At 35.5% G+C, this 144,179-nt stretch overlaps 9 protein-coding genes and 1 pseudogene across 17 annotated transcripts; 8 read left to right on the top strand and 2 right to left on the bottom strand.

Moving 5' to 3' along the window:
- Window positions 1-10,709: 10,709 nt before the first annotated feature.
- LOC147286337 (potassium channel SKOR-like) lies at window positions 10,710-28,351 on the bottom strand. Its single transcript, XM_086239111.1, has 14 exons — window positions 28,223-28,351; window positions 27,455-27,811; window positions 20,338-20,562; window positions 20,005-20,068; window positions 19,058-19,397; window positions 17,776-18,071; window positions 17,092-17,172; window positions 16,531-16,629; window positions 14,698-14,919; window positions 14,367-14,549; window positions 13,383-13,458; window positions 12,986-13,280; window positions 12,008-12,129; window positions 10,710-11,044 (listed from the first exon to the last, which is right to left on the bottom strand). Exons 2-14 carry the CDS (start codon window positions 27,742-27,744, stop codon window positions 10,797-10,799), a joined length of 2,541 nt encoding a protein of 846 aa, XP_086095237.1. The 5' UTR covers window positions 27,745-27,811; window positions 28,223-28,351; the 3' UTR covers window positions 10,710-10,796.
- A 2,045-nt stretch (window positions 28,352-30,396) lies between these two features.
- Window positions 30,397-37,478, bottom strand: LOC147286336 (palmitoyl-monogalactosyldiacylglycerol delta-7 desaturase, chloroplastic-like; annotated as a pseudogene).
- A 9,147-nt stretch (window positions 37,479-46,625) lies between these two features.
- Window positions 46,626-68,094, top strand: LOC147286335 (NAD(P)-binding Rossmann-fold superfamily protein). Its single transcript, XM_086241791.1, has 11 exons — window positions 46,626-46,857; window positions 47,268-47,311; window positions 48,496-48,613; window positions 55,471-55,618; window positions 58,155-58,367; window positions 60,237-60,371; window positions 61,154-61,288; window positions 61,525-61,740; window positions 65,240-65,364; window positions 67,090-67,147; window positions 67,726-68,094. Exons 1-11 carry the CDS (start codon window positions 46,760-46,762, stop codon window positions 67,834-67,836), a joined length of 1,401 nt encoding a protein of 466 aa, XP_086097917.1. The 5' UTR covers window positions 46,626-46,759; the 3' UTR covers window positions 67,837-68,094.
- Window positions 68,095-76,946: 8,852 nt separating this feature from the next.
- Window positions 76,947-81,772, top strand: LOC147286334 (putative disease resistance protein RGA1). The gene is made up of 3 exons (XM_086240742.1): window positions 76,947-79,931; window positions 80,326-80,368; window positions 81,218-81,772. The coding sequence occupies exon 1, from the start codon at window positions 76,947-76,949 to the stop codon at window positions 79,851-79,853; it is 2,907 nt and encodes a 968-aa protein (XP_086096868.1). The 3' UTR covers window positions 79,854-79,931; window positions 80,326-80,368; window positions 81,218-81,772.
- Window positions 81,773-97,294: 15,522 nt separating this feature from the next.
- Window positions 97,295-113,973, top strand: LOC147286331 (putative disease resistance protein RGA3). 6 transcript variants are annotated; one of them, XM_086239939.1, is made up of 3 exons: window positions 97,295-97,758; window positions 112,522-112,564; window positions 113,423-113,973. In XM_086239939.1, the coding sequence occupies exons 1-3, from the start codon at window positions 97,432-97,434 to the stop codon at window positions 113,527-113,529; spliced, it is 477 nt and encodes a 158-aa protein (XP_086096065.1). In that variant the 5' UTR covers window positions 97,295-97,431; the 3' UTR covers window positions 113,530-113,973. The 6 variants fall into 6 exon arrangements, 3 of the variants coding, with proteins under 3 accessions (XP_086096065.1, XP_086096064.1, XP_086096063.1); XM_086239938.1 differs by having other exon boundaries at window positions 97,296-97,758; window positions 113,527-113,973; XM_086239937.1 differs by having other exon boundaries at window positions 97,296-97,758; window positions 113,509-113,973.
- LOC147286332 (uncharacterized) lies at window positions 99,992-109,699 on the top strand. The gene is made up of 13 exons (XM_086239205.1): window positions 99,992-100,132; window positions 105,366-105,851; window positions 106,287-106,499; window positions 106,595-106,687; window positions 106,762-106,875; window positions 106,976-107,374; window positions 107,487-107,738; window positions 107,818-108,074; window positions 108,158-108,328; window positions 108,431-108,538; window positions 108,626-108,695; window positions 108,816-108,911; window positions 109,601-109,699. Exons 2-13 carry the CDS (start codon window positions 105,381-105,383, stop codon window positions 109,697-109,699), a joined length of 2,343 nt encoding a protein of 780 aa, XP_086095331.1. The 5' UTR covers window positions 99,992-100,132; window positions 105,366-105,380.
- LOC147286333 (uncharacterized) lies at window positions 102,177-105,045 on the top strand. The gene is made up of 3 exons (XM_086239208.1): window positions 102,177-104,064; window positions 104,154-104,259; window positions 104,359-105,045. Exons 1-3 carry the CDS (start codon window positions 102,179-102,181, stop codon window positions 105,043-105,045), a joined length of 2,679 nt encoding a protein of 892 aa, XP_086095334.1. The 5' UTR covers window positions 102,177-102,178.
- Window positions 113,974-116,519: 2,546 nt separating the features above from the next.
- On the top strand, window positions 116,520-121,512 carry LOC147286330 (putative disease resistance protein RGA4). 3 transcript variants are annotated; one of them, XM_086241828.1, is made up of 4 exons: window positions 116,520-116,988; window positions 118,207-119,659; window positions 120,049-120,091; window positions 120,958-121,512. In XM_086241828.1, exons 1-2 carry the CDS (start codon window positions 116,662-116,664, stop codon window positions 119,575-119,577), a joined length of 1,698 nt encoding a protein of 565 aa, XP_086097954.1. In that variant the 5' UTR covers window positions 116,520-116,661; the 3' UTR covers window positions 119,578-119,659; window positions 120,049-120,091; window positions 120,958-121,512. The 3 variants fall into 3 exon arrangements, with proteins under 3 accessions (XP_086097954.1, XP_086097953.1, XP_086097952.1); XM_086241827.1 differs by having other exon boundaries at window positions 116,520-119,659; window positions 121,062-121,512; XM_086241826.1 differs by having other exon boundaries at window positions 116,520-119,659.
- Window positions 121,513-125,693: 4,181 nt separating this feature from the next.
- On the top strand, window positions 125,694-130,696 carry LOC147286329 (putative disease resistance protein RGA1). 2 transcript variants are annotated; one of them, XM_086241531.1, is made up of 3 exons: window positions 125,694-128,862; window positions 129,249-129,292; window positions 130,150-130,696. In XM_086241531.1, the coding sequence occupies exon 1, from the start codon at window positions 125,866-125,868 to the stop codon at window positions 128,716-128,718; it is 2,853 nt and encodes a 950-aa protein (XP_086097657.1). In that variant the 5' UTR covers window positions 125,694-125,865; the 3' UTR covers window positions 128,719-128,862; window positions 129,249-129,292; window positions 130,150-130,696. The 2 variants fall into 2 exon arrangements, with proteins under 2 accessions (XP_086097657.1, XP_086097658.1); XM_086241532.1 differs by lacking the exon at window positions 129,249-129,292.
- A 6,358-nt stretch (window positions 130,697-137,054) lies between these two features.
- LOC147286328 (putative disease resistance protein RGA3) lies at window positions 137,055-141,728 on the top strand. Its single transcript, XM_086242515.1, has 3 exons — window positions 137,055-140,095; window positions 140,481-140,523; window positions 141,346-141,728. The coding sequence occupies exon 1, from the start codon at window positions 137,114-137,116 to the stop codon at window positions 140,015-140,017; it is 2,904 nt and encodes a 967-aa protein (XP_086098641.1). The 5' UTR covers window positions 137,055-137,113; the 3' UTR covers window positions 140,018-140,095; window positions 140,481-140,523; window positions 141,346-141,728.
- Window positions 141,729-144,179: the final 2,451 nt, after the last annotated feature.

The following is a 144,179-nucleotide window of genomic DNA, read 5'->3' as shown; positions in this document are numbered from 1 at the left end:
TAACCTTGAACTCTTGTCAATAATACCATTAAGGGTTAATTACAAATATATACCTCAACTATACATCACTTATCAATTGGGTACCTCAAGTTTAAAAACTTTCATTAGGGTACATCAACTTATGTTTTTTGTCAATTGAATACCTCCGTTACTTTGACCGTTAGAAGGACCGTTAATTACCTATGTGGCGCTGATGTGGCACAAGCGGACCCACCACTAAACGTTGACTTGTCTTTTAAAAAAAGCCACGTGGACAAAAATTTATAAAAAAATCAATAAAATCCTTAAAATTATATAAAATTGAAAAAAAAAAAAAAAAAAAAAACGAAGCCAGGCCCGGCCTCCCCTGCCCGGCCTCACCTCCCCACCTAGCCCCCTCATTCCCCCTTCCTCCCCCACCCTTCCCCCACCCAGGCCACCCTTCCACATCCCCCGTCCTTCCCCCCCAAACCCAGGCCACACCTTCCCCCCGCCACGCCACCCCACCCCACCCCACCCCGACCAGACCCGACCCACCTCCCTCCTCTCACTTTCTCTTTCTCTTTCTCTCTGCCTCCCCTCCCCTCTGCAACACCTCCTTCTTCCACCAATCCCCGCCCCTCCCTCTGCTACCCAACCCCAGCCAGCTCCATCGCACCCCCCACCCCAGCCCGCCCCTATCCTGCCCAACCCAGCCTCTTCCTCTTCTCCGACGCCCTTCACCCCCAATTTTATTTACTCAACTCTTTCACCGTCTTGAACTTCCCATCAGAAACCCTAAGCACATTTCCATTATCGTCCTCTTCCTTCAATTCGACCTCGAACTTTCTGGGTAGGCCTTTGCGCTCGTCGTCGATGTTGAAGAGCTCCGAGAGAGTGTTCCGAGCCCTAACGTCGCAGGACTTGCGTCGAGTCGGGTATGGAGGGTTGTTGGCTGATAAATCTAGTCCTGGGCCGGAGCTAGGACTTGCGCTGAGTCGGGTCTGGAGAGTTGTTGGCATGATTTGCTGCGTCGGAGCTCTGACCCGGAATGTGGGTTCCAGGTTGGGGTTTCGGGGTGAGCGGCGGAGTCGAGACCGGCTAGGCGTTCGCGGAGGCATGGGGCGCAGAAACCGATGATGAGGCTGGCAGGGTGGCGGTGACAGGTAGAGAGGCGGTGGGTTTGGGCTTGGGCTTGGGCTTGTCGGGTCATGGCTACGGTTGGAGGTTTGCGGTGGTGGTGGTCAGTGGGTGCATGTGGAGGGTGGTGGACTTGGGGAGGGGGAGGGAGGAGGGTGTGGGCTGCGAGTTGCTGGCCAGAGAGGGGGAGGGAGGCCAAGAGAGAAGGGTTGAGGGTGAAGTTGCTGGGTTCTCAACCATTTTTTGTTTTTTTCATTTTTTAATTTTGTGTTTATTTTTTATATTTTGTATCATTTTTTAAACTCTAATTAGGTTTTTTAATTAATTTTTATCCACCTGTCTATTTTTAAATGCCAAGTGAATGTGCCACATCAGCACCACATTATTAGTTAACGGTTAGACTAACAGTCAGACTAACGGAGGTATTCAATTGACAAAAAACATAAGTTGATGTACCCTAATGAAAGTTTTTAAACTTGAAGTACCCAATTGATAAGTGATGTATAGTTGAGGTATATATATGTAATTAACCCTACCATTAATGGCGCACAAAGGCTCCCAGGTTCAATCTACCTTAAATTTATGTGGAATAATAGTATATTTGATGTATAAAATTAATAAAACTATAAGAATTAATTGAAAACTACACAAATATTTTAAAGGATTATCAGCAAAAATAAGCAATCTATTTGTTTCATATGGTCCTCAATGCCTGGAGTGTTTCTAACTTCTATTTGTTGTAATTGTGTCATAGGTTTATAATTCATTTGGTTGTTTATGCTTTCACAAGGATTGTATTAGGTTTAAATTATATTTTCTAATTTATTGTTATTGTTACTATCAAACAATAACAATACTTGATTGCCACTGCCGGGCAGTAGCAATAGGTGATTGTTACCGCCAAGCAGTAGGCAGTAGCAATAGGTGATTGTTACTATTCGATGGTAATAATTATATTTACTATTAAAACGCAAAAAATTATGGATGTCTCATCTTGATTTTTTTGTGTTTCATGTTAGTTATTATTTAACATGTTTATGGAATAAAAAATACCTAAATTATGATTTTTTTTTTGGTAGTTTATGTACCAATTGGCATTGAAATGAAGAAAACAAAAATTGAAGAAGGAAAAAAATGCCATTTTTTTTAAAAAAACACTGTAGCACCGGGTTTTTTAAAAGTGGGCCGCTACAGTAGTTCACCGTAGCGGGTGGGCTGAATGAACAGTAACTTTTTAAAAATGGACTTAAAAAAAAAAACCCAAAATTCAAACATAATATTATTTCCTTCAATATTAGACTCTATTCATTTAGGTGTGATTTGCATACGATACAACATAGTTAAAAATGGTGTTCCTAATATGCAATTACTTGACAAATCTTTTATCATTATGAATGGTGTTTCTAAACGAATTCCATTATTACAAACAGCAGCATTTGATAGTTTGTATTTTATTGACATCCTTCCAGTATTGGCTGTATAAAGATTTTGTGTCGTCTTTTCAAAATATTTATTTGGAATTAATCCTTTATTAAGACAATTTAGATCTGCTCTTGAATCTAGTAGTGCAATAGTTTCAATACTAAATTCTTTATTTACTATTATTTTAATTAAAGTAAACCAATTTTGAGTAATTACTCTGTCAACCAAATTTATAAATTATAGCTGGTTAAGTTCTTCTTCTTGAATATTTTTTGAATTTTCTGGTTCTCTTATATTATCCATATAAGTTTCTATTGTAAAATCATCTTTATTATTTTCGTAATTTTGAAAATCCTCTTTATGTTCTAGATCTTCCACCTTTTTCTTGAGAGTTTTTAATTCTCTTTTTACTTCATTAACTTCTATTCTTAGATCATTAAGAGTGGGTTCTTTTGGATGATTATTATTATCTATCTGTTATATTTTTAAAATCATAGAATTGTTGGGGTTGAGAAATTTTTTGTTTTTCTTTCTGGTTTATTAAGTTCTATCATTTTTTCTATAGCAATTCTTTTCTCATTTTTATCTTTTATTTTATCAATTAATTCTAACATTAAATTTTCTTCATTAGTTAAAACATTTATTTTTAATTTATCAAATTTACAACCACAATTAGTATAATTTTCATTGTCACTTGTTCCTCTGTTCACCAGAACTAATTTCGGAAGAATATATTCCTTCATCTAATTGTGCTATTTCGTTATCTGTTTCTTCTTCTGAGGAATCTGTATTAATTAATTCTCTTAACAATTTTTCTTTTAATGATTCATTTATTTTAAGTTCATTAATTTTTTGTTTTAATTTACATTTATTTTTATAGTGTCCTTGTTTTCCACAATTATAACATATAGGGACTTTGTTCTTATTTGTTTTGTTAAGTGTTTTTTCTGATTTATTATTAAAAGATTTATAACTTCTTTTTTCATTTCTTTTAGGATAATATCTCCTTTTATCATTTTATGTAAGTTTTTATTATAATATTTTCTATTCTTATGAGAAATATACCTTTTAGCAGGATTTCTGGGAGGATCGAATCCAAACTGCTCACAGAAGTCTCCTAACTCTCTTCTTCCTAACATTTTTTCTTTATCAATTTGTCTTTTTAATTTAAGATCAGTACATAAGTTGATTCCTTCTGCACTGATTTCAGCAGCTAACTGACCATAACTATACTGAGAATAAGGAATATTTTCATTATGTTGACTTCTAGTTCTAGTTTTTTACCTTTTCTGCAAATAATCTTGGTAAATCAGCAATAAATTTTTCTTTCTAGAATTCTGCATTACAATCTTTTCTTGTAAATATTTTAGATTTATACCATTTAAATTGAGATAAATTTTTACATTTGAGATTTCTTAATTGATCTCTTGACTTGTCATTAAATTGTACCATATCTCCTATAAAATGTAAGGCTATGGTATAACATAAAGTATTTTTTACATCTTCTTTCATTGTTGGTTCTTGTTTTATTGTTTGACCATCATTAGTTGTAATATATTTTTCAACTATTTTTACCGAGGTCATTATTTGATTCCTGGCTACTTCTGACAAGAAATTATCCCACCAACCAAGTTATTGGCCAGTAAGTCCACTGACTAATATTTTTGCAACTATTGAATCTGCATTTCCATTAAGTTTTGATGTTTGGGCAAACATTAGCATATGTTTTAAATTGCTCATAATTTGATATTCTGACATTTCATCTATGTTCCATTCAACTATACTTTTCCATCGAAAGCAGATGATTGAAACTTTGCTATCGGTTCTTCAATTTGTAAATCTACTGGTGTTGATCTATGATAATAATTTCTTGTTCAATAATTTTTAGAATTTTGACCAAAAGTGATTCCATTAATTTCTTTTGAATTTTTCTTTCGAAACATTTTTTCCAATTTTTCTAGGTCTAAATCAGACTCTGATTTTGTGATAATATTTACTTGTGGTTCTTTTCTTGTTCCTAGGGTTATATTACCCAATCTGGTAATTAATTCATCCATTAATTCACTTTTCTTTTCATTGGAAGCATAAGTTTTGAATTCATTTGCTTCGACTATAGGAGGTGGTTTAAATATGACTCCTTCTTTCTTATTTCTTGAGGTTGTGACATTTTCTTTTTTGTTTGAAGATTCTTCTTTATTTAAAAGACTTTCTATTCGATTAGTTTGATGTCCTAAAGACTGTAAGAATAAATTTGTATAATTATTTTGTTCTATTATATGTGAAATTGCTTCATTTGTGGGGGGAGCATTAGCATGTTTTAAGTCTCCTTTATATGGGGAAGCTATTATTCCTTTTAGTTTTAAAACTTTCTTTGGAGGATGGACTGATTAATTTCTTCACCATCTTTAGTTTTGTAAGTTTCTATTACATTTGTGACCATATTGACAATTTTTTGGAACTTAAGCAAATTTTCCTTCTTACACATCCAGTTTGTGAATGGAAAAAAGGAAGAATTTTCTTTTTTATATAACATGTAATCTACATGAGCCTTTTTAAATATTTTTCTCTTATCAACTGAATAAGTTTTTTCAAACCAAATCCTTATTTCTTCATTTTCTTTACTGAAATAATCTTTATTTAATTTTTCAAAATTAATATTAAATTTTCTTTTTTCTATAGTTATTACATTTATACTTTGCATGTCTGAAAAAGTTGGAGATGCAGGGGCACTTATATTAGACCCTGGCGTTTCTACTCTATAATAAGGCTGCTAATTTGTTCTGAAGTTTGTTGAACTCCATCAATTATTATAGTTTCTTTACTCTTTTCTTTATTTGAAAGTTTTCTTGGCTTTAGATTGCCTGTTTCAGTTTCTTTAGCGGAGCTTTCACCAGCAAAGCTTAACCTAGCTTTTCCAAAAGAATTAAAGCTTATCTCTATTTCTCCATCATAATATTGAATTATTTCTTCTGGATCTGTATTTTGTATTGGTTTTTTAGGAGCAGAGTGTTCTAATTTTCATTATTCTGGAAGAGTGACTTGATCCCATTTAAATATTTAATCATTCTTGGGACAACCATATGTGATTTTTCTATATTTGCTTGTATTAAGGTTGTTTGTCCTGTAGTATCTGTTAAAGTTACTCATGGACAGGTGGTTATCATAGCTTTATAACAAATCCTATAGATTATTGCTATATTTTGTGATCCTTCTAGCATATCAAATCCTTGAGTTTTAACATTTAAGGTTAAAGACTTTATTATGTTTGGATCTGACAAAGATACTGAGTAATTTGGGTAACAATTAAAATATGGCCACTTCTATTCCGACCATCCTAAATTGCTGAGTTGACCATCCTATTTCAAAATTTCAACTTTATCCTTAAAACAAAAAATTTTAATTTTGTTCGTCGGGTTATTCGACAGTTATCTACCGAAATATTTATGGTTATTCGACAGTTATGTGCTGAACATTGGTGAAATATTCGGTGGATAACCACGGAATAGAAATGAAAAAGACATTTGACAGTTATCTGTCGAAATATTTGTATTTATTCGAAACTTATTTGCCGAACATTGGTGGATGTTTCGGTAGATGACCACCGAATGGATCTGGGTGATTTCATCATGTTTTTGCAATAAAGGGTAAAATAGGAAAAAAGTTGAAAAAAATATATTAAGATGGTCAACTCAGCAACTAAGGGTGATCTGCATAGCCTCATTCTTAAAATATATAGGACCTTCACTTAAAGAAGATTCGACTATTCTTAATAACGAATCTGTAAACTTATTATGTCTGCAGTCTCTTAAATAAAATAACAAAATTATTTTACTCTAATCTTGTTAAAGGTTTTACAGCAACCTGTATTAATCCAAAATGAATATAATTATACCCTTCATTTTTATGTTGTTCTAACACATGTGAAGTTAACATCTGAATATTATCTTGACTTTTGACTGAAGAAATAGTTTTTTCTACTGTATTAATTGCATAATTAGTTTTCCATTTAAAAGTTCATTTTTTATAAACTGATGTTTCTGGAATTTTAGGGATATTCCAATTATGAAGTTGTTTTTCAATATCGTGGATTACAACATGCATGTTCAGAGTTATTTACTCTTACTCTATTATTATCTGTTTTCCTTAAGAAAGATCTAATTAGATTAGCCATAACTCTAAACTCAAAATTGACTTGGGGATCTTGATCACTGTCAACAGTATTTATGCCTAACAACGTCCAAACGCTTCCAACTAAATGGACTAAAAGGCTTACTGCGACTTGGGGTTTCACAGCCCAATACTCAACAAAATTGACGAAGAGAAAATGACTCAACTAAGAAGAGTATTAACAAAGCTTCCAGACTTTATATATATATATATAATTCTGTGGTTAGCATCAAATTGTTTATTAGACAAATTTTTTATAAGTAATTAATTGATGTTCTTGTTCAGTTAACATAGAATTACTTGACCATTTTTTTTTTAAGTACAATATATAAGAAAGAGCTTAATTTTCTTAATTGGCACAGGCCTCCTAAATTTTTGAGACGCCCTGTAAATTTTGACCTACAAGTTTAACTTACCAGTTACCACCCACCATACCTTATTATGTATGTCACATCCAAGACTCTTCTAGCACGCATATATAATATTTTCTAAGCTTTTGCAGTTGCAGCTAAAATCTATTTCTTAAAAAGAAAACTATAATTTAGCTTGGACGCTATGACCATTGGGAAAGTGGCATTGAAGTGTTCTCAAAGTGTCTAAGTAAAACGAAAAGGAAAAAAAAAAAAAAAAGCTAACAATTAAAATAATATATTTGAACACAGAAAAGGGGAAAATTTTATGTACGAACATGTATAGCATAATAAACTTTCTTAACTCTTTGCTTTTGACCAATTCACTTTTATGTACTAGTGTATAAATTTGTTAACTATTATATCTTCAGCAAATTATTTTAAAGCTCATTTTACAGTCTTTTATGATAAATAAACTCATCTGAAAGGTTGCAATGACAAATAGGTTCATTTTTTGACAAATAAGCCCACATTATACCTTTCTCCGTATTTTTGGTGACGAGCGCTCAACTTTTTTTTTTTTTTTTTTGAAACTAGGTAAATTGCCACTGTCAAACAGTGTCAATTATTAATAGTCATTTTTACGTTATAACATGGGTGGATGTGACTTTATAATCTTGAATTTTGTGTTTTATATTAGTTAATTTCATTAGTTTTTAACATATTTATGTAAGAAAAGACACAGGATATATCTATAAGTATTATTTGTATGCAATTTAAATAGCTATTACCGCACAATGACAATAATTTTCATTGTCTGACAGCCCTCGGTGGGTTTTGTGTCGTGCGCATTTCATTAAAGTTGACCGGGCTAGGAGCGCATTGTAGCGTGTGGGCTGGGTTATCAGCTAGGAAGCACCGACACCCCTTGGGGGTGGAGTGTCGGGTGTCCGACACGACACGCATATAGAAGTGTCAGTTTATTTTCTCTCAACTTTGACTTTTCGACACGGCATAGACACGCCGAGACACGGGAGGGACAAGAACAAGGACACGGCAGGGGTAGATTGCAATTTAAAAAAAAAAAAAAACTCAAGGGCCCAATCAAAATTTTAAAACTAATGTGAGATTAAATAAAAAAGAAGAAAGGGGCAGAATAAATGTTAGGGCTTGTTTGTCTGAAGACTCTGAACTGAACGCGAGAGAGAGAGAGAGGCGATTGGGCAGCACCAAATAGTAGGTTGGGTTTTTTCTGGCAATGATCTTGATGATGAATGAACTTAATTAGACTAGGAACTTGGGACCAAGGAATAAAATTTCGAGTTTCGATGAAATTTTGATGGAAATTTCGACGGAAATTTCGAAGATTTTTAAATTTCGACAGAAATTAGATGGAAATGACGGAAATTGCTATCAAAATACGGAAATTTTGAATGAAAATTTACCATATATTTATTTAACATATTATCTACTAAATTGATAAAAAATATTGAAGAAATCAAATTATATAGTATGTTTCATGTGATATAAGGTGAATATAATGTCCGCAGGAGCAAATACTGTTAAATAAAATTAGTATAATGAATAAACAAAATTAGTATATTCTTTATACTGTATAATTTAATTATACACTAAAATCTAAACCCTAATACTCTATATATTTTATATACCCTAATACTCTTTATACTCTATAATCTATACATTAAACCCTATATACTCTATATTTTTTAGGATATTAGGTTTTAAGCCTTTTAGGATACTTTTAATTATTTTTTTATATAGAAATGTATTAAAGTTTAAGGTTTAAAATAACTAAAAGAAATCTCAAACTTTTTTTTTCTTCTTTCCAATTGCCCAAAGGCCCCAAATCACCCCTCATTTTTTATCTTTCCTTACTTTTTTTCCCCGTGCATCTCTCTTCAGTCTTTTATTTTTATTTTTTATCTTTCCTTCCTTTTTTCCCGTGTCTCTTACTTAGCCAAACTTTGTCTTCACTAAGTGTAACAACCCAAATTTTGGCTTACGGTAATTTTGTTACTTAAATTTTTCAAATTTGTTTTAAGGTTTTTTTTAAAGGAATTAGAAATTTCTTTAAATTTATTTTAACTAACTTAGACTTTTGGTTGTGGTTCTAGAGCTTAGTTGTGCGGAAATGAATTTTAGAAAATGAAAATTCAAAAATTTGACAATTATTATTTTTTTCAGAATTAAATTATAAGAGTAGGATTTTTCATAATTTTTTTGAAATCAATTTGACTATTTTGAGGTTATAGGAAATTAGTACTCATCAATACGAGTTCGTAGAATTTTTCAGTGAATTATTTGGAGTCTCAAGCTATTTTTTGTGAATTTCTGAAGTTGAAGAAAATAGAAAATATGAAAATTTCGGTAAATTTCGATAAATTTCGGCGAAATTTCGAAAATTTCGATAAATTTTGGCGAAATTTTTCCGAAAAATTATTAAATATGTGTTTCGATTTCGACACCCTAAAAAAACGAAATTTTCGGCGAAATTTCGCTAAAAATTTCGAAATTTAATTCCTTGCTTGGGACATGTTTTATGAGTTTTATTTGGCATATGGTTTATGTAATATTTTATTTATGTATTTTGAATATTTAAAATTTAAATGAATTTATTTAGCATAAATATATATATTATTTAATTTGACGTGTCGGAGCTGTGTCGTTTTCTAGTCTTTTTGAACTTTGTCGTATCGGCATGTCATATCCGTGTTGGTGTCCATGCTTTCTAGGTTATCTGCCTTATTTTTTTACTGGACTTCAAAAAAAAAAAAAAACCCCTTACATCCATTTTTATTTATAGATGTCCATACTATGGACAAAATTTCCGAAAAGAGAAACAAGTGGTCGCATTGTGTGGTGGGGATAAAAGAATAAAAAAAAAAGAGGAATAGTAAAGACAATGTAGAAGAATTTGTCCCTTGTATAATTCCAGCAAAGCTACAACTTTAGTTAGATAGTCATTGAAGGCCCTAAAAATCGTACCCTTCGATGGGTAACAATACTAATTATCAAGCTGTTCTTATGTGTTGAAGCTGCCGGAAATGCTTCTGGGCTGCTGCATTATTTCTTGGATAAGAAGCAACAACATTTTCCTCATGACCTTTCTTCATGTTCTCTCCAGAAATTGGAGTAATCTCTGAGAGAGACGAAGAAAATAGGTGAATAAGAGTACCCACTATACAACCCAGAAGGGGAAGAGAGGAGCATAAAATTGCAGCCTCTGATATTCATATATAGCTTATATGGTTGCTGAAGTTTTGGTTACTTGGAGTCGGATTGAACAATAGCTAGCTTTGGAAGATGCTTTGGTATTTTGGGTATACTTATAATGGTGAGTGGAGTGGGTATTTTGAACAATACTTACAATAGCTTTGTGTCCTTTCAAGAACATTTAAGCGTAGCAACCAAGTCAGGAATAATGTCACTAGCATCATCACTTAAAAGAATATTTATGCAAACTTGTCTGCACAAACCAATAATTAGAGCACGTAACTGTACCTGTAGCTCCAAAATAAATATATATAGTATGGACATTGAGAGAGCTAGTTAATCGATACATTTCACTCAACACGTATTATGATTTGATTGGTTTTATCTCACAAACCTTAACAATGACATGTACTAATGCAGAGATTTATAAATGTAGATTTCATTTTCATTTATTCCAGTTTGCATACAAAGATGACACAGGGAGGGGCTAATACTACAATTACAATTGATGAAAGGCCAAATTGTTTATATCAAATGTGTCTGGCTGACTAAATACAGCTTCTGACCGTCACTGATCAAGTCTACATCAAGAATTTTACCTGCATCTTCTGATAATATAAAGGAACCACTTGAAAATTCTAGTTGCTCTGCTGCTGTTTTGATAAGCTCTTTAATGGTGGGAGGGAGCCATAATACAATTCCAGGTCTTCTATGTTCTTTGCTATCCCATGGGTGGAAAGGGAACACTGTGCATTTCTTCGGGTGCATTTTATCTGCAAGTTGCAACAGAAATTTGGTATTAACTTACCATGGCAGATGTAAGCAAAAGCCACCATGAGGAAAACATACTATTCAAGAAGCTCTTAGCAAGTGAAAAATAAGTGCAAACTCCCTCACCCCTTCCCCCAGCCAAAAAGAAAATGACCATGTTAAATTATTTTCTTTACGCTTTATTAATTTTTTGTCTTTTTATCTACTGATCTGATGTTAAAGACGCAACTTTGCTTCATACAACATGACTCTGAGAACCATGAATTGAGCACTAGTTGTTTAGTTGACCATAAATAATGATTTATCATGATAACCAAAATTCTTTTCTATAAATTAAAATGTTAAATGTATTAAGTGCCAAGGGAAGAAATTCAGGTTGCTCTGATCCCACATGAGCATCAAGAGACAAATTGCAGTGCCAATTAATTCACCCAAATAAAATCAAAGATAAGCCATGATGAAATCCCTTATTATAAAAATTGAATCACTAATTTGTTTTTCTCATTTAGCTCTACAGTACAATAGAAACATCATTTGAAAAATTTCTTGGCCCAATGCGTGCCGAGATTGGGACTGAAAATGATACTTGACTTTTTTCCTTGACCCATTAAGACAGGTCGGTTATTATATTTCCTATTTTAAATTGATATCCATGTCTTGTGCAGATAATAAGAATAGGTCATTAGGTCTAAGGCTTCTTTTCCCAAAACTAAACCTGAATTTTCACCGCGCTCCCCTTGATTTGATAAGTGATGATTACCAGAAAGCATTAACATCTGACTGAGGTATAAAACCTTCCTATAGTTAGAATTTTATTTGTGGCTCATGTTCTCTCTAGTCTCTGGGGGGAAAAGAAAAATAAAAGAACCTTTCGACTAGGCAGTTTGACCTGCCTGAGGGCAATAAATGTAATGTACATTCCATTTCATGTTTGCAAAGATACTATAACAAAATTTTCTAGATACCTGTGATTTCTTCAGCATGGTAAGGGAATTCTGCCAACTGAGCAGCCTTTGCTTCTTCCAGCAATTTAATCAAATTCTTGTTTCCACACATCCGACCTTCATCTGGTGGGGTGTTTCCCCATCTGCAGAGTGGCCAAACAATCATATGGTTGTTGGAGCAAGCACAAAAGTTACTATATCATGTTGTTTCTAGTTGCCCTCTTCTTCTAAAAACTGAAATGAAGACAGAACACACAAAAAGGCAAAACCAAGGGTGGGGATAAAAATTGCAAGACAAGCTAAGTGACCTTACAAATATCAATCAAAGGATAAAGTTGTAGGAGGCATTGGTTAGTCAGCAACGGGTCTATAAGGTTAAGTTTCTAAACTTCATGTCAAACAATACAAGGGAACCAACCTAGAGAAGTCAACATGTTGGCAAAACAGTGAGTTTCTACTGAAAAAATGGGTGCACCACAGTTCTGCTCAATTCAAGTTGGAAGAAATATGGAAGCTCAATCACAATATCAAGCCAGGAAGGTCATCAGATAAGGTTTAGTTCTTCAAGCTCTATTACTGAAGAAACTAAATCATTCAATTAATGAGTTCAAGACTTGTAGACCAAGTAGTAAGTAAAAATAGATGCAAGAAAGGTGAAGAGCACACACTATTTGCCTTGTGTAAGTTTTTTACTTTTTAGAAGGTCCTTGTGTAAGTTTTAATGCATAGGTTTGATACTTATGCATGTTATGGGATGTTGCAGTGCTTAAAACTCAAAAGGCTCATTAAAAATTTGTCAGGCAATAAAAGAGGTGCATGTAGGTTGACGATCATGGAATTCAAGCCATCCTTGCTACAAACTGCAGATTATTAGATCTGACTACTGAAGTCTGACTATAGTTCAGTACTCTATAAACCCTATCCAGGTAACATTATAAACTCCAATGATGAAGATATTTATGTGTCTACATCAAAAGGAAATGAATATTTCAAGTCTACCTGTCCTTTGAGAAAACGCTAGCCCCAGCTTCTAACAGCAATTTTGCCATCATATATAGTCCCTCTGAGGCAGCTATATGAAGTGGGGTCCGGTGATCATAATCTTTGGAGTTTGGATCAATACCATTAGACAATAACCTTTTAACAAATTCTGAGTCCCCCTTTGCAATGGCTGAACATAAACAACTACCGGCATTGTCTATCTTCAAGGAGGCCCCTTCTTTAATAAGTAAAGAACAAACTCGATCATGCCCATTCTTGATGGATTCCAGTAAGGGTGTGTTCCCAAAATTGTCTATGGAAATAAACATATCATCATATTGTGATACTATTTGGGGAACAGATAAAACCAAATATGGACACCTCCAATGCAGCAAATTATTGAATCATAAATTACCTTTGATGTTAATGTCTACTCCTTCCTGAATAAGGAAAAGAGTAATATCTTCATGCCCTCTTAATGCAGCAAGATGCTGTAGTGAAGAAAGACTCCTTTCAGACAAAAGCTATCTCACTTTCTGCTTATCAAAATTGATAATACATAATAGTAAAGTGGGGTGTGTGTGCGTGTGTGTGTGTGTATATAAAGCGGTTTTGTATTAATTTATTGTATTGGCGGAATAACTTTTCAAAGTTACACATAATATTTGTATGATGTAATTATTACTCAATTACATTTGTAATCTGTCTAAATTAAATGTATCTATCACTTAGTGACATTAATGTAGCTCATTAATAGACCTGGAAGTCCAGAAAAAAATTAAATCATCCCAAACTCAAATAAAAAGTTAAAACATCCATACAAATTTAAAGAAAATTTGTCCAGCATCCATGTAAATAAAATTCTTTGAAAAAAATTGATATTCAAAACTCAAAAAGAAGTTGTAAATCTCAAAAAAAAAAAAAAAAAATCACAATCTTTCCCAAAACAAAACAAAAAAAATTAAATCAGCACAAAACCAGCAGGCATGATGCTAGTTGTTTGCTATGCAATTTTCTCTTACTTTTTAATGCGGCATCCTTATAACTTCTTAAAATTTTAATGGTTTTTGTTATAATAATTTTGTTGAATAGTAAACATGGACCTTGTGCAACATAAAAATGTGGCTCGGACCTAATACAATACAAACTAATTATGTTTTTGGACTTATTCTGATTTACCCTTTTAATAATATATATTGGAGAAAGTAAATTCTTTAAAAAAGAAAAAAAGATATGCAAAACTTGTAGCACACACGCATACATATGGTATACCCCATGTAATATATCCCCCATATTCACCATCAGATGGCATGCGTGTTCCAGCTACACACACCTACCAGAGAATTTACAGATGCATTGACAACGATTAAGCTGAAAAATTCATGAGAACGTGCCATACCAAGGGTGATCTTCCATCATAATCTGTCTTGTTGGGATCAGCTCCAGCTCGGATTAAACCTTTTAGATGATAAAGATCTCCATGATAAGCTGCACTATTGACCTTCAAAGCAAGCTCAGCTTCTTGCTTTCCTATATGAAATGTAATGTCTGATTCTAGTTGCTTAATACGCGGTGCTTTACCCTGTAAAAGTTCAGTCATAATGATGGAGACTAATTAGTCAATCAAAGTCGAGTTTGTTTGGGAAAAAAAAATTATTCAAAATCTTTGCACACAGACTTCAAAAGTTTTAAGCACATTATAAAAATATGAATTACCACAGAAAACTTACCTCAAGAAGGTTGTTTAAGATTTTCCGACCATCATAAAAATATATGTCAAGGATACTTGTAAAAGATTGTTTATCAAGTCGCAGAAGCCTACACAATTCACACACCCTAACTGTATAACGTTGGGGAATGTTACAAAGAATAGAGATCTCTCCAAACGAGCTGTTAGGCTCCAAAAGCGAAACAGTTTCTTCTGATCCATCTTCCCCTGTGCCTACCTCCTCCTGTACAAGAATAGCTTTGTTAATCGCGCAACATGTGTGCAATGATGGAAGTAACAATAGAAAAAGACAAAGTGAAGAATGTAGGATGAGATTGGATTGGTTGGAAATGAGATAATATTACCACAATATGTTTAGTTTTAAATCTATTATTAAAATTGTTATAAGGGTAAGATTTTTTAAAGTAATAAGGGTAAGATTGATATTTTCTATTTAACGATTTGATAAAGTTCTCTTAATAATATTGTAGATATAAATCTGTTTTTTGATAACATCACAATCCATATTATCTGTTCGCTTCTCAGGAAATAGCGTCAATGCCAGATCAAAATATTGGGAACAACAGAAAGAAAAGAAACTTTCAACCCTAAAGAGTTGATCTATGACTGCATCAAAGGATGTGTAAACTTATCAGATATTCCATGTTCTTAAAAGTTTATTTTACCAAGGCGATACCATATAAACATGTAACTACAATATATCGGGCATGTTAGCATGCTGTCATACATGTATGGCATGTTAACAAAAATACATTTATGCATACACTGCATATGTATGTACGCATATATCAGCAGTTAAACTGCATAAACATGAGGAATTATCTTTAAGAAAGGGAGAAGTTAATTGCACTAACAAACTTCTTGCACTCATGTGTGAGCGCATCAAGGACTGTGGGAAGCTTATTTTGGAGTGCAAATAACATTTCCCCTTAAAACACTAAAGAGCAGTTTGGCAAACCCAAAAACCCAGGCAAGCTACATAACATGGAATCTGATTTTTCTTAGATATGTTGTTAGTCCCACCATTACATCTTTTTTTGAACTTCTAAGATACCAAAACTAACATAATAACTTCACACCACAACCACCACCACCCACTAGCATCACATGTTGTTGTCTCCCGTGGGTCCTTACCAATAATACCAATACCGTCACCACCCACCCCCCCCCCCCCCCTCTCCCACACGATCATTGCTAGCAGCAGTCCCCCCCAGTCACCACTTCCAGCTACCCACCACCATTACTACATCTACCACCATCCACAATGGCATTACCGCCAATATCAGTAACACCACCACCATCGCAACGCCTTTATCATTGCCACTTCTACCAGTTACACTGCTCCCACCATCATCTTTGGCCATTTACCATTACTATCACCATGAGTACTCATATTACCCCCCCCCCCCCCCCCCCTCCTTTCACTACCAACCCTTCAACTGCCACTTTATCATTGCCAATTCTACCAGTTACACTGCTCCCACCATCATCTTTGGCCATTTACCATTACTATCACCATGAGTACTCGTATTAGCCCCCCCATCACTACCAACCCTTCAACTGCAACCACTGTTTCTACCACCCCACCATCACTCCCTCTACCCCTAATGTCACATACTAGAAATAGAAAATTATGAAAAAATAGTATATAGTTTAAAACTGGACAAAACTGATTTCCAAACAGACTACATAGAATTAGAAACTACTTTGAATTGGTTGAACCAGCTTTCAAATTTCTAAAGACCCCCTAAGAGGACAAGAAATAAAAATGAAAAACACGATATTGAACCAACTAAATACAACCCATCAGTGACTCTAGAATGTGGAATCATACCAGCACACCATGACAGACGAAATAAAGTTGATCTACCACATTTCCTGGTTCCATTATCACTTCTCCTGGGAGAAAAAACTCCTCATGGAGTTTAATAACCTGCAAGATGAAAAGTATAATAATAATTCATTTCATTAATCCACATTAAGTACAGATAGCCATGGACCAAGGGAGATTCAATCTGACATTATATGTGGTGTTACACATGAATACTTCTGAGTGTTTGAGTTTGACACAATTACAATACCAATAGACACATAATGCCATGCTGGTTTAAGGTGGCCTATTTTGGCAAGCACAAACGAATATTTGCATGAAAGTAAACCCTTATGTCCATGTATTGTCTTTGAAAGAAGGTTCCAATTCAAAACCATTTCCATGCGACAAAGTACACAATATGTTGAACGTTTCCAGAAGCACTAATTCGATACAATTTATATTGACTATGATGAACCTGGTTGAACAAATTGAACTTAGTACATAAGAGTAAGATACAATTATCACTGTTTCATTTGAACATATGTCATCTGTTTGTGTAAATGGGGAAAAAAAATGACTTACGATCTGATTGATGAATTCTGTTGAGCATCCCTTAAAGAGAGGAACATTTTCAATGTATGGTAAATACAAAGTTTGTGAAATCTGCAATGAAGAAACAACTATTTTTAATGAAACAGAAGTCTTAGAAAGATACACTCAGCCTACGATATACAGCAGTCTGAATAATGCATATATTTATCGGAATGAAAGTAAAGACTTTCTGAACCTACAGAAGAGAAAGGAAAAGAAGGTATCTTCTTTATTTTTGAAAATCCATAGTAATTATGCATTCGATATGGTAGGTAGGTAGGTTTTTATAATTACTGTCATTATTTTCAAAGCACAAAAAATATAATTACTATATAGAAACCAAACTATAAGGTTATTTTTCTGTACATGCTTGAGTTAGACCATATTTTTTTTTTATAAATTGATGCCAATTGACCTGAGATAGAATGAATGCAGTTGGCTGAGCCAGTCAAGAAAACTTATAGAGCAGTGCTCATAGGCAAATCTTATAGAACAAACTCCTCCCACAAAAAAAAAAAAAAAAAAAAAAAAAAAACCCAAGTATACCCAAAAAGTAAAGCATATAATTGCGAATAACTCAGACCACGCTGATGAATTTAGAAGAAACGTCTTATGGAGTTTCTTGTGTTTAAGTCGACAATAGACAAGGTGCACAAGTTCTTGTTCCTATGTTACCTTAGCACGAATTGAAGCAGGAATGTTCTGGAGAACAGCAGCCTCAGTGTAGCTACTCTCATACTGTAAACGTACATGGCCTTTGATCTGATTACGGATATCTCTGCCAAGTCTATTTCTGTTCATATATTTGATAAGATCCGTCATTTTGTCCCTGAACTTTTCTGTCTTTGATCCTTTTACAATTAATGCTGTCATGTTACCGATCAAATAAGCCCCAAGAACCATGTCAAATGAGACGTAAATCATTATGAATATCATTTCCCTCAGGTTGACTGCATGTATATCTCCATAACCTGTGACAGAAAAAAGTGCTCTTCTTTCATTACTAAAAATTACAAACTGCTAAGTGCACAACAAGGATTATTCTTCCAACTTTAAATATTTTCTTTTACAGTTGTGAATGGGACATGGCAAGTAGAAACCATTATTGAGTACCAACAACAGGATATGGCTCCTTTGGGGATGTTAAATGTGGCCTAATCAACGAATCTTACAGAATCTTAAGCAATTACTTGATAAATTCTATAAAGTATCCCAGACAAAGGAAGCAATGTACAGATTAAGCAACAGAGGGTCACTAGACATAAAATATGGACACGGATGCCACTCTTGCTCTGCGAATAGAGTTCAATAAGTAAAGCAATCTTATGTTATAATCCTTGACCAAGAAAAAAACTAATTTTCCACTATAATATCACTTACAGTAAACCCAAGTATTACCACTAAAGCAATCTCCTAAAAGTAATACCATCACCACCATGACATCGGTTTTAGTTAACCATCAAAAAAGCTACCACCTTAAATAAGTCAAGCTATTGTCACCACCAATGCACGCACATGCAGTAAGGTTTTGTGCAACCCATGATTCAAAACCAACCAATCTTCACTAGGTTGCTTTTGTTTGATCCTAAGAATTTATACCAAATTTTGTTGGTTTTGCAACAAGCAACTGTTTAAAGAATATAATATATGTTGTAAAACAAGCCATGTCTTTTTTGTTATTTGTAGATGTGCTATATAAAGAATGACAGCAATACGAATTGTGTTTACCATGAAAAAGATCGTTTGTGTATATAATAAAATGCTTTTGTTTCTCATTTGGAAAAATCCTGTCTTGCACTGAGTATAATTGCAGTCAAGTTTCTGTCCATGTCTTGAACATTTATAGTCTTTTTGAGTAGGATTGTCGAAATCAAAAGATGGAAAATGAAACGAAAATCAAATGAAGGTAGTGGTTGCAGTTGTATTCAATAAAATAAAAATTAAAAAAGTAACTTACCAACAGTGGCCATGGTTACAATGGCAAAATATAAAGATGTTGTGTAGCGCTTCCATAAATCGATATCTCGAAAGTGTGAATAACTGTAGTCACCCAACTTCAAGCTTCCAATCCATGTGTAGCCCTCTTCTGAAGGAGGCAGGGTGGTAGCCAAATAGTAAAAGATGCAGGCTGCTGTATGTGTGCAATAGAGTTCAACAACAAGAAGCTTTATAATCCTGGTAAACTGGTAATTGATACGAATATCCTTCTCAATGTCTTGAAAAAACTTAGTGACTTTCCGCACCCGACTTAACCTTATCCATAGGAGATACCTCACTTCCTCTCTTCTCCCACAAGCCTATGCCAGAAAAGATTTCACTAAGTGAATAGAGAAGCAGCAACATATTAAAGGTATTATGATAGAAAAACTTTATTACTTAAATAAATCAAGATATATGCTGTAAAATTCTTTTGATTTCATAGAGTCGGTACATATGTCTGCCAATCTCATGCACTGGCTAAACAAGAGTATTAACGAATTAGCATTAATGGGAAACCCACATAAACCTCCCTTGCCTACAGAATACCCTTTCCTTGTAATCCGATTTTGTAAGGATAAGTTCTACCCATGGGTTTAACAGGTCCCACTATCCTAAACAGTTACTTAATTTCTCTTGTGACAATCCTTTACATACAGTTTACCTATCCAAAGTGTTAGCTCAAATTTAAATTGTTAACCCTCAAAAAGAAATTTAAAAGTTGGTTCCACTATCCTAAGTAGTTAATTAATTTATCTCCTAATAATCCTTTGCATAGTATTACCTATCCATTGCAAACCACCACTTGAATACCATTATAAATAAATCCAAAAAAAGATAAATCAAAGAGTCCCTGCTACTCCCTCAAAGTACATACAAGGAGAAAATGGTGTTGAGAGATATGCGTAAACTTGGAAATGGTAGTACCTTGTAGATGTTATCCCAAGGCATACAACCAAGCAGGTCAATGATAAAACTAGATTTCAAGTACCTACAAGGAAATAGTTCAATCAGCACCGGAAATAAAGTAAAAAACTGGAACATGGGTTGTGAAAGTAATATGGGCATTTGCTTGCCTTTTAAGTTTTAACTAAATTCTACACATTACAGTAAGTAAGCAGTGATTATTTGCTACAAAGTTTGAGTAGTTAAAACCCATTATAAGATAACAATGGATCAAACTGTAGTTGAAAAATTGTATGCAATTCTTGCTGAGACAATTGCATAAGAGGTAAGGGCAAGAGGGAAAAGAAAGCAAACCGGAGAGCAATAGGAGTGCGCTTATAGACCATTCGATAGGTCTGACTGTCTCTGTAGGCGAGGAAGAAGTGCAAAACAATGTCCAAAAGGAATGCGACCTGTCCTACTACGTCAAGAATAAAGAGGTTCTCGCGTAAACCCCTGAAAAACCCAAACTCGAAAGGTGTGAAGAAGGATGAGTACACTGCCCATACAAGTATGAATTTCGTCCATGCCCGATACCACCTGCATTTGCTCTTTACATTTCAGCTTACGCCGAGAGAGAAGGAAAAAAATACACAACCAACCCTCTTTCATTGGAGTAACATCTAAAAATTTAAACCCAATTAAATAATATTTGAGGATTGCTATTTCGACCATATCAATTGATCATTTTATTGATCATCTTTTTAATAAAAGTTAAATACAATTTAGGTAGAATTTACATAAGTAAGTCTTATCTTTATTATTAGAGGAATTATCGACAAAATAATCCATTAAAATAGTCCAAATAAATTTATTCACTAAGTAAAGTTGCATGCCACATTGTTCATCCAATTGGTTTGGTAAGTTAGCATGGTTGCCAATTGATGTTAGCTTGGCCAACATTTATTCTTGGCAAGTGTTATATCACACTAATTGCTTGGTGAGCGCTTGACCTAGCAAATGGTAGATGGCAATGTAACAGATTTCAATTGTTTTCTTAAACTTGTATTTACTCAAATTTCAATTCAATAGAATTTTCTTTTATTTAGAATTTTAGAGGGGTGTAGTGTATATAGATTTATATAGACTTTTGTAAACGTTTTTTAAGTAATAAGACTCTTGTAGAATTTACAGATTTTCACAGAGTTCTACGAAATTCTATAGAGTATAAAAATCTTTAGAAATTTGCAGGGGAGAGATCGGATTTATAATGATTTTAAAATACACATAAAAGTCTTTCAAAGTCTATTAAAATCCATCATTAAATGAATTCCATAAAAATCAATGACTTTTTAAATACACCTAGACTTTTCAAAAGTCATTAAAAGTCTTAATTGAATACCACATGACTTTTATAGACTCCGTAAAATTCTTAATTAAATACATATAAACTTTTACTGACTTTTTTAAAATTTTTAAAAGTCTTAATTGAATACAACATGACTTTTAAACTACACAAAAATCTTTTAAAATTCATATACAATACACCCCACTTAGTTTCTTTGTGTTTTTTATTTTTTATTTTTTAATATACATTAAAGAAAATCAAACTCTAAAACACCTACCTTCATGAGAAAAACTTTGGTGACAATTAAGCATCCCACCTCACCATATTAAGTGGCACAACCACACACTTAAAATTTGTCACATGATTAACTTCAGTTACTATTTTTTATTTCATTTTTCTTTTCTCCTCTCTCCTAAAAATCTTGTATCATGGTTAGCACTACCGTACAAAAAATTATACACGTGCAAATTTTAAGTGGGTGGTTATGCCACTCAACAAAGTGAGGTGGCAGGGACTCAAGTTTTTCTCCATCCTTTGGGCTAACTCATTTCTTTACTTTTTGATTGGTTGATTTGAAGTCCTTGATTTTGTAAACATGCATAGTCCAATTAGGAACTTTGGGCCAGTTTGATATTGTTGTAAGGAAAAACAGCTGTAACGTAAAGTCAGCTGTAAAGTAAAGCAATTGAGTGTTTGTAAACTATGTTTTCAAAAGTGTTGTGAGTGCAAACAACAGTATCAAAGTGTTTGGTAAATATTAATATAAAAGTGTTGTGTGTGTGTATAATTACTAAAATGGACATGATGCTAAAAGTGTCTTTCACTTATTTGTTTGATAAAAATAAAATGTTTTTGAAATTTTTGGCTACAAATTTGTATTAGCATTAATTTTTCTAAGAACAACATTATGAAATGAGAGATATTATAATTTTAATTGTACAAATAAAATAACATAATTAATGATCACAATATAAAATATAACTAATAATGAACATATTTTTTAATTTAAAATAAACAAATAAAAATTATAGACCTTTAAATAGGGATAAGAGATGTGATTTTCAAAAATCAATGAGGGTATTATGGGTAAAAAAAAATATTAATTGTTGCTGTGATTCACTGCAATTTTCAAAAGCAAGTAGAAATCTGTTTTTCCTATGGGTAGTTGAGAATTGTGAGGAAAAACAGTTTTTAATTTTTTTACCAAATACTAAAACTGCTGTAGCTGATTGAGAATTATCATCCACATCAACTTTTGGGTCCTCCACTGCAATCTCAAACGGGGCCTTAATCAATTAGGAACAAACATGAAAAAAAGGCGAATCAAGGACCAAAAGATCATGCCTAGAATTAGTATGCCACGTAGGAAAGGCAAATGTGAAGGATGCTATGTTAGACATGCCCTATTATGAAATTAGTATGGTTTGTTTAGTGATACATTTTAAGTAGGGAAAAAAAAGCTAATGATATATAAATATAAATACACATAACGTCAAATGAGTATTTATCTTTCATCCGGGAGGAAAAAAAAAACTTTTAGTGTGCCCCCTATCATTGAATTTGTTACATTTGTTTGTTATAATAGAACACATGATGTGCACATACCTTCAAAACATCCCCTAAAAAGTAAGTTACGGTGCACGGAATGTGCTGAAAAATAACAAAAAATTTGACATAATTGATAATGGGAGGCACATTAGAACTTTTTAAAGTTTAAGATGTATGAAAGCCAAATTATTTGTTCATGTGACAAAGTATATAGCCTATAATTAATGGGCCATTGCTGAAATTTTTTCATTTTTGAATAACCTCTAAAGCGTCACACTCCATCTCAAGTCGGTGAGAAATCCTAAAAAAAAAAAAAAGAAGTTACATGGGACGCTCATACCACATCAATATGGGTCTAATCACTAATAAGAGGATTATGTATTAAAAAATTGGGTTTTTTTTATTGGTAAGGGTCTTAAACATGTTTTATACTTTATTCATTTATAAACCTGTGTACTAATATTTTAAAATATCAAGGACAATTTTATGTAAGCGCTCGTTGTCAAGCTTTCCAATCGTTCGCTTCATTGTAGTTACACCCAATTGTCGCTACACTTTTGCACTACAGTGACACATTTGTATCACTAATAAAAATTAGGTTTTTTCTCTAAAGCCCAAAATCAAAAATGGCTGGACAGGCTAACACCATTATGAATTTATGAGCCAAGCGCTCAACACGGAACTCAAGCACTCACTGCTTTTTATTTTTTCGTTTTTTACAATATAGTAACTATTCAATAGTAACAAGTATTGTCATTGTTTGAAAGAGACTACAAAAAAAAATTTATATAAAAATTATATTTTATAGATATACTTTTTATCTTTTTCTTAGGTAGTGCCAAAAATTAATAAACCTATAAAACATAAAAATTGAAGCTTATATAATCACATTCACCCTAATTTCAACAATCACATTAGTTGTTACTGTTTGTTACTATTTATTACTATAGAGTTAATGTTGAGTAGTGACTATAGATCTAGTACATAAAAAATAATGAAGGGCACATCCAGCGCTCGACCTTGTTTATTCAGCACCTCCTTTTTTTGATCAATTTCAAGGCCTCATTCACAAAACGCAGGCTTCTTTATCATTAAATTGACATTTTTAACATTTCAAATATTAGGTTAGTTGATTTAACATTAGAGGTGTAGAATAGACTTATTTATCATTTACTAAATCCTTTAAACCATGCTAAACATACTCAGCAACACTAGAATAATCTCTAAAAATTCAAAAAACACTAATACAACTGCACTTTTTAGTGTCCTTATATCAACTGCACTTTTTGGTGTAGCAATAGCGTGGCTCTCTTTATTTAGCAATTGTTTTCTCAAATTTTCACCTTTGCATATGCTAACTTTATATATACTATAGATTAAAGATTTTTTAAATGAAATGGGCCTATATATATACGAGCTAGTATATTTATAGGGGCTTTTAACCAAAAATAAAATGAGAACCTGGTAAATTTAGGGCATGTTTGGTATTCTATTAAAAAACTTTTTTTTTTTTTCAAAAACAAAAAAACAAGTTTTAGTCAAGAAAACGTGTTTAGTAGATCAGTTTCAAAAACAATTTTTAGAAACAATTCAAAAATATGCCTCTTTTTAAAAACAATAAAACATCGTTTTTTTCAATTTTTTTTTTGTACATTTCCTTTTTCCTTAGCTCCTATCATTTTTATATTTTAAAAATTGTTTTCAAATTTCATATCAAACAAGGTTTTAAATTTTAAAAATTGATTTTGAAAACTCACATTTAAAAAAAAAATCTTAATTTTTGAAAAAAAAAAAATTGAATAGGATACCAAACGGGCCCTTAGGATCTCATTTGACATTTTTTGTGACAATTTATGAATAGAGTTTTCTTAGGCTATGTTTGGATGAGAGAACTTGGAAATCAGATTTGAGGTTTAGATGGAAATTTACAATCTCGATCCTATTAAAGTACTCTGTTTGGGAACTAAAAAATAGAACTTATCAAATTTTGGTGGGATTTGAAAATGAAATTTGAGTTTTAAATTTCATACAAATTTCCACTTAAATATGTGTTCTTCCAAAATTACATTACAATGGAGACTTTTAGTTAAGTCTTTTAATTTTACAATTTATTGACTAAAGCTTTATGACTTTTAAAATTCTAATTAAAGTCCAATAATATTATAACTATTTCATGTTACATAATATTAGTCCATTAGTTTTTATTTTTTTCACATATATCAGGCGTCGAGCACTCGGTGGTCATTTTCGAGTGCTCAGCAGTGCATTTTGACTTCTTCCTCAAGCCTTAGTTTGTCGACTTTATATTAGGTTTTAACTCTAACATGCTGCCTCCACAAACCTCATTCTATACTCTATGAAGGTATAAGATGAACCTGTACCCTATACCTTCAAAAAATAAAAAAATAATTAATGACATATTTTGTTGATAAGGCAATGGATAAAAGGGCTTTATTTATTAAAAAAAAAAAAGTCAATATTTTTTTTCAAATAAGAAATGTTAGAAGAACTAAATTCTAATTTTTCTTAAATCTTATTAACTAAATAGATCGACCAAATAATCCACTTTACCAATCTCATTATTTTAAGTCCCATTTGGACTAGCCAAACTGTAATTAAATGTTAATTTGGTCAAGTATTATTGTCCTTATCTCCATTAACCATATGGCCAACCTGGATACTAACGTACAGTCGCCATTAACTACAACAAATATATATCTTAATTTACTTTTCGGCTTTTTTTCAGATTAAGAATGTTAATTAATGGTGTGAAGAAAAGTGAAATATAAATATTCCGTCCACATTTATATGATTTTTTTACCAAAAAAAAGGAAACAATTATCCAGTTGGATCTAATTATCTTTACTTAATTTTCCCATTAAAAAATTTTAGTCCAAACTAATGTTGGGTCACAAAAACGGGGTTGACATTGTTCATGAATCATGATAGATATAGTTATAGATAACTACGAGTCAAAGACTATTTATGTTATCCTATAATCGACCATATCGGAAGCCACATCACCAAGAATTAATCAATAAAATAAAATTCACTCTTTCTCTAATATTTTTTTTATTTCTTTGATAGGACTAATATTTTATTTATTAGTACATGTTCTTAATTTATTTAGTTACTTATTTAATTGTTTTTTATCATTACTTATTTAATCGTTGGTGCCATGAGTTGGAGTCCCTGACTACGTACGTACAGACCTGCACATGCAACTATGCAAGGCATTAACACATAGGTTTAATGTTGTGTCTTAACTCTTATTACCCTTCCTCATTCAAAAAAACAAATAATGTTGCAGGCTTCACTAAAAAAAAAATTGTCTAAAATACCCTTCATTCAAAAAAAACAGCCACATAAAAATAATCTAATAAATAAGGGTATAGTTGAAAAATACAATCATTAAAATAAAAAATACACTTCACTACCTTAAAAACGTGAAGAAAGTGATGGGAAGTTATAAAATAATGAGAACCAAATTTAAAAAAAAAAAAAAAACACATAAAAATATTAATTGACACATGCGGAGCGTGTGACAAGAAGTTAGTATTCTTATATAATTTTTCTAATTTTGAATATGTATGATATATAAATAATATTGTTTAACTATTGGATCTTTACGTGTGTATTCATTTTTCTATTATCAAAATATAAAATTTTTACAATTAAGTACCTCATATTTTTAAAGAAATTTTTTATTCAAAAGTTTTTAAAAATATTATTATTTTTTAAATTTGGAGAAAAAGACAAAAATACCCCTGTCACGTCAGCAAATAACGGTTTATTTGACAGAAAAACTAACGGAGGTACTATTTTGACACACAATAAAAATTGAGGTACTTTTTTGTAAGTTTTCAAAGTTGGAAAACTAAGTTGAAACAACATGTAAAATTGAGGTACTAAATTATAATTTACTCTAAATTTATTTATATGTTATACTGTATTTGAACCAAAAACAAACATCTACTCTCGTGCTTACAAAAATTATCTAAGCTCAATTTATTTGGTAATATTTTTGTTTTGGTTCTAGTCTCTCTTCCTCCTATGTATCGTATCTTTCCTCTCTTATCACTTTTTTTTTTTAAAGCAAAAATGTTATTATTACTATTATTAATTTTGGTGAGGGAAGCAAAAACGTTTTTTAGGGGAAGTTAAGGCCTCTAAATGTTATTAAAGTGACACTATCCATTAGTGTCGTGAGAGTGAAGGTTGCATATACATCCATGGGTATTAGGTATATATACAAGCAGTAACATCACCATGTCCACGTATGGTAATTTGTTTGAGCGATCAATAACATCACCATTTGAGACGTGGGACCCACATGTGAGAGTACATGGATTGCGACTAACCTTACTCAATCCAAGAGCAAAATCTAATCATCCAAGTGTGAAGTTTTCACGCTGTGCCTATGATATATTTTTATAGTCATAAAAGTCAAAACCAAATGACTACGACCTTGTCCAGAGTTGAAACTGATCTTTCTTAATTTCCAAAGTTTTTTATTCAATTTTATTCATTGTGTTTCTTAAAAATTTTTTTTTTTTTTTTTTAAAGTAAAATTTAAGAGGCGAACTATATGCGTACCTGTTGTCTGGATGAATAACGAGGCCATTGGAGAAGACGTCTTTGACGCCATTGATGAAGGTGTCGCGGCTGAACAATCTCCGAGTTGAGTTGTCTTGAAGCCCTAACACGTTGGTGAGGAGGTTGAATCGGCTTCCGCGCGACGATTTGATTCGGTCTCTCAGATCCTGCACCTCATACTCTGCTTCCCCCTCATCATCATCATCATCATCATCATCATCAACCTTCGCCTCACGATCGCGATGATTGTCATCGCTCTCTTCCTCCATAACTACTACTCTCCTCGACATTTCACAAACACTTTACGTGCGTATATATGTGTATATGCGATCCAACACCGCGCGCGCGACTCACGTACTGCTTTTTCACATTCAAATTTAAATCAGGAAATCACACTAGCTCGCAGAGCTTCCAATCACACGAAATTAATTAAGCAATGAATCACAAATGAAAGATCAAGAGAGAAGAAGGATATTGTAGGAAAAGACGATGCAGCGAAAGCAAGAATCACAGAGCAGAGCAAGAACTGAAGAGATTGGAGTAAGAATGGCAGAAATTAGAGTTATAAGAATCGCATAGATTGGAGCAAGAAAGGACTGTTTGGATGCCAAGAAAATTGGCGAGAAAACGTGGTCAGGCTTCGAGCTCTGATGCCATGATAACGGACTTGAGACTCAGAGTAGGATCAATATCAGTATATATATCACCATGCTTATGGTTATGGCGGCCCACAGAGAGAGAAAAAAAAAAAAAAAAAAAAAAAAGCACCTTTTTCACGGAAACCTTCGCGATTGGTGTAAAAGATAAATCACGCAAGTTGGAGAAAGCGCGAAGCTCAAAACTGAAAATCTGTTTGTTTTTTTGTTTTGTTTGGTGTTATAAACGAAAAGACTGCAGTAGACTACAGTACTTATCATCGAAACGAAGCTCAAAATCGGTTTTGCGCTTACCAATTTATACTTGCGCAATTCTTTCCATATATGCTGACGTGTTTCCAACACTTCACCTTTTTTATTTTTTTATTTTAATAATCTGCTGCAGCACAGCGTGTACCGCATTTCTAAGGCTTGGTGTCTAAGAAAAAGGAGGGAGGGTGGCGGCGTGGGGTGGGCAATAGGCTGATGGGGTTTTTTAATTTTTATTTTTAATATTATTTGATATAAAATGGAAAGTTGGGAAATGTGAAAAGATCTCAGCCGTACAATTTATATTGGAGGGTTGAGATTAAAACTCTGGTATAGTCTGGCACCAAGAAGACAGGTAGAGATCCATGTCCCTAATTTTTCTATCAATTTTTTAAACCCAAATAATATCATAGACAGCCATTCCATTTATTTTAATTCCTGTAATCTTTCACCAAAACAAAGAAAAAAGATTCCTTAAGTAATGTTCTTGTTTTTTCTTAATTTTTTTATTATGATTTTTTTTTAAATTAGGGGAAGAGGACAGACGATGAGATATATCATATATCAAATATGTGTGGGCCTGAATGAAATTAAAATTAACATAAATTTTTTAAAAAAATATACCAAAAAAGTTTTTTAAAATAAAAATTAGAAACTGAAAACACGTTAAACAATTTTTAGTTTACATATGTCTATAAATTCTCATTTTCTCTTCAGATCTCTTATTTCTTACTTAAATAGTAAATATTGAAAATATTATCGTTGTAAAGACGAATTCCTAAAATTAAATTAAATAACCGCTGAAAGAAAGAAAATTGAACAAAATAAAAAGACATAGACAAAAAATTGTATTAGTGTGTTAATTAGCTCAGGCACAATTTTTATTTTTTTGGCCAATAGGTCAGTACAATTTTAGTGGTATATGCTTGACAAGAATAACCCTCTAACAAAAGATTGGTGCATGTACTTTCATGTCGGACCCCCTAAAAAAATGATTGTAGTAGTCAGTTTTTTTTTAGCCAAGATCGTATTAGTCAGTTTCAACTTTTAACTAGTGAAGCGAGTAAAATCTTGCATTATTGACCATTGACTAATTTTATTACTGATTTTTGTTTTACTCAAATTTTCATGTTTACCGTGGCCAAAAAAAAAAAAATTTCATGTTTACGATCTTCTGTAAAAAAGAAAATACTATTAAATATTTTAAAGTTAAAGCATGGAACCTAAAATTAATTTGTAAGTGTAGAGAGAATCAAGATCTTATATATTGTTATGCAAGATTTAAAATCTTTAATATAAGATTTTATATATTCTTAACATGCTTCTTCATGTGTAGCAAATTAAGCTAAACACATTGTCTGCTTTGAGAACATGTAAAGTTGAAGTATTGATCCAACAAAAAATAAATTGGCAATGAATGGAGAGCTAGTCTCAAGATCTTGTATATATTGATGCAAATCTTAAAATTCAAAATATCAGTGGAAAAAAAAAAAAAAAGGTGTGAAATATTAAGGATTTTTTTTTTAAAGTTCATTTTTAAAAATTTACTGTTCATTCGGACCACCTGCTACAGTAACTACAGTAATGACCCACTTTTTAAAACCTAGTGTTACTGTAGCACTAGATTGTTTTTTTCTTTGTTTTAAATGCCTTTTTTTTTTTTCTTTATTTCAATGCCAATTGGTACATAAACTATTAAAAAAATCATAATTTAGGTATTTTTCATTCCATAAACATGTTAAATAATAACCAACATAAAACACAAAAAATTAAGATGAGACATCCATAATCTTTTACGTTTAATAATAAATATAATTGTTACTATCGAATAGTAACAATCACCTACTACTACTTAAGATAAGCCAAAAGTCAAACGTAATATGGTTTTATACGATGCTACTTAGAGCAGTAATAATCACTTATGATGCTACTTAGAGCAGTAACAATCACCTAAAAATAACAATTAAGATAGATCAAATATGAAGCTGGTTATATATCCATCATATATAGCAAAGCAAATGTTTTCAAACGTAATCTTTAATTAGCAGCCATGCTTCCACTACTTAGAGCTTTTCGTTGCTTCTGACACTCAGTTGGAGCTAGCTTTCACATTTGTTGTCAGTCCAATTTCTTAAAGAAACTTGATTACATACTAAGTAAAGTCAATCTGCCACCATTCCAAAACTTGACGAGCTAAGTATTCAAAAGCATGGTGGTTATTGTGCCAGCCTTCTCCAAATGCGATGAACCCCAACAACATAATTAAACAGTTCAAAATCCATATATAGAACATTTATTAATATCCCAATTTCATTGATTCATCAACATTGAACCAAATTTTTTTTTTTCTCAAGGATGATACAGTAGCTAGGTAGAGTGGGGAGTGAGCTACAATATATACCAACTATTCCTTGACATATCACCAGTTTTATATACTTGCTTTCCCAAATGTGGCCAGCCGAATTCACTAGCAAAGTGCCGTGAAAAACATATACCATCCTCACTCCCTGCATGATAAGAAATTTAAACATGATTATCTATACTAGTAGTCATCAATCATTCAATCTGATCTCTTGGTTTGTCATTTGTATTCGATCACTGAACTCATGCATTGTTTAATGATACGTTCTATAAAACCAACATGAAATTAAGACTCAATTGATATTTTTTATGAAAACTTATGTTTTCATCTATAGTATTTTTATATGAAATAAGAAAAAGAAAAAGGGAAGTAATCTCACCAGTCCCCAAACCAAAAAAGGAAATCCACCCACGACATATATAGTAAACCTCCAACAACAAGTGAATGTACTAGGTAAGTACGATGAAGAAACCTATAGAACGCTTGCCTTTTCAAATCTTCAACATTCTTTAGTCCTCCGTACTACAAGTTTCTCATTCAAATGTTTGACAAAATAAGTATAGATATCAATTGGTGTGTGTATGTGAGGAGAAATTATTTTGTATAACCGATATATTGACATGTGGTACAACCAGTCTATGTGTTATAATATGAGTGGATATTATTAATACTATACCCTACTAATATAAACACATATTCTAATAATACTTTTACACGTTGGATTGGTTATACCACGTAGCAGTATATCGGTTATACCCTATAATTTTTCGTATGTGAGTAATAGGAGAAAGAGAAAGGGAGAGTTGTATGTGCTTTTTCAAAAACACAACTCCAATGAAAATTCAAGACCTCCGAACAAGATAAATTCATGATCCCCTAAAAATTTCAAAATCCCAATTCCTCAAAATTGACAAGCAAGGCCATGGGGGAAATGAAGCCCATGATTAGAGGAGTAGAAATATACCATAATCAAGTTGAGTCGCCATCGAGTTCGTCGAAAAACTGGATGGAATGCTACTGGCTTCTCGGCGTCGATTCGCCGTTGTGGCTAGGTGTATGGGCGATCAGAGGGTACCATCATGTTTAGAACGACAAGAGGAACAAATTAAACCTAATAGGTCTCATGCCTCATCGTGGCAGGAAGAAGGAGATCGTTGCCGGAGCTGACTCTCAATTTTTGCGTTGTTTTGTCGTTGTTGATGACTAGATGGACGATCGAAGCTCATGGGAAGGAAGAGGAGGAAGAGGCGAGCACGAGGAGGTGGGTCTTGTTGCCATCCATGGCCGGACGACGATGATCGAGGAGAGAGAGAGAGATCGACGGTGAATAGAGAGAGGAGAGAGAATGGGGGAAATGAGAGAGGAAGTGGGAGAGAGACGGAGAAAGAAATGGAGAAGGGAAAGAAAATTAAAACGTGGATCGGGCAAAATAAAATGTGGGCTGGAAGAAAATCAAATGGACTTGCTGGGAAGGCCTATTAAAGAGCTGGACTTTAGAGGAATTAGGTAGCCCAATGTGGATGTATTGATAATTACATGAAATATTTAGAATCAATAAAACACATGACTTAAAAGAAGAGAATATCAATAAAACACACAAGTCCAACAAAAAACCAAATTTCCTCTAATTTCATATATATCAATATTGCTCAATTACAAGAGTGTCAAGCTCGGATTAGTCCAGGTGGTGACTGATGAGGGTAGATGGGGTAATAATTATTTTTAAAAAATATTAGAATTAAATACCAAATACCAATGGTTTCAGCAAAGTAGTAAGCCACTACTTTTTTTTAATTTAGGAACTAACCTAGAGCAAGATATTTTGGATTAGGTCATAAATCTATACAAAACATGAATTTTTTGACACCGAGCGTGGCCGAGCGCTTGGTGGTTTTCCGTTGATTTTTTTTCATCGTGACTGTATGAAATTTATAAAAATTCAAAGTTTATAAGAGTTTAATGTTTTTTTTTTTTTTTAAGTTTGGGGGATGAAGTCCTTGTTTCAATTTTTTTAGGTAGATTAATTTTCTCCTAATTTACTCGCAAGTGCACGAATCGCTTATGCAACAAGTGTGTGCAAGTATGAGGTATGTTGATCCCTCAGGGAATGGAAGCAATGTTTAATTGTCATCTATTCACACACTACACACACACTAGATGGGAATTTGCAAATGTGTTTATGAAAGATTAATTCAATTTAGAAAGCAAGGAAAATCAATGGATAAAAGGCACTAGGGTTTAAAATCCACCACTAGCATACTGTTCATATTATCAATCCTATGAGCATTCAATTCAAACATGTTAACAAAGTTCACCTACCAACTAGGTCTGATTAGTTACTAGTGGCAATTGTTTTTAACAGATTTAGTTTCCTTAGGCATGACTTAGATCTCCGGGCGATCTCTCTAAGTAGTTAACTATACATGTTCTCCTTCGGCTACGATCAGCTATCCCAGAGCTATTAACCATGTATAGAGTCATTAAGTTTTATGAAACCATGAACATACAAACTATAGGCGATCGCGTCTCCTATGGGCTTATAAAACCTAGTCTCAGGAATGTAAAGGTTCCTTAATTTGTTGCATGCATGCATAAATTATGTCTTTGATTATTTCACACAATTTCACAACATTACTATATGCAATTCCTAAAGTGATCAATCTTGGGAAAAAAATAGCATAGAATTAACGTAGACACTAAGAATTTGCTAACATAGAATGAATCAAAATACTCATTTACTCATGAAAAGTATGAACATCATGGCTATGGCTTCATCCTAGCCCTAGCTAAAGGCTTAGTTCAACATAAGTAATATAAAAACACATAAATCCATAGAAAAACTGATCAAGGGGAGGAGATAGAGGCATGGCAGCGTGGTGATGATGGTGGATGGCGATGGAAAACTCCTCCAAGGGGGCGGCGTTGGCTGGCAGGCCAAGAGAGCTTGCAAAGCTCTCTCTAGCTCTTAACTCTTCTCTGAAACTCTGATTTCTGAATGGATGAAATGAGCAGTGGAGGGTGGTATATTTCCCGTCCCTTGGAAACGATTTCGATCGAGTAGTTTTTTTTTTCATGATTTGAGAATGATTTTATTTAAAAAGATTTATAAAAGAGTCGTATTTCATATTTTATACAGATGAGTATTTATGAACTGTAATTTATTTAAAATGAAAAGTGGTTTCAAACCACCATATTAGTACCTTCACCCACTGGTACAGATACAAATAGGTTTTTGGGACCCATCTCAACACACATATAGGCTTTGGGCCTTGTGTCAGGATGTCTCGCCCTTTGGGGGCAGCTCTGCATGCACGTATGACCAGGTTTGCCTGCACGTGTATGGAGATTACTCCGCACGTGTGTATGGTCAGGATAATTGTCTGCACGTGTATGAAGATTACTTTGCATGTGTGTATGGTCAAGATATTTGCATGCCTGTGCAAATGTAGAATTCTACACAGATGTATGGCCAAGTTCACCCGGGTACAAGTATGATGTGAGTTTTCAGTAGCAATGTTTTGAGATATCATTTTACAAGGATGATTTCAGTTGATGTCAATACTCATTTCATATTTGATATTCTTCAACTTGACAGTTTTTATTGGTTTTTAGCTTATCGAGAATTCTTTAAGATGAAAGATTTTAGTTTCAAAATATTAGTTTACAGTATGACAGTGTTGATTTCAATTTGGGGACTTTGATATTTTTAGAGATTGAGTTTGAATTTTAGATTTTATTATTTTGGTTATAGAAGATTTTCGGCATGAGATTTATCATTGAGCATGACATTACTCAATACTCATAGTCTGAACATTTCAGTTGAATGATTTATTTTACAAAATGCATATGAAGTTTTATTTATTTCTAATGCATTGCATTCTTTTGTAAAAGGGTTTTTAAGACTAGGGGATTTCAAAAGGAAATAAGCTCAATAAAAAGGATTTTCAAATGAAATGTTTTAGAGTTCATTTTTATCCACTCATTTCACGTTTTATTTTTTTAACGTTTCTCCTTAGGTATTAGAGATCATTGATGTCAGATTGTACCACGTCAAGTCATCATTATTTCATCCTCAGTCTAATCACCTCGTGGGCGCAATGTTTCCATAAGTTTATATTATATATGTTCAGTTTGTTAATTTAATTTAGTATGGTCTGATAACCCTGAGTTTTGATGAATAAGATTTATCGGTTATGAAATTGTTTTTGGGTTGAAGACCCCTTTTGGTTGTGGTAGAGGTGGTTGTCGATTATTAGAAGTGCTTTCTTCATGTCTTACAAGTTGGGTTAGTCCAATTACAGAGAAGGTTATATCGAATTTTCGGTAGGATTTTCCTTGGTATTAGATCCCACAAAATCACTCCGAATTTCAAGGTGAAATCCGAGGACGGTTCTGTCAAGCCTCCCTTGTAATGCATAGTAGCCCATGCTTCTTCCCTCTATCCTTCTTCTTATAATCCTTCTTTTCTTGAAAAATATTCCAAATTAGCCCAATTACTTTAATTATTTGAAATCCACCCTAAATGTAAAACTAACTAAATCCTAACAATGAATAGAGTTCTAGCAACTAAATGAAGGAATAAATGTATAAAAGATGTGTATATAATTTTGACTCAACAGTCCTACAACCCAAAGACTAAACATTGAAGCTTAAGCCTCACACACACTAAAAAAATAACAAATTAATAAAAAAGTTGTGAGTGTTATATAGTCACAGTTGAGTTTGTAAAACAAGACAAAAAATTTCTCCCGAGCGCTCGATAAAACCACACTTTTTAAAATTGGTACCTAAACTGAACCATAGCCCCAAGCCCACGAACGCACCATGAACCTGAGCCACCACCATCGATCCCGCAACTGGCTTTTCCCATTTAATATGATTCACCACCACCATCGAGCCTGCAACAGTGGAGATTATTATATTTGCTTACCTACAATATGAGGCATAGTTCATCAACCTAGAATAAGATGCCAATGGTTCTTCTTCAACCCCAAATCCCAATAGTCATACTGAGTGACATTGACTTCTGAGTTAACAACAACAAAAACAAAACAGCTTAAAAGTGGATTATAAAAATAGAATTAATTAAATAGTCACACACATGGATCAAAATTACTAACTATTTTTTGGTTAACGATCAAAACACATGTACACTTTTCAATGATAAATAAATCAAGGTTTTATAATTGTTTCAACCAAGGAATATTGAAATTTCCCCGAAATTTTCATTTTTTTGGGATCCTGAAATTTTATTACGTATCCATTATTTTTTCGTAATTATTTGAGGAAATTTCGCCCGATATTTCGAACATGAAGCATGCATGTTTTTGTAAAATTTTGGCAAAATTTCAAGAAATTTTGCTGTGATTTACACGAAGTCACTAACCAGCCTCCAGCCCCATTTTCATCTCAGATCTCCAGTCGCCGGTGGCGGCAGATCGAAGGGTGATTGGGGAGGGAGGAGAGAGAAGAGATCTGGGAGAGAGAAGAGATCGGGGAGGGAGAGGAGATCAGGGGGAGAGGAGAAAGGGAGGAAGATCAGGGAAGGAGGAAGAGATCGGGAAAGGAGAGGGAGGAGAGAGAAGATTGTGTGCGCAGGGCGGGGAGCTTGGGAGAGAGAAATGAAAGGGAAGAGAAAGTGAGAGTCACGGGCAAGGAGGAAAAGGAAGGAAAGAAAAAAGAAAAAGAGGAAGGAAAGAAAAAAAAAAGAAAAAAAAAAAGAAGGTTTTAGGGTTGATTGAGATTTGGAGCCTTTAGCCAATTGGAAAGAAAAAAAAAGGTTTGGGGTTTGGTTTGGCTTTTTTGGGGTTTCGTTTAGTTATTTTTAAACCCTAAACCCTAATACATTTCTATATAAAAAATAATTAAAAATACTGTAAAGGGCCTAAACCCTAATATCTTATACCATATCCTAAAGAATATAAAGTATATAGGATTTAGTGCATATATTGTAAAGTATAAAGAGTATTAAAGTATATAAAGTATATAGGGTTTAGTATTAGGGTTAGTGATTATAGAATATAAAGAATATACTAATTTCATTTATTTATTATACTAATTTTATTTAACAGTATTTGTCTCAAATGCGCATTATATTCATCTTATATCACATTAAACCTATTATATAATTTAGTTTATTCAATATTTTTTATCAATGTAGTAAATAATAATGTAAACTATTTAAAACCCCCAAGTTTGAACTTGGTTATTTATAAACCTCCACCCTTAATAAAACTATTTCCCAACCCCCTATTGGACATTTAATCTCTCCCAAAACCCCTAATCAACTAATAGTTTGACCCCTATTTTTTTAATGTTCCAGTTTTACCCTTTTTTAATTTATCCCATTGATTATAACACAATAGGGTTAGAATCACTCAATTCACTCAGACTCTCTCTCTCTCTCTCTCTCTCTCTCTCTCTTCGAGTTTTGTACGTTCTCTCTCTCTCTCTGCGTGGCTGTCGCCGGTGTGTGCTCCGTCATCCGGTGATGGTTGCCGGCGATACCGGTCCCGATCTTCTCGTCTCTCCTCCCTCTTCCTCCCCCTGTATTCCACTCGCCATGAAAGCTAGCGTCCACGCCAGAGATCCGCCAGTTTCGGAGACGAAGAGGTGTCGAACCGTCATGGATGGCTTCCTCTCGTCGTCCCAAGTCCACTAGTGCCCTCAGAAGATTTGGACGACCCCTAAGTCCGCCGTTTCGAAGGAGAGAAGCCGGCGACATCCTCGTCGGCGATCTCTGTTTTCCGGCATCCATTTCCGTCGAGTCAGGTACTATTATTCTTCTTCTCATTGTACTCTTCAATTCTATGTGTTTGGATTGGACCAATTGTTGATGAATCAAAAAACCCCAAATCGAACCTCATTGTGTGTTGTTGTAACTGTGTATTGTTGTAAATGTGTGTTGCTCCAAAAATGTTTGAGTTATGTGTTCTGCGTTTTGTGTTTTCTGTTTTAGTTTAAGCTGTGGCTGTGTGAGCGTGACTGCGTGAGATTGATTTTCTTATTTATATATTTATTTTTGTGCAGTTTAAGCCTACCTGTATGTGTATTCATGTGCAGTTTAAGCCTACCAATTTATGGGCATGTGTGGTTGTGTGTGTATGTGTGCAGGTGTGCATTTGTGTTTGTAAATATGTATCTTATGTGTGCATATGTGTGTGTTGTGCATGAGTGAGTGAAACAGTGTAAAAATTCAGTTTCACTTCGTGAAAATTCAGTTTCACTTCGTGAAAATACAGTAGTTGGATATGGAACTTTAAGCCTACATTTATTGATTAAACAGTTTCAGTTCGTGAAACAGTTTCAGCTCGTGAAACATGAGTTTTAAATGAATTTTGAATGAAATTATGGTTTTGAAATATGATGAATCAAATTTGCAGGTAGAAACAGATCAAGGTAGTGACGACTGTCGTGTTCTCGTCGCGCGTGAGGTGATCGAACGACGTTGTATTGTTGGCTACTCCTTTCATCTCAATGGCTTATTGTATTGTTGTTGTTTTTTTTTTTTTTTGATAAGGTTGTTGTGTTCTTTTTAGTGAAACGGAATTCAGTAAAGGTGTAACTGTTTGTAATTGTTTTAGTAAAGGTGTAATTGCATTTTAGTTAAGGTGTAATTGTTTCATCACTTAATTCAGTTTCAGTAAGTGAATTCATAACTGAATTCTTCAATTTAGTGTAACTGAATTTCTGAAATTCAGTTTCAGTGTAACTGAATTTTTGAAATTCAGTTTTAGTGTAACTGAATTTTTGAAATTCAGTTTTAGTGTAATGAAATTCAATTTCAGTGTTTGATTTTAGTTTTAGTGAAATATTGAATTTTAGCAAAAACTTCAATTCCAGAAAAAAAAAAAAAAAAAGTTTCACCAAAATTCAGTTACAGTAATGTCAGCGCGCGTCAGAAGGGTAATTTAGGATTATAAGTTATTGGGGGTTTTGAAAGAGTTTCTAGATGGGTGGGGGTTTAGACAAATTTTTTAGATGATTAGGGGGTTTAAAATTAGGCACTATAAATAATATGTTAAATAAACATATGATCAAGTTTCATTTAAAATTTTTATATTTTGATAACAATTTCCGTCGTTTTTGTCTAATTTTATCGAAATCAAAATTTTTGCAAAAAATTCCGTTGAAATTTTCATTGAAAATTTACTCGAAACCAAAATTTTACTCCTTAGTTTCAACCGGTCCACATTATAAATTCACCTTAACAAATTTTCATTGAGTATTTGTTGTTACTGACTTACTGTCATCAGTAACACGCATATGTGGTTGTAAATTACTAATGGTAACAATCATATTTTTATATTTTTTTAGATTTTGTTCTTATTTGTGCTTGTGTGTATTAATTTTCCACAGGTAACATGTAAGAAAAGCCATTAAATGATTTTTTTTTATGTAAATGTGAATTATAATTGATTGATAGTTACAAGTGAACGCTCGAAGTTTTTTGCGTCAATCATTCATGCGCTTGACACAAAAATTTAAAAGTGGACTAGCTTAAAATGCTTTTGAGTACTTCTCGTAATTTGTTAACCTATATTCTGATTTGCATTTTATAGAAAAAAAAAACCTTTTTTTCTTTTGTTAATGGAAAGTTTTCAAAGACATTTTTAACATTTTCTAAGAGAATTCACTCACATTGAAAATACTTAAATTAAATCTGAACAACCCATCAAAAGAATTAAATCTGAATAAATAAAGTACTATCTTTTAAAGTCTAATAAATTAAGTGAGTAGTACTGTAGTAGTACATGTCATTATATCTTTAAAAATTATGAGGTGACGGGCAAAGGAAGATGACTGCTGGCGGCTGGTACTGCTAAACAGCTAAAACTTGGTTGTGATTTTGATTAAGATTGGTTCAATTACAACCAGCTTGCTTAGAAGGACTTGGTGGTTAAATAAATCATTATATGCTCTGCTCAATATCATATATTCCATACAATATTTATTTCGATCTCGTGCACACATTAACAACGTGGAAAGATGACCAATATTCAAGTAATCCAATTTGTTTGGATTTTAAGCATCCAATGTTCTACGCCAATATAAGATAAATACGTAGACCAAGAGTTATTATTATTTTATTTTTCCGGTTACAAGAGTCATTAATATAATCTAACGACATGATTGTTTAGGATGAAACGTACCAAACATCCTTAATTTTGAAATGTAAGATTTCCAAATAAAAAAATTGTGAGATTTCTTAGGATTTTAGTTAACGCCCGTTTCAGTATTAAAATTATTTGAATAGAGAAGTGAAAATACAAATTAAATACTAAATGACAAAACATTTTTCAGCAAAACAATGATAATTTTTTAGCTAGGTTACTAACTTAAAACAAAAGTTTTTAGATTAAGCCACAAATGCTATATGAAGTGGAGAATTATTTTTTTTCTTGTAGATCAATGGGTGGTTTTTCGAATTGTTCGACTGCTTTATGAGCCGCTCTGTCGTATTTTAGTGTATTGATGTAATTGATTATCTCATAGTCACAGTTGTAATTGTATTTGCATCATAATTTTATACCTCATGACGTGGCATCTAACAAGAAAAGAATAATGACATAGACACGACTTCCTTAGAAAAGTACGTAGTCCACGTAAAATACATTGAGCCGATTCACAGATTAGGCCTAAGATGTTAACCCAGCAACTGATCAAAATACACATGGTGGTAACGCCAGACTTTGTGGCCAACAAATTGGCAAAAGGCAAGGCCATTCGGATTTCTACCTTCAACAGACTAATTAAATCCGGACTGAGATTAATTATTATTATTTTTTCATCTATTTCATGCACTGAAACACCATAGACATATATATATATATACACACATAATTATCAATTTCATGGGTTCTAGTTGAGCCCAGCTTTAATTGTTTTTTTTTTGTTGGCCATCAGCTTTAATTGTTTAAATTATCTAACTGGGCTTCTAGCCAAACCACCTTCATAATAAAGTTACTGGCTAGGTGGTTGGTGCAATTTTCTATTAGGAACTCCAAACTTTGTTTTGGTTGCATAACATATTGTGCTTACAAATCTTTATTTATGTCCTTTTTATTTATAGGAAACGAGCATTGGAGCTTATCAGCTTACACTAATTAAATAGATACCAGTTTGTGGGTGATAAGCACTCAAGAGGTTAATTAATTAATTCTTCAGCTTTGACATATATACATTATACAGTAGGCACATCCACTGTTGGTTTGATTCGGTGGAGCACTATCACCATTACAAATTAGTACCCGAACCTCCTAATGGAAGTCCACAATGACAAACCCACTGATGACTGTTAAATTATAAAACAGGCCACTAAGGTGATCCAATGTGGTGAGGGTGAAAATGAGAGTAGTACATGACTTGAAAAGTGATTTTGTGATCTGAGAGTGATAGTTATATGTGCTGAAGCTACAGTGGTGTTGAGAGTAATACAGTTGTACTTAATTAAATTAAACCTAATTGAGATTATTTGATGGTTAAGTTATAATTTATAACTTAAATATTTATAAAATTTATACCATTGGTTTTATTTGAATGAGATCTTTAATTTAAGGTCAATATTGAATATATTTGAATATTTCATTTTATGACCCAAATAATAATTTATATATTTTTTTCTCCACCAAATTGTCTTTCAACTTGTTTCGTTGGTGAAAGACATCCTGGTAGAGAGTGTGAAAAGAAAAATTTTCTACAACAATTTAGTACGCAAAAGATAGATGAATGTGTGAAAAAATGGGGTGGAAATGCTCAATTTATAAGAAAAATGATAAAATAGTCGTTGGAATTTTTAAGTTAATTTTTTTTGTATTTGTTTACATATTTTTATGTATTTTTATGTATTTTTTATTATAATTATAACGGTAATTAAATGAGAGTCGTTGATCACCAATAGTCAAATGAAAAGGTAGGTCCAGATCACGCCACACGTTTAGGCCATTTTTTTTTAAAGTAAAGGTCTATTAAAGGGGACTGTTGATCTGCAACGGTCTTTTAATCTAGACTGTTGATCTGCAACGGTCTTTTAATCTAGACTGTTGGTGCACCACACGCGCTCAACAAAAAGAGTCGCGCGACCTTTGTTATGCTACAGTAAAGTTGTTGGCAACTTTTTCCTTTTTTGTTGCTTTCTCATTTCGCCCTTAAACAATACTTTTATTCCCACAAAAAGTAACAGGCCCAAATAAAAGCAAAAGGATGAGAAAGTCATTTCGCCACCCTTTTTTCTCTCTCTTATGTGTGTCCAACAAACAGATCACGTGGGTGGGCCCCACCTCTCTGTTGCTCTCACTCTTAGATTGAGCTATGCATTGCTCTCAAATATTAATCTCACTCACTCTCACTCTCACAACTCCGGCCCACTAATCGACTTTTGAGATTAATTTCTCACTCTCACTCTCACTCTCAATCTCACCCACTGTTGAAAGCCTAACCTCGTACCAAGAATAATCAAGTTGGTGTTCTACTTGTAGGTTATATTTTACTCAATTAATTCTAAATTAATGTCATATGCCACTAAAGCCGGCAATATATACATTGGCAAGGTTTTGGGTTAATACTCTTAATGCATTCAACAAGTGCAAAAATCCAGCTCATTAGTGTAGTAGTATGGCCAAACAACTTAGTTATTAGTTTAGTGGTATTTATTTTTTTAATGTTAGAAAGATGTTCTAAGTTCAATTCATGTTCTTCATATCTAAAAAATTGAAAAGTGCAATAAATAGTCTAGGCGTCATGGCCGCACTTGAACTTGTGCTTTCATGACATTAATATGAAGTAGGGAAAATGTTTCAAAAAGGATTTATTCTTTGACCTTGTATTAATTTAGGATGTATATCCTGAGTTGTATCAATGTGTCTCATTAACTTTGATTTTGAAGCCAATTTTCCCATTATGTTAGTCGAGTTACATTTTTCGTCCAAAAAACAGCCACATGAGTGAAGTATTTTAACTTCTATGGACTTGTATTACAAGTGGAATGACAAATATATCCCTAAATAAGTGATTACGTGCGTGGCACGTAATCACTTTTAGATGGAATTTACAACTGAGTTGATGAAAGTGGCAAATTGGCATCCAAAGTAAAGTTGAGGTGGTAGATTGGTACAACCCATAATTCATGTCCTGAATTAACACAGAGGGCAAAGTTTAAGTCATTTTTTAAATTTTTTCTTCTGAAGTATTGGAAATTGAATGGTAAGAGTTTGATGTTCGTTTAGTGAAGAGTGACTGGGTTATACGAGAGGAAAAATATTTTGATTGAGACCAATCTTTGGCTGTCTGTCCAAAAAAACAAAAAAATTTGGACCATAACAGTAAGGGATAGCAACGGGGCGGGTTCGCCAATACCATACTTGCCCCGCCGAGTAATCGGGTATTCGGGGTCCTGTTATTTTTTACTTTTTTTTTTTATTAATAACATATCAAACTAATATAACTATATAATATAATAGATGAAATACATTAAAATTTATTATATTATATTACAATAATACTAAATCATAAAGATAACACTATTAAAGACATACAACAAAAATTAAAATAATAAATTAAAATATAATTATATAATATAATATTTTTATTAAACAGGTATACGGGACGGGGCGGGGACGGAGATGATATTACTATACCCGCTTAATCAGGGTGGGTCCCTATGAGAATTTTCGGGAGCGGAGAATTTTGCCATCTCTAGGACTCTCACTCACTATCAGTTAAGGGTGGGCACAGGATGGGGGGGACGAGACTTACCTCATCCCGTTCCCATCTCATGATTTGAGTTCGGGATCGGTACTGGATGAGATGAGGGTTTTGGGATTATGGTACCATCTTGTCCCGTACCAAAGTGGTTCGGTACGGGTTCGGTACCATCCCGATCCCAGACAAAAAAATAATAAATTTTATTAATAACATATATAATAACCAAGGAATGAAATTTCGAAATTTTCGGCGAAATTTCGCCGAAAATTTCGTTTTTTTGGATCACCGAAATTTTATCATATACCCAATTATTTTCGGTAATTGTTTCGGCGAAATTTCGAAAATTTCGCGAAATTTCTCGAAATTTTGGCTGGGTTTGGGGGGAAAGGGGCTGGGAGGGGTCTGGGTTTGGGGGAAAAGGGGCTGGGAAGGGCTGGGTTTGGGGGAAAAGAGGCTGGGAGGGGCTGGGTTTGGGGGAAAAGGGGCTGGGTTTGGGGGGAGAGGGGCGAGGAGGGGCTGGGTGAGGGGGGGGTGTGTCGGGGATGGGCTGGGTTGGGGGGAGAGAGGCAGGGGGCTGGTGCTTGGTGGGGAAGAAGAAGAGGGAAAGTCATGGGCAAGGAGGAAAATGAAGGAAGAGAGAAAGAAGACTGAAGAAGAAGAGAAAGAAAGAGAGTTACGGGTAGGAGGAAGATGAAGGGAAAAAAAAAAAAATATGCCAACATACTGTCACTGTGAACGAAAGCTGTGTTTGTCAAATGCAAGACATAAAAGTCAATGTCCAAAACAACTGCTTGACCACGTTCTATCCAATAATTATAATTAAAAATAATAATAATAATTTTTATTATTATGATGCATATTTTAATGTTGGAGGAGATAAGAATATGCTTTTTTTAATTTTGCTTTTAGGCAACATGCCAACATACTGTCATGCCTAGGTAGAGGAGATAGGATTTGATCTGGTTACAATTTATTGACAGAAAATGACAAAAAGCAACAAGGTCCTATCAATTTCCACCACTGATGATCAAGCAAATGAATGACCATTATGGCATCAACGTATATTGCTTACAAGTTACAACTTACAAGTTAACTTAAAAGTAAAAGGAAGGAAAGAAACAAAAAAGAAAAGAAAAGGAAGGAAAAAAAAATAAAAAAGAAAAGGAAGGAAAGAAAAAAAGAAAAAAAAGAAAAAAAAAAGAAAAGAAAAAAAAAAAAAAAGAAATAAAAAAACTTTAGGGTTGATTGGGGTTTGAGGCCTTTGGGCAATTGGAAAGAAAAAAAATAGTTTGGGGTTTCGTATAGTTGTTTTTAAACTCTAAACCCTAATACACTTTTATATAAAAAATAATTAAAAATATTCTAAAGGGCCTAAATCATAATATCTTATACCATATGGTCCATATCTTAAAGAACATACAGTACATAGGGTTTAGTGCATAGATTATAGAGTATAAAGAGTATTCGGGTATATAGAGTATATAAGATTTAGTATTAGGGTTAGTGTATTGATTATAGAGTATAAAGAATATACTGATTTCATTTATTCATTATACTAATTTTGTTTAACAGTATTTGCCTCCAACGCACATTATATTCATCTTATATCACATGAAACCTATTATATAATTTGGTTTCTTCAATGTTTTTTATTAATATAGTAGATAATATGTTAAATAAACATATTGTCAAGTTTCATTCAAAATTTTCGTATTTTGATAACAATTTCCGTCGTTTTTGTCTAATTTTGTCGAAATCGAAATTTTAATCGAAATTTCCATCAAAATTTCCATCGAAAATTTCCTCGAAATCGAAATTTTACTCCTTGATAATAACCCATAACATATAAATTTTATTATTTTAAATTGATATAAACAATTGTAAATCTAACCCAATAACCAATAACATATAACATATCAATTGACATAAACAAAACCCAACCCATAACACATTTCGGCTAACAGAACAAATAAATTATAACAAATCTAAGTATCTAACATTCTAACCCAGAATGCTCAATCAACAAATCAAAAAATTCAGAAACCAAATAACAAATTTAACCCATAAATATCTAACCCAGAATGCTTAATCAACAAATCTAAAAATTCAGAAACCAGTAGAAACCAAATGCTCAATCACAAACTCAATCACTTACCATAACCTCTCAGAGAGGCTGGTGCAGACGTGCAGTGGTGCGATGCGAGGGGGAGAAAAGCTGGTGCGACGGCGACAGAAGCTGGTGCGATGACGACGTGCAGTGGTGCGATGCGAGGGGGAGAAAGGCTAGTGCGATGTCGACAGAAGCTGGTGCAATGGCCAGAGAAGCTGGTGCGACGGCGACGACGAGAGACGGTGACGACGTGAGACAGTAACGGCTTCTGGGGTCTGCGACTGGCAGTCCCTTGCGAGTTGCTAGGAGAGGGTTGGGATGCGAGGGAGAGTGGCCGCTGCTCGCTGGGAGAGTGGTCAGTTGGTTTAGAGTTTGGGAATTGGGAGTCTGAAGTCTGAAGACTCTGAACTCTGAAATTGAATCAGTGAATTGATTCGATTGAAATTCAAAATTGGGAAATTGGGATTACTGATTTAGTTTAGTGGATTAGGCATTTAGGATTTTAGGCCATTTAGGAGTCATGGGCCATTGGGCCTCACGGGTGTGGGTTGGGTTTTTGGGTGAAAGTTAAAAAATGAAATGGGTTTAGTGATATTTGTGCCCATTAAATTAAATAAATAAATTTTTAATTAAATTTTAATTAATCGGTACGGGACGAGACCATCCCAGTATTGAACCTTCAGGACCGATCTCATCTCGCTTGAGATTGGTACGGTACGAGATCGGTACGAGATTGGAAAAAAAAAACGGAATGGGACCAAACGATATGGAATGGCACAGAACGATATGGTTTTGGTATTTTCGGTCTTAATGCCCACTCCTATTATCAGTGATGACAGTAGGGTTGGGCTGAAAATAGAACTCTCAGAACCTACATTTTATACAAACAGGCCCTAGACCATTACAAACAGGCCCTGGCCCTGGACTCTCCTCGTGCATGATATCGCAGTCACTGGACCATTACAAATTAGATGATTAGATCCGGTTGTCGGTTTACAAGTGGAAACAACCCGACCCGATTTAAAATGTCTTGGTTTAGTAGAAGCAGGCCCTCTGAAAATGAGGTCTAAAACCTTTTCTTTTTTGGTTTTTAATCTCTGTCTAAAACCCTTTCCCCGCCAACCGGAATGTGAAACTGAAAACCCTCAGTCTTGAGTCTTCAGTAGTATTTACAGTCTCTGTTCGGTTAATCGGGTTCTCTGGGCCGGGACCCGAGAAAACTCAACATGGAGGAGAGAGCAAAATACTTGGCATTGCTCGGAGTCGGAGCTTTGCTGGGCTCTGTTTCCACCATCTTTCTGCTCAAGCTTCTACCAAGGCGACAGTGAGTCACTCTTTACTTTTCTTTCTCTCATCTCATGCTCTGTTTGGTTCCCGAGAAAATTATGTCAAGGAAAAACAAAAGGAGATTCGGGAATTTAGTTCTGCTGGTTTTTTTTTATTTTATTTTTTAAACTATATATTTATACCCTTTATTTCTATGTTTGCCCATTTAATTTGGCTAAATTTTCTGTTGTTGCGTTGCCTAGTTTCTAGGAAAATAATAACAATAATAAAAAAAACAATGGTGGATAACATTCAAAATCTTCATTCCTTGATTGTTACTCATTAAGTTTAGTTTGGTGGCCTCATATGTTACATTTCAGAACAGTAATTGGTTGATTTAAATGCAAGACGCTGGTAAAGGTGGTTGTGATGTAATGATAATATGCTGTTGATTATGTACTTGTGCAGAAGGATTGCGAACCAATGCGATAAAAAGGCAGTTGAATTGAATAGTAAGTTTCCTATCTGATTTAACTCGCAAAGGAAAACCAGTTTATTGATTGTTTCATTGTTCAATTTATTGCTTATTATACACTTGACCTTTGCCTAGATTGGGTTGCATGTAAAAATGTGTTAGTTTCACCTTACTATATGGAACTCTTTAGAACAACTTTTTACTCTATCTGCTTGTGAAGCCTTAATGAGTAGGTACTTTTATGAGCCTTGTATGGTTTACCATAATATTAAATCTAGAGTTATAGTAAAATAGCCTTTTTTATTTTTTGTTTTTTATAATGGACAATAATGATAGTATTGGCTATGAATGTTTCCTCTTGACTATGAGAAAATAAGAAATATACAACACTCAGTGTCAGTGATAAATTATCATAGGATTTCTCTGATTCCACCATATATAAATGTTTAAATACAATGTTCCATCTACATTGATAGCACTGACATTCAATGTGACAAAGACCTCTAGTTTCTAGAAAAGTTAAATATTGCCGTACCTGAATAAAGAGCTTAAAGGACTTAACACTGCTATGTGAACCTTGCGCTAAGTAAAATTGGATATGCAAAAGGTGTACATATGATGCAGGAGCATCTCCTAGGGTTCCAAGACTTATTATTCTTTTTTAGTAGCTTTTTAATTTTTATTCCTAGCTGGATTAGAGTCTAGTTTCCTTATTTCATTAGGTCTTTAAGGTAATTTTACTTTATGTTTTCCTAGTTAGTTTAGGTTTATGCTTTCCTACTTATCTTAGGTTTATGTTTTCCCTATATAAGCTTAAGGCTTAGGTTGTAATAGACAGTTTTTGGCATAATATTATTCAGAGATTTCTGATGTGAGAGCTTCTTTTGGGTTCCTAAACCCTAGAACTCATCTATCTACGTTCCAACTTTGATTCTATAGCTTTATTCTCTCTCTTTTCTACTGTTATTGCTGGATTTTCCTTTCTACTGTGGTTTTTGCCCTATTACTATAGCTGGACAGCAGCCCTATGCTTCTGTCCTGCATCAATATACATACAAAGCTGGAATATGTTTGCTTGTAGTGTACATTGCAACTGTTTGTGTTATCACATTGATTGGTTTTATATGTGATTGCATACTGGTTAACATAACCCATTTGTCCCTTATGATGTTTGTTTTCTGTTTTGGTTCTTAATTTTTTTTGTTATGATTGTTATTATAGGTAAAGGGCCTGTATCCAAGCCACCTACAAATTGCTGTGCAGTTAGTGGGAATGGAAATAGCAGGGTGGTTAGTGTAGACCTTTTAAGTGATGAGATAGTTTCGGAACAACTAACGAGGTATAATATATTTAATGACTAAATGTTATTGATTGTTTCAATTAGAATATGGCTGAATTCGTTATTTTCATTCATCTCAAGGTATATTTATACATACAGCTAGATTACCATTTAGGTAAGTCTAATACATTAACTCCTAGCTAAATAAGGAAAAAACCTAAATATAAGCCTATATATACGCTAACTCTCCCCTTCAAGTTGGTGCATAGATATCGCACATGCCCAACTTGGATAACGATGTATGGAATGGTCCTCTAGTAATGGCATGAGTCATCATATCAGCCAGCTGATCCGCACTCCTAATATAAGGAACCTCAATCACACCAGAATCTAGGTTATCCTTGATGTAGTTCCTATCAAGTTCAATATGTTTGGTTCGGTCATGCTGCACAGGATTATTAGCAATCTCAATAGCCGCCGTGTTATCACAAAAGAGCTTCACCGGTTTCTGAGGACCATACCCGAGTTCACCTAAGAGAATTTTGAGCCAAGTAATCTCCGTAGTCGCATGATGAAGGGCACGATATTCAGCTTCCGCACTAGACAGTGATACTACATTCTGTTTCGTACTTCGCCAAGTCACCAAGTTGCCTCCAACAAATGACACATATCCTGAAGTAGACTTCCTATCCAATTTGGATCCAGAAAAGTCGGAGTCAGTGTATCCCACAATATCCAAGTGTCCATGCCTAGAGAACATAATACCTTTACCTGGAGAAGACTTCAGATAAGCCATAATACGGGTCACTGCATCCATATGTCGGTCACTCGGGTTGTACATAAATTGACTTACCACACTAACTGCATATGATATGTCAGGCCTAGTATGAGCGAGATAGATCAACTTTCCTACTAGCTTCTGATACCTCTCTTTGTTTGTCGGAACCTGATCAGGATATATAGCCAAACCATGGTTTACCTCAATAGGAGTATCAACTGGCTCGCAGGCAGAGTTACCAGTTTCAGCCAAGAGATCTAATGTATACTTTCGTTGAGAGAGGAAAATTTCTTGTTTGGATCGAGACACTTCAATGCCCAAGAAGTATTTTAGAACTCCAAAATCCTTCATTTCAAATTCCTTGGCCAAATAACCCTGTAGCTTTTCAATCTTACTCGGGTTATTACCTGTAACAATCATGTCATCAACATAAACAATGAGCAAGGTTATATCATCACCATCCCGTTTATAGAACAGGGTGTGATCCGCCAGGGCTTGCTTAAAACCATATGCCTTCATTGAGTAGCTTAACCTGCCAAACCACGCCCTCGGTGATTGCTTCAGTCCATACAAGGCCTTCTTCAGTTTACATACCTTACCTCCTTTCGGTGTGAACCCCGGAGGAGGATCCATGTACACCTCTTCTATTAAATCACCATGAAGGAAGGCATTTTTCACATCAAACTGTCGCAATGGCCAATCCAGATTAACTGCAAGAGAGAGTATGACTCTAACAGTGTTCATCTTAGCCACAGGAGCAAAGGTCTCTCGATAGTCAATCCCATAGGTCTGGGTGTAACCCTTGGCAACCAATCTAGCCTTGTACCTGTCAACTGTACCATCTGATTTATACTTCACTGTGAACACCCATTTACATCCCACCGTCTTCTTGTCTCGGGGCAACTCAACCATTTCCCAAGTAGAGTTCTTCTGGAGTGCCTTCATTTCCTCTACCATAGCAGACTTCCACTTGGGATCTCCAAGAGCTTCCTGAAAATGACTAGGAATAGACACAGAAGACAACTGAAGGGCAAAAGCTAGGTGAGACTTAGACAGCTGATGATAAGAGACAAAATCAGACATGGGATAAACAACATTGGAAGATGATTTGGAGAAACCCAACCTCTCAGGTTCTTTACGATCACGAAGATGATATCTCCTACTCTGACCACCAACTTGGGAATCAAAGTCAGTAGAACTTGAAACTATAGGATTAGAACCCAAATCTGAAACTACAGGATTAGAGTTCAAAACAATATCTGAAGCTGAAGCTATAGAAGAGAGAAGATGTACCTCAGAGTCAATCTCAGAAGAGTCATTCGATGGTATGGTAGTGTCATTGAGAGGAGTACTAGGCATAGTAGGGGGCACGTCAGTAGCAGCTTTGTTCCTCTTGTATAACCTTTTTGGAACAACCAGGCTGGTCTTTCACCCCTTCCTTCCTCATGTTCCACCAAACCTGGAGTCGCGGACTCCTCCCCCTTACCCAAAATCCACAACCTCTTCTCTTCCAACCACAGTTGTTCCTCTTCCTTACTACTAATCTCCCCCTGAAGAGGAACCATAGAAACCTCCCCAGAAAAATAGGACACCCGTTCACAGAACTCAACATCCATTGACACATAATATTTACTTGTCGGAGGATGAAAACATTTATATCCCTTTTGGGAAGTGGAATAACCCAGGAAGACACATCTAAGGGCACGAGGGTCAAGTTTATCTCTATGAAGTGAGTGAACATGGACATAGCAAACACAACCAAACACCTTAGGACAAAGGTTTAGGGCAGAAGGAATAGAGTGATACTGAGACAACATCCTCAAAGGAGTATGATAGTCAATGGTATGAGCAGGCATCCTATTGATAAGGAAGACAGCAGTCAGAACAGCATCAGCCCAGAAACGCTTGGGAACATGCATAGTACCAGAAGAATCAGAGGCATCAAGATAGCTCCTCTTAACAGCGTCCCAAACCTCCTTTGCTGTACCACACTGAACAAAATGAGACATGAGGTTAGGTGTCATGGAGTTGATAAGCCATGACTTCACCAAAGCATCCTCAGCCTCCCACTCATCATAGGCCGGATCACTCTCAGCAGGAGCCACTTTCCTTCCTGAAATATAGCCCTTCTTCTTTCTGCCGGCAACATGCATCTCCAAAATCTTAGACCAAATGCGATAATTCGTACCATCCAATTTGATATGGATTGGAGACGAGGTCTCCTGAATGGTCACAGTGGATGACATCTTGCTCTCAGGAATCAGAGGAGACTTGGTGTTCGAATGGGCTAGTACTTCATCAGACATGGCTAGGGTTGCTGATTAGCAAGGAATCGGCTAGGGTTGCTAAGCAGCAAGTTCTGTTTGGCTGGGTTGCTGTTTGCGACTAGGGCTAGAGGAACTAAGATTGCTGTTTGGCTAGGGTTTAGGAAGATAGGCAAGTCAGCCACAAAAGATAAGAGCTAGGGTTGCTCTTGAAGGTTGCGGCAGCTGCAGATCTTCAAGGAAATTAGGGTTGCAGCAAAAAAACACAAGATGGGCAGCGGAGAACTGTAGCGCCGGAGTACTGTAGTAGCGGAGTTACTGTAGCAGCGGCGTTACTGTAGCGTCAGAAAAAAAGTTTAAAAGGAAAAAACCCTAGGGCTCTGATACCAAATTAGAATATGGCTGAATTCGTTATTTTCATTCATCTCAAGGTATATTTATACATACAGCTAGATTACCATTTAGGTAAGTCTAATACATTAACTCCTAGCTAAATAAGGAAAAAACCTAAATATAAGCCTATATATACGCTAACTGTTTCCTATTTGAGGCAGCAGAACTGGTTAGAGTAGAGTAGAGTATATACACATGCATTATCCTTTTTTGGTAACATGGGATTATGTAGGTCATCTTTTATTCCAATTTTGTTCTATTTAGGGCCTTGTGATCTAGGCTAGTTCAAGTTTAAAGCATTAGTATCTTTGTGCCTTCAAAGCATTTATTTGATACTTTCTCCTTCTGTAGTCATCCTACATGGTTTGTTTTTTCATTATCTTCCTCGCAATTATTGAAAACCTTTCACCTTTCTTTTGTCTTTAAACACATTAATATCCTTCTCTGATTTGATATGAACTACACTTGACTTCATGATATTCATTTTAACATACGAAGTCCGTAGCACTTTATTCAACGGGTTGTTAAAAATTAAACTTCCGAAGGTCTGGAACTTTTGATGGTTTTCATAGCATTATTTGAATTCCAAGAGGATATCTTCGCAAACTGAAATTTTCTTTTTATAAGAAACAAAAATTTTATTAATGAAAGAAAGAAGAGTACAAAACAAGACAGACAAGAGTTTTTTTCACAAAGAAAAAAAGAGAAAGATGGACAAGAGATCCATTAGGAACGAAAAAAAACTCCACTAGGTCAGCCAAAGGCTGGAAGAAACAAACACCCTTACTCCAAAAAAGCAGACCAATCTATAAGTGTCAAACTCAAGGGAACACCCTTAAACTGTTTAGACAAGTAAGCCCAAAGGGAGTCAAAAATAAATCCTGTCCCACTAGGTTTCCTTGTGAGAAGTGCAAGGTTTGAAGAAGAGGGAAATTTTATGGAGATTTGTTGTGTTTGGCTCGTCGAAATTTCTGGAAAGTGGTCAAAGAAGGTAAGTTGCAGTTTTTGGAATGATTCAGAGGTGGGTTGTTTCAGGGCTCTTGGCCGACCGGTCTCCCAGACACAGAAGCAATCGAAGATTTCCAGGTCACTTGGCCGACCGGTCGCCCACTCCCAGAGAGGTAAGGGTAATCACAAAGAAGCTATTCCAGAGTCCAATAGGAAAGGGTACAGACCTAGGAAGACTAAGAAGACTTGCACAAGGTTTTCCTAGTTTAGAAAGGTAGTTCTAAGGGTTTCCTAAGTGTACAAGGTTTAGAATTAGGTAATTAGGCTTATTCCCTAATTCTAGTAGGAATAGGTTTCCTAGTTGTCTTTTTACTTGTAAGCTGCAGCCTATACCTTATAAATAGGTTGCAGCAAGCCTTGTTAAGGGTGTGTGGGAAAAACACCAAAGGATAACAAGAAGGGAAAAGCCAAGGGAGAAGAGGAGAGTTTCTCAAGTCTTCATAAGTTCTGAAGAAAGGCAGAAACTCAAGAGTGATAGGGAGAGAAAGAAGAAGCTGCGGGTAGAGGGTTAGTTTTAGGGTTTCAATAAGTTCTTGTAATCTATTTCTAATCTTCATAGTGCAGCTGTGATTCTCTAAGGATCACACGGGGACGTAGGCAAAGTTAGCCAAACCTCGATAACAAATCTTGGTGTTCTTGTGTGTGTTTGCTTTTGCTAGTATTTCTGTGTGGTTTGCTAAATCTGTCTAATTCTAGAATACATCAAAGAAAAGATCACAGGGGTTTAATTCACTACAAGGTTTAGGGTGATTGCTATGTTTTGGGTAGTTTGGTTGGAAAAGGAATAGAAGGATTTTGATTTTTTACAATTTTATGGAGATGGGGTGGAGGCCCTCTGTGATAGATAGGAGTATATTTTGGTCTTCATTATGGGCTTCGGTTTCTTCAGAGTTACGTGGAGTTCCTTTTTATGCTATCTTTGCAGATTGGAGGGCTGTGGTTATTTAGGAGACAGGCTTTGTTATTGTTTCACAAATTCAAAAGCTGCTTTTTAGATTTTTTATTTTTTTTATAAATATATTAAACAATATTTTATTGATAAAAAGAATAACTACAACCACTGAGGAGAAGCTGTCCACCACAACATTGGAGTGCACACCTTGTCCTCAGTAATTGCTATTGTATTTTGTTTAATTCTTTTAACAAAAGTTATGCCTCTCATTGAAAAAATGAAATTCTGTGTTATTTTCAATTTTATTAGTTAAAGAAAATTACAGAATTGTAGTTGGAGATGGAAGTTGTCTTCGTACCCTTCCTATATGTACTCATATTTCTTCATATTCTCTTTGAATTAGTATTAATTAAAGTTATACATGGAACAGCACACTCCATGTAAAAGTGAAAAATTAGAAGTTCCAAAGATCACAAATTTCATTGGAGAAAACTGTAAATTTTTTTAATGCATGCGCAGAAACTTTGAAACACCCCTTACCATATCCTAGCTTTAAGATTGTAATGAAGTAAATAATAATAACAAAAAATACTATTACATAAATGAGACCCTTCAATTTGCAAATGACATGTAGATTTTTGATTAAAAATTATGGTCAGCAAATCATGTATGTCACTGTAAGAGTTTACAAATATAACATAAAACTGGATTTTTGCTTTGATAGGAAACAAGACTTTATTCATCAAACAGAAAATTTACAAAACTGAGGACATAGTGTCTTCTAAAAGAAAAACAAATCAGTTACAAATATACCCAAGACATCTACAGAATGCATTATAAATAGCAGCACTCCAATCTGAGAAATATAAGAAAATGAGCTTTCCCTAAACTCTGATGACAATGATGCCCAGAGAGATGCCCAGAACCAAACCCTCTCCCACAAATAATTCACCTCCTCACCATTTGCATCCTCAATATCTGTCTATCCCTTTCTAGCGAAATGACCCAAACAGCAATTATTGCACATCTTCCCACCACCAGACCCTTCTTTCTACCTCCAAAAAACTTATGCTTCTCGCAGAATAGTGCCACACATGTAGCTGGAATCACCCAGCACAAATTTGCCTTCCTACTGAGGAAAATAAGAGTAATTTATGATACTCAGATGGAGTGCAGTGGAGTCAGCTGGAGGCTATTTGAAAAATACTGAGAGCAGAAAATATCATTAATATGCCAAATGGCCCGAATATAAAGCATCGAGACACCAATTATATATTTTTCAACAGTCTTTCATCGATGTTAGTAAAACGTAGTTTTATTCTGTTCAAGGTTCAAGTGAAGAATTGACTACAGGCATCATTACATTATGAATATGTATCTAGTTTTTTTCCTGTTTTAACTAACTAAAATTAGCTACTAGGACTTCTGGCTTTTTCTAAATGTTTTACTTTGTATTTTATGCACAAACTGACTGTTTTTTGAGTGGGGCTGAGGGTGGAAATGGTAAAAAACTTCTCTTTTATTTGGTATAAATTTTTGATGTGGTTGGCATAGTTATATCTGTTATCTTTCTGGTCATTAGGAACATTCAATTCTTTGGACTTAACCCTCAACAAAAAGTGACTGCATCTTATGTTGTGGTCATTGGTCTTGGAGGAGTTGGAAGTCATGCTGCATCAATGCTTTTGCGATCAGGGGTTGGCAGGCTCCTTCTCGTGGACTTTGATCAGGTATCTCTGTGTTTGACTTCTATTAATCCTTCTGAGTTTGTTTAGTATGTTAATTCTCTCTCTCTCTCTCTCTCTCTCTCTCTCTCAAAATACTAAATACTATAATGCGTGTTTTCATTTGCTTCCATATCATTTCCAGGGTCCTCTCCATTTTGTTATTGTTCACAGAGTAAATGGGGGAAATCCTTTTTCTCCATTGGTTCATTGCTAGGGTAGTGTTTTCAGTGGTTGGGATAGAGGGGTTATGACAAATTCCTTTGGGGACCTTGCATGTTGGAGTGGTTGTTTTGGTGGCCATCCATTCAGATCAATATGGAATGCATGGTATTTGGGGGTTATTTATTGTCTTCAGCAGGAACTTAATGCAAGAGCTTTTGAGAGCCATGAGAGTTTAAAAGTCAGACATAAATCCGTGTTGATCTCTCTTGTAGCTTGGATGTCTTCTTGGAACTGTGTTTCATTTTCATCTCTTTTTTGTTTTTTAGAGCTATTGAAAACCACTATGCAAGGCCTCACATTGGTTGAAAATGAACCACTAAAAACACTATGAAATCCTTTTTCAACCACTATGCAAGGCCTCACATTTTAGACACTAGTATTCCCTTAGAGTGTTTCTCTTCAATACCATCCATGTGCTAGGGCAGTTCCCTTAATGTTGAGAGAAAGATCCCACATTGAAAATGTGAGGCCTTGCATAGTGGCTTATAAGGGTTTGGGCTACTCCTCCCATTGCCAATTGGTTTTGGGATGGATGCCTAGATTCCTTCACTTAAGAAGAAAATGCTTTCAATATTGTGGTTTCCCCCACCCTTCCCCCTCTAAATTTCTGATCAAGAGAAATTGGAGGCACAACTTCGATGTTATAAGAGGTTTACATGTCATGGGGCCTTATAAGAGGTTTCAGATACACACACTCATCCATAATTAAGAATTATTGCATTTCTAATTAGGTTATATGTGACTGTATTAGTTCCTTCTGAGTTTCATAAAGTCTGAGGCTCATATTAAAGACCACAGAATTTCACATTTACCAATCTAAGTGACACTTTTTCCTACATTTTTATTCCAAAGAAACTGTGAAGTGTTGTTTGTTTCTAATTTTATAGGAGTAATTTGCTATTGCGTGAAAAGTTCTCTGTTTATGAAGATTGGATGGAAGAAAATTCTATAGGAGTAATCACGCCATCTGTCAAGTTTGTGTCGAGCACTCATTATTTTTTTTTGTGCCACTGCACTGAAAATGCAGTGAATATAGTGACACTAAAAAGGTGCAGTTACAATGAATTTTTTTTTTTTGGGTTATTTGGGTGTGTGAGAGTATGTTTTAGTATGGTTTAGGGGATTTATGGGTGTATGATGTACAATTTATAGTTTTTGTTAGGGTTACATAAGTGTAGCTGCACCTCAAAATAAGTGTAACTAACGTTTCTGAGGCGTGCCTCATAGCGAGGTGAGTCTGAATTGCCTAAGGCGTTAGTAAACTTAGTATATTTAGAGATCTGCCAAAAAGGTGGTCACCTTATTTAAGAAGGTGTCGCACATGCCTTGAGGTGCCTCCGCAGATATGCTTCTTCTTTTTTCTGTAGAATTTCTTTTACTACTGTTTTCGGGGATGTGACATACAGCTCTTCTCAGGTCTTCTTCTTCTTGGAGTTCTCTTTGAACCATATCACAAGATTTAATCTTCCCATGAGCTATAATCCAAACTAACACACACACGTACGTTAGGGGGTACCTTGGCTTTCAAATTACAAGGGAGTGCCATATAGCACATCTGCCTGAACACTCCCTTTCCATTACAAGATTGCCAACATAGCACATCTGCCCAGGATCTGGTGCCTCATATTTTGGGTCTTATGATGAGTTTCTAAAACTGATGGCCTCTGCTCCACCTATAACCACTTTGTTCAATATAGATAATCACCCATATGTGGATGGTGGATCCCCTACTTCATTCTCCTGGATTAATGCAGTGGCTGGTAACTCAAAATTTCTCAACCTCGCTGTCTCTTCTCGCCTAGTTCTTAGGATGGGTGAACTTCACCCCACTAAGGCTATCATCTTTTGCTACCATTCATGTACCTTTTTTCAATGGCATCCTTATATGGGTCTTTTATATCTAGCTAAATTGTGTCAGTTAGCATCAAATTTGAGTTTAGTGTCTGTTTTAGAGTATAAAGTGAGTCAGTTTGGTAAACATCATTCTAGTTCCTTCTTATGTAGGACTCGGTAGGAGTGAGAGTCATCAGTCTGGTAAACATCATCTTTGACTTGTATGCTCTAGCTAGCGGGGTAGTGTAAGTAGTGTTGTTTGTTTCTTAATTTAATTTGACTTACAGGAGTAATTTATTATTGTGTGAGACCCACAACTCTTATGTGTGTAAGTGGGTCAACTCTTCTCCAGACAGCATACATATAAATAGCATAGAGAAGTTGGCAGCCCTTGTTTCAGCAGAGCATTATTATCTTCTTCTCTCTTCTTATCTAATCTAACTTCTAACTGACATCTTTACTCATTTGTTGATTTCATGATAAGGTATCAGTTTCATCACTCAATCGACATGCTGTTGCAACAAGAGCCGATGTTGGTATCCCAAAAGCTCAGTGTCTGAAAGAACATCTCTTGTCAATCTTCCCGGAGTGCCACATAGAAGCAAAAGTGCTTTTATACAATGCATCATCTGAAGAAGAAATTCTTTCGGGTCATCCTGATTTTGTTTTGGACTGCATTGATAACATAGATACAAAGGTACCTCTTCCGCCTGAAACTGAAGTTTATTCTGTAGCATTTATTGAAATTTATAAGTAGTAGTCATTTCTAATATATCACATATCTTCTGTATTGCATATCCCTTTCTTATGTATATATATAGGGCCAACTGCAACTGCACCCCACAGGTTTTGTAAAGGACACGTACACCCCCTAATTTTGATCACTGTTATCTCTATTTAGCAGTCAAAGGGCAAGACCATCAATTTAACCATAAGAATGACAAACATTATAAAAAAAATGAATACTGTTGTTTACCAAAAAAAAGTTCAGGCTCCTGAGGTCGCTGCCTCGCCTCCCCACCTTCAGTCCAAGGCGGCACTCTCTTTAGCCGCGACTGCAATGCCTCCCCTCTCCTTAGCCGTGATGCTTCCCTTCTTCCTCATATCTCTTTCTTCTCTCTGCAAAATGTCCGTAAAATGCAAAAAAGAAAAGAAATTGTTTGGAGGGTGCTGGAAGATCTGCATATTTGAAGATCCTCCATGGAGATGCACCTCCTCCTCCCTTCAGGAATTCTTTCTCTCTTTATTTGCACCTCATTCTCCTCCTCCTACCCATTAAGGGACCCCTCAAATAATATTATTTAAGGGATCCCTCGTGGGGCCCATTCTATATTGTATTTCATCGATCTGATCCGTCTATCTTTTAGGCCTCTATTCAAAGATCATCAATGCTAAAAATTAGACAAATTGGAAATCATTAAGATATCTAATTTTGATAAAATAAATTGATAAACATAATGTTTTCTATAAACACTTGAAATGATACCATTTAATCAAACTATTAAATGGTTTCCGATTTATCTAATTTTCGGATGATCGATCCTTAAATTGAGATCCTTTATAATGTGAAATGGGCCCCACAAGAGATCCTTTATTTACTCTTAAATGAGGTATACCCTATTTTAACCATAACGAGGTATGGCTTGTGGGACTACTCCGCATTATATTTTGAACATCTGAGCTGTCTATTTTCTAAATTTATATTCAAGGATCATCCCTCCAAAAAATTAGACAAATCGGAATACTTTTTTTTTTTTTGGTTACAAAGGGAGGCCAAGGAAAGAGGCCTAGAGGGGGGAGGGGGGGATCGAAACCCGGTGAGGAGGGGGGCAGCACAACTGCTTGGCCAACTGGCCTACCCAAGTCCTCAACAAATCGGAATACTTCATCCATATATAAGGTTTGATAATACTTCTACCGTAACCACAACTTAATTTACTTCATCCATAATTTATGATATTTGGGGAACGGATTTGAACTTGGGGCCTCTTCTTAGATGAGAAGTGTGGCTACCAACCGGACTATGTCTATTTAGTCAAATTATCTTATATATCATGTGACTTGTGGTATTCAAATGTTGTTAGCTATGCATTGTGAACAAATGCTTGGTCACTTAAATATATAGGTGAAGATATATCCCTTCCATGCATACACTACGTAATTTAGATATGTATGTGTGCCTTTATGTACAAATACAGAAATTGTATTGACTAGAGGAATTTCTTAATTCATGCAACTGGTGACAAATAATTTAATATGCCCCTATCTCTGGCCATATAATGTTTGCTATTTTGTACAGCTCATCCTTTCTCTAGGATCTTGAAATAAGCATCCCATAGACCGTTAGACAGGGCTGTACTTGCAAGGATATATAGAGCTGCATCTAATAATTAAGCAAGTTTTGTGGCAGAACTCTGTGCAGTACTTGTTTTACAACTGAAACTAACAGTGATTTGGAAAACCATAAGTACTGTTTTCTGTGTACCCTCTGTTGTTATAAATTATTCATGTATCCTACTGTTAACTGAATTGTTTCATTTTCAAATTCATGTGTCATGTGTAATAGGTGGCACTACTTGCTGCATGTGTACGTAGGGGTTTGAAGGTACTGTCAGCAACAGGAGCTGGTGCTAGAGCTGACCCAACAAGAATACGCATTGCTGACATAAGACAATCAACAAATGACCCATTGTCTCGAGCTGTAATGATCTTGGTTTATTTTAACTAACTGTTCTTTTTTATTGCTTTTGTACAGTTTTCTATTGCAACAATGAAATATGCCAAGTCATTTTTCTTTATAGTGGACATTTTTTTTTTATCATTTACGTGCAGTAAAGTGTTCTTCCTGTTAGCTGTCTGTATTTCCCAAGAGCCTCTCATTTTCTTGTCTTTTCTGAATGATTGCATGTATACTTTTTCATAGTGGTAGTCAATTGTTTAAATCTTGATTTGAATATTTAAGGGTATGGCGAGATACCTCTATAATATATTGCTAATTATTTAATGTTTCTAGTTCGTCTGTTGAGCCTAGATGGACATCTTGTAATTCATCTTTTAATTTATTTGATAAAAATTTGTGTTTCCTTTAGCAAAATGCTTCTGTAATATATTCTTAGGGTAATGTTCTCTTCCCAAATAGCGTAGTATGTTATGTTGCCATATTGTCAATATGGACTACACAATCAAATAAGAATCCACATGATCATTGATTTAGAGTAACAATTTGGAAATATAACATTTCCCTATATATATAATTTGTATTTATGTGTTTGTTTATGTCTATATATAAAAAGTAATATTCTTTTGCTGGACTGTGAATAAAAACCATACATTCAGATAAAAGAACATTACCCTATATATAGAGGGAGGCATCTTATAGGGTGTGACAAAGTATCTGAAGATTTATTGACTATAGTAATCTGCCATATAGTTCGTAGTCTTGGGATTGGTCTTATAGCTCCTTATCAAATTTGTATTTTCCAGGTGAGGCACCGTTTGAGGAGGGATTATGGCATTGAGGGTGGCATACCTGTTGTGTTTTCATTAGAGAAACCTAAGGCAAAGCTTCTTCCATTTAAAGGACCAAGTGGAGAAGAAGAAAATCCTTCAGATTATCAGGTAACATTGTTTGCTGGATAGTTTGAAGTTTTTGTTACTTTCAATGAATTATATAGATTGCCAACTGTTTAATATCTGTGACGAGTAAAACTTAAATGTTGCTAAAAAATTTGAAGTTTTTGTAATTTTCTCTGCACCGCACATAATTATAAGGAGCTCCACAGTAGTTATTTTGTTATTTTTTTTTCTTGGTAACAATTTGTGGTTTGACATTCTGTCCGCTTACCTTATATCAGATTCTACCGGGGTTTAGGGTTCGCATAATACCTGTTCTTGGTACCATCCCTGCAATATTTGGACAGATAATGGCCTCCTACATTGTGACACAACTGGCAGGGTTGCAAGTGCAAACAGAACCTGTGATAAATTTGGATATGGACCATTACCGGATGCTTCACCAACGCCTTATTGAGCATGAGGAGTCATTGTATGGCACTGCCTTGCATGTCCAGGTATGGGAAGGTTTCCTTCAAAGATTTATTGATTATGTCACACTCGTTTGAGATTACTTTTCTGTTGGTTGTTTGGGGCTGCCTTTGGCTCTTTTTCGTTATTTTATGATTTCTATTGAATACATTGATGGGATGATATAGGTTTTGTTCTTAAATGTGTACTTGGGTAGTCGAGTTATTGGATTTTATATTTTTATATCATCTTCCTGGTTATTTATTATTTTTGGTAATAAACTACTATTTAAGGGCTACCATTTTAACAGCATGGAAGAGACAATTAAGAGTGTTAAGTGAAACGAGTTTTGCTTTCTATGAAACAGCTCTGCTACTGTGTGATTAATAATAAACTTTTGATTTTTCTTACATCTTGTGAGTGAAAGCCTGCAATACTGCCAAAGTATTTTGGTTTGACCAAGGAACAGAGGGTCAATCCTTTTAATAATTTCTTCTTGGAGTTGGAATAAATTCTTAATTCCTCTGTTTCAGTCTCATTTTATGCAAATTGATTGGAGGTAAATTAATTTTTTTCCAATTTGAGGTCTGTTGTACATACTGCTTCCTTTATATCTATAATCACCTTTTCCCTCATTAAACCCAGAGTATGCCATAAACAAGTCAATCACTAATTGCATGTGATGTTGGTGGATAGAAAATTAGTATATGTGTTGCAGTTTGTATAAGGTAAAAATTTTTCGGTAAAATATGGTGTATATATTTCTTTATCAGATTTGGGTACTTCTTGGATGCCAGTGGCTTGTGGGTCTAATCACACCTCCTCTCCCCTTGCAAACAAGGGTGAATGGTAGAATTATAGTTTCAGTACACATTGGAGGTATTTTTTAATTACCAAGCAAGAAAAGTACCACTTGTACTTTTGACTACGTCATTAAAAAGGAACTTGGTGATTTGGGTAGTTTATTGTGGTTATGGTGGAAAGACCTTTTATTAATAAATCAATATTTGGTTGGCTCTTGCAAATGGGCTTCCAGTGCTATGCATTCTCAGAAAAGGCCATGGCCATCCTACATAAGCTAGGAGATATCAGTTTCTAGATTTGCAGTTTTGGGGAGCTAAATTAAAGTAATAATTATTCTGGTGCTTTATCCTTATGTTTCAAGTTTTATGGCCAACTTTGTATGCAAAGCTGAGCTGTAAAGTTGTTCTTTGATGACAAAGCAATGGTTACAGTAATGAGTTATGTGATACCAATTAGGCGATTTCCCATTAAATACTCATGGCCAAAAGGAAAAGCCCATACCATTTCAAGAAGCCATTCTAGATACCTTGGTTTGTGGAGATTCTAACCATTGGAATGCTCATATTTGTTTGCATTTGGTTCTTTTGATGTATCTCCTGCAGTTATACTCCTAACTCATTAATATTTAAGTCAATAGGGAAGTTAACTAAGATTTTCATTTCATGTCAATTTGCTAAGTCACAATTGACACCTTAGGTCAATGTTCTGTTTTTGTTAGTTGGATCTATGATTTTTGATGTTCTGTTCCACCTCCAAGTGCAAATATTAGTCAGTAGGTTAGCTATAGTTAATGCAACCACAACTCTTTTAACATTGACTTTTAACTAGCCTGCAAACAAAATAAACTGTTTTGCATGTTAATCAGATTAAGTTTAGAAAAGAGGGAGGAAAGAACAAAGATGAGGCAGAGATTTGAGGAGCTGGTGCCCAAAGAAGTTTTCTGTTGGAGGCAAAAGAAGGTGACAGCAATTCAAAGCTGCTCCATAGAATAGTTAATGGTGGGAAGAAGAGAAATACGATTGATAAGTTGGAGGTGGTTGATGGATTAATTGAGGAGGATGAGAGTGTGATTGAGCAAGAGATGATCACTTTTCTTTTCCTTTTATTTTTTTCTTCTTCCAAAAGCTGTACTCTAGTGATGAAAAACAGAGGCATGGAATTGAGGAACTTGATTGGAGTGCAATAAGTTCATAAAATGCAAGGTAGCTGGAAGACATTTGAGGAGGGGGAAGTGAAGAGAGCTTTCTTTGGTTGTAGCGAGGAAAATTCTCTTGGTCCAGATCGATAATCTATGGCATTGTATCAAAACTGCTGAAACATCTTTTTTTTTTGTTTTGTTTTGTTTTGTTGTTGTTGTGAGAAGAAACAGAATCTTATTTCTGTGCATAAAAGAGATTGCATAGCAGTGGACAAGAGATCTGCTTCAAAGGATACAGCAAAACTGATTAAACCAGACAGAACAAGCAAACCAGAGTGTTACAAGCATGACCAGCCAGAACAAAGAACTTAAGACCAAGGAAAGTTGACATACTGCTACTTTCCAATTGATCAAAATATCTGAAAAAGAAAGGTCCCTAAACTCTGAAGAAACCAATGCCCACAGTGCAGACCACAATAATATTCTGTCCCATAATTCATCCTGCCCATCCCCCTTCTTGTTTTCAGAATTTTTATTTCTCTCTAACCAAATAACCCAAAATAAAGCGAACACCGAAAAACCTTACAGTGCTTTAGCCATCCCCTAGCAGCTTGAAGAGTAATGCGATGAAAGTCCTTGAGGAATCTGCAAGAAACGGGGTGGTTAATGAAGAAGCAAATGAGATGTACATTTGCCTAATACCAAAGAAGAAAGAACAAGTTTGGTCACAAGCCTTTATAAGATCATTTCAAAAGTTTTGGCAGAAAGACTAAGAAAGGTTTTGAAGAAAATAATATCAGCGTCACAAGGGGCTTTTGTGAAAAATAGGTAAATACTGGATGCAGTCTTGGTAGCAAGTGGTAGAAGAAACAAGGAAAGGAAAGAGGGAAGGTCTGTATTGAAAATTGACCTTGAGAAGGCTTAGGACCATATGAAGTGGGACTTTCTGGATTTTGTTTTGGAGAAAAAAGGCTTTGGGGAAAAATGGAGGAAATGGATTGGAGTTCGCTTGAGATCTGCAAACTTCTCAGTTATGATCAATGGAAGGCCAAGGGGAAAGTTTGGTGCCTCAAAGGGATTATTGTGTGGTGATCCACTATCACCCTTTTTATTTACTAAAGTATTTGATGTTTTGATCCGTTTAGTGTCAAAAGCAAAGGAAGCAAGAGTTCTGTGGTCTTGTAGTGTGTTAGAGTTTTGGGTGATATGACTGGAAAGAAACATGAGGATATTAGAGCATAATATTAAGGAGGAGGTTGGAGGCTTTTTGGGATAGAGTCAGATCCTGGTCTTCATTATTCTTCATTATGGACTTTGGTTTCATCAGTTTTTCGGGGACATTCCTTTGTAATGTGGATGGATTGGAAAGCTGCTGTGAGTTAGTTTTAAGGTTGATGAGCTTTTTGTTTTGCTTTGTTACTGTAAGGGCCAGTTTGATTCTGATTGTTGTGTAAGAAAGGCATGAACTTCTTGAGGCGGATATCTTGTTCACTGTGTATTTTGTGGCATTATGTTGTATCTTATAAAAGAAAATGTTCTTACTGTCTTGAAACACTTAATCTTACATTCTGTACTGTTATATTAACCATTGCCATTTTTTATAGGTAGATGTTGAAGAAGTGATGTATGTTGTGAAAGAGTTGTGGCATGGAAGAAGTGCAAGAGAGCCATTTGCTAAAGATGTAGGACGTGGTATGTGGCGATCGGTAAATGAGTTAATGCTTGTGAGGTATGGATTTGCTTTTATACCACATTTGACCAGCAAGCATATAATATTTTAATTGGTAAACTCCAGAAAGCAATACTTGTTGTGAAACAATAAACTTGGTTGAGAATCTTTCTTTCAAGTTAATCTTTAGATAATACATTTTACTTATAGAAAAATAATTCATATCTCTTATATGGGGTTTTACAAGGAAACTAACCATAATAAGTGAAAACTCTATTGGTTTCTACATTAACAATGATGATTAAAAGGAATGGGTAAATGAAGTGGCCGATGAAAAAGGGCACTTTGGGAAGTGTGGTGACCGGTGGCTAACCACTTATTTACAACTCTTACCCTTGGATGTCGACCACACAATGATAAGAGCTGGTACAAAATTCTTATGAATCAATGATATGGCGCTGGATGCATTTAAGGCTACCTGATAAAAACCATTTTTTGGAAAGATCAGAGGACAAAACCTAGACGAAGTAAAAAAAAAGTACGATGTGAAAATATCCATATAACAATAATTGTTGGTGGATGCACCTCTTGTTAATCAATTAATTGTTCGCAGACCCGACGTATACCAATACTGTACTCCTCTGACAGTTTTTGGTAAAGCTTTAGTGAATAAGAATGCAAGATTATCAGTGAAATGTATGTGCTTGTCATCAATGTCATGACTCTGCTAGAAGAGCTCATGAGTATATAAACTTTTTTGGTCAGATTTGTTTAGTCCTTTCACCCTTGATGGACCCTCCTTTAATTTATCAATGCACGAAACATTGTCCTCATACTCTGTTGTTGGAGTGTCTGTAACCGAAGAGTTTATACGATCTTCGGATCTTAACCATACAAATCAACTTGCTCCACAGAGGGCAAGTACTTCAGAGTGATTGCAACCAACCTTAGGCTAATTAACCATATATTTTAATTCTTCTTATAGCACTCAAATAAACTTTTATAGAAGAACATACACACTAGCAAGTAGAAAACACCCAACAACAGAAGAACATATGCAAACACATTAATTTCATCCACTGCCAATGAGAACTTAAGTTAATACTGAAAAGCATACTTAAATACCAAAAAATTCATCCAAGCATCTCATTTGATACACCACAATCAACGAATCAACTCTTGAAGGAGACAACCTTCATTTGTTGTAGTGGAAGACATAGAAACTCAACTGACAAGCTGTTTGCACTTCTAGGAAGCCAGAAACACAAAAAAAAAAAAAAAAAAATCAACTCTTGAAGGAGACAACCTGCATTTGTTGTAGTGGAAGACATAGAAACTCAACTGACAAGCTGTTTGCACTTCTAGGAAGCCAGAAACACAAAAAAAAAAATTAGGGCTTTGGCACATTGGTGCTGAAAACAGGCCATCCATGTGGACTGACAGACGTATGATATGACTGTATGGGCCAATATGAGTGGCATGTACCACTCCCCCTCTGTAACTTGTTCTTCTTGTGCAACTTCAACAAAGGTCTGGTTTGGTCATTACTTGAAAAAATTGGGTGAAACAGTTTGAAACGTGAGCTGTTTGGAGCTACGTGATCTATATTGTTACTCAATTTGATTGACTGACTTGTAATCACATAGAAACCATCAAATTCACCTGTGTATTTATCATATTACAGACTTTTAGTCATGCATCTCGCTAAAATAATTTCTTTCTAGATTGTAAATTTTGACTTATTTATCACTGATGTTATTACACTTATTGTTCATTTCTTTCCAGGTGGGACCGGGAAAAGCCGGCATCTGTGTCCAACCTAATTCTCTTAAAATTCAAAGAGGTATCTGACAATATATCAACTTTAGCATATTAGGCAGCATAGCTTCATTAAAATTTTGAAGCCAGCTGTTTATCGATTAATTTTGGTGTTCACTCAATGCCAACATATTCCAGTTTTCTTGTGCTTACAACATTTAGTCTTATAAATCCTTTTCATTCAATCTACCAACATTTAAAGTGTTTTCCTGCGAAGTGTAAGGAAAATATATATGTTCTAAATCATTCATATTTGCCCTAAATTGTGTGTAGCAATTGTCGCTCGCAAGTATATAACATAATTGTTATCATTGCCTTGACTTGAACATTTTTCTTTTTCCAATGAGGGACTTGCTGGAACACCATTGCATATTAGAGAACATTAGTTTGTCCTAATTGTGTTTTAACATCATGTAACTCTAGCTTGTTAACCAAACAATGGCTGTTATGAATTTTACCCTCTTAGCCAAAGGCAAGGAAAGCAAACTTCAGTGATACCCCATTTTCAATGTAGCAAACCATATTGCTTAAGAAGATTATTTTTCTGCTTTTTTGTTTTTTGTTTTTTGGGGGTTCCTAACATGATCTGCTTCCTCCATCCAGGCTGATGAACATGAATCGACGACTCTTGAGGATATTAAAGAAAGAGAACCAGAATTCTTTGTTAGAGTGACATCTATTCTGAAGCGAGCTGAAATAGAATTTGGCTTGTAAATAGCATAAACCCCTTTTTTCCTTCCCCGGTAGCTTCTTTCAAGAGGGGTTACCTCTCAAATCGTTTGTTATATGTTGCAGATTCAGGAATAGATCTTAATCTTGTACTATTATAAAGTCGATCCATTTTGAAGTCATAGTCTTCGCCAGAACATGTATTACCAAAAATATCTTTTGAATATATAGTTTAGTTAACTCATTAATTATACAAAATTGTGTGTTAAAACAAATTAATTGATTCCTCGGGTTGAAAATGAGTGTCAAAGGAAAAGTGAGGAGACAATGCGAGGATGAAGGAAAATTTGGTGTATCATTTTGGTATTGTACACTTGTACATGTTAATATGAAATATTTTGAGTACTTTACCTGAAAAGTCAAAATGAAAAAGAATCTTAACCCATAATTCATTGCCGACCACGCGCATGCAAAATAAAATGTCATTTGACTTAATTTTGTTTTGGAAAATTTTATACATACTCAAAAATCTTTTTATTTTACCCAATTTCTCAATTTATCCAATCATCATTTTTTTGAAATTAATATTTTTTCATTTTATCCGACCCAAATTACTAGTATACCCTTATTAATAATATCCAACCTCCCTCTCTCCCAAACTTACCTTCAACCTCACTCTCATAATTAAACTTCAATCCCTAAACTAATTTTTGTCCCCATATCATCCAATCAAGGTTGTCTTGACGAATAAAGAGTCAAATCGTCGTTTGGGAGCCTTCAAACGAGGGTTGTGTGCAAACTTTTTTGTGTTCTGAACGCCATGAACGAATTTGGGTTCGCGCAGTGTTCGGTAGACCAGTGCCGAATATTTGCATTATGTTCGGCAGGTGCCTACTAAACATTTGCATTTTATTTGGCAGGTGCCTACCGAACAATGATAGGATGTTCAGCAGGTGCCCACCGAATGATGGTTGTGTGATAATTTTAGATATTTTTGCACCATTAAGTGGACATCTGCTGAACATCCTATCATTATTCGGTGAGTACTTGCCGAATGTAATGCAAATGTTCAGCAGGTGCCTGCCGAATAAAATGCAAGTGTTTAGCAGGCACTTGCTGAACATAATGCAAATGTTCGGCACTGGTCCACCGAACATTGCGCGAACCCAGATTTGCTCAAGCTTTTAATACCCACGAAAAAATGCAAAAAATTGGCACACATACCTCATTTGGAGCCTCGAAAATAATGATTTGACCCTCCATTCGGGTTAAAACACTTGATTGGATGATATGAGATTAAAACTTTGGTTAGGATTGGAGTTTGGTTAGGGGTCGGCAATGGGCCGGGCCGGGCTAGCCCGGCCCAAATTTTTCGGGTTCGGGCCGGGCTCGGGCTTGAATGATAGAAGCCCAATAGGGCTTTCGGGCCGGGCCGGGCCGGGCTTGGGCTTTAATACACAAGCCCAAGGCCCGCCCATCGGGCTTTGGCTTGCGGGCTTGGAGGGCCGGGCCGGGCTAGGCCCAAACGGGCGGCCCAAATAGGCCCAAAGCCTGTTTAGACACATATATATGTTAAAAAAAAATATAGGATTTTGGCTATGTTGTGATTTGAACATGAGACCTCACATAACAAACTTCAACTCTCAACCAACTGAGCTGACTAGTTTATTTGTTAAGTTTGTGAATCATAACATATTTAATAGCTTTTTCGTTTGTTTACTTCAATAAATTATGAATATGCTTATTAAGTTATTCTATAATACTATTATGTTAGTAATGTGTAATACCATAAATAATAAACTTTTAAAATTATATACAACATTACAACTATAATAAAACATAAATGTACATATGTTTTATTATATATTTTATTAAATATTTTTATAAACAAACGATGCAATTGTGTTGTCAACGATCCGAACCGTTCAAATTTTAGTTCCTCACTCAAAGATAATTCGTGCAAAAAATTAGCTTAATCGGAGATGTAAAAGTGACATAATGGTGGTCGAATTAATGAACGATCGTGGTTTTTCTAATGATGATCGAATGGGTAGATGAATGTCGATTTAGCCGATTTTTTGTACGGATGATCTTTGACTATGAACATAGAAAATGAACGGGTCAAATTGTTGAAATCACGTTGTGGTCTTCATAATTATGGAAACAACAAGGTTTCAACGGGAAAGTTATTAGAATTATACTCTTCAAGTGTATTTATATGTAGAAGTTCACATATCGATCGTGTTTTCAACGATCCGAATCGTTCAAGTTTTAGTTCCCCACTCAAAAAGAATTCTTGCAAAAAATTAGCTTAATCGGAGATGTAAAAGTGACATAACGGTGGTCGAATTAATGAACGATTGTGGTTTTTCTAATGATAATCGAATGGGTAAATGAATTCCGATATAGCCAATTTTTTGTAAGGATGATCTTTGACTATTAACATAAAAAATGAACGGCTAAGATTGTTAAAATCACGTTGTGGTCTTCACAATTATGGAAACGACAATGTTTCAACCGGAAAGTTATTAGAATTATATTCTTCAACTCTTCAAGTGTATTTATATGTAGAAGCTCACATCTCGATCGTGTTTCCAAGTTTTCAATGATCCGAACCGTTCATTTTTTAGTTTTTCACTCAAAGATCATCCCTGCAAAAAATTAGTTCAATTGGAAATGTAGAAAGTAGATAATGGTGGTCCAACTTATGAACGATCGTGATTTTTCTAATGATAATCGAATGGGTAGATGAGTTCTGATTTTGCTGATTTTTTGGAAGGATGATCTTTGACTATGAATATAGAAAATGAACGGCTCAGATTGTTGAAATCACGTTGTGGTCTTCACAATTATGAAAACAATAAGGTTTCAACGAGAAAGTTATTAGAATTATACTCTTCAACTCTTCAAGTGTATTTATATGTAAAAGTGACGTAACGATGGTCGAATTAATGAATGATCATGGTTTTTTTAATGATAATCGAATGGGTAAATGAATTCCGATTTGGCCGATTTTTTGTAAGGATAATCTTTGACTATCAACATATAAAATGAACGGTTCAAATTATTAAATTAATGAACAATCATGGTTTAATAACTTTAATTATAGTTGTATTATAAAAGTTGTATATATACATATACATATACATTTATGTTTTATTATAGTTGTAAATTTGTAATGTTGTATATAATTTTCAAAGTTTATTATTTATGGTATTCAAGGGTTTAAATTTCGAAGTTTCGCCGAAAATTTCGTTTTTTCGGGGGTCCGAAATTTTAACACCAATTCGACCGAATTTCGGTAAATTTCGGCGAAATATTCGAAATTTCGAGCGAAATTTCGGATACCCTAAATGCAAATTTTTTTGAATTTGAGGGAAATTTCCACGAAATTTCGCTTAAATTTCGTCGAAATTTAGGGAAACTTCGACGAAATTTCCCTCAAATACCCAGTAACCCAGCAAACCCCAGCCCCCAGCGCACCAAATTTCCCTCACTGCCTCACTCCCTCAAATACCCAGCCTCACAATCTCACCTGCATAGTCGTCGGCGCACACCTCCATCGAAAGCTAAGGCCCGATCTGCAATGCACACCTCCGTCGGCGCACACCTCCTTCGTCTTCTCGGCTCTGTCTCTTCTCTCTGTCTCTTCTCTCTCTCTCGCCTCTCTCCTCCATCGTCTCGGCTTGCAGCGCCGTTCTTGGGCGTCGCTATCTTCTCGGCGCCGTTCCGGCCACCTTGAAGCCCCCTGAAAATCTGAACCCAGTTTGTGCGAAGCCGAAGTGCTGCTACTCTGCCTCTGCCATCAACCCGTGACTTGAGTAGTTGAGTCTCTAACTTTACAGACTTGAGTAGTTGAGTCTCTAACTTTACAGACATAATTATTAATTGCAAACAGTAACACACTTTGATATTTTCATATTGTTGGTTTTATTAATCCTTTATTGGGTTTGGATAATTTCAGAAAATAAAAATAATATCTTATTAATTTTAATTTTTACTGAACTTGAAGATTATAAATAATTTATAATTAATGCTTTATCTTTCTTTATTTCTAGCATTAACTAATAAATTCCATCTAACTTTCTAACAATCGGTATGAAAAATTGAAAATAGTGTTGACTGTGTTGTATAAGTATAAGTGTATAACTTGTATACTTGTATTCATTGTTTTTTTAATTAGAGTTTTATAGTTTTGTTTTTTTTTTTTTTAATTTGGTCGAAAACAGGTTCCTGTGGACTTATTCTTAGACTTTACTTTGATTTTAGAAGTTTGACTGTTCAATATTCTTATAAGAATTCGTTTTGAATTTTTGATACATTATTATTTATTTTAAAATCTTTTATGCGGTTGTCCTGAAAATTGAACCATTTAATAGTCAAATATAAAATATCCTATTAAAAAAGTAGTCATATATAAAATAAAATAAACACTAACATAATAGCTAGCCAACTTCGATCTCCACATTGCAATTAATTACTTTAATCTCATATTTTGAACATTCTGAATAAGAATTAGTCCTGATTCTGTGGGCTGTGGCTGTACCGCTGTAGTTAGATTTCATTTTCAATCAAGTTTCTAATTTCTATAGTTAGGTTCTATTTTGAATTAGGTCTATCAGTCCATGTCTTAAGGCCGTGACTGTGAGTAATAGTCTAATAGACTAATCTAAAGTTCTAAACTCTAAACTGTCTAATAGACTTACCTAACAGTGTAAATGTCTAAATTAATGTATCATGTATTGATGTATATGAGTATATCTGTATGTATGAGGTTGAGTATATCATTTACCCACTTTTAAATATTATCTAACATCAATTGATCAATATCATATTTTGGGTCATGAGAGTTTGGCACAAGAAGAAGAAGATTCATTATCCACCACTTTTGGCTCTATGGGGGTAGGAAGTGACAATTACAATTATGGGCAAAACCCTCCAATATTCTACCCACCACATCTGCCTTACTTGGTTGAGTCTGATAGTAACTCATTGGCACAACAAGAGACAAACTCTTCAAATGAGTATGCTTATGGGCAAATTCAACCACAACAGGTTCCTGATCCATATGGTTGGCATGTTGGCAATTACATGCAAAATTATGCTGGAGAAGTATCTTGGGATGATTATTCTTCACATTACACCTACTCTGGACATGATGATACTGAAGACAGCAGAAATTTTGAACCTCCTAGAAACTCTATGTGGTATTGATTACTTTTGTAATTCATGTGGCAATATTATAGTAAAAATAAAATTGAGGTGTTAATGTGTTATTGAAGTAATTATTAATTAGTGAAGCATTTTTTTAACAGTATTTGCCTCCAGCGCGCATTATATTCATCACATATCACATGAAACCTACCATATAATTTGGTTTTTTTCAATGTTTTTTATCAATGTAGTAGATAATATGTTAAATAAACATATGGTGAAGTTTCATTCAAAATTTCCGTATTTTGATAATAATTTCCGTCGTTTCCGTCGAATTTTTGTCGAAATTTAAAAATCTTCGAAATTTCCGTCGAAATTTCCATCGAAATTTCCATCGAAATTTCCTCGAAATCCGAAATTTTATTCCTTGATGGTATTACATAGTATAGTTTACACTTTACACTATTACTATTTACTAATATTATAGAATTATATAATAACTTAATAAGCATATTAATAATTTATTAGAGTAAACAAACGAAAAACCTATTAAATATGTTATGATTCACAAATTAGACAAATAAACTAGTCAGCTCAGTTGGTTGAGAGTTGAAATTTGTTCTATGAGGTCTCAAGTTCAATTCATAACATAGCCAAAATCCTATATTTTTTTTTATTGAAGATATTAAACGGGCTTTGGGCTTTGGGCTTTGGGCGGGCCTAAGCGGGCCGGGCTTTGGGCGGGCCGTGGGCTTCAAGGGGATGGCCCAAGCCCAACCCAAGAAATTTTCGGGCCGGGCCGGGCCGGCCCAAATGTCGGGCCAAATCAGGCTTCGGGCCCAATGGGCCGGGCGGGCTTCGGGTGGGCTTCGGGCCTTGGGCTATTTGGTGAGCCCTAAGTTTGGTTATGGAAGAAGTTGAAGATGAAGATATGATGTTGGGTATAGAAAGAACAAAGTTTTTTTTTTTTTTTTTTTTTTTAAGTTGCATTTGTCTTCAATGGTCATTTCATCATGAGACATAATTGTTCATTCATGATTAAAAATTTTGTTGGGTAAAATAAGAAGAATGTTGGGTATGTATAGAATTTCCTTTTTGTTTTTAGGTGAAATTCCACTTAAGAACCATGCGTTTTTTGTCATTGGGAGTAATTTATTAAAATATTTTTTTCTCCCATTTTGTAAAATTATCTAAGGGAATACAAGTTATATCATTTTTGGTAAAGTGCAAAGGAATTGAGAAAAATATTAGAATAAATTAGTGTACTTTAGTACACTTATTGTTAAAAATGTAACAATAAGGTAACATTTTTAACCTCTAGGTCACTTAGCTTATTATTATTATTATTTTTTTTAGTTTTGTTCATTTTAAATTTTCTCCTCTCAAATTCTCTTAGTTTATTTGGTATATAAAACTTATATTTCCTCAAAGTATAGTGAAATATGTTTGCAGTTACAGTTTTAGTTTGGCTAGCGCTTGCTGAAGCTGTTTTGGATGAATGGGTCTTGTGTTAGTTTTAGTTTTTTATTTTGGGTGGGTTGGGCTTGTGTTAGTTTTAGTTTTTCATTTTGGGTGGGTTGGGCTTGTGTTAGTTTTAGTTTTTATTGAGTGGGTTGGGCTTGTGTTAGTTTCAATTTTTATTTTGGATGGGCTGGGCTTGTGTTAGAGTTGACCTTCTAGAAGGTTATCTATAAGTTAAATTTGTGTGTTAGGGTGGTTTTGGTTAAGTTTTTAGTTTGTCAGTTCCTTGAAATTAACGCACTCAAAATATTTATACCAGTGTGTAACACCCTGAATTTTCGGCTTATGTTAATTTCGTTACTTAAGTTTTTTAACCTTGTTCTTAATGATTTTTTTAAAGGAATTGAAGTTTTCCTTTACTTTGTTTTAACTAACTTAGACCTTTGATTGTAGTTTTAGAATTTAGTTGCTTGATAGTGAATATTGGAGAAAGGAAATTCAAGAGTTTGGTCATTATTTTATTTGTTTCCAATAGTTTTCTAAAATTTTTCAAAAAGTTAGCTCTTTAATGGGCCTCTTTAAACGGGCTAGTTGGTGAAAAAATTTCAAAATACTTTTATTTTTAACAGAAAATGTGACAGAATTGAACAGGGGTCTCACGTTGAAAATTTTTTAAAATTCAGGTAGCACATTTAGTCAAAAAATTTATTAAGTGGTGAAGTGAAAAACGGATCAAAGTTCAGGTAAGTAACATGATAAAAAGCCAATAATATATATCTCTTCAAGCACATTTATAAGATACAATAAATCATGCAGATCAAATGACAGACCACAACCTAATATATATTTGAACTTCATGAAAGGGCCTTCCACGCACTAATCCCCTTCATAGTTCTAAAAGTTTGAATAGATTATGCTGTCCTGTGTCATATCCCCCTTACCCACCCCCAAAACAACATTCTCCAGAAAAAAAGATTGATGAGAGCAGTCAGATGAAACATTGAAAAAAGAAGGAAACTTAGAGACAGGTACTCCTAAATTAAGTCCCTAGAGACAGGTGTCAAAAGGCCGCCTAATTTTGCAATAATAACTAATGCAGCAATTTAATTATTGTTACAATTATCTGAAATTATTGACATGTAATTTCAATAATTATCCGCCCACTTGGGGTGGATACTATCCTATCTCAGCTGATTGGATAAAACTCATATCTCAGTTAAGAGATAAGGATGGCAGATGAGGATTGTGGTCTTTGAATTTGAATTCAAACAGAGACCCAATCTCACCACACTTCTGATAACTCTCTCTAGTAAACCACAAGAAAAAGAGAAAGTCTGATGGTAGACTTATATAAAAACTCTCGTGCATATACTCTTCAGGAACTCAACCTTAGACAATTCACCAAAAGAGTCTGGGAGCTTTGGGATCGTGGAAATCTTGGGATCTGACTTTCATAGCAAACCCCTTACCTTGGAGACACAAGAACGTGCACAGAAGTTGTGATTTGCGTTTCCACAGCAGCTGGGTAGATTACTGCACGTCGAGGCCGTAACATCGAGGTGGTTACACTAATTCAAGACACTTCCGCACAGTAAGTAATATGAACTGGAGTTTGATTTCCAATTGGCATTTGATTTCCAATTGACATTCGACTGCTGTAGTAATTGCCATATGAGATGTCAACTGTGACATTACGGAATGTAAACTACTGCATTGATATAAATAATTATTACAATTATGAGACTTCAATATTTCAATTCAAATTATGTTGCACCACCACGTTTAATTGTTTTGTATTCTTTTGCTTTGTCTTTGGACCTTGTGCTCCAGTTTTACACAAAAAAAATAAAAATAAACATCTACTACTAACTGGAGATTGGATAAACCGATTATCAATTTATTATTTAATTTGATGTAATACGTACAGGTGAGTGCAAGCCTTTTGGCAGCGTCAGATATATCTATGTACTGCAACAGTGCACTTGCCAGTGCGTCTTTTTTTTTGGGTAAAAAGCCAGTAGATACAACCCTCATATATTTGTAAAATAATTACACATAACAGATGCCAAATAAAGTTAGGTGGTGATGCATCACCCATTTAAAGCGGTAAGCAAATTTACTCTGGTGGACTAACAGTACTATAGTGTGAAAGTGTGAAACCGACAAAAAAAGAAAAAATAATGTGAAAGCGTTTTTGTGTTTCTTGTCCCTACTACGTAGACCCTTGTGCTTGGAAATAAATGGCGGTGCGTGACTTATCTTAAAACTCCTCAGTATACAGCCAATTGTGGGGGACCAGCAGATATTGCACAATTATTTCTACCGCGTGTACTTGTCAATTTTCATTATAATTTAATTTAATTCAACCAAAAAATATTAGAAAAATTGGGCCAAGACATTCAACCACTCACTCAGTCACTCTATATGAAGTGGGTAAGAGAAAGACGGTAGCACGCCCGCCATTCTGCATTTGCTACTTGTTATTTCTCTATCTCTCTCTTTTTCATTCTCACTCAGTTTCAAACTTTCTCCTCAACAATATGGCTGAAGCACTCGTTAATGTACTCCTGGAACGTTTGGCTTCGATCACCATTGACAAGATCAACCGAGAGCTGAAACTAGTCACAGGTGTTGACAAACAAGTTGCAGATCTCACCCGCAATCTCCGAGCTATTCAAGATGTGCTTGAGGATGCAGAGCAGAGACAAGTGAAGGAGGCCAGCGTGAGAGGATGGCTGAATGATCTCAAACAAGTTTCCAACGAGATAGACAACGTGTTGGATGAGTGGAGCACTGAAATTCTAAAACACCAAATTCTGAAACAAGAGGAGGAGGAAACTCAAAAAGCTCCTCTTACTAAGAAGAAGGTACGTTTCCCCATTCCCTCCCCTTTTTCTTCTGGCAAAGTCAATAAAGTTCGTCATCGCCGTGACATTGCTAAGAAGATTGAAGGTCTAAATGAAACGTTAAATAAGATTGCTATTGATAGACAAAAGTATAGCTTTCAAAAAACAAAAAGACACGGCGGTGAACATCTTGGACGACAAAAGACTTCCTCTCTTCAAGATATATCGTTTGGTCGAGAAAATGAAAAGATAGATTTAGTAAGCAAGTTGGTAAATGAGAGTAGTCAAGAAAGGAATGGCCCCTTTATCATTCCTATCATAGGGCAGGGAGGAACTGGAAAGACAAGTCTCTCCCAACACGCCTATAACCATCAAAGGGTGAAGGCTCATTTTGATTTGAGAATATGGGTTTGTGTCTCAGACCCTTTTGATGAGATCAAAATTGCTAAAGCTATCCTTGAAGGTCTTTCTGACAAGGATGCGTCAAATTTAAACGAATTGGAAACTTTAGTACAACGTGTAAAAGCAAGGATTCAGGAAAGGAAATTCCTTCTTGTCCTAGATGATGTGTGGAATCCAATGCCTAGACAGTGGGAAGAACTAAGCAAACCTCTGCGTAATGGAGGTATAGGCAGTACAATCCTGGTGACCACACGAAAGGTGGAGGTTGCTAATATCATGAGAGCAAACAAGAACATAATCCATTTGGAGGGGTTAAGTGAAAAAGATTGTCGGTTATTGTTCAATTACTTTGCCTTCAACGATTGGAAAACAGAAAACCGTGAAAAGTTTGAGGATGTTGGCAATGATATTGCAAAAAAGTGTAAAGGTTTGCCTCTTGCTGCAAAGACTTTAGGTAGTCTCATGTGCGGTAAGAAAAAATTGAAAGAATGGCAAGATGTTTTGAAGAGTAAGATATGGGAATTAGAAAAGTTCGAGCAAGAGGTCTTCCAACCGCTATTATTAAGTTATTATGATTTGACTCCAATAATTAGACGTTGTCTTTTATATTGTGCTATTTTCCCAAAAGATTTTGTGATGGATAAAGATAATTTGATTGAGTTGTGGATGTCACAAGATTATCTTGATGTTGGGAAAACAAATGAGCAAAAGAAAATAGGTCAAGCATATTTTGATGACTTAGTAATGCGGTCTTTCTTCCAAGATTTTGAGAGAGATAATGATGAAGATATAATAAGTTGCAAAATGCATGATATTGTACATGATTTTGTGCAATATCTAACCAAGAAGGAATGCTTTATTATGGAGATTAAGGGTTCTAATGAGAGAATAGAGCTGCTAGATGATAACGTTCTTCATTTGACTATGATGTTTGCATCTGAGGGTTCATTTCCTATTTCTTTTTGCAATTTTAAATTTCTGCGAACATTCACAACTTTTGATTCAAAAGTTACTACCATTGGGCCAGATTTAATTTTGCAATTGAAATTTGTGAGGACCTTAAATTTAAGGAATAACTGGATCAAAGAAATTTCAAAAGAAATCGGTGAATTGATACATTTGAGGTATCTTGATTTATCTGAGAATGAAGATTTGGAGGAATTACCCGATGCTATTGGTGAATTATTCAACTTGCAAACCTTGCGAATTGATCAGTGCAGCGGTCTCAAAACAGTACCCGATATGGGAAGGCTGATTAACTTAAGGCATCTTCACGTGGAGGGCACTCGGGGTGCAAACATAAAAGGCATTGGGAGATTAAGAAATTTGCAAACGGTAGATGAGTTTCATGTGGGTGCGGATAATGAAGGAGGATTGAAGTTAGAAGATTTGAAAAACTTGGACCACCTTCAAGGGAGTCTTGAGATTATACACATAGGGCGTACGGAAGATGCGAGTCAGGCTGAGAAAGCACAATTGGTGAATAAGAAAGACCTCCTTCATTTGGAACTGCAGTTCGGATGTTACTGTAAACGTAGCGAAGATGAAGAGCATAAAAACGATGGAGAAATACTGAATGCCTTACAACCACATCCAGGTTTGGAATCTTTAGTCATCCGCAGCTGTTATAACACCCCCTCGTGTCCCAATTGGCTGATGTCTTTACAAAACTTGCGAAAGCTTGATATTGAGATTCCAGATTGCACGTTTTTGCCTCCTTTGGGGAAATTGTCATCCCTGGAATCTCTGGCAATTTGCAGTTGTAGAAAGATTGGAAAGATAGGAGTTGAGTTTTTGGGATTAATAGACGACAAGCAAACATCATCATCATCATCGTCACAGTCACAGACTTTGTTCCCCAAATTGAAACAACTCGAATTCACATGGATGCCTGATTGGGAAGAGTGGGAAGGAGTGGAAGGGTGGAGGGAAGAGGAGGATTCTCATGATCAGATTACAATAATGCCCTCCCTCTCTTACCTGGAATTTGATGAATGTCCAAAGCTAGAAACACTGCCCAACTTCCTGCGGAAGACACCACTACAGAATTTGGAGATCAACAACTGTCCAATTCTTGAACGTTGTTGCGAAGAAGGAAGTGGTAAGGAGTGGGACAAGATTTCTCACACCACAAACATCAGAGTGCATTGGGGTGCTGTGGTACAGAAAGACGGAGTTCGGATCCAGCAAGACAAATGAATCGTGATCTGAGCTTTGCATCTTCGGTGAGTGAGGAGCTCTGCCAATCTCCATCATCCAGCTCTGCTACATCTTCTTGTAAGTAAACTCTTATTTATTTATCTAATTCTATGCCAAATATTCAGATATTAATTAATACAATCCCTACTGGCCTGCCATGATTTCATTTTACCAAAAACGAATGTCAAATGTATAATTGAAATGGTATATCAAACTGATTCACCTTGGATAGCTTTCTAACATGATTTCTGAACCGTTAGTTTAATTGAATGGCAGCTATCCTGTTTTGCTATATATATATTACAAAAACTGACATTCCTTTTGGAAATTGATTCCCTGGTGAAGGTGTTGGAAAGCCTCCGCTTCTAGATACGAAATTTTAAATAAATCGTTAGATAATTTGGAATTGATCGATTATTTTCTTTTTATTCAGGTTATAGACAAGTCCTCTAATTATTTTCTTTTTATCCAGCTTAATGGCATTGGAGTTGTCAAGTTCATCTGGTGCTACTTTGGTAAGCTAAATATCATATCTTGAAGTTCTTGGTTTATGAATGTTTGTGGCATGGACAGCTGTATTCATATTGTTCACTTTCAAATACTCTGCATTTTACTTTTTTTACTTCCTATATTATAAAATTGTATGTTTCCTGTATTAAAAAAAAAAAAAATTACTCTGCAATGTGCATTGTCGGTCACTGAAAAAATTTAATTTTGCCTTCCATATTTTATAATGTTAAATATTTGAATTTTAAACTGGTTTCTACCGGCCCAACTCCCACAATCCAATCATCAAACTTGATTGATGATAATCATCCATGCAGTAATATTACCATTGTTTTAGACTTTTAGTCATTGCATCTTCCTTCCTCAATCCAATTGACTATAGATGATATATAACTTTGCATCATAGTAATGGTCTCATTCCTATTGGTCTCTTTTAATTCAGACTTCAACTTCTCTTGAAACAAGAAAATCTTTGTTAGAGGAAAGGCCTTGCGGACAGCTCATTTTGAAATATCAGTTTGTAACATGGTGAGCTTAATGCCTCAGATGGTTTTCTCAAGAGATTAATGTCACATAAGAACTCATTAACTGAATTGGGCAATTCCCATGTGTCTTATGTATTTTTTGAATTTATAAAATTATTTAGAATTACCTTATTTGTCTGATTGGTTATTCTTAGGTTATACATTGAAGGTAGTGATGCATATATATATCTGATATCATAAGCATGCGAGTTTCTTTCTCAATGTTTTCTTAAGGATATATTACATGCAGTTCATTCTTGATATATATATCATGAGGTGAGGACCTGGACGATTTCTTATAGTTATCATTTACTTTGATGTAAAACGGTGCAGTTTCCAGTGTGTCAAGGGAATGCAAGGTTTTGCTAGCTTTACAAAGCACTGAAATTACTTTTCTGGAAATTTATTCCCTGGTGAAGGTGGCTATCTATCTGCAGTAACCATTGGACAAGAGAGAAGAGCGCATGAAGAAAAAGAGAAGGCCAAGCCAGCAATCAATATTCTTAGTCGGTTTTCAACATTTATCTTCTCTCTTGCTAGTATGTGTTTGGAAATGCTTCAGATAAGGTGGTCAAGCTTAGTTGGGTGGCTATCTATCGATCTGTGTGGCTGAGGATTTTGATCGACGAGGTTTTCTTCCCTTTATTTTGCTATGTTTATTTCTTTCCTGCTGTTTGTTTTTTTAGTCTTTTGTTTTGGCAATGGGCCGGGTGCCATCCCCCCATAGCCTCCTTTCCCTGTATTTCTATTGTGACTAATAAATGTATTAGTCATCAAATTTTAATTCTTTATTTGATTTTATCTATTTCAACCCGTGAACATCTTCAATGTATGTATTTTGAGAAATTTAAACATTAACCCCTGGTATTGGGTCTGGTCTCTTTTTCATTTGTTTCTCTTGCAGCTACAATATTTTCTACAACATTGCTAGCAGAGTTACAACGAATGTGAAATTATTTGGCAATGGCCTGATGGCCAGCATCAAAGAATTCTTGTCAAATTAATGTTTGTTCTGCTTCCTTTCGTAGCAGGTTTGCAAACAAACAAAGAATCGAATTTCTTGTTGCCAGAACAAAATGGTGTCACCAGAGATTCTTTCATGTTGTTTGAATATCGGTACCTTAAATCTTTTTGCACATGAAACTTTGTTATATTTGTGTGGGCATGGTTAAAACCGAGTGCCTAAATCTTTTTGTCATGCCTAAATCTTACTAATTCTATGGGTTTGATGATCCAGTACAAAACAACTTAGTTGAGTGAATGAATGATACACATGTTGTACTAGATTCAGCCTCCACTTAGTTGAGATGTAAAAGTTAAGTATCAGAGTAAAATGTACGAACGATCATTGTCTACTAATAAAGGTTTGGGCGAGGAACTATTTCCTCGCTCAAAGTTACTTTAGGCGAGGAATGTAAAATTTCATCTCTTAAAGAGGTTTTGGGCGACGAATATTTTCGTCGCCTAAGATATCTATGGGCCGGGCGACGAAATTTAAATTTCTCGCCTAAAATGACTTTGGACGAGGAAATAGTTCGTCGATCTAGGTTACTTAAGGTGAGGAATATTACTATTCGTCGCCCAAAGTTATCTGAGGCGACGAAATGTTCAGTTCGTCGCACAAAATCTCATTGCCTTTTTTGTGTACAATTTTATGTTTGTAATCGTATAAGATGCGATCGTATTTCCAACGATCCGAACTGTTTATTTTTTAGTTCCCCACTCTAAGATCATCCATGCAAAAAATTAACTAAATCGGAGATGTGTAAAAGTTAGATAACGGTGCTCGAACTTATGAACGATTGTGAATTTTCTAATACTAATCGAACGAGTGGATGAATTCCGATTTGACCGATTTTTAACAGAGATGATCTTTGAGAATAAACGAATAAAATGAACGGCTCAGATCGTTGAAATCACATTGTAGTCTTCACAATTGTTGAATCGACAAAGTTTCAACAAAAAAACTAATAGAATTATACTCTTCAAGTGTATATGTATGTAGAAGCTCACTTTTCTATTGTGGTTTGAACGATCCGAACCGATCATTTCTTAGTGCCCCACTCAAAGATTATCCATGTAAAAAATTATCTCAATCGAAGATGTAGAAGTTAGGTTTGGCGTTTTGGGGCATGAACGATCGTGGTTCTTATAATAATAATCGAACGGGTAGATGAACTCCAATTGGACTGATTTTTTGCACAGATGATCTTTGAGTATGAACATAGATGATGAACGGCTCTGATCGTTGTAATCACGTTATGGTTTTCACAATTATTGAAATGACAAGATTTCAATGAAAGAGTTAATGAAATTTTATTCTTCAAATATATAAACCGTTCATTTATATATATAGTCTCATATATTGAACATGTTTTCAACTATCCGAACTGTTCATTTATTAGTTTCTTACTCAAAGATCATTTATGCAAAAAATTAGCTTAATCAAAGTTTTAGAAGTTATGTATCGGAGATCGAACTTATGAACGATCATGATTTTAATAATGATAATCGAACGGCTAGATGAATTCCGATTTGACCGAATTTTTGTAGGGATGATCTTTTAGTGAGGGACTAATAAATGAACGGTTCGGATCGATAAAATTAATAAATTGATTATACAAAATTAACAACATAATTGATTATGTAAAATTAACAACATACTTAGTTATTTAAAATTAATTATTCGGACAGCTTTTAGGCGACAAATTGGGAAAGTCGTCGCCCAAGACTCTTTTGGGCGACGAAATTTCGACTTCGTCGCCTAAAAGTTAAAAAATTGGGCGGTATTAAGCCCGCCATATATTTTAATTTTTGGGCGACGAATCTATGTTCGTCGCCCAAGTTGTTCTTAGGCGAGGAGATTATTAGTTCGTCGCCCAAGAACGTTTTGGGCGACGAAAATGCTTCGTCGCCTAAGATTCTCGAATTTTTAAACCTGCTTTCTTTTCTTCTTCTTCTTCTTTTCTTTCATTTCTCTGTTTTCTCTCATCTCTCTGTTTTCTCTCCCAGCCCCAGCCCCGCCCAGCCCCAGCCCCCGGCCCTCCCATCCCCGCCGATCCGCCCATCCCCGCCCATCCCCACAGAAACCCCGATCCCCGCCGGTCGCCCACAGAAAACTCTCTCTCCTTATCTCTCACCCCCTCTTCTTTCTCTCTCCCCGAAACCCCCGAAACCCACCCCCTCCTCTTTCTCTCTCCCCGAAACCCTCCCCGGCTTCCTCTTTCTCTCTCCTTCCCCTCTCCCTGCCACCTCCCTCGATTCCCATTCCTATCCCCACTAGCAACCCCTACCCCAACTAGCAACCCCACCGAACCCAACTGCAGCAAACCCACTGATTGTGGGTTTTTGGTGGGGTTTTTTTTTTTTTTTTTTTTTTTTTTTTTTTTAATTTCGGTGTTTTTTGTTTTTTTGTTTTCTGTGTTTTCTGCTCATTAGCTTTAGTTTTTTTTTTTCAGAGGGAACAAGTGCAGGTGGCCAGGGGAATATTAATACCCAGGGAAATTTTTCAGGTCAGACTTAAGACTCAATCACTCCTTTAATGTTATTTGACTGGTGTTTTTAATTTTTTGTTCTTAAATTTGTTTATTAGTGTTGAATAAATTAGTTTAATTCTGATCATTGTTCTTAGGGAAATTAGTTTGCTGATATTTTTTTTATGTTAGATAACAAATTAGTTTTCATATAAAATTAGTTAGTTTTATATGTTTTTTAATTATAAAATTTATTAGGTAGTTTGTATGTAGATTAGTTAGTTTGTTAGTTTTTAAATATAAAATTTAGTTTAATTACAAAATGTAGATTAATTAGTTTGAGAAATATAATTTAGTTATAAGGTGGAAGGCGATGGAGTCAGCTCCCAATGATGTAGTTCAGCCATCCTCGAGTACTGGGAGCCCCTCTATGCCACGGAGGGCCCGTCGATCTCATCGCTCTAGTCAGGTCACTGCTTCCGCTTCATCTACTGTGACGTCATCCACCGCGACGAGGGGACCATGTAGTGGGTTGAAGTCCTCTCAGATCGTGCGCAGTACTGGGGCGCGGATTCCAGTCATGTGTGTGCAAAACGGCTGACGACCGTTAGATCCTAACGTTGACAGTTTGTTCTCGCACGATGTGGGGGCTATTATTTGTGCCGAGTGCGCCATGCTTGCAACCACTTGGAAAAAATTGCCGGCAGAGATTGAACACAAAGTGATCCGCTCCATCTCAGTGAGTATATAACTCAATAATTAATTCAAAACGATAAATTTGATCATTCATAACAATCTAATATTTTTTTCAGGTTAACTTTGACATTCGGATGGATGATCCCCTCACCGTCACGTACATGACAGATTTACTCATCAAGTCCTACAGGCAGTGTAAGCACGAACTACACGTGCATTTCAAGGGATTTTCGTCGGCAGTTGAGGCATTGGCGAACCCCCCTATGGAGTTGGTAGAGCAATCTGACCAGTGGCGTTTTTTGTGCGAGCATTTCATGAGTCCGTCGTGTTTGGTACGTTTTATCATTTTAAGACTTTAAAAAATTGATTATTGTTTTGTTATTCTATTATTGTATACATATACTAACACATTTATAATTTGCTTAATATTTAACATAAGAAGTCGGTCGCCAACGCCAGAAACCGGAAAGGGAAGCTGTTTAACCATCATAGTGGTCCGACACCCATCTCATATCGAGTGGAGTCGCGACGTCGGGTACGTCATTATTTAATTTAATACATATATATTCTTTAATATTGGTTGGGTCTTTGACAAAATTATTTTCTTTTTCAGCGTGGGTCGCAATTCCCGGAGATAGACACTTTCGGGGATATCTATGTTCATCCCGGTTGTGATGCAGCCAAGGCAAAACATGTTAGTTTTTTATATTTTAATTTTTTTCACAATTTTTTATATTTATTTTTCTAATTGGTTACCCTTATATATAACATTTTGAAGGATGAGATGGTGGCCAACTCGAGAATATATTTGGAGAGCTTGGCCGAGTAGCACCCTCCGGGTACTCCGTTGGAGTCGATTCCAGTACCCGATCCCGATGTCGGACTTCGTATTATGATAGACTCATTGGGTGTTAAGCCCGGTAAGGAAATACGCGGCATGAGATATGGGAGGATTCGTGATGTTCGATCCTCGTCTTCGTCTTCGTCTTCATCTTCTTCTAAGCCATCTGCAGTCGTTGCAGGGTTGTCCGCTCAAGTGAAGAAGTTGCAGGAGGACTTACGAGCTGAGAGAGCGGAGAAGGAGGCGTTGTATGCTGCATTGACCAAGGCGATACCTGGGTTTGTCCAGCCACCATCTTCTCATCAACCTCCGTCAGATATGAATGATGATGATGCTACTAGTTTAGAATAGATTGACCATTAGGATTATTACTATTTTGTATGGATATTTTGATATATAAATTTATTAATTTTGTTTTATATAGTTTTGAATAAAGATTTTTTTTTAAATTATTAAATTCAAATATATAATCTAAATAAAAAAACAATTTTTTTTTTTAAAATATATGTTTGGGCGACAAAATTATTCGTCACCTAAACATGCTTTGGGCGACGAACTTAAGTATTCCTCGCCCAAATAATGTTTAGGCGACGAACAATTTCGTCGCCTAAACCTTATTTGGGCGAGGAAATCAATTATTCCTCCCCGAAAGCAGGTTTAGGCGACGGACAATTTCGTCGCCCAAACATTCTTTGGGTGACGAATCTGATTATTCGTCGCCCAAAACATGCTTTGGGCGACGAATAATTTCGTCGCCTAAACTTGCTTTGGGCGAGGAATTATATGCTTCAGGAGACGAAAAAACGCCGTTGCCCAAGGTGTCTTTGGGCGACGAAATGTACTGGTTCGTCGCCCAAACTCTTGGGCGTCGTGCATTGGGCGGCCAAACCCTCGACGAACTCAGTTCGTCGCCCAAACTTTTGGGAGACGAAATTCGACTTTGGGAGAGGAACTAGGTTCGTCGCCCAAACCTTTTTTTCTTATAGTGACAGATCCGCTACAATCCAAAAATATGCAAAACCATAACAAAACAAGCAGGCAGGCCCTGACTTGCTGCAAATGTTTGTAAACCAGCTAGTTTACCTCCAGAAGTCGAGTCTCCCTAGAAGATTCAAATAAGCATCAATATTCGGATTCCAATCCTAGTGGCTTAATTATAATAAGTTTTCAACTAGGGTCGTGTGTGTGAAAATGTAGAGTGTTGTCCCACATTAGAAAAGTATAACTTTGCCTAGTGGCTTATAAGGGTCTTAGGCTACTCCTTCTATTGCCATTGGTTTTGGGTTGGATGCTCAAATTCTATCATGGTATCAAAGCAGGTTCACCCACGTGTGTTAGGCCAATCGGCCACACGTGCTCCACGTCATCCAATATGAGTATGAGTTGTCCACGTGTTTAGCTTAAGTGACGCCATACGTGCGGGGGCGTGTTGAGAGTAATGTGGAGCAATATCCCACATCGGAAAATTAGAGCTTAACACATGTGCTTATAAGGTCTTGGGTCTCGATCTCCACCCATAGCGAATTGGTTTTGGTCGGGTTAGATGCCTAGAATTTGAGCATCCAACACGTGGACAAATTGTATTGGGTGACGTGGGAGCACGTGTGACCGTTGGGCATTTCACGCATATAACCTAGCTCTGATATCATGATTGAATTCTAAGCATCTAACCCAAAACCAATTGGTTATAGGTGGAGAAGCCTAAAACCTTACAAACACATATGCTAAGCTCTAATTTTCCGTAACTTAGGAACTCGTTTTTCATTTTATGTTAAATTTGTTCATGTAAATTAATTAGGAACTAATATCAGTAGACCAATTGATAATTGATATAATTCATAGTCCCCTGATATTGCTTCTCGTGTTTTTTTTTTGGGGTCCCTTAATATTGCTTCATTGTCTTATTCATAACCTTTAGAATTCAGTATAATAAATACAGTCAAACCATAGATCCAAAATTATCATATATATGTATGCAACACAACAATAAGGAGTTCCTACTTTGCTACATGTATTTAGATTATCTCATATACTTATTTTTACATGTTTTAATTTTAACCATATATTACAAATTCAAAAGTAATATATGAACAAACAAACCAAGAATTCAAATCTTCTTACATACTTGAATTCGTAGTTGCAACAATAAATGTTGACATTCTTTTTTATTTTTTAAAGAACTAATAAATGAAGGTATTCAATTATATTACAAATTGCATGCTAATGCTAATGCCAAGTGGAAAATATCATTATTAAGAGAGAAAAAAGGTATCGATAATTTATTCACCGTAAAAAAGAAAAGATTAGTGATGACTCAGCTTTGAAAGAGTGCTGCAAATAAAATTTGATTCCAAACATCTGGAACACCAGGAAGACACCAGTGAGTGCAATCCATGCCACGGTGGCCGCCAAGGCCATATAATGAAGGGTGACCATCTTTTCTTAGTTGTGATAATGTCGTTATGTTAAGCAAATGGACTGCCTTTGACATTTTGCTCAATGCCTTCTCTAAAATAACTTGTGCTGGATGTGAACCTCCAGGATAATGTGCCCCCAACACTGGTTTTATTTGTCCCCAACAGGTGTTTGACTTTGCATCATCATCCCATTCTCTTGGACTAGTCACTGGGGCAAATAAAGCATACATAATAACAATGTTAGGGGAAATGTGTGCCTAATATATATGACTATTAATCGTACATTCATGTGCAAGGTATGTGGGTTATGTTATTTTGTTCAATCTAGTATTTAAAATACAAATTTTTTTTTTTGTTTTAGAAAACAATAACATTGCATTAAAACAGTCAAAAAGGCATAGAGAATACAAGGTTATGGTAAGAAGCCCTACAACAATAGAGCCAAAAAGCTAAACGCTTACAACGGAATAAGAGCCGGATCTCGTAACGTCAGCATCGAGCATACACTACAGTTGCCAAACGGAGCCAGCAAAGCACCATAGAAATTAGCGAACTAGTTGCGTTTGGGTCCACAATCCAACTAACATCTCTAAATCGAGTCTGACAATAGCCCAAGGTGGGGATCAGGCAGTAGTAACCAGCAGGACCAAACAAAAGTGATCGGAAAAGCTCTCCTTTATTGAGATGAAAAAAACTCTCACACAGAGAGATAAAAAAGCTCTCACAAAGAGGGAGGAGAGTATCTCATAAGCGAAGAAGAAAAGGAGAAGGAAGAGGCGGGGGTAGGAGCGGTGAGCCTTGAGGAACACATGAGCCACCACCCCTACCCTTGCAAATACTTAGCTGAGAGAAATAGGAGTGAGGAGAGAGAAGAGAGCGTTTTAGGGTGACGGCTAGGGTTTGGGGCAACTTAAAATACAAATTTATATGAGTAATAATCAACATTGATAGTCTGGCAACAATACTATATCAAATGGTTTGTCAAAAGCTAGAACATTTTGTGTGAGAGACATATGTTAATGGGTAGGGAGTAATGGAGTATTAATTGTCGAAGTTACATCTATAACACTTGGTGGAAAAATTATTGTGTGATTGTAACACCACGTGGCATACTGACGTGGTGTTACCAATCTACTCAAATTATAATACGTGTATAACTTTTAAGGGTATTATTTAAGGTTTAAGATTTTAGTCTTTTCGATATTAATGATTATAAATGTATTATAATGTAAGTAAATTGATGGTTCAACATATGATGTTTTAGTCATTGCCAGCCATTTGATGTTTTAGTCAATTAAATGCGCGCCAAAATGACTGAGAAAAATCCCCCTTCCACAAAATGACAACAACGACAGCTGTGTATGTATTTACAAAGCGAAGCAACCCATTTCTATGGAATTATGGCCATAAAATACAAGTCCTACGTTCTTGCTGGGTCATGTACTCATGCCCATCCTTGAAGTAAAGTTTGTACTAGTTATTGTCGAGGGTATTTTAGGAAAATGCCCTCTTCTTGGACAACATGACATAGTTTGTAACATTGTGCCCGTTTGCATAATATTCTCTTATTAGACATCCTGATATGTTATATTGTCAAATTATTAATTTAGAAATAATGATATTTGTGTTATAAAATAAAGAGAAATGTAGAGAGAACATAAGAGAGAATTGGGGAGGAATCAGAGTATTTTTCTCATTCACATAAGGCTTCTATTTATAGGCTCTTGGATGACCTATGATAGACCCTTAAGGTCACCTATTTTACAATGAATTGGACTCCTCTTAATTATCTATACAATTGCTCTAGATAATACATGAGATAAATATTGAACATGATAATGGACAGCCACATAATTAATAATATTTACAACACTCCCCCTTGGATGTCATTGAATATGACAATTGCCTCATTAAAAACCTTACTAGCCAAAATCCTATGGGAAAAAGACTAGCTAAGGAAAAGAGTATAATCTTCATGTGTGTCTGATAACTACGATGTGCGCGTGACACTGCCTCATTAAAACTTTGCCAGGAAAACCCAATGGGACAAAAAACCTTGGACGAAGGAAAAAGAGTACAATGCTTGATGGCACGCTCCCCCTGATGCTGATATATTTCTCCAATCAGTGAAGGTTGTCTCGTTAAAACCTTGCTTGAAAAACCCAATGGGACAAAACCAAAGCGAAGGAAAAAGAGTGCAACTTTTGCAATATCACTGATACTATGTTGGATGCGTTTTGCCTCATTAAAACCTTGCTAGGAAAAACCCGATGGGACAAAAACTTAGTCGAAGGGAAAAGAGTACAACACGCGAAATGGTTGGATGCTCCCCCTGATAACAACAAGCTTTAATTTGACTGGCTCAATAATCCAGCAAATAATGATATCTCACATCCTATCTTCTAGAGAGTGGAGTTTGACAATGCCTGTATGAACATGGTTTCCATACTATCAGGGGTTATATGTTTGTCATCATATGTTGAAATCCTGTTGAGATTTGAGCAATACAAACAAAATATAATTCCACTAAATAAAGTGGTTAGAAATAATTATCTCTAAAAGAGATGAATTATTATGAAAATACTTTAAGTATTGGAAAAATTATATGACACAATCACCGATGCTATATTCGGTCTACTGCATTGTGTTTAAGTTGAATAAGGCACATTAAGATATGGTGCTTCTGGACCAAAGATCTTTCTTACATCTTCCTTAGGAAGCAAGTAATCATTCTTAGTGCCAACAGATTGAATAACCGTTGGGCATAAGAATTTCACTAGTACAGTACTCGATTTGCAGCTCGAGACACTATTTTCATTTCCCAAGGTCATTTATATCAAATCCAATATTCAAGCATTCAATAATCTTATGAGCTCTTCAAGAGCCTCAATTAATTTATAACTTCTTTCAAAAGTTTGAATATATTGCAACAATTTCCGAATTCGGGTTCTAATCAAAGTACTCAATAAGGCAATTTTGACCATATTCATAGTGTTAAGGTTGAGTACATACTTTGAGCTTCAGGCTCTTTCAATCCTTCAAGGATTTGCTTCAAGCACATAATATTTTATGGCACTTTCAATTTGAGATTTGACTTAGTAATTTGTCCTATATCTTGTAGGAAATCGCTTTTGGCGATATGCTTCGGGCATTTCATAATCTTTAAGGTTCTTCTCCATATGCAATGAACACATAAAATTTACCAAATTTGTTAAAATGCGGCTGCATCTATAACAGAAGAATATATAACCACAATCCCATGTTTATTTAGAGAAACCTTGTGCCATTATAAATAGTGATTTTGTTCACTTTATTTCAAACACTCTATAACCTTCAGGGTTAACATCTTTGGTGTCTGAACTATAAGTTCTCATTATTCCACGTTTATAATGATGTTCAATTCTACTGGAATTGCCTCTTTCCAGTTTGGCCAATCATTTAATTTTGTTGACATTTATAGTAAACGTGGTTCCACATTATTATAGCCCATGATGATCTTCAGTAGCTACTATAAACAAAATATATCATCATTATATCAACGATCTCACAATTCTCATTTGCATGCATTAGATATAAATATATATATCTTTGTAATTGGTACACATGCCTCTTCAGGGGCTTTTATAGTCTCTTTAGGGATTGTCATCTCTTATAAGATGATTTGTGTACAGAATGTGGATCTTTAAATTTAATTAATTGGGCTTGTGTGGACTATTTCATATACTCTCCACTTCTGGGGAGCTAAACTTTGGAACCTATAGATTTGTCACGCTTTAGGCGTGCAATAAACCATTTTCCGCCAAATTGATGGACTACCATGTTAGGACATCAATCCATGTTGACATATATAAAACTTCCATATGTGACTTGCAGTTTCGTTGTATATATATGCATCTAGCTTTCAAATAAATGCATTCACTAGATTTGCATTATCATTCATATCTCATTTTCATATTGAATAGTATGAAAAAGACTAGTATATGCTATTTCACGCCGTTCTTCAGGAACGGTCATTTCTCCCCCTAACGACGGGAAAATTTTCATAAGCGCATATATAAAAATCAATAGAGTGAGTGGTTATACAAACTCAAATGCTTATATAACTTCAGGTTATATAAGGACGAAACATAATTAAGTTTGCAATGCACATGTAGGTATATGAAACTTCTGGTTTCAAATAATTTTTTTCAACATCTAACTTCAAATTATATTGTGAATCAATGAATTAATTATGAACAACTATGAACATATACGCCATATATGTTCTAAATTGAAGCTATGAAACTTTTAAGTTCATTAAAAGCCATGAAACTTGAAGTTTCTATACAAAATATAAGCAGAACTTCAGGTTCTTAATTTTTGTTAAAGTATAGAACTATAAGCTCATATGAATAAAGGCTTCCGGCTTAATCTAAAGTTAATCAAAAACTTCAGGGTCATAAGAAAAAAATTATGGAGTTGTGAAAAATTTAAGTTCTAAATCATGGAATGATAGATCAAAGAACTTCTGGTTCAATTTGATTCTATAATATAGAGCATGAAAATCAAGGAACTTCAGGTTCTGACTTGATTAAGTAATGCACATTGAACTACAAATTTTAATCAATCATAAGAACATTAGGTTCTATCGCATCTCCAAATTTCATCCACTTTTGATAAAGAAACAAAATGTCAAAGAACTTCAGGTTCTTATTTGACTGTTTAATGTAGAACTACTGTTGTGATCCTATTTTTCATGAACTTCAAATTTCTCAGGTTTTAAGTAAAACCAAAGAATAAGGAATTTCACTTTGTATGCGTTAGAATATCAATTTCTTTATAAGTTTGATCTCTCCATGATAGGAGGCATAAATATAGTATAGATCAAAGATTTAGAACTTCAGGTTCTATTTAAAGAAAATGATATAGCCAACTAGTAGACATAATGAAAATAATTAATTAACAATGTACAACATCTAATATTTATAGATCTGAACTTCTTGTTCAATCAATACTGGCAAAATATCAATAATATATTCCTATGTATTCCCAAAAACCTCGAATTTGAGTAGGTTAGAACTTCGGGTTCTAAATATTTGCTCCTTAAAAGTTATAACATGAACATCATGTCCACTTTAACATATTTCTGAAACTTCAGGTTCCAGATTCAAAACATGGACTTAAATTTAATTTTAAAACTTATGAGTCTTAAAAGTTTGAGTTTTGAACTTCAGGTTCATATATATTTAGACTTCAAGTCCTTATTTCCTTTATGTATGTACCATGTTAGAACTTCTGGTTCTTAACAAGATTCATATATTTTGAACTTCAGGCCAAAGATGATTTGCTCAAAACTTCAGGTTTGAGGTTGACTACCATAATTAGAAATTCAACTTAAGGTGATATATATACGTGAAGCTTCGGGTTTGATGTTTGAGACTGTAAGTCCATATAAAAATAATATAAATCTAAGAATTAAAACAATGAATTAAATAGAACAATCGCATAAAACATAACAATAAGGAAACTTCTGGTTCCAATAAAAGAAATTAAGAAACATAGAACTTCTGGTTCCATTGATTTTAATAAATATGAAGATCTTCTGGCCTTCAATAATTGATAAGAATTGAGACACTTTGCACTCATTCAATTGTATAAGAATTAAGTCACTCTCTCATTCAATTATAAAAAGGATTGAGGAACTTCTGGCCACTCATTCGATTTCATGAGGATTAATTAATTTAATAAGGATTGAGGATCTTCAGGCCTCAACCTCTTACTGAATGAACTTCTGGTTCAAGTTCTAATCAACAATATTTTTAAGGAACATCTCTAGTTCCAACTTTATATAATAACAATAATGAATTGCAATATGCCAATGAAGCCACATCGATATTATAGGATTTAGCTCATATATATAAAACACATATTACAATATATGAGAAAATTCAACTTGGAGTAATTCTGGCTATCATTGCATATTGTTCCAATATTGATCGATCATCGTGAAACATTGAGTTTCGATTGGATCGCGAAACTTCAGGTTTCAATTGGATTATATGATAAGAACTTCAGGCCCTTATAATAATTAAGGTCAAAGAAGGCCCTAATCGCATTTATGTATGAATAATCATATATAAAGTGTATAATAATATAGAACAGGTAGTGAAATATAAACATAATTAAAATATAACTAACATTAAAATTGCATAAGAAAATTATATTATAATCAATTATGAAACTTCTGGTTCATAATATTATTATCCATAAACTGTAGGTTCATCTATTTTGATATATCCGAAACTACAGGTTCATAAATTTGGTCCCCATTAGAACTTTGTTTCTCACATAGCTAGGTATTGTAAACTTAATACCCTTGTATGTATGAAGGAACTTTAGGTCCTTATATGGGTTAAGGAACTTCGGATCCTTGTATGATAAGCAATAAAGAACTTCGGGCCCTTATCTTATTTATAACAATTGAAGAACTTAATTGAGGAACTTCGGGCCCTCATTTACTTCTATATAAATTAAGAAACTTCAGGCTCTCAATTGATTTTTGCAGAATTAAGGATCTTCAGACCCTTAATCGATTTAATTTAAAGATCAAGCAACATCTCTCATTACAAAGTATTAATTAAACATAATAGAATTGATAAGACAAGACTAGATACTGATCATATATTGATATCAGTAATATAGATAGACTCGGATCCATATATTCTACGATTATAATAGAGATGGAATCTTTATATCAATATATATACATATACGTAAAGGAATAATAAAATATCAACATGCATCATAGAAAAGAATAAGCCTCCAGGATCAAAATTGATTTCCACAACATAAATGAAAACCCATCAAGACTTGGCAGTATACGGTGATTAGTAAGATAATAAGATTAGCCATATATATAAACTACCATGGGTGCAATCAGCGAAAATAGTATTTAGGTAAATAAGCATCAATCAATACATATATAAAATTGAATAAAAATGAATCTAGCTTTGGGTATTGACAATAGTCTCAAAATCTCATCCAATATGTCATGTCCCAAAGCTAATCATTAATAATATCATAACATAGACTAGCTAGTAGTATGCAATAAACAATCATGAAGTCAGACCCAAAATGTAGTTGAACTAAATTCATATTTAAACAACCAGATGAAAGAACCATGCGTAAGCATATAAAGAATAGCCATATGCCAATATCCTAGCGGATTTGTATTATGAAATTCAAGGTAGAAAACCCATAATATAAAATTTACGGAATCAAAATCAAGTATGCCTTATCAGAGAATATAAATTTGATAACCACATCGCACATTGATAATTTATGGTTGTAATATACACCATTCAAGTTGTGCTTATCATCGTGGTTTTGAGTAATTGAATTTAAATATTGCAACATGAATTGAACACATGTATAAAATAAACACAACCAAATAGAAAGAACTCTAAGATCAAGAGCATTGGTCAAAACAACAAGGTTGCACCATATGACTCTTAAATCTAGAAGAGTTTATAAGAAAGTAAAACATAAGAGAGATTAGCACGTGTTATAAAATAAAGAGAAATGTAGAGAGAACATAAGAGAGAATTGGGGAGAGATTAGAGTATATTTCTCATTCACATAAGACCTTTATTTATAGGCTATTGGATGACCTGAGATAGACCCTTAAGGTCTCCAATTTTACAATAAATTAGACTCTTCTTAATTATCTATACAATTGCTCTAGATAATACATGAGATAAATATTAAACATGATAATTGGCAGCCACATAATTAATAATATTTACAACAATTTGAATATTGTACCATTAACGGTTTTTTAATATAACATCTAATCATCCAACATAAATTACTCTTTCACGGTCGTTGTGTTTTTAGCTAGTTAGCTTTGGTTTTCTGGACCTTTGGCCCTCCCTCCTACCAAAAAAAAACATAAATTTCTTTACAAGATTCGACCTCAGAGTGTAGGGATAAATGTTATTAACTACAAGTCCTTTAAAACCTCGGAGTGTAAGAGTAAATACTCTAAACTACCAGAGCTACAAGCCCTCACCTTAAAGTTGCTCTTTAGGTTTTTTAACTTGGGTAAATTTCAAACACTAGTCTGGCGTGTACTTTTCTTTTGTCTTTGTGTCAAACTGGCTAGCCTTGCCTCCTCCACTCAAAAGACATATAAATCCAATTAATCAATGGAAGTACCTAAATTCACCATTCCATTCCCATTTGGTTGATAACATGGCAAGATTTTAAATTCCTGTAATGTAGTTGATGAGGACTGGACTGTCAGCTCTTGAAATTGATGGAGTTTCAATTGAACACGCCATGCAATTTATCACAATATATCATGTGTTACCCATTATCATTCTTGTCATTTGCTGATAAAAAGTAGTCCAAACTGACTGCTTTAACTGGTGGACTAACAGTACTATAGTGTGAAAGTGTGAAACAGACCAAAAAAGAAAAAGTAGTGTGAAAGCGTTTCTGTTTTTCTTGTCCCTGGACCCTACTACGTAGACCCTTGTGCTTGAAAATAAATGGCCAAGCACGTGCGTACGGTGCGTGACTTATCTTAAAAATAGTCTCCTCAGTATACAGCCAATTGTGGGGGACCAGCATATATTGCAATCCTTTGCAAGCGGCGATGCATTATTGGCTTAACACAATGGGAAATTTCCCACTACTGTTTATAACTAAAGTTGTTATAACTTATAACAGCAGTGCGAAATTATGGAGGAAATCAAATAAAGATTCATGCTGGAAAAGCAAAAAGATAATGTTGAAAATTTTCATCAAAGTTCAATCTTCAAAGAAAGAGAAAAAGGAACAGATAAAGGCAATAAAAGGTGGGAGACAAATATATACGTTTTTCTCCTTTAGGTGCCCCACACCACAATTATTTCAACCGCGTGTACTTGTCAATTTTCATTATAATTTAATTTAATCAAACCAAAAAATATTAGAAAAATTGGGCCAAGACATTCAACAACTCACTCAGTGACTCTATATGAAGTGGGTAAGAGAAAGACGGTAGCACGCCCGCCATTCTGCATTTGCTACTTCTTGTTATTTCTCTATCTCTCTCTTTTTCATTCTCACTCAGTTTCAAACTTTCTCCTCAACAATATGGCTGAAGCACTCGTTAATGTACTCCTGGAACGTTTGGCTTCGATCACCATTGACAAGATCAACCGAGAGCTGAAACTAGTCACAGGTGTTGGCAAAGAAGTTGCAAATCTCACCCACAATCTCCAACTTATTCAAGATGTGCTCGAGGATGCAGAACAGAGACAAGTGAAGGAGGCCAACGTCAGACGTTGGCTGAGTGAGCTGAAAGAAGTTTCCAACGAGATAGACAACGTGTTGGATGAGTGGAGCACTGAAATTCTAAAACACCAAATTCTGAAACAAGATGAGGAGGAAACTCAAAAAGCTCCTCTTACTAAGAAGAAGGTACGTTTCCACTTTCCCTCCCCTTTTTCTTCTGGCAAAGTCAACAAAGTCCTTCATCGCCGTGACATTGCTTTGAAGATTGAAGGTCTAAATGAAACGTTAAATAAGATTGCTATTGATAGACAAAAGTATAGCTTTCAAAAAACAAAAAGACACGGCGGTGAACATCTTGGACGAGAAAAGACTTCCTCTCTTCAAGATATATCGTTTGGTCGAGAAAATGAAAAGATAGATTTAGTAAGCAAGTTGGTAAATGAGAGTAGTCAAGAAAGGAAAGGCCCCCTTATCATTCCTATCATAGGGCAGGGAGGAACTGGAAAGACAAGTCTCTCCCAACACGCCTATAACCATCAAAGGGTGAAGGCTCATTTTGATTTGAGAATATGGGTTTGTGTCTCAGACCCTTTTGATGAGATCAAAATTGCTAAAGCTATCCTTGAAGGTCTTTCTGAAAAGGATGCGTCAAATTTAAATGAATTGGAAACTTTAGTACAACGTATAAAAGAAAGGATTCAGGGAAGGAAATTCCTTCTTGTCCTAGATGATGTGTGGAATCCAAAGCCTAGACAGTGGGAAGAACTAAGCAAACTTCTGCGCAATGGAGGTATAGGCAGTAGAATGTTGGTGACCACACGAAAAGAGAAGGTTGCTAAGATGATGAGAGCAACCAGTGACATAATCCATTTGGAGGGGTTAAGTGAAAAAGATTGTCGGTCATTGTTCTATTACTTTGCGTTCAGTGATTGGAAAAGAGACAACCTTAAAATGTTTGAAGATGTTGGCAATGATATTGTAAAAAAGTGTCAGGGGTTGCCTCTTGCTGCAAAGACTTTAGGTAGTCTCATGTGCGGTAAGAAAAAATTGAAAGAATGGCAAGATGTTTTGAATAATAAGATATGGGAATTAGAAGAGTTCGAGCAAGAGGTTTTCCAACCGCTATTACTAAGTTATTATGATTTGACCCCAACAATTAGACGTTGTCTTTTATATTGTGTTATTTTTCCAAAAGATTTTGTGATTGATAAAGATAATTTAATTGAGATGTGGATGTCACAAGATTATCTTGATGTTGAGGGAAAAAAAGAGCAAAAGAAAATAGGTCAAGCATATTTTGATGACTTAGTAATGCGGTCTTTCTTCCAAGATTTTGAAAGAGATGATAATGATGAAAATATAATAAGTTGCAAAATGCATGATATTGTACATGATTTTGTGCAGTATCTGACCAAGAAGGAATGCTTTATTATGGAGATTAAGGGTTCTATTGAGAGAATAGAGTTGCCAGATGATAACATTCTTCATTTGACTATGATGTTTGCATCTGAGGGTCCATTTCTTATTTCTTTTTGCAATTTTAAATTTCCACTACTAGGAAGTACCCCATTAGACATCACTAAAAATATATCGGTTTTACACAAATTGATATTGTCAAAGTTTTTTATATCAGTTGGATTTTTAGTTTTTTAAAAATGATGTCTAAATACATTTATATATCGCCAAGTTTTCAGGTTCGATATCTAAATTTTTGGGTAAAAATTAAAATTCTACAATAACCGATATCTAAACTATAAACTGATATTAATTGTTTCAGCTCAAATTCAAATATAAAAATTTTGGTTCCAACTTAAGTGTTTTGACTTAAGTTAGACCCGACACTACTCCCGCCCTCTCAAACACAATAACACAGAAACACTATAGCTCAACACTCCTCTCACACTCCTCTCACCCCGAGCTCTCTCTCTCTCTCTCTCTCTCTCTCTCTCTCTCTCACCCACGCCCTCATCGTGGCGTCGCCGTTCTCACAGTCCGGCCTTGTCATCGTCGCGTAGTTGACCTTAGCCATATCGTCCGCCCTCAAGAGCTTTCTCTGCCACACTCATCGTCCTGGGTTGCAGCCAAAAGGTAAGATTAGTCATCGTCCTAGGTTCTCTCTTTCTCTCTGTCCTCGATCTTCTCTCTATCTCATCCTGGGTTCTCTCTTTCTCTCTGTCCTATTCTCTCTTTACTGAAATTAGGGTTTCAAAATTGGGCTTTTCTATTGTTTAGGTTTTTCTTCAAATTATGGATTTCTTAGCTAGGTTCGTATGCTTCATGAAATTAGGGATCTGGTGCATTTGTTTCTTCAAATTAGCGTTAATTTTTTGTGGGCTTAATGCTTCATTTGCTTCTTTTAATTAGGGGCTTATTCTGTGGTTTTCTTGGCATGATTGATTCTGTGAATTAACTTAGGAAGTTTGGGTTTTTATTTGTGCTAATTCTGGCTTTTGGTTTCAGCACCACAGGAGCTTTGGTAGGTGTACAATTGCTTTCGACTTGGGAGCTTGTGAGCCTGAGCGAGCTGCAGCGAGTGTATTGTGATAACGAGCTATATAAGGTTTGCCTTTTCTCTAGCTATATAGCTGTATTGTGATAACGAGCTTGTGTATTGTGTTTCTCTAGTAGCTCATTTCATTTTCTTTGCAAGTAATTCCACAGATAGAGTACTACAGTATCAGCAAGATCTCTGCTTTCATGGTTATACCCTTGACACATAATAATTAATAAATTATAATTTAATTCATTACCCCTCCCAGGTTCAAAAAAAATTAAAACATGCATATATCAGATTCAAAATAAGGTACAACTTGACATAGCTAGCTGCAATATTATTTCATGCGGTTGAATTATGGAGATGTATTGTGGTTCATGTGGTCCTGACCCTTGGTAGCTAACAGTAGTCAACATATATATATATTCCCTTGCCTTGTGTACAAGCTAGGATAGATTGATTGCATGGTGGTGGTTGTATGAAGTAAATGGGTATTTACACTCTACATTCAAATTTGGGGTCTAAAAAGCACAAGCAGCTAGCATGCACTCAATTAGCTGATCGACCAGCTATATAGCCCAGTTTAATTATATATGTACCTTATTAACAAGTACTGGTCACTGTCCCTCACTTAATGCCTAGCTAGCTTCTATGATCTGATCACATAGTGACTAAAATTAAGTAACTACTCATTCAAATGATCACTTCAATACATCTAGCAATATCATGATCATCTTGTATTCTGTGCACCTGCTAGCTGTTCGAATTTTGTTCAATTTCCAATGGTAATATTCAGCTAGCTTTATGAAACCCATATTTTTGTTTGGGTGCAAATATGCAATTTCCAAGAAAACCCAACAATATATATCTACTAGCTAGATGAAATAAAATGAAAATTTGATTCTTTATTTTGCAAAAGTCACTGCAGTTTCGAAGATGAAAGAAGTATGAAACCAATATATATTGCTTCATTCATAATTCATATATGCATCCAATTAAGTTCCCAAAAATTAATCTAAGATTATGTATAGAGGCCAGTATATGGTACATACTACATATATATAGCATGGTCGATCTAAAACAAGCAAAACATATGGAAATTTAACATATAAATCTCTGTACAATGTGGTATATAGCAGTCATAATAAATTAAATACAAAGCCTGCAGCAAGAAAATATACAACAGTCAATTAAACAAAGATTATCTGGAATCTAAGTGGTCTTACATGGGTTTTCTTCAAACTTCTATATATGAATATTTGGTGATCAGCTAACGATCTATAGCTGATTCCTAGTTTCCAGGTTAAAAAAAATAGGGTTATGGTATGGTCTGTTTGTGTGTTAGGACCTTAAAAATTTGCTAGTTTGCATGTTTTCATGTGAGGAATAGCATGTTTGTGTGTTATGAATGCTTTAAAATTTGTGAATCGTGAATTTTCTTGATTGCATGTTAGGGAAAATACGCTTATAACCTGGTTGTTTCTTAGTGGGTTGTGATTTTGCATCTTGAACCTTTTATATTGAATTAATTTGCTATCTCTTTATGTGAAGTTGATATCAGTTATATCCATGGATAAAACATGGATTCAAGCTGATAGAAGGAGTAAGGAATATGATGTGGGAGTTGCCAATTTTTTGAGTTTTGGATTAGCCAATAATGGCAATCGTAAGTACATTCATTGTCCTTGCGAGAGATGTGTCAACTTGAGTAAGTATACTGTTGCAGTAGTAAGGGAGCATTTGTATTTTCATGGATTTGATCAACGGTATACGACGTGGATATGGCATGGTGAAACTAGAGATGAGGAAAGATACAACGGTTTTCTTGGGTCCGAAACAGTAGATATGTGCGAAGTAGCATTTGATAATTTCGATCATGATCCAGATAAGTTTAGGAGTTTCATTGAGGAAGGAGAGAGACCCTTATATGCTGATTGTGATAAGTACAGCAAGCTATCTGCATTGGTCAGATTGTTCAACTTGAAGGCAAAGCATGGGATTTCTGATAGTTGCTTCTCTGATTTTTTGGTCGCATTTGGAGATATGCTGCCAGATGGTAATGTGCTACCCTTGTCTACGTACGAGGCGAAGAAGACATTGACTGCTTTAGGAATGGAGTATGTGAAGATACATGCTTGCCCGAATGATTGTATCTTATATAGAAAGGAGTACGAAGATGAAACAAGGTGCCCCAAGTGCGACCTCTCTAGGTGGAAGGTAACCAAGGAAGTGGTTGAGAAGAAAGGGGTGCCAGCCAAAGTGTTGTGGTACTTTCCACCTATTATAAGGTTTAAACGAATGTTTAAATCTTGTGAAACTTCAAAGAACCTAACTTGGCATGCCGATCAGAGGGTGACTGACGGCATGATGCGTCATCCAGCTGATTCTCCAGCTTGGAAGTTGGTTGACCATAAGTGGCCAGATTTTGCTTTGGAGCCTAGAAATCTAAGGCTTGCCCTTTCGGCTGATGGGATAAATCCACATAGTAACCGTAGCCGATATAGTTGTTGGCCCGTGATCTTAGTGACTTACAACCTTCCTCCGTGGTTGTGCATGAAGAGGAAGTTTATGATGTTAAGTTTGTTGATTTCTGGTCCTAAGCAGCCAGGAAATGACATAGATGTGTATCTAGAACCATTGGTTGAAGATTTGAGAGCATTGTGGAATGGAATTGATGGAGTGTACGATGGTTTCAGAAAAAACACATTCACTTTGAAGGCCGTACTTCTATGGACGATCAATGATTTTCCAGCGTATGGTAACTTGTCTGGGGCCTCAGTGAAAGGGTATAAGGCATGTCCGATATGTGGAGAAAACACAGATTCTATTAGGCTGAAGCATGGTAAAAAAATCAGTTTTCAGGGCCACAGAAGATTCTTATCACGCGACCACCCATATCGAAAACAAATGAAAGCTTTTAATAACCAGCAGGACGATCGTGAGGCTCCTACACCTCTAAGTGGAGAGGACATCTTAGAAAAAGTATCAGAAATCAATTGTATCTTTGGGAAGAAACAGAAAAAAAGCAGCTTAGGTGGTGAAAGCCATGCTCCATGTTGGAAGAAGAGATCAATCTTCTTTGACTTGGAGTATTGGAAGACTCTTTATATAAGGCATGCCCTCGATGTAATGCACATTGAGAAAAACGTGTGCGACAGTATCATTGGGACTTTACTAAACATTCCAGGGAAGACAAAAGATGGGGTGGCTGCCCGTTTAGATCTTGTGGAAATGGGGGTCAGATTAGACTTGGCACCAGAAGTTGGGAAGAAAAGGACATTTCTGCCTGCAGCTCCATATACGCTGTCTCGGGATGAGAAACGAGCTATGTGCAAGTGTTTTTTGGGTATCAAGGTCCCGGAAGGTTACTCTTCAAATGTACAGAACCTCGTGTCCATGGAAGAGCTTAAACTTTTTGGTCTTAAGTCTCACGATTGCCACACTTTGATGCAACAATTGCTACCAATTGCCATACGTTCGGTTTTGCCCGAGAATGTGAGATATGCTATTACTAGGTTGTGTTTCTTCTTTAATGCCCTCTGCACCAAAGTGGTTGATGTGTCCAAGTTGGATAAAATTCAATCCGATCTTGTTATCACCTTGTGTTTGCTGGAGAAGGTTTTCCCTCCTTCGTTTTTTGATATAATGGTCCATTTAACTGTGCACCTTACTAGAGAGGTTCGATTGTGTGGACCGGTTTGGTATAGATGGATGTATCCATTTGAAAGAGGCATGAAAGTGTTAAAAGGTTATGTCCGAAACCGTCATCGTCCGGAAGGCTGCATTGCTGAATCTTATGTTGGTGAGGAAGCCATGGATTTTTGCTCAGAGTATTTATCCGGGCTAAATGCAATTGGTATTCCCTCTTCGCGCATGGGTGACCCAAACACTAGTAGACCTCTATCAGGTTGTAGGGTAGTTTCAGTACCCCGTGAAGAATGGGAACAAGCTCACCGGTGTGTTTTGGAGAATTCTTCTGAATGTGATCCTTATGCCGAGTAAGATTCGCTGATTCTGTTATTTAAACACTTAGCAGTTTTTTATACCAATTTATTAACATGTTGTAATTATTGTAATCTATTTATAGATTGCACAAGGCCTACTTGAATACTATTTATTCAAGTAAAAAGAAAAGTGAAAAGTGGCTGCTAGAAGAGCACAACCGCAGATTTAGCAATTGGTTGCGTGATAAGGTATCACTTTGTTACCTTTAACAGCACTTTTTGATAGACATATTTGGTCTTGTGTTTCCGTTTTTGAGTAATAATGACCCCTTAAATCTGTTCATATAGGTGGTAGAGTTAATAAATCATGGAGCCAGTCACATAACCACCTCATTGAGGCGGCTAGCTCTTGGTCCACCTATGAGTGTGCTGCAGTATGAGGGCTACCAGATTGGGAGCTGCCATTATCACACAAAGGCACGTGATTCTATACGCGCTGTCCAAAACAGTGGGGTGAGCTTGGTGGCAAAGACAATGCAAGTGGCAAGTGCGAAAGATAAAAATCCGGTCTACACAGATATGACTTTCTATGGTGTAATCCAAGAAATATGGGAGCTGGATTATAACGACTTCAAGGTGCCTTTGTTTAAATGTCAATGGGTAGAGAACAACAAGGGCATTAGAAAAGATGAGCTAGGGTTCCTTTTGGTTGACCTTAATAGGATAGGTCATAAGGGAGATGTGTTTGCTTTGGCTGCCCACGTGAAGCAAGTATTTTATGTAGAAGACCCCATGGACTCTAGATGGTCAGTAGTGCTTGCAGCCCCAAATAGAGACTTTATTGATTGTGCTCAAGAGGATGAGTTGGGGGACACCATTGTTGACCATCAATCTTTTAGCCTTGGATTACCACCCGCTGAGGATTTCGATGATATCATGGGGGAGGATGCTAACACTTACAAGAGGGATAATTGTGAGGGTGTATGGATTGATCACTCAAAAAGCCAGCTGGCAGGATGCAAGGGGGATAGTTAATTAGCTGTGAGGGTTGTAAACTTTATTTGTGATTATGAATTGCAAACTTGAATTTCAGTGTGCTAATTAATTTGAATTTACCTGTATTACTTGCTCTGATCACTTTGTAACACTGTGTAACCCTATTTTGACATGAATTTCAATGGGTAACCCTATTTTTAACTTGTTATTAACTGTGTTAACTTGTTATTAAATTCAGTATTTTAAAATTTGTATTATGAATTGTTTTACTTGTTATGATCATTGTGTAACCCAGCTTAGGTGCTAATGTATTTCTGTGTGCTAATGAATTTGATTGTACCCTTTGTTGTAATTTTCAGGTCTAGGAGTTTGTTATGGCAACACCAAAAGGAAAGAAATCCAAGGCCAAGGCAGCCTCGACACCCAAGGGGAAGACGAAGGTATCCACACCAAAGTCAAAGGTATCCACACCAAAGTCAAAGGCCAAGAAAGCTGCACTATTGAGGGCCAATAAAGCTGCAGTATTGAAGGCCAAGAAAGCTGCAGTATTGAAGGCCAAGAATGCCTCCACCAAGGAGTGTTCGACTTCAAAGGCAACCGTTACGGATGAAGGCACCAGCAGATCCTCTCGCGGTGTTACAAAGATGCATGGAATCATTGTTAGGAAAGCTTTAGGTCGGAAGCTGAAAGTGGAGTACAATCCATATGGAGTGCCAGTAGGAGACGCGCGTCCGAATTTGGCTTCTTACATAGGAGTTGTGGCAAGGCAATCAGTGCCGATTACGTATGATAACTGGCCGGCTGTGACAGAGGACGAAAAAAATAAAATTTGGGATGATGTACAGGTAATTAAGAGCTGTTATATCTGTATTTAATCTTTCTTCACTTGCTAATCACATTTCACTGTATAGGAATTATTGTAAAAATGGCTTATTTTGATAATTTTGATTATGAACACATGTGCACATTCGTTCCACACTTAATTACATATCCATTTTAATATCAAAATTTTATTTCAATTGGACATTTTTTTAAGAAAATCTTACTATATAAACTAATGAAATTGATGGATAGCTAAATGGTTCATTCCAAGTTTTCCGTAGAAGGGGAAGAAATCAGCTCCATGATAGATAAAATATATCTACTCTTCTTGGTTATAAAAGGGAAAAGGTGTTATTTATAACGATAATTACAAGCATGCAGCTGTTATTTATACATATGTGATTAAGCAGAAACCTATAGAGTGCATACTAAGGGTTTTTGTATTTTTTTCATTGTAGGCTGCATTTGATCTACCACCAGAAAGCAAGAAGTGGGTGCTGTCCTCTGCTGGCACCAAATGGAGATCTTTCAAGACTGCATTAACCACCAAGTACATTTTGCCATTCAAAGACGATCCGGAAGCTTTAAAGACCCGACCAAAGGAGTATGACTTCATTGAGCAAGAGCATTGGACTGCTTTTGTTGCTAGCCGATTAACAGACAAGTTTCTGGTAGATATGCTAGTTTTCTTTTGACATTTCTGGTACATATGTGTTTAATAGCTTCCATTTAGGGGATGATCAAAAGGTACGTGTTGACATTGTAGGCACTACACGAAGCTCAAAGTCAGAGAACTGCAAAACGGAAGTATCCTCATAGGTTGTCAAGGAAAGGATACATTGGCTTGCAGGAAGAATTGGTAAAGGCTATTTGAATTGTGTCTAAACAATTGGGAATTCGGTTGGACTAACCATGTGATTTTATGCTGAATAGAGGAAAAAGAATATGGAAGAATCTGAGCTAGACCGATCTGTCCTATGGAAGAAAGCTAGGGAGGACTCTACTGGCCACATGAATGAAGAGGTGGATCAGGTGGCCAAAGTCATAGTAAGCAAGTGAATGAGTGTCGTTTGGATTAATTTGATATATAATAAATTGTTTTTAGATATGCTTAATTGATACTTGATATATCTTGTTGTTTTGGCAGGATGAGTTGTTGGAAAAAAAGAAAGCTGGAGAGTTGACTGTCGAAGGCTCTAATGATGTTCTAAGCATGGCTTTAGAGACTCCGGAGCATGGAGGTAGGGTAAGGGCTGTGGGGGGGAACGTCCCTCTTTCGGTGTACTTCAACATTCCAAGACAGCCAAAGGATGTGATGACAAAGACTGAGATGGTGGCTATGTTGCAAAAGGAATGTAAGGAGCTTTATGAGAGAATTGCGAAATTGGAGGAGGCAAAGAACAAGGCTGCAGAACCATCTACACCAATGCCGGTTCCCGGTACAGGGAATGTTTCCGATAAAGCCAGCTGTTTGTACGAGGCAAAGGTCGAAAAGGAAGATGTCGATGTAGTTGATATTGAAGAGCTGAATTTGGCAACAATGAAGGTAACTTATGAATCTTTGGTGCCCTTTTTCATATTATTAGATCTAAGACAAATAAATCAACATGTCCATACTAGTGGAGGTTTAATCCCCATGATTTTTTATATTTATGTAGGGGAAATCGTGCAAATTGGCTGTGGGAGATGTCAGCAACATTGTTGCATACGGTACAGTAATTGATATGGAATCGGACACAGTTCATGGTGTTCCTTTGGGTGAGGGAAACATGCGGGTTGGCATTGACATTGCTGACAAGGAAGATGCTTTGCTGCCAATTCCTGTGCGAGACGAATTAATCACAGTTGGGCAGGCTGTTGGCAGTCACGTGGCGTGGCCCCAAGAACTTGTTATTTGCATGAAGGAAAAGGTAAATGTTGCCTCACCTATGGTATTGCTTCAGGCTACATGCTTGAAACTAACCTGGTTGTTTGTATTTGATACCCTAGAAACAGATGAAGCATGTTCCTAACATGGCGAAGGAGCTATTCAAGAAGGATTCACTTGAAAAGAATGTCCCGAACAAATGCAAGTTGCTGTATCGCTTAGCATTACAAAAGATGGTCTCTAGTGGAAAGGCCATCACAGTTGACATAGAGGAACAAGTCTTTGGAGCTGTCCGAAAACTTTATATCTTGTACGAGGATATAGCTGCAGTATTGAGGATGGAGGAACTTTCAGCAACCTGCATAGTTGTGTACATGAGGTCAGTGTACTCTTTGATTCATCTACATTGTTTTTTTTCCTCATAAACTGTTGTGATACAAATGGATGCTTGAAAATTGTTAGGTACCTGTACGATAGGCTTATCGAATCCAACATGGCTGAAATGGTTGGTTTTGTGGACCCAGCACGTGTCTCTGTGGGAATTGGAAATTCAGAGAATAGATCAAAGTACCTAGCAGACAGGTTCCAGCAAGGAAAATGTGACCGTGTCTTTTTAGTGCCGTTCAATTCTAGGTAAGGGTATTTATTTGGTGAACCTGAATGTCAGTCATTTGTAATGCTATTTGTATATATGCTTCCCATACATGCCATGGTAATAATCGTTCTATTTGGTAGCAACCATTGGATTTTGACTATCATTAGCGAGGAAAAAGACGTGGTTCACATCATGGATCCTCTTCCAAAACTGACTCGTAACCAAGAATGGGTGGAAGTGGTGAATACGTAAGTTTCTGTTCCCTCATAAATTTACCAATATGCATAGTTCTTTGATAATGGAGCATAACTTGAATTTAAATTGTGGTGATCAAGTGCCATTAAAATATTCAATGGCGTTACGGGAAGGCAAGGCAGAAAAACACCACAATGGAAGAATCTCGCTGTAAGCATCGATCTATGTACTATACTTGAGTTTTTTAAGCGACTTATGTCATTCTGATTTGGACTAAGGATGCCATTGTTATATATAACTCTATGTGTGCTGTCTTTTGCTTGTATGTAGTGTCCTAAACAACCAGGTGGTGTTGAATGTGCATATTATGTGATGAGGTACATGAAAGAGATCATTGAGGACACAAACCTTGCCTTTGAGACCATGGTTAGAATTCTTTTGACTATTTCAGTATATATAAATTATTATCCGATGTAATTTTGATTGCATTTTTGTTTTGGTTATGTCATCAATCTGTTATTTTGGAGATTTTGAAGTTATATATATAGGCATGTACTGCCTTTGGATATGCTGTATGATTGGCTTGAACTGCCCTGCATATATTTGTCCTTTGCATGAATGTTTGCAACTTTGCATGTTGAACTTGGAACTGCCCCTTGTCTTTAGAATTTCCAACTGCATGCAATTGACTTTTTTAATTTCATGGATATGCAGCTTAATTTATAGGAAACTTGGATATGGCTTTCTCAATCTTTAAAGTTGAAACTGGTTTTGGATTGATAGGAAACTAGGATATGGTTTTGGTTGTTGTAAATCTGGTAAATTGAACTTTAAAGCTTGCTGGACCATCACATGTACTTAAGCTTGTTGCTGGGGGCTATCACATGCAACTCTTCCTTTTGGATTTTGGGATTGCTATCAGCTGCCTAGCTTCTTTATTTGAACAATTGCATGTCTAGGTGGCTCTGATAGCATGCAGCTAGCCTTATATATATTATTTGCACTCTGCCATGTATAGGTTTTGGGATTGCAGCAAGACCATAACTTTTATCATTTGAATATATAATTGCATATCTTTTGGTGGCTGATCATGCACTTGTCTTTAATGTTTTCAGTGGTCTAAGGCGAAGAACAAGCGGTCTGGTTACACCCAAGCCCAAATTGATGAAGTCCGAGTTGAGTGGGGAGACTATGTCACCGAGCATTATTTTTAGACATGCATGTTGGTATACTGTTTTGACGTACATTTTGTGGATATGGTATTAGTACTGCTGCCATTCCAATCTTTTGTAGAGGAAAAGGCAGAATTTAGAACTAGCTAGCTAGCTAACTAGTGTGCATAATTTAGAACTAGCCATGCCTTATATTTTGTGCAGATTTTTGAAGTTTCTTAGGGGGTTAAAAATGGATTAGCTAGCTAGGGTTATCCCTACTTGTTGAGGGATTTGTAATTTATTTTTGTTAACTTGAATATGGTTGAAATTGGATGTTGGAAATATTGTATGAGAATGTTGGATGAAATTGATGGAAGCATTTAAATTGCACAAATTGGATGCTGCATGTTCGAATTTTGATATCAAATATTTGACAGGAAAAACTGATATCTAACAATCCATTTTAATTTTGTTTTTTTTAATTAAAAAACATTTACAATATCCGTTCAACACTGATATCTAATATCTTAAAGCTGATATTTATACAACCATATACATCGAAAAACAAAAAAATAGCGATATCAAATATAATTTTTATATCACATGGTAGCTCAAACATGATATTTATACAGGCATATACATCGAAAAACAAAATAATAGCGATATCTAATATAATTTTTATATCACATGGTAGCTCAAACATGATATTTAAAAGACTTATAATATCTGAAACAACGGACAAACAGATATCTAATCTATATAGATATATCGGTTTTATTTAAAACTCTGATGTGTTAACAATATTAAATATCGCTTTAATAAAAAAAGTGATGTAACAACTTACCAAACATAGCTTTTGCTGAGTTTACAATGTCGAAAAATATAACTAAACCGATATATAATACACACTTTAATGTCAGTTTTTAAAAAACTAATGATATTGAAAGTACATTAGATATCGGAATCCATGCATATAGATAGCGGAAACTTGGAAATTCGATATATATTATGTATTAACAATATCGGAAATTAAACAAATAGGATGTCTAAGTTTTTATAAACATCGGGTAAAAACCGATATTGAAAATAGGGTACATTAGATATCACGTCTGCCCTTATCGGTCGCAAACCTAATAGACATCAGTTTTCCACTGATGTCTAATGGGGTACTTCCTAGTAGTGTTCTGCGAACATTCACAATTTTTGATTCGAACATTACTACTATTGGGCCAGATTTAATTTTGCAATTGAAATTTGTGAGGACCTTAAATTTAAGGAAGAACTGTATCAAAGAAATTTCAAAAGAAATCGGTGAATTGATACATTTGAGGTATCTTGATTTATCTGAGAATGATGAGTTGGAGGAATTACCCGATGCTATAGGTGAATTATACAACTTGCAAACCTTGCGAATTGATTGGTGCAGGGGTCTCAAAAAAGTACCTGATATGGGAAGGCTAATTAACTTAAAGCATCTTTATGTTAGGGGCATTTGGGGTGCAAACATAAAAGGCATTGGGAGATTAAGAAATTTGCAAACGGTAGATGTGTTTCATGTGGGTGCGGATAATGAAGGAGGATTGAAGTTAGAAGATTTGAAAAACTTGGACCACCTTCAAGGGAGTCTTGAAACACACATAGGGCGTACGGAAGATGCGAGTCAGGCTGAGAAAGCACAATTGGTGAATAAGAAAGACCTCCTTCATTTGGAACTGGATTTCGGATGTTACTGTGAACTTAGAGAAGAAGAAGAAGAAGAAGAAGAAGAAAAGCATAAAAACGATGGAGAAATACTGAATGCCTTACAACCACATCCAGGTTTGGAATCTTTAGACATCTCGAGATGTTATAACACCCCCTCGTCTCCCAATTGGCTGATGTCTTTACAAAACTTGCGAGAGCTTGATATTCGAGATTGCACGTTTTTGCCTCCTTTGGGGAAGTTGTCATCCCTGGAATCTCTGCATATTTGGGAGTGTAGAAAGATTGGAAAGATAGGAGTTGAGTTTTTGGGATTAATAGACGACAAGCAAACATCATCATCATCATCGTCACAGTCACAGACTTTGTTCCCCAAATTGAAACGCCTCAAATTCTACCACATGGATGATTGGGAAGAGTGGGAAGGAGTGGAAGGGTGGAGGGAAGAGGAGGATTCTGATGATCAGATTACAATAATGCCCTCCCTCTCTACCCTAACATTTGAAAGCTGTTACACGCTAAAAACACTGCCCAACTTCCTGCGGAAGACACCACTACAGAATTTGGAGATCTGGTGGTCTCCTTCTCTTGCCAATGCTTGCAAAGAAGGAAGTGGTAAGGAGTGGGACAAGATTTCTCACACCACAAACATTGAAGTGAATTATAAGGCTGTACAGAAAGACGGAGTTTGGATCGAGCAAGACAGGTGAATCCTCATTCATCTGAGCTTTGCATCTTCAGTGAGTGAGGAGCTCTGCCAATCTCCATCATCCAGCTCTGCTACATCTTCTTGTAAGTAAACTCTTCTTTATTTATCTAATTCTATGCCAAATATTCAGATATTAATTAATACAATCCCTACTGTATAATTGAAATGATTTGATTTTACCAAAAACGAATGTCAAATGTATAATTGAAATGGTATATCAAACTGATTCACCTTGGATAGCTTTCTAACATGATTTCTGAACCGTTAGTTTAATTGAATGGCAGCTATCCTGTTTTGCTATATATTACAAAAACTGACATTCCTTTTGGAAATTGATTCCCTGGTGAAGGTGTTGGAAAGCCTCCGCTTCTAGATACGAAATTTTAAATAAATCGTTAGATAATTTGGAATTGATTATTTTCTTTTTATTCAGGTTATAGACAAGTCCTCTAATTATTTTCTTTTTATCCAGCTTAATGGCATTGGAGTTGTCAAGTTCATCTGGTGCTACTTTGGTAAGCTAAATATCATATCTTGAAGTTCTTGGTTTATCAATGTTTGTGGCATGGACAGCTGTATTCATATTGTTCACTTTCAAATACTCTGCATTTTACTTTTTTTACTTCCTATATTATAAAATTGTATGTTTCCTGTATTAAAAAAAAAAATAAAATTAAAATTACTCTGCAATGTGCATTGTCGGTCACTGAAAAAATTTAATTTTGCCTTCCATATTTTATAATGTTAAATATTTGAATTTTAAACTGGTTTCTACCGGCCCAACTCCCACAATCCAATCATCAAACTTGATTGATGATAATCATCCATGCAGTAATATTACCATTGTTTTAGACTTTTAGTCATTGCATCTTCCTTCCTCAATCCAATTGACTATAGATGATATATAACTTTGCATCATAGTAATGGTCTCATTCCTATTGGTCTCTTTTAATTCAGACTTCAACTTCTCTTGAAACAAGAAAATCTTTTGTTAGAGGAAAGGCCTTGCGGACAGCTCATTTTGAAATATCAGTTTGTAACATGGTGAGCTTAATGCCTCAGATGGTTTTCTCAAGAGATTAATGTCACATAAGAACTCATTAACTGAATTGGGCAATTCCCATGTGTCTTATGTATTTTTTGAATTTATAAAATTATTTAGAATTACCTTATTTGTCTGATTGGTTATTCTTAGGTTATACATTGAAGGTAGTGATGCATATATATATCTGATATCATAAGCATGCGAGTTTCTTTCTCAATGTTTTCTTAAGGATATATTACATGCAGTTCATTCTTGATATATATATCATGAGGTGAGGACCTGAACGATTTCTTATAGTTATCATTTACTTTGATGTAAAACGGTGCAGTTTCCAGTGTGTCAAGGGAATGCAAGGTTTTGCTAGCTTTGCAAAGCACTGAAATTACTTTTCTGGAAATTTATTCCGTGGTGAAGGTGGCTATCTATCTGCAGTAACCATTGGACAAGAGAGAAGAGCGCATGAAGAAAAAGAGAAGGCCAAGCCAGCAATCAATATTCTTAGTCGGTTTTCAACATTTATCTTCTCTCTTGCTAGTATGTGTTTGGAAATGCTTCAGATAAGGTGGTCAAGCTTAGTTGGGTGGCTATCTATCGATCTGTGTGGCTGAGGATTTTGATCGACGAGGTTTTCTTCCCTTTATTTTGCTATGTTTATTTCTTTCCTGCTGTTTGTTTTTTTAGTCTTTTGTTTTGGCAATGGGCCGGGTGCCATCCCCCCATAGCCTCCTTTCCCTGTATTTCTATTGTGACTAATAAATGTATTAGTTATCAAATTTTAATTCTTTATTTGATTTTATCTATTTCAACCCGTGAACATCTTCAATGTATGTATTTTGAGAAATTTAAACATTAACCCCTGGTATTGGGTCTGGTCTCTTTTTCATTTGTTTCTCTTGCAGCTACAATATTTTCTACAACATTGCTAGCAGAGTACGTTACAACGAATGTGAAATTATTTGGCAATGGCCTGATGGCCAGCATCAAAGAATTCTTGTCAAATTAATGTTTGTTCTGCTTCCTTTCGTAGCAAGTTTGCAAACAAACAAAGAATCGAATTTCTTGTTGCCAGAACAAAATGGTGTCACCAGAGATTCTTTCATGTTGTTTGAATATCGGTACCTTAAATCTTTTTGCACATGAAACTTTGTTATATTTGTGTGGGCATGGTTAAAACCGAGTGCCTAAATCTTTTTGTCATGCCTAAATCTTACTAATTCTATGGGTTTGATGATCCAGTACAAAACAACTTAGTTGAGTGAATGAATGATACACATGTTGTACTAGATTCAGCCTTCAATGAGTGTGACAGTAAAACTTGACGTTAACAATATCGTTGATTGTAATTAGTTAGATACTATTGGTGTAACAACATCAATTCCAATTCCATTTCTTAGAAATTTGTTGGATAGAATCGATCATCTGGATGCTAAAGGATCGAGAAGTCTATATATTCATGTAGTTAAATACATGGATCCTCAGACAATTCTCTCATCCAAACTTTCTCTTAAAATTTATCCTCAGTTTCTACCAATTTCTGTAATAATAAACAAAGTTATACATATCAATCCATCTGGGTATGAAATTTTTAGTTTGTCAAAAGTTGGGTATGCATGTTGAAAGGCAATTTGGCTCACACAAGAGTAGAAGTGTTATATTAAACATAGACTTACTTTTATTAAACAAATAAAGTCGACCGTTGAAGTTATATATGGATCAAGGTAGGAGGTGAATCTTCAAGGCAATGACTGGCTCACAAAGACAAGACAAGATGGCGTGAAAATTTTTGGTTTAATCACCAAATTGTCTTTTTGGTTTAACTTTTATTAAACAATTTGATATTTGTGCAATTAAAACAATTTAGCTCATATAAGACAATTAAAAGGTCATGAAAAATTTATTAAACCAAAAAGAAACACGAGGCAAGCACCCCCACAGGGAACAAGCCCAGAAAAATGCGCGTGCCAGCACTTGGCCACTTGCATTCTGCATTGGCCTAACACAAACAAGTCAATATATAAAGTGGGTGGAACAAAGAGCATAGCACGCGCATTCTGCATTTCTTACTTCATATTTCTCATATTTCTCTTTTTCACTTGCAATCTGCTTCAAACGTACGTCAAGAATATGGCTGAAGCACTCAAAAAAGTTTAATGAGTATTTAAAAGGGTTATTGAATAAAATTTCTCTTTTATTTATGTACCCTATAACACAATTATTTCTATTTTCTCAGCATTACCAAACACAGAAAGAAAATCTTACATTCTCTTTTCTATAGAAAATGTATTAGAATTGAGTTCACAATAATTCAATTATGTGAACCAAATAGGCCCTTAGTGTTTAAGTCTTGAGTTTTAGGCGGAGACCAAAACTTGGGAACTAAATCTTAAGACGCTTTGTAGTGTAGCAGTAGATACAACCCTCATATATTTGTAAAATAATTACACATAACAGATGCCAAATAAAGTTAGGTGGTGATGCATCACCCATTTAAATCGGTAAGCAAATTTACTCTGGTGACAGTACTATAGTGTGAAACAGACCAAACACTAGTCTGGCGTGTACTTTTCTTTTGTCTTTGTGTCAAACTGGCTAGCCTTGCCTCCTCCACTCAAAAGACATATAAATCCAATTAATCAATGGAAGTACCTAAATTCACCATTCCATTCCCATTTGGTTGATAACATGACAAGATTTTAAATTCCTGTAATGTAGTTGATGAGGACTGGACTGTCAGCTCTTGAAATTGATGGAGTTTCAATTGAACACGCCATGCAATTTATCACAATATATCATGTGTTACCCATTATCATTCTTGTCATTTGCTGATAAAAAGTAGTCCAAACTGACTGCTTTAACTGGTGGACTAACAGTACTATAGTGTGAAAGTGTGAAACAGAGCAAAAAAGAAAAATAGTGTGAAAGCGTTTCTGTTTTTCTTGTCCCTGGACCCTACTACGTAGACCCTTGTGCTTGGAAATAAATGGCCAAGCACGTGCGTACGGTGCGTGACTTATCTTAAAAATAGTCTCCTCAGTATACAGCCAATTGTGGGGGACCAGCATATATTGCAATCCTTTGCAAGCGGCGATGCATTATTGGCTTAACACAAATGGGAAATTTCCCACTACTGTTTTTAAGTACAGTTGTTATAACTTATAACAGCAGTGCGAAATTATGGAGGAAATCAAATAAAGATTCATGCTGGAAAAGCAAAAAGATAATGTTGAAAATTTTCATCAAAGTTCAATCTTCAAAGAAAGAGAAAAAGGAACAGATAAAGGCAATAAAAGGTGGGAGACAAATATATACGTTTTTCTCCTTTAGGTGCCCCACACCACAATTATTTCAACCGCGTGTACTTGTCAATTTTCATTATAATTTAATTTAATCAAACCAAAAAATATTAAAAAAATTGGGCCAAGACATTCAACAACTCACTCAGTCACTCTATATGAAGTGGGTAAGAGAAAGACGGTAGCACGCCCGCCATTCTGCATTTGCTACTTGTTATTTCTCTATCTCTCTCTTTTTCATTCTCACTCAGTTTCAAACTTTCTCCTCAACAATATGGCTGAAGCACTCGTTAATGTACTCCTGGAACGTTTGGCTTCGATCACCATTGACAAGATCAACCGAGAGCTGAAACTAGTCACAGGTGTTGGCAAAGAAGTTGCAAATCTCACCCACAATCTCCAACTTATTCAAGATGTGCTCGAGGATGCAGAACAGAGACAAGTGAAGGAGGCCAACGTCAGACGTTGGCTGAGTGAGCTGAAAGAAGTTTCCAACGAGATAGACAACGTGTTGGATGAGTGGAGCACTGAAATTCTAAAACACCAAATTCTGAAACAAGATGAGGAGGAAACTCAAAAAGCTCCTCTTACTAAGAAGAAGGTACGTTTCCACTTTCCCTCCCCTTTTTCTTCTGGCAAAGTCAACAAAGTCCTTCATCGCCGTGACATTGCTTTGAAGATTGAAGGTCTAAATGAAACGTTAAATAAGATTGCTATTGATAGACAAAAGTATAGCTTTCAAAAAACAAAAAGACACGGCGGTGAACATCTTGGACGAGAAAAGACTTCCTCTCTTCAAGATATATCGTTTGGTCGAGAAAATGAAAAGATAGATTTAGTAAGCAAGTTGGTAAATGAGAGTAGTCAAGAAAGGAAAGGCCCCCTTATCATTCCTATCATAGGGCAGGGAGGAACTGGAAAGACAAGTCTCTCCCAACACGCCTATAACCATCAAAGGGTGAAGGCTCATTTTGATTTGAGAATATGGGTTTGTGTCTCAGACCCTTTTGATGAGATCAAAATTGCTAAAGCTATCCTTGAAGGTCTTTCTGAAAAGGATGCGTCAAATTTAAATGAATTGGAAACTTTAGTACAACGTATAAAAGAAAGGATTCAGGGAAGGAAATTCCTTCTTGTCCTAGATGATGTGTGGAATCCAAAGCCTAGACAGTGGGAAGAACTAAGCAAACTTCTGCGCAATGGAGGTATAGGCAGTAGAATGTTGGTGACCACACGAAAAGAGAAGGTTGCTAAGATGATGAGAGCAACCAGTGACATAATCCATTTGGAGGGGTTAAGTGAAAAAGATTGTCGGTCATTGTTCTATTACTTTGCGTTCAGTGATTGGAAAAGAGACAACCTTAAAATGTTTGAAGATGTTGGCAATGATATTGTAAAAAAGTGTCAGGGGTTGCCTCTTGCTGCAAAGACTTTAGGTAGTCTCATGTGCGGTAAGAAAAAATTGAAAGAATGGCAAGATGTTTTGAATAATAAGATATGGGAATTAGAAGAGTTCGAGCAAGAGGTTTTCCAACCGCTATTACTAAGTTATTATGATTTGACCCCAACAATTAGACGTTGTCTTTTATATTGTGTTATTTTTCCAAAAGATTTTGTGATTGATAAAGATAATTTAATTGAGATGTGGATGTCACAAGATTATCTTGATGTTGAGGGAAAAAAAGAGCAAAAGAAAATAGGTCAAGCATATTTTGATGACTTAGTAATGCGGTCTTTCTTCCAAGATTTTGAAAGAGATGATAATGATGAAAATATAATAAGTTGCAAAATGCATGATATTGTACATGATTTTGTGCAGTATCTGACCAAGAAGGAATGCTTTATTATGGAGATTAAGGGTTCTATTGAGAGAATAGAGTTGCCAGATGATAACATTCTTCATTTGACTATGATGTTTGCATCTGAGGGTCCATTTCTTATTTCTTTTTGCAATTTTAAATTTCTGCGAACATTCACAATTTTTGATTCGAACATTACTACTATTGGGCCAGATTTAATTTTGCAATTGAAATTTGTGAGGACCTTAAATTTAAGGAAGAACTGTATCAAAGAAATTTCAAAAGAAATCGGTGAATTGATACATTTGAGGTATCTTGATTTATCTGAGAATGATGAGTTGGAGGAATTACCCGATGCTATAGGTGAATTATACAACTTGCAAACCTTGCGAATTGATTGGTGCAGGGGTCTCAAAAAAGTACCTGATATGGGAAGGCTAATTAACTTAAAGCATCTTTATGTTAGGGGCATTTGGGGTGCAAACATAAAAGGCATTGGGAGATTAAGAAATTTGCAAACGGTAGATGTGTTTCATGTGGGTGCGGATAATGAAGGAGGATTGAAGTTAGAAGATTTGAAAAACTTGGACCACCTTCAAGGGAGTCTTGAAACACACATAGGGCGTACGGAAGATGCGAGTCAGGCTGAGAAAGCACAATTGGTGAATAAGAAAGACCTCCTTCATTTGGAACTGGATTTCGGATGTTACTGTGAACTTAGAGAAGAAGAAGAAGAAGAAGAAGAAGAAAAGCATAAAAACGATGGAGAAATACTGAATGCCTTACAACCACATCCAGGTTTGGAATCTTTAGACATCTCGAGATGTTATAACACCCCCTCGTCTCCCAATTGGCTGATGTCTTTACAAAACTTGCGAGAGCTTGATATTCGAGATTGCACGTTTTTGCCTCCTTTGGGGAAGTTGTCATCCCTGGAATCTCTGCATATTTGGGAGTGTAGAAAGATTGGAAAGATAGGAGTTGAGTTTTTGGGATTAATAGACGACAAGCAAACATCATCATCATCATCGTCACAGTCACAGACTTTGTTCCCCAAATTGAAACGCCTCAAATTCTACCACATGGATGATTGGGAAGAGTGGGAAGGAGTGGAAGGGTGGAGGGAAGAGGAGGATTCTGATGATCAGATTACAATAATGCCCTCCCTCTCTACCCTAACATTTGAAAGCTGTTACACGCTAAAAACACTGCCCAACTTCCTGCGGAAGACACCACTACAGAATTTGGAGATCTGGTGGTCTCCTTCTCTTGCCAATGCTTGCAAAGAAGGAAGTGGTAAGGAGTGGGACAAGATTTCTCACACCACAAACATTGAAGTGAATTATAAGGCTGTACAGAAAGACGGAGTTTGGATCGAGCAAGACAGGTGAATCCTCATTCATCTGAGCTTTGCATCTTCAGTGAGTGAGGAGCTCTGCCAATCTCCATCATCCAGCTCTGCTACATCTTCTTGTAAGTAAACTCTTCTTTATTTATCTAATTCTATGCCAAATATTCAGATATTAATTAATACAATCCCTACTGTATAATTGAAATGATTTGATTTTACCAAAAACGAATGTCAAATGTATAATTGAAATGGTATATCAAACTGATTCACCTTGGATAGCTTTCTAACATGATTTCTGAACCGTTAGTTTAATTGAATGGCAGCTATCCTGTTTTGCTATATATTACAAAAACTGACATTCCTTTTGGAAATTGATTCCCTGGTGAAGGTGTTGGAAAGCCTCCGCTTCTAGATACGAAATTTTAAATAAATCGTTAGATAATTTGGAATTGATTATTTTCTTTTTATTCAGGTTATAGACAAGTCCTCTAATTATTTTCTTTTTATCCAGCTTAATGGCATTGGAGTTGTCAAGTTCATCTGGTGCTACTTTGGTAAGCTAAATATCATATCTTGAAGTTCTTGGTTTATGAATGTTTGTGGCATGGACAGCTGTATTCATATTGTTCACTTTCAAATACTCTGCATTTTACATTTTTTACTTCCTATATTATAAAATTGTATGTTTCCTGTATTAAAAAAAAAAAAAAAAAAAATTACTCTGCAATGTGCATTGTCGGTCACTGAAAAAATTTAATTTTGCCTTCCATATTTTATAATGTTAAATATTTGAATTTTAAACTGGTTTCTACCGGCCCAACTCCCACAATCCAATCATCAAACTTGATTGATGATAATCATCCATGCAGTAATATTACCATTGTTTTAGACTTTTAGTCATTGCATCTTCCTTCCTCAATCCAATTGACTATAGATGATATATAACTTTGCATCATAGTAATGGTCTCATTCCTATTGGTCTCTTTTAATTCAGACTTCAACTTCTCTTGAAACAAGAAAATCTTTTGTTAGAGGAAAGGCCTTGCGGACAGCTCATTTTGAAATATCAGTTTGTAACATGGTGAGCTTAATGCCTCAGATGGTTTTCTCAAGAGATTAATGTCACATAAGAACTCATTAACTGAATTGGGCAATTCCCATGTGTCTTATGTATTTTTTGAATTTATAAAATTATTTAGAATTACCTTATTTGTCTGATTGGTTATTCTTAGGTTATACATTGAAGGTAGTGATGCATATATATATATATATATATCTGATATCATAAGCATGCGAGTTTCTTTCTCAATGTTTTCTTAAGGATATATTACATGCAGTTCATTCTTGATATATATATCATGAGGTGAGGACCTGAACGATTTCTTATAGTTATCATTTACTTTGATGTAAAACGGTGCAGTTTCCAGTGTGTCAAGGGAATGCAAGGTTTTGCTAGCTTTGCAAAGCACTGAAATTACTTTTCTGGAAATTTATTCCCTGGTGAAGGTGGCTATCTATCTGCAGTAACCATTGGACAAGAGAGAAGAGCGCATGAAGAAAAAGAGAAGGCCAAGCCAGCAATCAATATTCTTAGTCGGTTTTCAACATTTATCTTCTCTCTTGCTAGTATGTGTTTGGAAATGCTTCAGATAAGGTGGTCAAGCTTAGTTGGGTGGCTATCTATCGATCTGTGTGGCTGAGGATTTTGATCGACGAGGTTTTCTTCCCTTTATTTTGCTATGTTTATTTCTTTCCTGCTGTTTGTTTTTTTAGTCTTTTGTTTTGGCAATGGGCCGGGTGCCATCCCCCCATAGCCTCCTTTCCCTGTATTTCTATTGTGACTAATAAATGTATTAGTCATCAAATTTTAATTCTTTATTTGATTTTATCTATTTCAACCCGTGAACATCTTCAATGTATGTATTTTGAGAAATTTAAACATTAACCCCTGGTATTGGGTCTGGTCTCTTTTTCATTTGTTTCTCTTGCAGCTACAATATTTTCTACAACATTGCTAGCAGAGTTACAACGAATGTGAAATTATTTGGCAATGGCCTGATGGCCAGCATCAAAGAATTCTTGTCAAATTAATGTTTGTTCTGCTTCCTTTTGTAGCAGGTTTGCAAACAAACAAAGAATCGAATTTCTTGTTGCCAGAACAAAATGGTGTCACCAGAGATTCTTTCATGTTGTTTGAATATCGGTACCTTAAATCTTTTTGCACATGAAACTTTGTTATATTTGTGTGGGCATGGTTAAAACCGAGTGCCTAAATCTTTTTGTCATGCCTAAATCTTACTAATTCTATGGGTTTGATGATCCAGTACAAAACAACTTAGTTGAGTGAATGAATGATACACATGTTGTACTAGATTCAGCCTCCAATGAGTGTGACAGTAAAATTTGACGTTAACAATATCGTTGATTGTAATTAGTTAGATACTATTGGTGTAACAACATCAATTCCATTTCCATTTCTTAGAAATTTGTTAGATAGAATCGATCATCTGGATGCTAAAGGATCGAGAAGTCTATATATTCATGTAGTTAAATACATGGATCCTCAGACAATTCTCTCATCCAAACTTTCTCTTAAAATTTATCCTCAGTTTCTACCAATTTCTTTTCCATATGTCACATAATTTTCTTTGGTTACATTAGGAATCCAACCTTAAAATATCCGAATTCTAACCAATCAATTTCTCAGCCGACAGATTAATGTCATATGAGCAGTCATGCATTAACACTGAATTGGGCAATGCCCATGTATATGTGTACGTCTTTTGTATTTTTTTGAATTTATAAAATTAATTAGTTAGAACTACCTTATTTGTGTAATTGGTTATTATCAGGTTATACACTGAATCACTTAATTTGATGTAATACAGGGTAAGTGTTTGGCAGCATCAATTATATCTCTGTATGCAGTTTATTCAAGATATGAGGACTTGAACGATTTCTTAGTTGTGAATCACTTTGATGTAATACAGGTAAGTGGCAACATTTTGGTAGCAGTCAGTTTTATCTATGTACTGCACATACCTATGCTACAATGCAGTACTTTCCAGTGAACCAAAGGTAATAAGGTGCATATTTGTATTCATTTCTCCAATACCGTTATCTTCTTATCTGATTCCGTTGGACAGGACAGAAGAGCTCGAAGAAAAAGTGAAGGCCAAGGCAGTATCATATTCATATTTGTGTTCGTTTCTCCACTTCAGCTTCTGACCTCTTGCTTGTGTGTATTTGGAGATGCTTCTGAGGATTGTGACTAGTTGTGATGTTGTCACTTGATGCTCCTATATATATTCTGATCCCTAAGAGGAAATTCTGAACTCTGCCACCACCAAACTAAGAGTTAAGGGTTCAAACATCAATGTGTCTAAGGAGAAGGGCTTACCTGAAACGGGGATACCACAGCTGGTATCCCCCCTCTCTCTATCTCTCTCCTCTCTCCCTTTTTTTCTCTCTCTCTCTCTCTCTCCTCTCCTTCTACTCTCTTTCTCTCACTTCCGTTACACAAGCCTGCCCCTATCACAGGGGCAGGCAAGTTATACTAATTGTGTCTATGTTTCTTCTATTGTACATAAAAAATCTCTTTGTGCTTTGTACATAGATTGGCTTGTGCTGGAAAACCTACATGCTAATGAGCTACAATACTTTTAATTGGTGATAGTCCAAAAAGTTTCTTTGATTGAATTTATCTATTTCCAAAAGTACATGGCTTTACACTTTAAGTTCTCTAGTGTACCAATAACTTCATTTACTGACTTAATTAAACACCCTATGTGATCCTTTTTCTCCTTACACCTCCTTCCACCTTTAACTTCCATCATCAAATCACATTTTAAGGTATTAGTTGATGAGTATTCATTTCTGCCCACCTGGAAGATTTATGACAAACAGTTATATATACACACACACTCTTTCTTTCAGCATATATGGTCTGCAAAACTTGGGGTACTTAATTGTTGCAAAACCAATAAGTAGCAAATTTGTGCTGGTTTAATCAAAACCAGAAAATTAAATGAAGGGGAGGGTATAACACCCATCAGGCAGAGGAAGGCTGCAGCAAAATAATACACCAAACTGCATTTATAAGCCAAGAAACGCACTATAAGAAAAATATACTTGGGCTACTAAACTTTGGCAGACGAACCAAAATTCGTCGCCCAATGAACCACAAACGTTGTCGCCTAATCCCATCTAGGTTTGGGCTGCGAACAAATTCGTCGCCCAAGATAACTTTGGGCGACGAATTTAATTTTCCTCGCTTAAAGATACTTTGGGCGACGAAAATATGTCGTCGCCTAAAACATGAACAAAAACGATACTTGATCCATAGATTGGGCGACGAATACGTAAGTTCCTCGCCCAAAGTCAATTTGGGCGACGAACTGAAACCTTCCTCGCCTAAAATCATCTTGGGTGACGAAACAGTTCGTCGCTCAAAGTCGTTTTAGGCGAGGAAGGTTTTGATTCGTCGCCCAAAGTCACTTTGGGCGAGGAACTTACGTATTCGTCGCCCAATCTATAAGCGAGGAACATACATATTCCTCGCCCAAAGTCTCATTGCCTTTTTTTTTTTTGTACAATTTTATGTAGGTTATATTCATATAATGTGATCGTGTTTCCATTAATCCAAACTGTTCAATTTTTAATTCCTCACTCAATGATCATCATTGCAAAAAATTAACTCAATCGGAGATGTAAAAGTTACGTAACGGTGCTCGAATTTATGAACGATTGTGAATTTTCTAATACTAATCGATCGAGTAAATCAATTCCGATTTGGTCGATTTTTTGCAGAGATGATCTTTTAGTATAAAAGAATAAAATGAACGGATCCGATTGTTGAAATCACATTGTAGTCTTCACAATTGTTGAATCGACAAAGTTGGGGTGAATCACATTGTAGTCTTGACATGTAATTTCAATAATTATCCGCCCACTTGGGGTGGATACTATCCTATCTCAGCTGATTGGATAAAACCCATATCTCAGTTAAGAGATAAGGATGGCAGATGAGGATTGTGGTCTTTGAATTTGAATTCAAACAGAGACCCAATCTCACCACACTTCTGATAACTCTCTCTAGTAAACCACAAGAAAAAGAGAAAGTCTGATGGTAGACTTATATAAAAACTCTCGTGCATATACTCTTCAGGAACTCAACCTTAGACAATTCACCAAAAGAGTCTGGGAGCTTTGGGATCGTGGAAATCTTGGGATCTGACTTTCATAGCAAATCCCTTACCTTGGAGACACAAGAACGTGCACAGAAGTTGTGATTTGCGTTTCCACAGCAGCTGGGTAGATTACTGCACGTTGAGGCCATAACATCGAGGTGGTTACACTAATTCAAGACACTTCCGCACAGTAAGTAATCTGAACTGGAGTTTGATTTCCAATTGACATTTGATTTCCAATTGACATTCGACTGCTGTAATAATTGCCATATGAGATGTCAACTGTTAAATTACGGAATGTAAACTACTGCATTGATATAAATAATTATTACAATTATGAGACTTCAATATTTCAATTCAAATTATGTTGCACCACCACGTTTAATTGTTTTGTATTCTTTTGCTTTGTCTTTGGACCTTGTGCTCCAGTTTTACCCAAAAAAAAAAAAAATAAACATCTACTACTAACTGGAGATTGGATAAACCGATTATCAATTTATTATTTAATTTGATGTAATACGTACAGGTGAGTGCAAGCATTTTGGCAGCGTCAGATATATCTATGTACTGCAACAGTGCACTTGCCAGTGCGTCTTTTTTTTTGGGTAAAAAGCCAGTAGATACAACCCTCATATATTTGTAAAATAATTACACTTAACAGATGCCAAATAAAGTTAGGTGGTGATGCATCACCCATTTAAAGCGGTAAGCAAATTTACTCTGGTGGACTAACAGTACTATAGTGTGAAAGTGTGAAACAGACAAAAAAAGAAAAAATAGTGTGAAAGCGTTTTTGTGTTTCTTGTCCCTACTACGTAGACCCTTGTGCTTGAAAATGAATGGCGGTGCGTGACTTATCTTAAAACTCCTCAGTATACAGCCAATTGTGGGGGACCAGCAGATATTGCACAATTATTTCTACCGCGTGTACTTGTCAATTTTCATTATAATTTAATTTAATTCAACCAAAAATTATTAGAAAAATTGGGCCAAGACATTCAACAACTCACTCAGTCACTCTATATGAAGTGGGTAAGAGAAAGACGGTAGCACGCCCGCCATTCTGCATTTGCTACTTGTTATTTCTCTATCTCTCTCTTTTTCTTTCTCACTCAGTTTCAAACTTTCTCCTCAACAATATGGCTGAAGCACTCGTTAATGTACTCCTGGAACGTTTGGCTTCGATCACCATTGACAAGATCAACCGAGAGCTGAAACTAGTCACAGGTGTTGACAAAGAAGTTGCAAATCTCACCCGCAACCTCAAAGCTATTCAAGATGTGCTCGAGGATGCAGAGCTGAGACAAGTGGGGGAGGCCAGCGTGAGACGTTGGCTGAGTGAGCTGAAACAAGTTTCCAACCAGATAGACAACGTGTTGGATGAGTGGAGCACTGAAATTCTAAAACACCAAATTCTGAAACAAGATGTGGAGGAAACTCAAAAAGCTCCTCTTACTAAGAAGAAGGTACGTTTCCACATTCCCTCCTCTTTTTCTTCTGGCAAAGTCAATAAAGTCCTTCATCGCCGTGACATTGCTTTGAAGATTGAAGGTCTAAATGAAACGTTAAATAAGATTGCTATTGATAGACAAAAGTATAGCTTTCAAAAAACAAAAAGACACGGCGGTGAACATCTTGGACGACAAAAGACTTCCTCTCTTCAAGATATATCGTTTGGTCGAGAAAATGAAAAGATAGATTTAGTAAGCAAGTTGGTCAATCAGAGCAGTCAAAAAAACAATGGCCTCCTTATCATTCCTATCATAGGGCAGGGAGGAACTGGAAAGACAAGTCTCTCCCAACTAGCCTTTAACCATCAAAGCGTCAAAGCTCATTTTGATTTCAGAATATGGGTTTGTGTCTCAGACCCTTTTGATGAGATCAAAATTGCCAAAGCTATCGTTGAAAGTCTTACTGGAAAGGATGCCCCAAATTCAGATGAATTGGAAACTTTCGTGCGATGTATAAATAACTTGATTCAAGGTAAGAAATTCCTCCTTGTCCTAGATGATGTGTGGAATCCAAAACCTAGACAGTGGGAAGAACTAAGCAAACCTCTGCGTAATGGAGGTATAGGCAGTACAATCTTGGTGACCACACGAAAAGAGAAGGTTGCTAAGATGATGAGAGCAACCAGTGACATAATCCATTTGCAGGGGTTAAGTGAAGAACATTGTCGGTCATTGTTCTATTACTTTGCCTTCTGTAATTGGAAAAGAGAAAACCTTAAAATGTTTGAAGATGTTGGCAATGATATTGTAAAAAAGTGTAAGGGTTTGCCTCTTGCTGCAAAGACTTTAGGTAGTCTCATGTGCGGTAAGAAAAAATTGAAAGAATGGCGAGATGTTTTGAACAGTAAGATATGGGAATTAGAAGAGTTCGAGCAAGAGGTTTTCCAACCGCTATTACTAAGTTATTATGATTTGACACCAGCAATTAGACGTTGTCTTTTGTATTGTGCTATTTTCCCAAAAGATTTTGAGATAGATAAAAATGATTTGATTAAGTTGTGGATGTCACAAGATTATCTTAATGTTGAGGGAAAAAGAGAGCAAAAGAAAATAGGTCAAGCATATTTTGATGACTTAGTAATGCGATCTTTCTTCCAAGATTTTGTAAAAGATGATGATGAAAATATAAGAATTTGCAAAATGCATGATATTGTACATGATTTTGTGCAGTATCTGACCAAGAAGGAATGCTTTATTATGGAGATTAAGGGTTCTAATGAAAGAATAGAGTTACCAGATGATAACATTCTTCATTTGACTATGATGTTTGCATCTGAGGGTCCATTTCCTATTTCTTTTTGCAATTTTAAATTTCTGCGAACATTCACAACTTTTTATTCGAACATTACTACCATTGGGCCAGATTTAATTTTGCAATTGAAATTTGTGAGGACCTTAAATTTAAGTAATAACAGTATCAAAGAAATTTCAAAAGAAATCGGTGAATTGATACATCTGAGGTATCTTGATTTATCTATCAATGTTAAGTTGGAGGAATTACCCGATGCTATAGGTGAATTATACAACTTGCAAACCTTGCGAATTGATGAGTGCAGGGGTCTCAAAAAAGTACCCGATATGGGAAGGCTAATTAACTTAAAGCATCTTCATGTTTGGGGCACTCGGGGTGCAAACATAAAAGGCATTGGGAGATTAAGAAATTTGCAAACGGTAGATGAGTTTCATGTGGGTGCGGATAATGAAGGAGGATTGAAGTTAGAAGATTTGAAAAACTTGGACCACCTTCAAGGGAGTCTTGAGATTATACACATAGGGCGTACGGAAGATGCGAGTCAGGCTGAGAAAGCACAATTGGTGAATAAGAAAGACCTCCTTCATTTGATACTGGATTTCGGATGTGACTGTGGACGTAGCGAAGATGAAGAGCATAAAAACGATGGAGAAATACTGAATGCCTTACAACCACATCCAGGTTTGGAATCTTTAGCCATCAGGGGTTGTTATAACACCCTCTCGTCTCCCAATTGGCTGATGTCTTTACAAAACTTGAGAGAGCTTGTCTTCCAGATGCCAGATTGCACGTTTTTGCCTCCTTTGGGGAAATTGTCATCCCTGGAATCTCTGGATATTTGGGGGTGTAGAAAGATTGGAAAGATAGGAGTTGAGTTTTTGGGATTAATAGACGACAAGCAAACATCATCATCATCATCGTCACAGTCACAGACTTTGTTCCCCAAATTGAAACAACTCGAATTCACATCGATGGATGATTGGGAAGAGTGGGAAGGAGTGGAAGGGTGGAGGGAAGAGGAGGATTCTCATGATCAGATTACAATAATGCCCTCCCTCTCTACCCTAACATTTATTCTCTGTCCAAAGCTAGAAACACTGCCCAACTTCCTGCGGAAGACACCACTACAGAATTTGGAGATCTACGGCTGTCCAATTCTTGAACGTTGTTTCGAAGAAGGAAGTGGTAAGGAGTGGGACAAGATTTCTCACACCACAAACATCAGATGATCAGAGAGATTGGAAGACTGTGGTACAAAAAAGACGGAGTTAGGATCCAGCAAGACAGATGAATCCTCATTCATCTGAGCTTTGCATCTTCGGTGAGTGAGGAGCTCTGCCAATCTCCATCATCCAGCTCTGCTACATCTTCTTGTAAGTAAACTCTTATTTATTTATCTAATTCTATGCCAAATATTCAGATATTAATTAATACAATCCCTACTGGCCTGCCATGATTTCATTTTACCAAAAACTAATGTCAAATGTATAATTGAAATGGTATATCAAACTGATTCACCTTGGATAGCTTTCTAACATGATTTCTGAACCGTTAGTTTAATTGAATGGCAGCTATCCTGTTTTGCTATATATTACAAAAACTGACATTCCTTTTGGAAATTGATTCCCTGGTGAAGGTGTTGGAAAGCCTCTGCTTCTAGATACGAAATTTTAAATAAATCGTTAGATAATTTGGAATTGATTATTTTCTTTTTATTCAGGTTATAGACAAGTCCTCTAATTATTTTCTTTTTATCCAGCTTAATGGCATTGGAGTTGTCAAGTTCATCTGGTGCTACTTTTGGTAAGCTAAATATCATATCTTGAAGTTCTTGGTTTATGAATGTTTGTGGCATGGACAGCTGTATTCATATTGTTCACTTTCAAATACTCTGCATTTTACATTTTTTACTTCCTATATTATAAAATTGTATGTTTCCTGTATTAAAAAAAAAAAAAAATTAAAATTACTCTGCAATGTGCATTGTCGGTCACTGAAAAAATTTAATTTTGCCTTCCATATTTTATGATGTTAAATATTTGAATTTTAAACTGGTTTCTACCGGCCCAACTCCCACAATCCAATCATCAAACTTGATTGATGATAATCATCCATGCAGTAATATTACCATTGTTTTAGACTTTTAGTCATTGCATCTTCCTTCCTCAATCCAATTGACTATAGATGATATATAACTTTGCATCATAGTAATGGTCTCATTCCTATTGGTCTCTTTTAATTCAGACTTCAACTTCTCTTGAAACAAGAAAATCTTTTGTTAGAGGAAAGGCCTTGCGGACAGCTCATTTTGAAATATCAGTTTGTAACATGGTGAGCTTAATGCCTCAGATGGTTTTCTCAAGAGATTAATGTCACATAAGAACTCATTAACTGAATTGGGCAATTCCCATGTGTCTTATGTATTTTTTGAATTTATAAAATTATTTAGAATTACCTTATTTGTCTGATTGGTTATTCTTAGGTTATACATTGAAGGTAGTGATGCATATATATATCTGATATCATAAGCATGCGAGTTTCTTTCTCAATGTTTTCTTAAGGATATATTACATGCAGTTCATTCTTGATATATATATCATGAGGTGAGGACCTGAACGATTTCTTATAGTTATCATTTACTTTGATGTAAAACGGTGCAGTTTCCAGTGTGTCAAGGGAATGCAAGGTTTTGCTAGCTTTGCAAAGCACTGAAATTACTTTTCTGGAAATTTATTCCCTGGTGAAGGTGGCTATCTATCTGCAGTAACCATTGGACAAGAGAGAAGAGCGCATGAAGAAAAAGAGAAGGCCAAGCCAGCAATCAATATTCTTAGTCGGTTTTCAACATTTATCTTCTCTCTTGCTAGTATGTGTTTGGAAATGCTTCAGATAAGGTGGTCAAGCTTAGTTGGGTGGCTATCTATCGATCTGTGTGGCTGAGGATTTTGATCGACGAGGTTTTCTTCCCTTTATTTTGCTATGTTTATTTCTTTCATGCTGTTTGTTTTTTTAGTCTTTTGTTTTGGCAATGGGCCGGGTGCCATCCCCCCATAGCCTCCTTTCCCTGTATTTCTATTGTGACTAATAAAAGTATTAGTCATCAAATTTTAATTCTTTATTTGATTTTATCTATTTCAACCCGTGAACATCTTCAATGTATGTATTTTGAGAAATTTAAACATTAACCCCTGGTATTGGGTCTGGTCTCTTTTTCATTTGTTTCTCTTGCAGCTACAATATTTTCTACAACATTGCTAGCAGAGTTACAACGAATGTGAAATTATTTGGCAATGGCCTGATGGCCAGCATCAAAGAATTCTACACTTCCCAAGAAAATGTGCTTAAAACTGTCCTACATTTGTAGAAAACAGAGAAGGCCAAGCCAGCAATCAATATTTGTAGTCATTTTTCCACTTCATCTTCTCTCTTGGTAGTATGTAGTTGGGTGGCTGTCGATCTATCTGTGTGGGTGAGGATTGTGATTGACGCGTGAGTTGGGCAACTGTAGCTCTCTACATGATGTGGTCTCTTGTGGTTCTTATTCTGTTCCTTGAGAGGGAATTCTGAGCCCTGCCACCACCATCTGGCCTTTGTGCTTGCCCTCTGGTTTTATACCCTTTATTTTGCTATGTTTATTTTCTTTCTGCTTTGGTAGTTCTGAATCCTGCTGTTGTTTGTTTATTAGTCTTTTGGTTTTGGTAATGGGCTGGGTGCCATCCCCCCATTGCCTCCTTTCCCTGTATTTCTGTTGTGACTAGAAGTGTATCTTGTGACCAAGTGTATTAATTAGGCTTAAAATTTGGATTCTTTATTTGATTTTATCTATTTCCAAAACTTGGCTTACCCACTTGGTACAAGTACAACCTTTGAACATCATATATATTGAGAAATTTAAACTTTAACCCTTGTGGTGGTCATGGCCAAAAAAAAAAAAACCCTTGTGGTGGGTCTAGTCTCTGTTTTATTTGTTTCTCTTTCAGCTACAATTCTACAACATTGCTAGAAGAGCAGAGATACAATGAATGAGAAACTATTTGGCCAATGGCTAGCATCAAAGAATTCTCTTCAAATGTTTGTTCAGCTTCCTTTTGTTGGATCAATCATCTGTAAGCTAGAGGATCAAGATGCCTATTTATTCATGTATTATTGTGTAACCTTTGATCATCTAGTGATGTCGATTCTCAGGAAATTCTCCCCGATGGCCAAAACTCTCTCTTAAATTTTTTCTTCTTTTTATCAATTTTTTGTTGTTGTTACATTGGAAAGAAATCGAACCCTTAACCTTTCTTAATTCTAAACAATATTTCTTAATTCTAAACAATAATAATTTGCTAGGGGCTAAAGGGCCAAAGGAAAAGACTAATAAAATAGTTAGTAAGGAAGCGAGGCTTGCAACTCTAGATAGCTGCACGTGGCATGAGTGATCTGTTATGCCAATCTCATCCACTTTTCTTCTTAATTCATACTTCAATGTCTCTTGGAACAAGCGCATCTAATTTCTGTTAGAGGAAAGGCCTTGTGGACAGCTCATTGTAAAACGGTGAGCTTAATGTAACAGATGCATGCTTGTCTGGGATTAATGTTGCATAATGCTAGGAGTCAAATCTCTACAAGTACTTGATCTGCCTTAATATATTTGTTTCTATTTCTTCAAGCTTTAATTTAGTAATAACTAGAAAGGAGATCAAAACAGAATTACAGTGCCTATTGCAAGATGCAAAAATTTAGTATTCATATTGTTGGAACTTAAAAGGGAGCTTACGTGGATCATAAGTTCATGCAATATGATTAGCATCAATGTGAAAATCATATGCAGGCAAATGATAATTTATGGTCAGGAAATTTGGAGGTCATATGCCTCAAAGTGGTTTTTGAGTTCTTGTTTTATGGTGTTGAGGACAGGTGGAGTCCCCCGAGTAGTACTCCTTAATGGTGTTATGTTGTGCACAACTTTCCTCATACACAATTTGTGATAATTTAACTATAAGTAGAGTTGTTATAACAGTAGTGGGAAATTATGGAGGAGAACAAAGAAAGATTAATAAAATAGCTATAATAATGGAAAAGGAAAACGAGAATGATGAAAATTCAGAGAGAAGAAAAATGTGTTCAAAGAAAGAGAAAAAGGAACAAAGTGGGTTGTGAAAAATAAAAAGTAAAGCCGTAAAGGAATAGATAAAGCCGATAAAAGGTGGGAGACAAATATATATGTTTTTGTTCAATCCAGCACTCTACAGCATAATTAGGTAGGTAACGCCTTTAATGATACTTTAAATTAGGCCACTAATAAAAAATTTAAAAGGCTCTTAGAAATGGCTATGAGCGTGCATATAAGGTCAATTGTAGCGGCAGATTTGTGGTGGATTTTACCTATTATGCTCAATAGAGAGAGAGAAAGAAAGCTGATGGAGGAGAGAGGGATGGAGGCGGGGTGAGGATGGTGGTGGTGTGTTATTGTCGGTGGTGGAAGGGAATAAAGGGATGATTTTGGTGGTGGTGGACTAAAATTGCTTGCAAACATAAACACAGGGACCAAATTGGCAATTTTGAAAATACAAGGAACAAAATTGATTACAAGGTAAAATACAGGGACTAAAAATGCATTTTTCCCTTTTCTCTTTATCTTGTAATCTCAATCAGTGTTTTTTTACTTGTTGGTTGTTAAAATTATATTATATGTTATCACCAAAAAATATTATATTATATTATTAAAGAAGGACAAGATTTTATTTAGAGAAATTTTATTCAATAATCCATTTAAATACCCCTTAAACTTTTTTTGCCACCTAACTCCAAAACTAACTATAATGACCCTTTTGCCTGTGAAATATCTATAACACCTTCCATATAAAACCTATTTTTTTATTGTAGCTTTTTTTTTTCCCCTTTCTGTTCCCCAGCCAACCACTGCCCTATCGCCACCGCGCCACTCGCCGGCCCAGCAGTCGGCGCCTCCATCCCCTGTCACTGCAGTAAACCCAGCAGATGCAGCAGCAAATTCAGAAAAATTCAATGAAAAAAAACCCACGTCGTCCAGCAAAACCCACAAAAAAACTCAGAAAATGGTTGATTTTTTGAGAGATCAGACCCATCAAAACCCAAAAAATTTTCAGATTTGGTAGCCACATGGTCGAATTTGTGGTTGCCATCATGTGACGACCACAAATTCAACCATGTGGCGACCACAAATTCCACCAGATCTGGGTTTTCAAATTTTTTTTGTTTTTTTGTTTTTTTTTTTCAAATTTGGGTTCGGAGAGAAGATGATGAGTCGTTGACCGGTGCCCACCACCATCCTCCACCTCCCCCATCGACATCTCATCTCTTTCTCTCTCTCTCTCTCTCTCTCTCTCTCTCTCTCTCTCTCTCTCTCTCTCTCTCTCTCTCTCTCTCCCTCCTTCCCTCCCCCTTCCCTCTCCCTTCCCTCTCAACCCATTTAGAGAAAAACCCAGATCTAGATTTTCAAATTTTGTTTTGTTTTTTTTTGTTTTTTTTTTCAGATTTGGGTTGAGAGAGAAGGGAAGAGAAATAGAGAGAGGAGATGATGGGTGTTGGCCGGTGATGGAGGTCGTTCTCCATGGTTGCTGCAAGAAGAAGGTGGAGGAAGGTTTGGCTGCTACAGTAACTCGTCACATGGTCTACATTTGGACTGCTTGGTCGCCACAGGGTATTTGTATAGGGGTGTTTTGGTCTGAAAAATACAAAAATGTCATTATAGTTAGTTTTGAGGCTAAAGGGTCAAAAAAGTTTAATGGGCATTTAAAAGGGTTATTGAATAAAATTTCTCTTTTATTTATGTACCCCATAGCACAATTATTTCTATTTTCTCAACATTACCAAACACTGAAAGAAAATCTTACATTCTCTTTTCTATAGAAAATGGATAGGAATTGAGTTTACAATAATTCAATTATGTGAACCAAATAGGCCCTTAGTGTTTAAGTCTTGAGTTTTAGGCGGAGACCAATAAGATTTCTTGAATGTTAGCTGGAAACTAGCTAGAGCTCTTCAAGGACCTATTAACTGACACTAAGACAGAGAGAGTCCAAGAGTTTGTTGAAGAGTCATCTACAAGGCATGATTACCCAACTCCCTTTCTCTTTTGTAACAGCACAAAGTCATACCCACTATTTTGTCTCATTAGAGCGTGAGGATTGTTTTTGAAAATCATGTTTAACCATAATATTTCATTGCTATTTAACTATTGCAGCAATTTATGAGACTTCAATATTTCAATTCAAATTATGTTGCATGCACCACCACGTTTAATTGTTTTGTATTCTTTTGCTTTGTCTTTGGACCTTGTGCTCCAGTTTTACCCAAAAAAAATAAACATCAACTACAAACTGGAGATTGGATAAACAAATTATCAATTTATTATTTGATTTGATGTAATACGTACAGGTGAGTGGAAGCATTTTGGCAGCGTCAGTTATTTCTATGTACTGCTACAGTGCACTTGCCAGTGAGTCTCTTTTAATGTCATGTAATACGTTTTGCTAGCTAGCTATGCAAAACACTGACATTCCTTTTTGGAAAGTGATTCCAGCTGGTGAAGGTAGCCATCTGCAGAAATTTGGACATCTTCTCTTCAATTCTCGCAAGTATTTGGATCGGAATTGATGATATCGTGGCCCGTTTGGATTCAAGAATTTAGATTTCAAATCTATGTATTGAAACAAAGTGTTTTTGGTAACTGTAATAACAAACAAATTTATACATATCAATCCAGCTGGGTATGATTTTTATTTTTTGTTTGTCAGAAGCTGGGTATGAATGTTGAAGGCAATTTGGCTCACACACGGAGAAGTGTTATATTAAACAGAGACTTATTTTTATTAAACAAATAAAGTCGACCGTTGAAGTTGTATATGGATCCATGCAGTTAGCTAGGTGTGAATCTTCAAGGCCATGACTGGCGCACCAAGACAAAACAAGACAAGATGGCGTGAAATTTTTTGGTTTAATCACCATATTGTCTTTTAATTTGCTTTAACTTTTATTAAACAATTTGGTATCGAAACAATTTGGCTCATAAAAGACAATTAAAAAGTCATGAAAATTTTTTAAATTTTTAAATGGAGTAGGTAAATGGAGTGCATCATTCATTATTTTATTTTTAAATTTTTTATTATTCTTCTACAGAGTGGTGCATCAGCTATTAATATATAGTAACCAATAAAATAAAGGCTCAATTACAAAATACCCACTAACTATAGGGGTATTTCAAATTGGTCAATCAGCAAAAAAAATGTTATAGATTAGTATACTAACTAATAGAAAGTTACAAAATAACACATCTGTTACAAATTCCGTCAATAAGGACGTTAAATGTCAACGTAGACAGTGCTGACGTGAATTTTTTGAATGATGTGGGACACCAAATTTAAACCACATGGATTAATGATGTCATATTTAATTTTATTTTTATAGGTTTACAAGTTTTTTTTATTTATTTAATATGACATTATTAATCCATGTATAGCAAATTTGGTGTCCACATTATTCAAAAAATCCACGTCATCATTATTCAAAGTGGCATTTAACTATTGTTTTTTAAGGAATTCATTACAGATGTGTTATTTTGTAGTTTTCTATTAGTTAGTGGATCAATCTGAAATATTTTTTTGTTCATGGACTAATTTAAAATACCCTTTATAGATTGGGTGCATTTTGTAGCAGATTGGTTGTGCTAACTGGACAGAACAGGTGATAATCGTCTCACCGGCCAATTAATGTATCCTAATTTATATCTTCTTGTCTTGTATGTGACAAATTGCCTGGAAGATTAATATTCAATTCAATATTTCAATCTAATAGATGGATTAATTTTGAAAGAAATTTGCTCATACAAGACAACATGATATATATTAAACAAAGACTTTTGGTAACTGCCTGTAATATTAAACAACATCGGTAGTTGGAGTTATACATATCACTCCAAAGAAGTTTGGCTCATACGTACAAAAGAAGTTTTATATTAAACAGAGACTAAATTTTTTTTATTTTTTTTTTGCCAAGGAAACATCAATTCATTAAACAAGCCGGCCAAAGGCAAAAAACAAATTTACAAAGAAAAACACCAGCGACTGCTACACAAACAAAGCAACAAAGTAGTAGAAAACAAAGAGGACAACACCAACGTACATACTAACTAATTTGCAGTGAATCAGTGATCAACCAAAAACTCTAGGCTAATCAAAAGGAAGCCCATCAGCCACCAACACGTACACCCAAAAGAGAGGATGGGTGTGAATATTCAAGGCAGTGATTTGCTCATCAAGACAACAAGTTATGTATTAACAAAAGTCGGTAGGGGAAGTTAAATATATATCAATGCAATTTGGCACATAAAAAACAATTAAGAAGTCATGACAAATTGACAATTAGTGGTAAAGAAAAAAAGAAGTCATGACAATTAAGATGACGCAAGCACCCCAGCAAAATGCGCGTTACCAGCACTTGGCCACTTGCCGGGTATACATTGGCCTAACACATGCAGTCGAGTCAATATATAAAGTGGGTAGAACAAAGAGCATAGCACGCGCATTCTGCATTTCTTACTTCATATTTCTCATATTTCTCTTTTTCACTTGCAATCTGCTTCAAACGTACGTCAAGAATATGGCTGAAGCACTCGTTAGCGTACTCCTAGACCGTTTGGCTTCAATCACAATTGGCAAGGTCGGCCAAGAGCTGAAACTAGTCAAAGATGTTGGCAAAGAAGTTGCAAATCTCACCCACAATCTCCAACTTATTCAAGATGTGCTCGAGGATGCAGAACAGAGACAAGTGAAGGAGGCCAACGTGAGACGTTGGCTGAGTGAGCTGAAAGAAGTTTCCAACGAGATAGACAACGTGTTGGATGAGTGGAGCACTGAAATTCTAAAACACCAAATTCTGAAACAAGATGTGGAGGAAACTCAAAAAGCTCCTCTTACTAAGAAGAAGGTACGTTTCCACATTCCCTCCTCTTTTTCTTCTGGCAAAGTCAATAAAGTCCTTCATCGCCGTGACATTGCTTTGAAGATTGAAGGTCTAAATGAAACGTTAAATAAGATTGCTATTGATAGACAAAAGTATAGCTTTCAAAAAACAAAAAGACACGGCGGTGAACATCTTGGACGAGAAAAGACTTCCTCTCTTCAAGATATATCGTTTGGTCGAGAAAATGAAAAGATAGATTTAGTAAGCAAGTTGGTAAATGAGAGTAGTCAAGAAAGGAATGGCCCCCTTATCATTCCTATAATAGGGCAGGGAGGAACTGGAAAGACAAGTCTCTCCCAACACGCCTATAACCATCAAAGGGTGAAGGCTCATTTTGATTTGAGAATATGGGTTTGTGTCTCAGACCCTTTTGATGAGATCAAAATTGCTAAAGCTATCCTTGAAGGTCTTTCTGACAAGGATGCGTACAATTTAAATGAATTGGAAACTTTAGTGCAACGTATAAAAGAAAGGATTCGGGGAAGGAAATTCCTCCTTGTCCTAGATGATGTGTGGAATCCAGAACCTAGACAGTGGGAAGAACTAAGCAAACCTCTGCGTAATGGAGGTATAGGCGGTACAATCTTGGTGACCACACGAAAAGAGAAGGTTGCTGAGATGATGAGAGCAACCAGTGACATAATCCATTTGCAGGGGTTAAGTGAAGAACATTGTCGGTCATTGTTCTATTACTTTGCCTTTAGCAATTGGAAAAGAGACAACCTTAAAAAGTTTGAAGATGTTGGCAATGATATTGTAAAAAAGTGTAAGGGGTTGCCTCTTGCTGCAAAGACTTTAGGTAGTCTCATGTGCGGTAAGAAAAAATTGAAAGAATGGCAAGATGTTTTGAACAGTAAGATATGGGAATTAGAAGGGTTCGAGCAAGAGGTTTTCCAACCGCTATTACTAAGTTATTATGATTTGACCCCAGCAATTAGACGTTGTCTTTTGTATTGTGCTATTTTCCCAAAAGATTTTGTGATAGATAAAGATGATTTGATTAAGTTGTGGATGTCACAAGATTATCTTGATGTTAAGGGAAAAAGAGAGCAAAAGAAAATAGGTCAAGCATATTTTGATGACTTAGTAATGCGGTCTTTCTTCCAAGATTTTGAGAGAGATGATGATGAAGATATAATAAGATGCAAAATGCATGATATTTTACATGATTTTGTGCAATATCTATCCAAGAAGGAATGCTTTATTATGGAGATTAAGGATTCTAATGAAAGAATAGAGTTGCCAGATGATAACATTCTTCATTTGACTATGATGTTTGCATCTGAGGGTCCATTTCCTATTTCTTTTTGCAATTTTAAATTTCTGCGAACATTCACAACTTTTGATTCAAAAGTTACTACCATTGGGTCAGATTTAATTTTGCAATTGAAATGTGTGAGGACATTAAATTTGAGGGATAACCGTATCAAAAAAATTCCTGAAGAAATTAGTAAATTGATACATTTGAGGTATCTTGATTTCTCTAAGAACAATGAGTTGGAGGAATTACCCGATGCTATCGGTGAATTATACAACTTGCAAACCTTGCGAATTGATCAGTGCAGCGGTCTCAAAAAAGTACCCGATATGGGAAGGCTAATTAACTTAAAGCATCTTCATGTTTTTAACACTCATTGTATAAAAGGCATAAAAGGCATTGGGAGATTAAGAAATTTGCAAACGGTAGATGAGTTTCATGTGGGTGCGGATAATGAAGGAGGATTGAAGTTAGAAGATTTGAAAAACTTGGACCACCTTCAAGGGAGTCTTGTGATTAGACACATAGCGCGTACGGAAGATGCGAGTCAGGCTGAGAAAGCACAATTGGTGAATAAGAAAGACCTCCTTCATTTGCATCTGGATTTCGGATGCGACTGTACATCCAGTTTGGAATCTTTAGAGCATAAAAACAATGGAGAAATACTGAATGCCTTACAACCACATCCAGGTTTGGAATCTTTAAATATCTGGGGGCGTAGACACACAACGTCGTCTCCCAATTGGCTGATGTCTTTACAAAACTTGAGAAAGCTTTTCTTCTCGATGCCAGGTTGCACTTTTTTGCCTCCTTTGGGGAAATTGTCATCCCTGGAATCTCTGGCAATTTGGAGTCGTAGAAAGATAGGAGTTGAGTTTTTGGGATTAATAGACGACAAGCAAACATCATCATCATCATCGTCACAGTCACAGACTTTGTTCCCCAAATTGAAAATACTCATATTCAAGGAGATGTTTAATTGGGAAGAGTGGGAAGGAGTGGAAGGGTGGAGGGAAGAGGAGGATTCTCATGATCAGATTACAATAATGCCCTCCCTCTCTTACCTGGAATTTTATTTTTGTCCAAAGCTAGAAACACTGCCCAACTTCCTGCGGAAGACACCACTACAGAATTTGGAGATTTCTGTATGTCCAATTCTTGAACGTTGTTGCAAAGAAGGAAGTGGTAAGGAGTGGGACAAGATTTCTCACACCCCAAACATCAGACTGAATTGGGATACTGTGGTACAGAAACACGGAGTTCGGATCCAGCAAGACAAATGAATCGTCATCTGAGCTTTGCATCTTCGGTGAGTGAGGAGCTCTGCCAATCTCCATCATCCAGCTCTGCTACATCTTCTTGTAAGTAAACTCTTATTTATTTATCTAATTCTATGCCAAATATTTAGATATTAATTAATACAATCCCTACTGGCCTGCCATGATTTCATTTTACCAAAAACTATGTCAAATGTATAATTGAAATGGTATATCAAACTGATTCACCTTGGATAGCTTTCTAACATGATTTCTGAACCGTTGGTTTAATTGAATGGCAGCTATCCTGTTTTGCTATATATTACAAAAACTGACATTCCTTTTGGAAATTGATTCCCTGGTGAGGGTGTTGGAAAGCCTCCGCTTCTAGATACGAAATTTTAAATAAATCGTTAGATAATTTGGAATTGATTATTTTCTTTTTATTCAGGTTATAGACAAGTCCTCTAATTATTTTCTTTTTATCCAGCTTAATGGCATTGGAGTTGTCAAGTTCATCTGGTGCTACTTTGGTAAGCTAAATATCATATCTTGAAGTTCTTGGTTTATGAATGTTTGTGGCATGGACAGCTGTATTCATATTGTTCACTTTCAAATACTTTGCATTTTACTTTTTTTACTTCCTATATTATAAAATTGTATGTTTCCTGTATTAAAAAAAATAATAAAAAAAATTACTCTGCAATGTGCATTGTCGGTCACTGAAAAAATTTAATTTTGCCTTCCATATTTTATAATGTTAAATATTTGAATTTTAAACTGGTTTCTACTGGCCCAACTCCCACAATCCAATCATCAAACTTGATTGATGATAATCATCCATGCAGTAATATTACCATTGTTTTAGACTTTTAGATGATATATAACTTTGCATCATAGTAATGGTCTCATTCCTATTGGTCTCTTTTAATTCAGACTTCAACTTCTCTTGAAACAAGAAAATCATTTGTTAGAGGAAAGGCCTTGCGGACAGTTCATTTTGAAATATCAGTTTGTAACATGTGAGCTTAATGCCTCAGATGGTTTTCTCAAGAGATTAATGTCACATAAGAACTCATTAACTGAATTGGGCAATTCCCATGTGTCTTATGTATTTTTTGAATTTATAAAATTATTTAGAATTACCTTATTTGTCTGATTGGTTATTCTTAGGTTATACATTGAAGATAGTGATGCATATATATATCTGATATCATAAGCATGCGAGTTTCTTTCTCAATGTTTTCTTAAGGATATATTACATGCAGTTCATTCTTGATATATATATATATCATGAGGTGAGGACCTGAACGATTTCTTATAGTTATCATTTACTTTGATGTAAAACGGTGCAGTTTCCAGTGTGTCAAGGGAATGCAAGGTTTTGCTAGCTTTGCAAAGCACTGAAATTACTTTTCTGGAAATTTATTCCCTGGTGAAGGTGGCTATCTATCTGCAGTAAATATTGGACAAGAGAGAAGAGCGCATGAAGAAAAAGAGAAGGCCAAGCCAGCAATCAATATTCTTAGTCGGTTTTCAACATTTATCTTCTCTCTTGCTAGTATGTGTTTGGAAATGCTTCAGATAAGGTGGTCAAGCTTAGTTGGGTGGCTATCTATCGATCTGTGTGGCTGAGGATTTTGATCGACGAGGTTTTCTTCCCTTTATTTTGCTATGTTTATTTCTTTCCTGCTGTTTGTTTTTTTAGTCTTTTGTTTTGGCAATGGGCCGGGTGCCATCCCCCCATAGCCTCCTTTCCCTGTATTTTTATTGTGACTAATAAATGTATTAGTTATCAAATTTTAATTCTTTATTTGATTTTATCTATTTCAACCCGTGAACATCTTCAATGTATGTATTTTGAGAAATTTAAACATTAACCCCTGGTATTGGGTCTGGTCTCTTTTTCATTTGTTTCTCTTGCAGCTACAATATTTTCTACAACATTGCTAGCAGAGTTACAACGAATGTGAAATTATTTGGCAATGGCCTGATGGCCAGCATCAAAGAATTCTTGTCAAATTAATGTTTGTTCTGCTTCCTTTCGTAGCAGGTTTGCAAACAAACAAAGAATCGAATTTCTTGTTGCCAGAACAAAATGGTGTCACCAGAGATTCTTTCATGTTGTTTGAATATCGGTACCTTAAATCTTTTTGCACATGAAACTTTGTTATATTTGTGTGGGCATGGTTAAAACCGAGTGCCTAAATCTTTTTGTCATGCCTAAATCTTACTAATTCTATGGGTTTGATGATCCAGTACAAAACAACTTAGTTGAGTGAATGAATGATACACATGTTGTACTAGATTCAGCCTCCAATGAGTGTGACAGTAAAACTTGACGTTAACAATATCGTTGATTGTAATTAGTTAGATACTATTGGTGTAACAACATCAATTCCAATTCCATTTCTTAGAAATTTGTTAGATAGAATCGATCATCTGGATGCTAAAGGATCGAGAAGTCTATATATTCATGTAGTTAAATACATGGATCCTCAGACAATTCTCTCATCCAAACTTTCTCTTAAAATTTATCCTCAGTTTCTACCAATTTCTTTTCCATATGTCACATAATTTTCTTTGGTTACATTAGGAATCCAACCTTAAAATATCCGAATTCTAACCAATCAATTTCTCAGCCGACAGATTAATGTCATATGAGCAGTCATGCATTAACACTAAATTGGGCAATGCCCATGTATATGTGTACGTCTTTTGTATTTTTTTGAATTTATAAAATTAATTAGTTAGAACTACCTTATTTGTGTAATTGGTTATTATCAGGTTATACACTGAATCACTTAATTTGATGTAATACAGGGTAAGTGTTTGGCAGCATCAATTATATCTCTGTATGCAGTTTATTCAAGATATGAGGACTTGAACGATTTCTTAGTTGTGAATCACTTTGATGTAATACAGGTAAGTGGCAACATTTTGGTAGCAGTCAGTTTTATCTATGTACTGCACATACCTATGCTACAATGCAGTACTTTCCAGTGAACCAAAGGTAATAAGGTGCATATTTGTATTCATTTCTCCAATACCGTTATCTTCTTATCTGATTCCGTTGGACAGGACAGAAGAGCTCGAAGAAAAAGGGAAGGCCAAGGCAGTATCATATTCATATTTGTGTTCGTTTCTCCACTTCAGCTTCTGACCTCTTGCTTGTGTGTATTTGGAGATGCTTCTGAGGATTGTGACTAGTTGTGATGTTGTCACTTGAGGCTCCTATATATATTCTGATCCCTAAGAGGAAATTCTGAACTCTGCCACCACCAAACTAAGAGTTAAGGGTTCAAACATCAATGTGTCTAAGGAGAAGGGCTTACCTGAAACGGGGATACCACAGCTGGTATCCCCCCTCTCTCTATCTCTCTCCTCTCTCCCTTTTTCTCTCTCTCTCTCTCCTCTCCTTCTACTCTCTTTCTCTCACTTCCGTTACACAAGCCTGCCCCTATCACAGGGGCAGGCAAGTTATACTAATTGTGTCTATGTTTCTTCTATTGTACATAAAAAATCTGTTTGTGCTTTGTACGTAGATTGGCTTGTGCTGGAAAACCTACATGCTAATGAGCTACAATACTTTTAATTGGTGATAGTCCAAAAAGTTTCTTTGATTGAATTTATCTATTTCCAAAAGTACATGGCTTTACACTTTAAGTTCTCTAGTGTACCAATAACTTCATTTACTGACTTAATTAAACACCCTATGTGATCCTTTTTCTCCTTACACCTCCTTCCACCTTTAACTTCCATCATCAAATCACATTTTAAGGTATTAGTTGATGAGTATTCATTTCTGCCCACTTGGAAGATTTATGACAAACAGTTATATATACACACACACTCTTTCTTTCAGCATATATGGTCTGCAAAACTTGGGGTACTTAATTGTTGCAAAACCAATAAGTAGCAAATTTGTGCTGGTTTAATCAAAACCAGAAAATTAAATGAAGGGGAGGGTATAACACCCATCAGGCAGAGGAAGGCTGCAGCAAAATAATACACCAAACTGCATTTATAAGCCAAGAAACGCACTATAAGAAAAATATACTTGGGCGACTAAACTTTGGCAGACGAACCAAAATTCGTCGCCCAAAGTAACATTGGGTGTCGAACCACAAACGTTGTCGCCTAATCCCATCTAGGTTTGGGCTACGAACAAATTCGTCGCCCAAGATAA

The sequence above is a fragment of the Dryas octopetala genome, chromosome 4 (assembly GCF_963921425.1).
Source record: "Dryas octopetala chromosome 4, drDryOcto1.1, whole genome shotgun sequence".
Taxonomy (NCBI): Eukaryota; Viridiplantae; Streptophyta; class Magnoliopsida; order Rosales; family Rosaceae; genus Dryas; species Dryas octopetala.
The sequence above is the reverse complement of the archived record's forward strand: the minus strand, read 5'-3'. Positions and strand labels throughout refer to the sequence as shown.

Excerpts from the sequence above, each read along its gene's own strand:
- LOC147286333 (XM_086239208.1), top strand. The coding sequence starts at position 102,179 with ATGGAGTATGTGAAGATACATGCTTGCCCGAATGATTGTATCTTATAT. Across the intron at positions 104,065-104,153 it reads GAATGTGATCCTTATGCCGA|ATTGCACAAGGCCTACTTGA; the intron begins GTAAGATTCGCT and ends ATCTATTTATAG. Across the intron at positions 104,260-104,358 it reads GCAATTGGTTGCGTGATAAG|GTGGTAGAGTTAATAAATCA; the intron begins GTATCACTTTGT and ends CTGTTCATATAG.
- LOC147286328 (XM_086242515.1), top strand. The coding sequence starts at position 137,114 with ATGGCTGAAGCACTCGTTAGCGTACTCCTAGACCGTTTGGCTTCAATC.
- LOC147286337 (XM_086239111.1), bottom strand. The coding sequence starts at position 27,744 with ATGTCGAGGAGAGTAGTAGTTATGGAGGAAGAGAGCGATGACAATCAT. Across the intron at positions 16,630-17,091 it reads CAGAATTCATCAATCAGATC|GTTATTAAACTCCATGAGGA; the intron begins GTAAGTCATTTT and ends TTCATCTTGCAG. Across the intron at positions 12,130-12,985 it reads AGCGTTTTCTCAAAGGACAG|ATGGGGAAACACCCCACCAG; the intron begins GTAGACTTGAAA and ends GCCACTCTGCAG.
- LOC147286329 (XM_086241532.1), top strand. The coding sequence starts at position 125,866 with ATGGCTGAAGCACTCGTTAATGTACTCCTGGAACGTTTGGCTTCGATC.
- LOC147286330 (XM_086241827.1), top strand. The coding sequence starts at position 116,662 with ATGGCTGAAGCACTCGTTAATGTACTCCTGGAACGTTTGGCTTCGATC.
- LOC147286331 (XM_086239937.1), top strand. The coding sequence starts at position 97,432 with ATGGCTGAAGCACTCGTTAATGTACTCCTGGAACGTTTGGCTTCGATC. Across the intron at positions 97,759-112,521 it reads CTCCTCTTACTAAGAAGAAG|CTTAATGGCATTGGAGTTGT; the intron begins GTACGTTTCCAC and ends CTTTTTATCCAG. Across the intron at positions 112,565-113,508 it reads GTTCATCTGGTGCTACTTTG|GTGGCTATCTATCTGCAGTA; the intron begins GTAAGCTAAATA and ends TCCGTGGTGAAG.
- LOC147286332 (XM_086239205.1), top strand. The coding sequence starts at position 105,381 with ATGGCAACACCAAAAGGAAAGAAATCCAAGGCCAAGGCAGCCTCGACA. Across the intron at positions 105,852-106,286 it reads AAATTTGGGATGATGTACAG|GCTGCATTTGATCTACCACC; the intron begins GTAATTAAGAGC and ends TTTTCATTGTAG. Across the intron at positions 108,696-108,815 it reads CACAATGGAAGAATCTCGCT|TGTCCTAAACAACCAGGTGG; the intron begins GTAAGCATCGAT and ends GCTTGTATGTAG.
- LOC147286334 (XM_086240742.1), top strand. The coding sequence starts at position 76,947 with ATGGCTGAAGCACTCGTTAATGTACTCCTGGAACGTTTGGCTTCGATC.
- LOC147286335 (XM_086241791.1), top strand. The coding sequence starts at position 46,760 with ATGGAGGAGAGAGCAAAATACTTGGCATTGCTCGGAGTCGGAGCTTTG. Across the intron at positions 61,289-61,524 it reads AAAATCCTTCAGATTATCAG|ATTCTACCGGGGTTTAGGGT; the intron begins GTAACATTGTTT and ends ACCTTATATCAG. Across the intron at positions 67,148-67,725 it reads TTCTCTTAAAATTCAAAGAG|GCTGATGAACATGAATCGAC; the intron begins GTATCTGACAAT and ends TCCTCCATCCAG.